A 144179-nucleotide genomic window follows, 5' to 3' on the forward strand; every position below is an offset into this window, starting at 1 on the left:
AGCAGCCCAGTAAGTGACACCTCACTGGAATCAGGCTCTCTTTCCCTATATTAAGCTGCTCTTGTATTACATAGCAAAAGCGTGCTGACAGATTACCTTTAATAATAAAACTAGTAATTTTACAACTATTAGGAGTTTTAAAAAGACTTCTGCCGAAAACACTACTGTCTACATATACAGTACGGACCCCGTAGGTGACCCGGAAAGCTGATGTCTTGTCTGCTGTTTACTGCTTTGCCTTATCTCGTAGCTCACCGGGTGAGCACTTAGCATTTACATTTATCTGGAGGCATTTCTCTATTAGTGATACTATTCCAGGGAGCCCTTGTTCCCCTATCTTTTTCTGATGGTATTACAATACAAAAATTGGCAATTAAAAAAAATAAATAGAGACACTATTTTGAATGTGTCAGAGCTGCAATACCAGACACAGCCCATGGTGAAGGGTGGCACTGTGTCTGGATGGAGGCATGTTTTTCTTTCAACTTCTTAAACTACTTTATTGTTCTTATTAGTGTCACAAAATAAAAGGTGAGTATCCTGTAATTGACATCTAGGATATTGTTTTCATCCTTGTCCGTGCATGTAATCATTAAATGGCGTAAAAAAGGCAATTGTTATGTGTGTAATTCCATAACAAACTTTGAGAAGTGTCTGCAAAGCCTCTGGGCGTAGCGTTTCTATAAATAATAAGGATTAAGGTGATCTGATACGGTACTGTAAGACGGGGTTAAGTTATTACAGTTGGCACACATGAGCCCGGGGTGATTATGGTGACCCTGGAACGCTTCCATTGTGCGAGCGGTGAATTGTTTTCAGATATGAGAGTGATAAATGCAGGATCCAAAATAGCCTTCAGTAGGAGTGCTCTCATATCTGGCATTATTAAGAGGCCGGGCACGTGACCTCGGGGAATAATAGCCGCCTAGCCACAGCCTCACTGGGATAGCAGGCACAGGGGTGTCCAGGACAGAGGCTGATGAGGCTGAGCTCAACCTGAAGGTCAACAGAGGTCATCTACACTCCAGTGCATCACCGCTCCATCCACAAGCTGCCACCCGACAGAAGAACTCACTCTGAGATACAGTTACCGGGAGCATGACCCAAGTGATAGCCAACGACATGTACAACTATACCTATGAAGAGAACGAGTACATGAACCAAGAAGATGAATGGGACCGAGACATGCTGTTAGACCCAGCATGGGAAAAGCAGCAGCGCAAGGTACAGCTAAAGGGGGCAACAATATCCTAGTGACTAAAATCTCTTCTGTGTTGAACTTTAGTCTAAGGCCTCATTCAGACGTCCGTTTTTCTCGCACTTTAGAGTGTGGTCTGAGTGTAATCAGTTTTTCTCGTACACGGTTTCTCTGTCTTCTTCTTTCTGACTTTGTAGGTAAATCAGATGGCATATGATTAATTCATATACCCAGTATACTTTCATTGACAATTTTAATCTGACTCTTGGACCAAAATCAGACATAGGCCCACCATTTTTCGCGGACCGCTAAGTACGTGAAACATCCCGGACATGTGAATGGCCCCATAGATTATCACAGGTACGATTGTTATCTGCGAAAACCACGGAGAGCACTTGTATGAGAATATCGGACATCTGAATGAGTCCTGAAGCAGAGGTCCACAACATTTTAAGGTCCGAGTGCCAAATTTTGTGCTTGTACCACTCCCAAGGGCCACCTAAAATTTAAAGGGATATTCTGATACAAGGTATATATCGACAGTAATATAAGTGCCATAATCTATTAAGTTGGGGTTCCATATCTGAATCTTCCACTGCTGGAGACCAAAAAGGTTCCTCTGCTCCTTTTTTTAGCAGTAAAGTAAAAAGCGGTCAAGATGATCATACAAAGAGTGCAGCGATCCCCATAGTCTATGAGAGTGACGGATCACAGAGGAGCCAGAGATGGCTGGGGACCACAAAGAATGGTATCACAGGCCACATTTGGCCCCCGGACTGCAGGTTGTGCACGCCTCGTCTAAAGCAAGTGATATACTGTATATTGTATTCTCATTAGTAAAGGGGTTGTCCAGTGTAAACATGTCATCATCTATCCACACAATAGGTGATAGCTTCTTGATCAGTGGGAGTCTGACAATCGGGATCCCATTAAAATGGAGCAACAGTGCACATGCTCCACCTGCACTCTATTCATTCCCTATGGAGCTTCACTACCGAGCCCTAGAGAGAATGACTATCGCGATGTTCGGGAGAGTGACATGCCACCCATTCTACAACCACGATAACAGTTCCCTTAGGGATACAAATTCCTTGTTCTGTGGACTGGTGCAGGTCCAGGTGTTTGGACCCCCCACCAATCAGTGACTTATGACCTATCCTTTACACATTATTGATGTCCTCCTCTTTCTCAATATTGGAGGTAGACCCAACAGCTTGATCACATTTGTTGTCAAACATTTTTAACATTTTTGATTTATCATATTTTAGAATTTAACAACTATGTATTATTTAAACTAATATATAAGTACATATTAAACCCATATATGTCTTGCTGTCACTTTTACAACTCTGGCAAAAGCTAAGAGACCACCACTTCAAAACCCTGTCATGGGCAGCCCAATCTCCAGACCTGAACCCCATTGAAAACCTCTGGAATGTAATCAAGAGGATGATGGATAGCCACAAGCCATCACACAAAAAAGAACTGTTTACATTTTTGTACCAGAAGAAGTGTGAAAGACTGGTGGAAAGCATGCCAAGACGCATGAAAGCTGTGATTAAAAATCATGGTTATTCCACAAAATATTGATTTCTGAACTCTTCCTGAGGTAAAACATTAGTATTGTTGTTTCTAAATGATTATGAACTTGTATTCTTTGCATTATTTGAGGTCTGAAGCACTGGGTTGTTTTTTTTAAATTTTTACCATTTTTCTTTGTCAGAAAAAAAATGCAAAAATTATTTCTTGGAAATTCAGAGACGTTGTCAGAAGTTTATAGAATAAAAGAACAATTAACATTTTACTCAAAAATATACCTATAAAGAGAAAAATCAGACAAACTGAACATTTTGCAGTGGTCTCTTAATTTGTGCCAGAGCTGTATATAGCAAAGGTTAATAAATCTGTAACATTTCACACTGTCAGCAGGGGAGTAATGAAAAGAACGGTGCTATTACTCAAAGTAATACCAAGTATCAGAAGCACATGCCAGTCTTGATAATTTGGCCCCATAGAGCAGCAAAACTACTGTATTACTTTATACTGTATATGCTAGTGCAACAATAAACATTATACTTGTTAAAGACTACATTCCCACAATGACTATTTTGCTTTTTTTTTTGTTATACAGATTTTCTGAATCATTTCTGCACCTATTAGATCAATTAGGTTTTTTCATTTTTTTTTAGTTCATTTTTTTACATATGTTTTTATCTAATTTTTGACACTGCAGTTTTTGTCTCTTTTGGGATGTGGTGCTTTAAATATAACTGCTTTGTTTTTTATACTTCCTGCTATTTGGTTTTGACAAAACTTTATTGATACAGTCATGTGCAGATTACATGAGTGTTTACACCGTTTTCCACGATACTTGTAGATTTTCTGCATCTATTGCAATTCTATGGAGAAAATCTGCCCTTAACCCCTTTCTGACATCAGACGTAGTATCCCGTCGAGGTGGGGTGGGCCCCTATGACCACCGACGGGATAGTACGTCATATGCAATCGGCCGCGCTCACCGGGGGAGCGCGGCCGGGTGTCAGCTGCCTAAGGCAGCTGACATCCGGCACTATGTGCCAGGAGCGGTCACGGACCACTTCCGGCACATTAACCCCCGGCACACCGCGATCAAACATAATCGCGATGTGCCGGCGGTACAGGGAAGCATCGCACAGGGAGGGGGCTCCCTGCGGGCTTCCCTGAGCCCCCCGCAGCAACGCGATGTGATCACGTTGCTGCGAGGGTCTCCGTACCTCCCTCCCTGCTCCAGGCCCGGATCCAAGATGGCCGTGGATCCGGGTCCTGCAGAGAAGGAGGTGGCTTCACAGAGCCTGCTCAGAGCAGGCACTGTGAAGCCTGCAGTGCTGTAAGTCAGATCGGTGATCTGACAGATTGCTGTGCAAACTGTCAGATCACTGATCTGTGATGTCCCCCCATGGGACAAAGTAAAAAAAAAATTTCCTTTATCAATTTTACCAAACGCGGAACGGTATAAACGCCTCCCCCAAAAGAAATTCATGAATAGCTGGTTTTTGGTCATTCTGCCTCACAAAAATCGGAATAAAAAGCGATCAAAAAATGTCATATGCCCGAAAATGTTACCAATAAAAACGTCAACTCGTCCCGCAAAAAACAAGACCTAACATGACTCTGTGGACCAAAATGTGGAAAAATTAAAGCTCTCAAAATGTGGTAACGCAAAAAATATTTTTGCAATAAAATGCGTCTTTCAGTGTGTGACAGACTGCCAATCATAAAAATCCGCTAAAAAACCCGCTATAACAGTAAATCAAACCCCCTTCATCACCCCCTTAGTTAGGGAAAAATTAAAAAAATGTATTTATTTCCATTTTCCCATTAGGGTTAGGGCTACAGTTAGGGTTGGGGCTAAAGTTAGGGTTAGGGTTGGGGCTAAAGTTAGGGTTTAGATTACATTTACAGTTGGGAATAGGGTTGGGATTAGGGTCAGGGATGTGGTTAGGGTTACTGTTGGGATTAGGGTTAGGGGTGTGTTTGGATTAGGGTTTCAGTTATAATTGGGGGGTTTCCACTGTTTAGGCACATCAGGGGCTCTCCAAACGCGACATGGCATCCGATCTCAATTCCAGCCAATTCTGCATTGAAAAAGTAAAATAGTGCTTCTTCCCTTCCGTGCGCCCAAACAGGGGTTTACCCCAACATATGCAGTATCAGCGTACTCAGGACAAATAGGACAACAACTTTTGGGGTCGAATTTCTCCTCTTACCCCCGGGAAAATACAAAACTGGGGGCTAAAAAATAATTTTTGTGGGAAAAAATTTTTGTTTTATTTTTACGGCTCTGCATTATAAACTTCTGTGAAGCCCTTGGTGGGTCAAAGCGCTCAGCACACATCTAGATAAGTTCCTTAGGGGGTCTACTTTCCAAAATGGTGTCACTTGTGGGGGGTTCTATTGTTTAGGTACATTAGGGCTCTGCAAACGCAATGTGACACCTGCAGACCATTCCATCTAAGTCTGCATTCCAAATGGCGCTCCTTCCCTTCCGAGCCCTCCCATGCGCCCAAACAGTGGTTCCCCCCACATATGGTGTATCATCGCACTCAGGACAAATTGGGCAACAAATTTTGGGGTCCAATTTCTCCTGTTACCCTCGGGAAAATGCAAAACTGGGGGCTAAAAAAATAATTTTTGTGGGAAAAAAATTTTGTTTTATTTTTACGGCTCTGCATTATAAACTTCTGTGAAGCACTTGGTGGGTCAAAGTGCTCACCACACCTCTAGATAAGTTCCTTAGGGGGTCTACTTTCCAAAATGGTGTCACTTGTGGGGGGTTTCAATGTTTAGGCATATCAGTGGCTCTCCAAACACAACATGGCGTCCCATCTCAATTCCAGTCAATTTTGCATTGAAAAGTCAAACGGCGCTCCTTCCCTTCCGATCTCTCCCATGCGCCCAAACAGTGGTTTACCCCCACATATGGGGTATCAGCGTACAAATTGTACAACAACTTTTGGGGTCCAATTTCTACTCTTACCCTTGGGAAAATAAAAAATTGGGGGCGAAAAGATAATTTTCAACAGGGCAGACAAAGTACGCCTGTGCCAGAACCGCTGCGTGAAGACCAGAAGAGGACATCATGGAATGAAGATAGGAGGCGCTGGAGCAGACCTGAGACACTTTGACCGGACCGCAGCGGGACCGCCCCTGGGTGAGTATAATCTAACCTCTTTTTCTCCTCTTTCAGGTTACATCGGGGGCTTATCTACAGCATTACAGAATGCTGTAGATAAGCCCCTGATGTCGGTGAGCTTACCTCACCATCGATTTTGGGGGTGATAGGTTCCCTTTAAAGCATTACTCACGTAATCACATTATTTTTCACAATGCACAGTAACCGCTTACTTATTGTTAATATACAGACTAACCCCAACATAAAGTTACGTTCTTGTACCTTTGTGTGTTTTTACAACTCCATCTGCCCCTCCGTGCCCCCAGCTTCACATAGCTGAATGGACAATACTATATTCGTGTTAAAACTACATTTCCCAGCAGCACTTGCTTCTCCTCAGTGCTTAAGACCCCTCGCCCCTTTCCTGTGCTCTCATGACTAGCTTCATCAAACTAATGTAAGTGTAGAATTCACCTAATGTTTCTGTGCACTGTCTGCTCCTGTACAGTCCTGACCGATGTTATCTCTTGCCATCTACATCAGTATCATTGCAGTATGGTTTTACAAATTAGTATCGTGAAACGGAAAATCATTTTGTATTGATGCATATGAGAGAAGATAACATCACTGATCTCCCTGCAACAGGTAGAAAACACAGGTACACTAATCTTAGACCCTCCTAATGTATGTCTCTGCTCTCAGCCCCCTGTATACAGCTGAGTCCTGCAGTATATCCTTCCTTCTGTTCCTTGTATACAGAGCCCCATCCTTCAGTATATTTCTCAGCCCCCTGTATACAGCCCAGTCCTGCAGTATATCCTTCCTTCTGTTCCTTGTATACAGAGCCCCCTCCTGCAGTATATTTCTCAGCCCCCTGTATACAGCCCAGTCCTGCAGTATATCCTTCTTTCTGTTCCTTGTATACAGAGCCCCCTCCTGAAGTATATTTCTCATCTCAGACCCCTGTATACAGCTCATGTTGCCTTACAGATGTAAGTAATAAGCACACAAGCACTGGTAAATAATAAATAGTAAATAATAAAAGTTAAATTTTACGTTTTGGAATCTTCAGTTAGGAATTATTTGCCTTTTGCAATTTGTATATAATATGTGGATAACCCACACTGATTCCTTGAACAATTTTGGTGTCTCCTATACTGTCTAGTCTCTATATTGCACCTCCTTGTAACATCCCTCCCTCTGCATGCTGTCTCCTCCATAATGTGCCCTCACACTGTAGCCCCATGCTGCCCCCTTTCTATAATGTTTTGCATACACTCACCCATACTGCCGAGTCTCTATTCCGTGCCCCTTTCTCAGACTTTTACCCCCATATTGTGCATTCATACTGCATCCTCTATAATTTCCCTTCCCACATTGCCCACTCTATATTCAGTGTCCCTTCACACTCTACCCTCCCCCCATACTGTCACCTCACACTATTTTCCCTCCAGAACACTCCCATGTTTCTCTGGTTCCTATGACCTCATCTCATTGAGGAACGTTACGTTGACCCTAGTAATCACATCTTCATTTGTACTCATGCCCGAAATATGCACGTTCTCTGAGTCGGCTATCAGTTTAGCAACTGACTTGGAAAACCGCTGGACAACACCCCCAGGGAGCAGCAAAATGCCACCATGTAGGAGATGCCTCAGGTGGCCAAATGGCATCTCCTTCAGGCTGTGCCCAGGACAAATTCTTCCCCTAGTTTTGTAACTGCCCCTTTAAGCATACTTTTCTAGTATCTCTATAAACATTAAATGCAGACATTGTGCTCATGATGTTACCCTGCAGGCGTTGTAGATGGGCTTTTATAACTAGGTGTTCCTTTAGGCTACATTGTCCTGCTACATCCTGGTTGTAGATATGTCAGATCGACAGTATGGATTAGGACAGTACTGTATCTATGTATAGAAATGGCTTGATTTCAGAACCCATGTCTGTGTATTTGAAATGGATTCTGCGGGCAGTTCCCATTTATCACTCTGAACAGCCTCACTGGTCAGCCTTTCCTGGCAGGCTGCAGACATGTATGTCCTATGAGACAATCTCTCAGAAGTAAAGGGATGTAAGCCTGCCTTTGCAGCTATTGTGGGCTGCAGACTCTGGACTGTTGCCATTCTGCTGATATGCAAGGTATGAAATCTTTCAACAGATGCTGCTAGCAAATGATGAAGTCTGTGGGATTACAATGGATGAGATCGCTAATTATAACTACAGTTTGTAAGGTCCGTGGTAATCCAGCAGTCTTTCTATCACATTCTTTGTTTCAGGAATATCAGATGTTATCTTACGCCACTAGGAGCTAGAACAAATGATTTTAGATGTGTTCCATTAAACATATATTAAAAAGGCAGTAGCTCTGTCTGCTATCATGTCTTGTTTTTTGGTTAATCTAAAGAGGACCAGTTTTAGCATGTTAGACTAGCCACATCATGGAATAGTGACTGCTGAGCTGAATAGATATTTTTTTTATTCCCCATCTTTGTCGCAGAGATACTAGCTTGTAAAGTTTATATGCTAATTGTCACTAAGACTAAGGAAGCAGATATTTTTTTCTGGGGGAATCTACTTTTTCCCTTGCATGTTGTTTCCCAATTGAGTCGCCCACCAGGGCTGTGGGGTACTCGGTACCAAGTCCTGCGTTCACAGGGGGATGTCACGGTGGCGACCCGGTCCGTGGCCCAGGGCGCCAATGTAAAAGGGAAAAGTCTTTAAAGGGAATAAAGTTTATGTTCGTGACGCCACCTGTGGTATTCGGTCAGTGGGGACCGACGCTGCTTTAAGGGGTCCTCTGGGGTGATGTTATGGCAGCTAGATAGTATAACTTCCCACAGGTGAAGTATTTCCCCAGGGCTCCCGGTGTGTACATGGAAGATGGTGAATGGCGCAGTAAAGAACGAGGATGCAGGTTTGCATTCTCTTTACCTTGTTTATTGAAGACTTCAGGCAGCCACAGTCCAGGGCACCAGACCACAGGGCAGGCAGGGTCCAGCCGGCTTGGAAGCGAATCCAGAGTCCCCTTTACCAAGTGGAGTTAAAAGCCTTCCTCTAGCGCGGTGGTGTTGTAGTCCCTTACTGCCTATGGCTTCAGATAAGGTCCTCACAGATGTTCTCTCTCTCTGTCCCCCGTATAGGATAGGACATAACCTGTATGACTGGTGACTTGAGCCTGTTTATAGGGACTCTAGCATGCCCTGGGCTCTGAAGGGGTCACCGTGTCTTCAGGTGTGTGTGGGGACAGATAACTTGCAATTCAGCTGTCCTGCCGGTCTCTGCTGTAAGCCGTAGAGTCCTTACAACCTCTGTGGGCCGGCTACCGGTAATCTGTGCTTCAGAGGGAGGCAGCCAGATCTTAGCTGGTCTCCCCTGATGTTACTGTCCTGTGCTTCGCTCTCCTGCACACTCACGGAACAGTGTTCGGCTTTCTGTATGTCTCTTCCTCCAGGAGCTGCAGTACTTCAGACTACAGGCCCCTTCAGACCTTTTGACACTCTCTGTCGGCATGCTCTCCTCTGTGTCTCTCACTTTCTGAACTGAAACTGAACTCTTTCCCTCCAGATCAGGATGTAGTTATATGGGAGTTCACCTTAAACAGGTTTAGAGCTCCCCCTTCTGGCCTGGAGTGTGAACATGTTGAATGCATTGTGGTTACCTGATAAAAGATCTCCTTCATCGCTTCCAAACGTAACATCACTCTCCCCGTGAGGAAAGCAATGTCACAGTGACAAACAGGACCCTGGGGCATCACACAATCATAAGCAGGAGATGTCATGCAGGGAAAAAAATGACATATCCCCAGAGAAGGTCAGAATAGAATTTCTCCTGCTATACAAGTCATTACACACATCCTTGCACTCCTCCAAGAACTGACTGCTGGTGACTACTGTGTAAAGTAGAGCAGAGCTATTTGTAATTAGAAACATCTCTTGCAGCTTTTATCTCAGGGCACTGTCAGCTTTGCTCTACTCAGCCACTCCCCTCATTGACTGCTGTGAGGTAAAAGCTGCAAGAGGTTTTTGTAATGACAAATAGCTCTGCTCTACTTTACACAGCAGGCGCCAGCAGTCAGATCACAGAGGAGAGCAGCGGTGTGTGTCATTACAGGTCTCACAGGAGAAAGCCCACTCTGGAAGCATGTTCTTTATTATTTTTACTCTGCATGACTCCTGCTTGTGATTGGTCAACCTCATGCAGGGCAAAAAGTACATGCCCTCAGAGATTAACCTCTGCTAATGCCCTTGGTCTTGGCATAAGCTAGAATATAAACTTCACCAGCTAATATCTCCACAACAGATATAAGAAATTAATATGTTTTTGTTTTATTCTGTTCTGCAGCCATTATTCCATAACGTAGCCAGTTTAACATGCTCACATTGGTGAAAGGTCCTTTTCATGCTATGTCCCCATGATGAGTTTTTGGTGACTTTTTAATTTTTCAGATAGCCCACACCATTTCTGCACCTATTATGTAAATTAGGTTACTTGCGGTTCTTTACATGTATTTTTGACACTCTGGTTTTTCTCTGTTGTGGTATGTCATGCTTTAAATAAAGCTGCTTTGTTTTTGATAATTTCTGGAATTTGACTTGATACAGTCATGTTTAGATTACATGCATTTCCACTACAAAAAACCCACTAAATATGCATGTGCATTTTTACCTGTGAATTTTCTGCATCTAATGCAAGTCTACGGGAAAAATCTGCACAAATGTAAGAGTGGTGGACAATGATTGTCGCGTTCCTACCCCTGAAGACACCAATCGTGTTGTATTGTAGTGTAAACTGTGTCCTGCATTTTTTGTATATATTATGTATTGTGATATGGCAATGTATAGGGTTTAAGTAATGTAAATGTTAATGCCTAGTGGTGGTGTAGAATTGCAGGGACGTGGGATGCAGTGACAAGCAGGAGGCAGAGCAAGAGTTAAAGGGTTTATTACAGGGGATACTCCACGCAGGGAGAGAAAGGGTTATGAGGGGAGTAAAACTGAATATTGTACCAATAGGAACCCTTTATGTACTAAAGATAACACAGATAAAATATAGCTTTTAATTAATATACCAATTAAAACCATGCCACAAATACAACCAGATAAACACATAAAACACACAACCGTGCACTCTGGGATAACCCTGCCAAACAATACCTCTTAGTACTGCCTACCTATCAGTGGAGGTTGGCACCCTAAACACAGATACGAGATTGGCGCCCCCACTCACCGTCGGCTGTCCCTATGTCTCCTAGTATGGATCCTAATATAGGTGTCACATACAGACCAGCACTTACACTAGACAGGAAAAAGATAGGCAGACTAACTGGCTGATTGTGTATATATATATATATATATATATATATATATATATATATACAGTGGGGCAAAAAAGTATTTAGTCAGTCAGCAATAGTGCAAGTTCCACCACTTAAAAAGATGAGAGGCGTCTGTAATTTACATCATAGGTAGACCTCAACTATGGGAGACAAACTGAGAAAAAAAAATCCAGAAAATCACATTGTCTGTTTTTTTAACATTTTATTTGCATATTATGGTGGAAAATAAGTATTTGGTCAGAAACAAAATTTCATCTCAATACTTTGTAATATATCCTTTGTTGGCAATGACAGAGGTCAAACGTTTTCTGTAAGTCTTCACAAGGTTGCCACACACTGTTGTTGGTATGTTGGCCCATTACTCCATGCAGATCTCCTCTAGAGCAGTGATGTTTTTGGCTTTTCGCTTGGCAACACAGACTTTCAACTCCCTCCAAAGGTTTTCTATAGGGTTGAGATCTGGAGACTGGCTAGGCCACTCCAGGACCTTGAAATGCTTCTTACGAAGCCACTCCTTCGTTGCCCTGGCGGTGTGCTTTGGATCATTGTCATGTTGAAAGACCCAGCCACGTTTCATCTTCAATGCCCTTGCTGATGGAAGGAGGTTTGCACTCAAAATCTCACGATACATGGCCCCATTCATTCTTTCATGTACCCGGATCAGTCGTCCTGGCCCCTTTGCAGAGAAACAGCCCCAAAGCATGATGTTTCCACCACCATGCTTTACAGTAGGTATGGTGTTTGATGGATGCAACTCAGTATTCTTTTTCCTCCAAACACGACAAGTTGTGTTTCTACCAAACAGTTCCAGTTTGGTTTCATCAGACCATAGGACATTCTCCCAAAACTCCTCTGGATCATCCAAATGCTCTCTAGCAAACTTCAGACGGGCCCGGACATGTACTGGCTTAAGCAGTGGGACACGTCTGGCACTGCAGGATCTGAGTCCATGGTGGCATAGTGTGTTACTTACGGTAGGCCTTGTTACATTGGTCCCAGCTCTCTGCAGTTCATTCACTAGGTCCCCCCGCGTGGTTCTGGGAGTTTTGCTCACCGTTCTTGTGATCATTCTGACCCCACGGGGTGGGATTTTGCGTGGAACCCCAGATCGAGGGAGATTATCCGTGGTCTTGTATGTCTTCCATTTTCTAATTATTGCTCCCACTGTTGATTTCTTCACTCCAAGCTGGTTGGCTATTGCAGATTCAGTCTTCCCAGCCTGGTGCAGGGCTACAATTTTGTTTCTGGTGTCCTTTGACAGCTCTTTGGTCTTCACCATAGTGGAGTTTGGAGTCAGACTGTTTGAGGGTGTGCACAGGTGTCTTTTTATACTGATAACAAGTTTAAACAGGTGCCATTACTACAGATAATGAGTGGAGGAAAGAGGAGACTCTTAAAGAAGAAGTTACAGGTCTGTGAGAGCCAGAAATCTTGATTGTTTGTTTCTGACCAAATACTTATTTTCCACCATAAAATGCAAAAAAAATGTTAAAAAAACAGACAATGTGATTTTCTGGATTTTTTTTTCTCAGTTTGTCTCCCATAGTTGAGGTCTACCTATGATGTAAATTACAGACGCCTCTCATCTTTTTAAGTGGTGGAACTTGCACTATTGCTGACTGACTAAATACTTTTTTGCCCCACTGTATATATATTTATGAATAGTCATATATATAAACTAGGTTTATAAAACATAAAATGTTCATTTTTAGTACTTGGGTTGAAAACCCTTTGTTGGCAATGACTGCCTGAAGTGTTGAACTCATGGACATCACCAGACGCTGTGTTTCCTCCTTTTTGATGCTCTGCCGGGCCTTCACTGCGGTAGTTTTCAGTTGCTGTTTGTTTGTGGGCCTTTCTGTCTGAAGTTTAGTCTTTAGCAATTGAAATGCATGCTCAATTGGGTTGAGATCAGATGACTGACTTGGCCATTCAAGAATATTCCACTTCTTTGCTTTAATAAACTCCTGGGTTGCTTTGGCTTTATGTTTTGGGTCATTGTCCATCTGTAGTATGAAATGACAACCAATCAGTTTGGCTGGATCTGAGCACACAGTATGTCTCTGAATACCTCAGAATTAATTCGTCTGCTTCTGTCCTGTGTCACATCATCAATAAACACTAGTGACCCAGTGCCACTGGCAGCCATGCATGCCCAAGCCATCACACTGCCTCCACCGTGTTTTACAGATGATGTGGTATGCTTTGGATCATGAGCTGTACCACGCCTTAGCCATACTTTTCTCTTTCCATCATTCTAGTAGAGGTTGATGTTGGTTTCATCTGTCCAAAGAATGTTCTTCCAGAACTGTGCTGGCTTTTTTAGATGTTTTTTAGCACAGTCCAGTCTAGCCTTCTTATTCTTGATGCTTATGAGTGGCTTGCACCGTGCAGTGAACCCTCTGTATTTACTTTCATGCCGTCTTCTCTTTATGGTAGATTTGGATATTGATACGCCGACCTCCTGGAGAGTGTTGGTCACTTGGTCGGCTGTTATTCTACGATCATCCACCACTGTTGTCTTCTGTGGGCGCCCAGGTCTTTTTGCATTGATGAGTTCACCAGTGCTTTCTTTCTTTCTCAGGATGTACCAAACTGTAGATTTTGCCACTCCTAATATTGTAGCAATTTCTCGGATGGGTTTTTTCTGTTTTCACAGCATAAGGATGGCTTGTTTCACCTGCATGGAGAGCTCCTTTGACCACATGTTTACTTCACAGCAAAACCTTCCAAATGCAAGCACCACACCTCAAATCAACTCCAGGCCTTTTATATGTTTAATTGAGAATGACATAACGAAGGGATTGCCCACACCTGTCCATGAAATAGCATAATATAATAATAATGGTATAATATAGATTGTCGTTGACCTTTAAGTAGCTGCTAAGACAGCTCCAAGTGGTGTTAAAACTGAATATTGCAACAGGGTAAAGGCCCCGTCACACATAGCGACGCTGCAGTGATACCGACAACGATCCGGATCGCTGCAGTGTCGCTGTTTGGTCGCTGGAGAGCTGTCACACAGACAGCTCTCCAGCGACCAACGATCCCGAGGTCCCCGGTAACCAGGGTATACATCGGGTAACTAAGCGCAGGGACGCGCTTAGTAACCCGATGTTTACCCTGGTTACCATCGTTAAAGTAAAAAAAAAACAAACGCTACATACTTACCTATCGCTGTCTGTCCTCGGTGCTCTGCTTCTCTGGTCTGGCTGTGAGCACAGCGGCCGGAAAGCAGAGCGGTGACGTCACCGCTCTGCTTTCCGGCTGACCGGCGCTCACAGCCAGACCAGAGAAGCAGAGCGCCGAGGACAGACAGCGATAGGTAAGTATGTAGCGTTTGTTTTTTTACTTTTAGGATGGTAACCAGGGTAAACATCGGGTTACTAAGCGCGGCCCTGCGCTTAGTTACCCGATGTTTACCCTGGTTACCAGCAAAGACATCGCTGAATCGGCGTCACACACGCCGATTCAGCGATGTCAGCGGGACCTCAACGATCAAAAAATGGCCCAGGCCATTCCGACACGACCAGCGATCTCACAGCAGGGGCCTGTTCGCTGGTACGTGTCACACATAGCGAGATCGCTACTGAGATCGCTGTTGCGTCACAAAACTTGTGACTCAGCAGCGATCTCGCTAGCGATCTCGCTATGTGTGACGGGGCCTTAAGAGCAAATGTTTATGAAACAGGTAAACTTATCAGTCTCATGGTTTCCGGTCTGTGGAAGCTTGAAATCCCACGGTGGCGCCACCAGTGGTGCCTGAAGTCTCTGGCCTGATCCGGTAAAAAGTTGATGCACTGTCTTCTGACGGAAGCGGCGTATCCCGGCTCTCCTAGGCGAGGTCCTGCTTTACTGGGAGAACGGGTGTGCTGAAAAATAGTCTGTGGCCCCGCCGGAGTGTGACTCAGTTCAGTGGCAGAGGTGGGAGTGAAGCTACCTGGCTCTGTATGATTCACCTGGTAAGCCTTTGGCCGCAGGTTAGCGGCAGTCAGCGAAACAGTGCGGGACAGATTCTCAGTAACAGGGGTAAGCGAGCACTCAGATATATGTTCCTCACAGTCAGTGTGCGCACAGGCTGGGGAGCTGCAACGCGGGTCTGGATAATCGTGTCGCCCAACAGAGAGTGAATCAACCTTCATTCCGCCAAGTCTCTCGCTTTCCTGCGCACCGTCCCTTTTATCCCTGACATGCCCCCTACTGTCAAGTGCAAAGGTTTGTCCGGGCCAAAAAGCTTACCCCCAGCAACAATGGTGACAGCCCCGATAGTTCCGGAACCAACATGAGAGAAGTATTACCGACCCAGTCCATCTTCCTACAGTGGTATAAGATAGCATAGGGTAAGACACAGGGTAGAGCTTAGGACACAAGGCAGGTAGTATAAGGTAGTTGACTGTAGATACATAGCAACATTTGTAAAAGGTAGGAGTTGATGTTTGTGATTAGCCCATAGTGGGAGGGGCTTAGTGTTGGGGCAGGTGACTGCGTCCTGTGGTTGGTTAGGGACAAGTTCAAGTTGTAGCATTAAGTGTCTGTGAGCAGTGCTGCCGTTTGAGTCAACTACTAAGAGAAAAGGAGACTAAGGGACAAAAGAGTAGAAAGACCTTGAACTGAATGAAGAGACAGTGGCCTTCCACCTTAAAGGGGTCCTTGGATAGGAAAACTTGTCATGAGTAACCCTGAGCCTGCTAAACGCCGAAGGTAATGGACCTAAACGGGACTGAGTTTGTGGGACTAATAGGTGGTCCGAATGGTAGGTCCAGTATGCCAGTAGTGGAAGAAATAGGATGGTGAACTGCTGTGGGGGTGGAGGGACCTCCTGATCAGGACTGTGGCAGCAAGCTAGGCTGTGACAAAGTAGGGCGAAACAGAGTGCTTCACTGGCCCTGGATTAGACCACAGAGGAAGGAAACGATGTGTATGAAAATGCTTCTCACTGTGAAGGAAATGTCCATAAAACTTTGTATCCGCTATCCCTTGTGCATAACCTTTATCGCTTCTGTTCGGTAAAGACTGTGTTTTAGAACAGAGATCTCCTGTACTGAACTTTAACAGGTATGGTCCTCACCATCGGCCACAGGCAGCTGCACGGGCCTCACAGCACTATCACCCAGCCAGGGCCCATTCTTTCTTGTAGAGTGCAGCAGTTTGCCCACGACTAGCCTCTCTGCAGCATGCTCACAAGAAAAAAGCTATGTTGCAGATTTCAAACACACACTGCAGGTGAGTTTACACTGAGTAAAATAAGAAGCACAGTGGACATGAGGTTTCTATAAATCTAATCCTAAGACGCTGCATTTGTGTCACAGTGAAAATATGCAGCATCAAAAACATCATAATTGGTACACAGCCTTAAAGTAAACCTGAGAAGTTGCCGATGCCTGCCAACCCACCAGAATTTGCATATTCCTTTATAAACACCCTGCCTAACAAGCCCTTTATTATGGATGACACATACGGGTGTTTTTTTTTTTTTAAAACATTTTTATAATCCATTTTTAATATGCAAATTAACCTTTTCTGACTAGTCAATGGGGCATTTGTTTCCGGAGACTAATTGTTCGACACAGTGGGCGCGATAACATGATTGGCATGAGCCGGCGTCATCTCCTGCTTTGTGCAAATATTGCGCATGCGCACAACACCTCTACTACACGTCATTGCGCCTCTGAAGCCGGGTGTACACTCGGGTCGGGAGAGCCGCCAGCTAGTCCATACAATGTGTTCCGATTTTGTTCCAATTTATACGACCATGTGACTTCGTCCTAACACTGCCTGAATACCCGTACACTTAATCACCCATGAAACTGGGCATGGCCGTGAACGTAGTCTGATAATGTGATCCTTTATTGGACAATGTCAGACTCTGTAAGGACACCCCCAATCTGGTAACACCCAGCCGTCATTGCATTCACAGATTTGCAGGATTTACAATTGTTCAATTGTTATTATTTTATGATAAAAAAAAACAAAACATTTTGTCAGAACAGCTGGCAGATTCTCTCTAAATTACGGTTGCATTGTACCTAGATGGAATGGATAATGCAAACATTTAATTAGCAGAAAACTTATATAAAAAATTAGCCAAAAAAATCCACTTTTTTACACTAAAATTGTAGCTGAGCAAACCTACAACGGTTTATAATTTAATAAACACTTGTAATTGTGATTGTGTTATTACTTTTGCACATTATGTTCTCCCAGACAAGAACTAATAGGGTACAAGAAAGGTTATAGGGAAATCTTTTTTTTTTTATTGCATTGTACCATTAGCAGTCATTCTATTTTTTACAAAATGTGCAGCTTTATGTTTGCTAGTACAGTACGATCACAGGATTCAGTAAGTCAGATGTGTTTTCGCATTTAATTGGAACCTGACAGTATCATGGGCAGCAAGAATCAGACACTGGCTGCTTTATTGCCGATGCGTAGGACCTATTTTGAAATCTTGTGGCCAGGGACCATGTGACTTGGAAGACTAGTCCAAAAGGCAGGTCCCCGATGTCTTTTCCTTGCCCCACTCCACTAGGCTGACAGGTCTTTCCTTATACATTTGTATAGGGAGAGAAGGAGGAGCAGATCAAGGAGAAGCCGTCAGGGACCTGCTGGTTTTTCAGAGTTTGTTTTCTGAAACACAGCAGTATATCAAAGCAAGGGTGCGTTCAGATGCCCATGCTAATTGGTCCAAGATTGGACTGCAATGCATGGACTGGCCATGGGCCTCCCAACTCAAGCGTGAAAGCTTCATGCAGCTGTCATACTCGGGGTGGGGGAGCCGCCAGCCAGGCCGCGCACTGCTTTCCGATCTTGCTCCAATTTATACGGCCATCACACTGCGCCCTAAATGCCACTTGCATGTCTATGTGGTGCATCCTGAAGAAGAAGCATCTATCCCTGGTACGCTATGCTGGAAGAGATTCAGAAACTAAGTACACAGAACAGTAAATCCTGCTGGAAGCGCTGTGTGCAGTCTTGTAGTTTTAGCATTATGAGTAATACCCTCCGCCTTGACTTTCATTTCTATTTATAAGACTTTATGGGCCTTTTCAGTCATCAGGAGGCATACACTTAGCCTTTTTTCATAAAACTAAAAGCAACTTTTCCTGGATTTCTATTTCTATGAGGTGGGTAAATATTGTAAATATTAAGCTCATTGTCTACTTCTTTGTTCTTTTTCTGGAAGATATGTTCCGGTATTATATGTGACCGTTAGAAAATCAATCAGTTGTCCACAGCCTTTATAACGCAACTCCTGTCTTCACCAAGCCAAAACCGAGTCTAACTAGCAGCCTGTACATATTCCCATTAAAACATCTTCATCTTTATTCATTTATAATAAAAAAAATCCCAAACAGCAAAAATGTATGACAAAGACAGACCGGGTGCCCACGATCCGGAAGTAGCATCGCTTTGGGCACAACGTGTGTTCGCTCCGTCCAAAGCGCTGCCGTCCATTGAACGCAGGTGAATTCGCATGTGTTCACTGAACCGTGCAGATTTACCACATCAAATACATGTCTGCTGGTGAAATTGACATGCTGCAGTCTTGAAAGATGCGCCACATGTCAGTCTCGAAGGGTTTTCCCCAGGTGAATATGAATGCATAGTGGACATGGTTATTTCCATTTTCGCTTTTCCGTTTTTTGCTACCCTTCTTTCCAGAGCCATAACTTTTTAATTTTTCCATTACTATGGTCATGTTGCTTTTAGTTTTTTGCAGACGAGTTTTACTTTTAAACGACATCGTGTACTGGAAAATGGGAAAAAATTCTATCTACGGTGAAATTGCAAAAAAGTGGAATTTAACAATTGTTTTTTGTGCTCCACCCGCAGCTGTTAGAGGCACGTGATGGCTGTTTAAATCAGCCATCATCTGCCAGGAAAGACGCATCAAAGTCAGGGACACAACATATGATGTAAATGTATGTCATATGTCATGAAGAGGCTAAAGAGCAACAAAAGTATGTACATACTGTATATCTATATCATTAAATCAAATAGAAAATTGGTCCTTATCCAATAGGGTGCCACAATGCTAATATGTAAATTAAGAGTGTATCATCTGGAAGGGTATTATCCCACACAGGCCAGGTGAACACAGTGACAACTTGAAAGAAGTATTTATAGATAGAATATTAATTAACACGTAAAGAACATAACAAACACTGAAATAAAATAAGGTGCTCCTAGTGTGAGAGACACAGGGACATACTATCCAGCACATATGAGTGAAAACATCCTATACACCAGAGGTCCCCAACGTTTCTGACCTTGAGAGCCACATTCAGCTCTGAGAGTGGGTCGCGAGCCACATCCAGCCTTGAGAGAGGGTCGCAAGCCACATTCAGCTCCCACCCACTCACAATAGTGGCAACCAAAGCCCCCATTACAGGCATAATGATAACCAAAGATTTTCCTCAAAAATCAATCACCCCAAAGCAGTATGCAAAGATTCAGGAGTTCCTACAATACCCTCCACTCAGTATTCTCCTATAAAGCACTCCCAAGACACTGACTCAGTCAGCTTCAGACACTTCCTCTGACGGGTGGTGTCATCTTGTCTCCAGCATACCATACTTAAATAATCTCAAAACCCCTAAGACCAGAATATGTGCATCCAGATCTGCTCTTCTGTGCAGGGCTGCTCACAAAATTCACCATTTTCAGATGTGATCTTCATACCGGTTTGCAAGAACTGGAGCTAATGACCAAGCTGGCAGACATCCGCGAGCCACAATTCATGGGACCGTGAGCCACATATGGCTCCCGAGCTACAGGTTGGGGATCCCTGCTATACACCAATAGTGTCTCCCTACTTTAAACCCTTAACACCCGGAGGTAGTTTTAGCGTTTTCGTTTTGCGCTCCCCTTCTTCGCAGAGCCATAACTTTTTAATTTTTGGTCAATATGGCCATGTGAGGGCTTGTTTTTTGTGGGACGAGTTGTACTTTTGAAAAACACCATTGGTTTTAACATATCGTGTACTGGAAAACGGGGGAAAAAATTCCAAGTGCGGTGAAATTGCAAAAAAAAGTGCAATCCCAAAGTTGTTTTTTTTTTTTTTTTACCATGTTCACTAAATGCTAAACCTGATCTGCCATTATGATTCTCCAGGTCATTACGAGTTCATAGACACCAAACATGTCTAGGTTATTTCTTATTTAAGTGGTGAAAAGAAATTCCAAAGTTTGTTAAAAAAAAATTGCGTAATTTTCCTATACTCATAACGTCTCCATTTTGCGTGATCTCGGGTTGGGTGAGGGCTTATTTTATGTGTGCCGAGCTGACGTTTGGTGCAGATACAATGTTTTGCCTGCCCGTTATTGCATTTTAATGCAATGTTGCAGCAATCAGAAAACCTTAATTTTGGCGCTTTGACTTTTTTTCTCATTACGCCACTTGGCGATCGGATTAATTCTTTTTTTATCTTGATAGATCGGGCAATTCTGAATGTGGCGATACCAAATATATGTATATTTGAATTTTTTTTAAGTGTTTTATTTTGAATTGGGCAAATGGGGGATGATTTTAACTTTTATATTTTTTTTATTTTTTTATATTTTTAAAAACTTTTTTTTAAACTTTTGGCATGCTTCAATTATCTCTATGGAAGACTAGAAGCTGCCATAACCAGATTGCCTCTGCTACATACAGGCAATGATCAGATTGTATGTAGCAGAATTGCTTAATTGCTATGAGCTCCGACCACTTCCGTTTACCGCTGAGTGAGCTGAACTACCACAACAGGAACACTGTCTTTTTAAATCTTCTGTTGGTCTATTATATAGACAACATAAACCAACATGAAGGGAAAAATTAACACAGCCCTTCTGGCAAAACAGGAACACGCAAAAAAAAAATGCTGTAACACAGTCCATACACGTACTAACCAACAGGCAATCCCTGCATGTGTTCAGGTTGTCTAACATCTGCAAATCATGCAGCTGCGGGGACACAAACATAATCTACGAGCTCGCCCAAGATACTCTGAGAACACCCTAGCATGCTCGGAAAACTCGAGTAAGGCTGGGATCACTCCTGAGAAACTCGCACGAGTCTGGCATCTCAATACCCGGCAATACCGCCAGCACTCGGACCGGAGCGCTCAGCTGCATAGAAATACATGCAGCCACACGCTCCGGGCCCAAGTGTCGGCGGTAGTGCTGCGTATTGAGATGCCAGACTCGTGCCATTCTCGCAAGTGTAATCCCGGCCTAACGAGCACACTCGCTCATCACTACAAAACACACTTTTCCTTTTTTATTTAAAAATAACAAGCACAGTCATACTCACCTAATGCCTATTCTACCGAAGCCCTCGTTCTCCTGTAATAAAACAAAAATAAAAAAAAAACAATGTTAACAGACTCCCTTTAAGGATCAAGAGTACTTTGGCTCTTCCATACATCTAAGACTGGCCATACACTCATTCACCTAGACATCCAAGGTCAGGTGTACTGAAAATATGGAATACTGAAAGTATGAAAATTAAATGAAAATGAGGGTTACTCTTTAAGTGACTTCAAGCTGCACAGTGCTTTCTCTGACTGCAGAAATCGTTGGCTTAGGAATATAATTGATTCATTTTGTACTTATGTGAAAGTTACACAAAGCTTAGGAGATAAATGGATGGTCATTTCACTAGTATTTTTAATTTTGACATGGACTTTCATTGCACATGGTGAGGCCTATGTATCACTTTGGTCTTTCTGGTTAGCCCCAGGCATCATGTTGGTTTCTCTACTGGGGCAGCACTTGAAAAAGTATGAAAGGCTGGCAAAATGTGGAGGCTGGCAGCAAGACGTAGTCGACTAAGTCTTGGTGCCCACATCCAAAAGGTGTATACGGCGAAAAATGATCTACAACAGAGGACACTATGACTCCATATGCATTATCACTGTCAATGGCCATCAGCGCATACAACCAAATCCCATTTTGTATGAGAGTCCCAACAGAGCCACTGAATGTAAGGTAAAAAGCTATGTGACCATTGCCTCAGTCACAGAGTTAGAGAAAGAAGTAGGCTTAGTCATACGGACATCCAGGGTCAGGTGCAGGGGTGAACATATAGGTGCAACCAGTGCAGCTGGACAAGGGCCCAAGAGGTAAAGGGGCCCAATTTTACCTTCATAGGAGGTTGATTTGTGCATTATGATTAATTATTGGACTACAAATTGCTATATACTGAACTTGTACAGGGGCCCTCTTCTGTCTGTGCCCAACTCTTGAAGACGTATAAACGGCTGAGGAGAAAAAAATAGCGCAAAATAGGGTGTTAAGCAATAGTAATTATTAAAAATGGTATAAATACAGTACAGCGCAAAGGTTTGGACACACCTTCTCATTTAAAGATTTTTCTGTATTTTCATGACTATGAAAATTGTACATTCACACTTAAGGCATCAAAACTATGAATTAACACGTGGAATAATATACATAACAAAAAAGTGTGAAACAACTGAAAATATGTCGTATATTCTAGGTTCTTCAAAGTAGTCCACCTTTTGCTTTGATGACTGCTTTGCACACTCTTGGCATTCTCTTGATGAGCATCAAGAGGTAGTCACCGGAAATGGTTTTCACTTCACAGGTGTGCCCTGTCAGTGGGATTTCTTGCCTTATAAATTGGGTTGGGACCATCAGTTATGTTGAGCAGAAGTCTGGTGGATACACAGCTGATAGTCCTACTGAATAGACTGTTAGAATTTGTATTATGGCAAGAAAAAAGCAGCTAAGTAAAGAAAAACGAGTTGCCATCATTACTTTAAAGGGACACTGTCACCTGAATTTGGAGGGAACAATCTTCAGCCATGGAGGCGGGGTTTTTGGGTGTTTGATTCACCCTTTCCTTACCCGCTTGCTGCATGCTGGCTGCAATACTGGATTGAAGTTCATTCTCTGTCCTCCATAGTACACGCCTGTGCAAGGCAAGATTGCACCTAGTGCAGGCGTGTACTACGGAGGACAGAGAATGAACTTCAATCCATTATTGCAGCCAGCATGCAGCCAGCGGGTAAGGAAAGGGTGAATCAAAAACCCCAAAACCCCGCCTCCATGGCTGAAGATTGTTCCCTCCAAATTCAGGTGACAGTGTCCCTTTAAGAAATGAAGGTCAGTCAGTCCGAAAAATTGGGAAAACTTTGAAAGTGTCCCCAAGTGCAGTTGCAAAAACCATCAAGCGCTACAAAGAAACTATCTCACATGAGGACCGCCCTAGGAAAGGAAGACCAAGAGTCACCTCTGCTTCTGAGGATAAGTTTATCCGAGTCACCAGCCTCAGAAATCGCAGGTTAACAGCAGCTCAAATTAGAGACCAGGTCAATACCACACAGAGTTCTAGCAGCAGACACAGATCTACAACAACTGTTAAGAAGAGACTTTGTGCAGCAGGCCTTCATGGTAAAATACCTGCTAGGAAACCACTGCTAAGGACAGGCAACAAGCAGAAGAGACTTGTTTGGGCTTAAGAACACAAGGAATGGACATTAGACCAGTGGAAATCTGTGCTTTGGTCTGATGAGTCTAAATTTGAGATCTTTGGTTCCAACACCGCGTCTTTGTGTAACGCAGAAAAGGTGAACGGATGGACTCTACATGCCTGGTTCCCACCGTGAAGCATGGAGGAGGAGGTGTGATGGTGTGGGGGTGCTTTGCTGGTGACACTGTTGGGGATTTATTCAAAATTAAAGGCATACTGAACCAGCATGGCTACCACAGCATCTTGCAGCGGCATGCTATTCCATTCGGTTTGCATTTAGTTGGACCATCATTTACTTTTCAACAGGACAATGACCTCAAACACACCTCCAGGCTGTGTAAGGGCTATTTGATCAAGAAGTAGAGTGATGGGGTGCTAAGCCAGATGACCTGGCCTCCACAGTCACCAGACCTGAACCCAATCGAGATGGTTTGGAGTGAGCTGAACCGCAGAGTGAAGGCAAAAGGGCCAACAAGTGCTAAGCATCTCTGGGAACTCCTTCAAGATTGTTGGAAAACCATTTCCGGTGACTACCTCTTGAAGCTCATGAAGAGAATGCCAAGAGTGTGCAAAGCAGTCATCAAAGCAAAAGGTGGACTACTTTGAAGAACCTAGAATATAAGATATATTTTCAGTTGTTTCATACTTTTTTGTTAAGTATATAATTCCACATGTGTTAATTCATAGTTTTGATGCCTTCAGTGTGAATTTCCAATTTTCATAGTCATGAAAATACAGAAAAATCTTTAAATGAGAAGGCGTATCCAAACTTTTGCTCTGTACTGTAGGGTTGAGCGAAACGGGTCGTTCATTTTCAAAAGTCGCCGACTTTTGGCAAAGTCGGGTTTCATGAAACCCGATCCGACCCCTGTGCGGGGTCGGCCATGCGGTACGCGACTTTCGCGCCAAAGTCGCGTTTCAATGACGCGAAAAGCGCCATTTCTCAGCCAATGAAGGTAAACGCAGAGTGTGGGCAGCGTGATGACATAGGTCCTGGTCCCCACCATCTTAGAGAAGGGCATTGCAGTGATTGGCTTGCTGTCTGCGGCGTCACAGGGGCTATTAAGGGGCGTTCCCGCCGACCGCCATGTTACTGCTGCTGATCTGAGCTTAGGGAGAGGTTGCTGCCGCTTCGTCAGAAGCAGGGATAGCGTTAGGCAGGGTCCATTAACCACCAAACCGCTTGTGCTGTAGCGATTTCCACTGCCCAACACCACCTTCGGTGTGCAGGGACAGTGGAAGCTACATTTTTTTTTTTTTCCCCTCAGCGCTGTAGCTCATTGGGCTGCCCTAGAAGGCTCCCTGATAGCTGCATTGCTGTGTGTACGCCGCTGTGCAAACCAACTGCTTTTTTCAAAGCACAAATCCTCTTGTTCCTTCCTTTCTGCACAGCTATCTTTTTTGTTTGTCCACACTTTTTATTTAATTTGTGCATCAGTCCACTCCTTATTGCTGCCTGCCATACCTGGCTGAGATTACTGCAGGGAGATAGTAATTGTTGGACACTCCCTGTTTTTTTTTTTGTTTGTTTTTTTTGTGGGAGATTAAGATTGACATTTCTGCTAGAGTGCCATCCCTGTGTGTGCCATCTCTCACTCAGTGGGCCATAGAAAGCCTATTTATTTTTTTTGCTTGATTTGGGTTCTAAAATCTACGTGAAAAAAATCACTACATCAATCAGTGGGAGAAAAATATTGGCCTCAGGGCTTGTGTGCCACTCTTGACTCCTGTGTGTGCCATCTCTCAGTCAGTGGGCCATAGAAAGCCTATTTATTTTTTTGCTTGATTTGGGTTCTAAAATCTACGTGAAAAAAATCACTACATCAATCAGTGGGAGAAAAATATTGGCCTCAGGGCTTGTGTGCCACTCCTGACTCCTGTGTGCATCATCACTCACTCAGTGGGCCATAGAAATCCTATTTTTTTTTTTTTTTTGCTTTATTTGGGTTCTAAATTCTACCTGAAAAAATCAATAAATCAATCAGTGGGAGATTAATATTGGCCTTTGGGCTTGTGTGCCAGTCCTAAGCGTGCCATCTCTCTATCTCAGATAGTGGGCCATAGAAAGCCTATTTATTATTTTTTTATTGGGTTTATAAATTTTCCCTGGAACAAAAAAAAAAGTGGGAGATTAATATTGGCCTCTGGGCTTGTGTGCCAGTCCTGAGCGTGCCATCTCTCTCACAAATAGTGGGCCATAGAAAGCCTATTTATTTTATTTTTTTTTGGTTTTATAAATTCTCCCTGAAAAAAAAAGGGAGATTAATATTGGCCTTTGGGCTTGTGTGCCAGTCCTAAGCGTGCAATCTCTCTCTCTCTCAGATAGTGGGCCATAGAAAGCCTATTTATTATTTTTTTTATTGGGTTTATAAATTTTCCCTGGAACAAAAAATAAAAAGTTGGAGATTAATATTGGCCTCTGGGCTTGTGTGCCAGTCCTGAGCGTGCCATCTCTCTCACAAATAGTGGGCCATAGAAAGCCTATTTATTTTTTTGGTTGATTTGGGTTCTAAATTCTACCTGAAAAAATCAATAAATCAATCAGTGGGAGATAAATATTGGCCTCTGGGCTTGTGTGCCACTCCTGACTCCTGTGTGCGTCATCTCTCACTCAGTGGGCCATAGAGAGCCTATTTTTTGTTTTATTTGTTTTATAAATTCTCCCTGAAAAAATCATTTTTATTTTATTTGGTTTCTAAATTCTTCCTGAAAAAATCAATATTTTTTTTATTATTTTTTTTTTCTAACGTCTCCCTGAAAAAAAAAAAAAATCAAATCAGTGGGAGATTAATATTGCCCTTTCCGCTTGTGTGCCAGTCTTGACTCCTGGGTGTGCCATCTCTCTCTCTCTCTCCAATTGTGGGCCATAGAAAGCCTATTATTTTTTTAGCTTGATTTTGGTTCCAAAATCTACCTGAAAAAATCACTACATCAATCATTGGGAGAACAATATTGGCCTCTGGGCTTGTGTGCCACTACTGACTCCTGTGTGCGTCATCTCTCACTCCGTGGGCCATAGAAAGCCTATTTTTTCTTTTATTTGTTTTCTAAATTCTCCCTGAAAAAATCATTTTATTTTATTTGGTTTCTAAATTCTTCCTGAAAAAATCATTTTATTCTATTTTTTTTTCCTAAAGTCTCCCTGAAAAAAAAAAAAAAAATCAAATCAGTGGGAGATTAATATTTACATTTGTGCTTCAGTGACAGTCCTGCGTGTGTGGCATCTCTCTCATTTGTTGCCACCAACAACAGAGTGTGTAACATTGTGCCTGATTTTCGTTGTGGTCTCACTCACCTGTAAAGGGGTAGCTAAATCATACTGAAGTTATAGCTCACCGTGTAAGTTGTGTGACAGCAACAAATACCGTTAGTTTGGTTACATTTTTAAAACAATGAGGAAGTCTGGTGGAAGAGGTCGTGGCCGGGGGCGTTCATTGTCAGCTGGTAATGAGGGTAGTGGTAGTGGTGGAGCATCAGCTGGTCGTGGGAAAAAAAATATTGCACCTAAGTCTGGAGCTGTGGAGCCAGGTTCGTCGTCTGGCTACACAAGGCCTCGAACGCTCCCTTTTCTGGGAGTAGGAAAACCGCTTTTAAAGCCGGAGCAGCAAGAGCAAGTTTTGGCTTATCTTGCTGACTCAGCCTCTAGCTCTTTTGCCTCCTCTCGTGAAACTGGTAAATGTCAAAGCAGCGCGTCGTTAGTGGATGTTCACGGTCAGGGACAAGTCGCTTCCTTGTCCTCTTCAGCAAAAACAACAACAGAGAAGAATGCAGCAGGCGACACAACGGGTTACTCCATGGAGCTCTTTACACATACCGTCCCTGGCTTAGAAAGTGAAGCAGTTAACAGTCCATGCCCATTACAAGTTGAATCTGACATGGAGTGCACTGATGCACAGCCACAGCCAGACTACTATGCTGGTCCTTTGACTCAGACCACAACATTGCCCTCGCAGGGTAATGATCAAGAATCAGACCCTGATGAGACTATGTTGCCCCATCACGAACGCTGTACCACCGACCGACACGGTGACACAGACGAAGTTGCACACGAGCTACAAGAAGAGGTAATAGATGACCCAGTTCTTGACCCCGATTGGCAGCCATTGGGGGAACAGGGTGCAGGCGGCAGCAGTTCTGAAGCGGAGGAGGAGGGGCCGCAGCAGGCATCAACATCGCAACAGGTTCCATCTGCCGGGCCCGTATCTTGCCCAAAACGCGTGGCAAAGCCAAAACCTGTTGGAGGACAGCGTGGCCATCCGGTTAAAGCTCAGTCTGCAATGCCTGAAAAGGTATCCGATGCTAGAAAGAGTGCAGTCTGGCATTTTTTTAAACAACATCCAATTGATCAGCGCAAAGTCATCTGTCAAAAATGTTCAACTACCTTAAGCAGAGGACAGAATCTGAAAAGTCTCAATACAAGTTGCATGCATAGACATTTAACCACCATGCATTTGCAAGCCTGGACTAACTACCAAACGTCCCTTAAGGTTGTAGCACCCTCGGCCAATGAAGCTAGTCAGCAACGCAACATCCCTTCCGGCAGTGTAGGGCCACCATTTTCCGCACCACCTGCAGTATCTGCGCAGGTTTCTTTGCCAGGCCAAAGCAGTCAGGGTCAGGGAATCACCAGTTTCGTAGTAGGAAACACTGCATCTAGGGCACTGGCGGCAACAATACCATCTACCACCGTCTCTCAGTCTGCCATGTCCACCGGCACCCCCGCTAGTTCCACGATCTCCAGCTCTCCAGTCCAGCTCACCCTACATGAGACTATGGTTAGAAAAAGGAAGTACTTAGCCTCGCATCCGCGTACACAGGGTTTGAACGCCCACATAGCTAGACTAATCTCGTTAGAGATGATGCCCTACCGGTTAGTTGAAAGCGAAGCTTTCAAAGCCCTGATGGACTACGCTGTACCACGCTACGAGCTACCCAGTCGACACTTTTTTTTCCAGAAAAGCCATCCCAGCCCTCCACCAGCTTGTTAAAGAGCGCATCGTCTATGCACTCAGGCAATCTGTGAGCACAAAGGTGCACCTGACAACAGATGCATGGACCAGTAGGCATGGCCAGGGACGTTACGTGTCCATCACGGCACACTGGGTGAATGTTGTGGATGCAGGGTCCACAGGGGACAGCAAGTTTGGGACAGTTCTGCCTAGCCCACGGTCTAGGAAACAGTTGGCTGTAGCCGTTCGCACCCCCTCCTCCTCCTCTTCGTCCTCCTGCAGAAGCGAGAGCTCGTCCACAGACCGCAGTCGCACAACCACTCCATCCGCAGCTGCCACTGTTGCACACCAGGTCTCCCATTATGGGGCAGCTACTGGCAAACGTCAGCAGGCTGTATTGGCTATGAAGTGTTTGGGCGACAACAGACACACCGCGGAAGTTCTGTCCGAGTTCTTGCAGAAAGAAACGCAGTCGTGGCTGGGCACTGTAGATCTTGAGGCAGGCAAGGTAGTGAGTGATAACGGAAGGAATTTCATGGCTGCCATCTCCCTTTCCCAACTGAAACACATTCCTTGCCTGGCTCACACCTTAAACCTGGTGGTGCAGTGCTTCCTGAAAAGTTATCCGGGGTTATCCGACCTGCTCCTCAAAGTGCGTGGACTTTGCTCACATATCCGCTGTTCGCCCGTACACTCCAGCCGTATGCAGACCTATCAGCGTTCTTTGAACCTTCCCCAGCATCGCCTAATCATAGACGTTGCAACAAGGTGGAACTCAACACTGCACATGCTTCAGAGACTGTGCGAACAGAGGCGGGCTGTTATGTTTTTGTGGGAGGATACACATACACGGGCAGGCAGTAGGATGGCAGACATGGAGTTGTCAGGTGTGCAGTGGTCGAAGATTCAAGACATGTGTCAAGTCCTTCAGTGTTTTGAGGAATGCACACGGCTGGTTAATGCAGACAACGCCATAATAAGCATGAGCATCCCCCTAATGCGTCTGCTGATGCAAAGTTTGACGCACATAAAGGATCAGGCGTCTGCAGCTGAGGAAGAGGAAAGCCTTGATGACAGTCAGCCATTGTCTGGCCAGGGCAGTGTACAGGACGAGTTAGCGGGCGAAGAGGAGGAGGAGGACGAGGAGGATGATGGGGATGATTATATTTTTAATGAGGAAGCTTTTCCGGGGCCACTGGAAATTGGTGGCGCGGCAAGGCCGGGTTCTGGTTTTTGGAGGGACACAAGTGACGTGGATTTGCCTGAAACTGCCCCTCAACCAAGCACAACCGCAGATTTGAGAACTGGAACTTTGGCCCACATGGCGGATTATGCCTTACGTATCCTCAAAAGGGACACACGCATAACTAAAATGATGAACGATGACGATTACTGGTTGGCCTGCCTCCTTGATCCTCGCTATAAAGGCAAATTGCAAAATATAATGCCACATGAGAACTTGGAACTAATATTAGCAACCAAACAATCAACTCTTGTTGACCGTTTGCTTCTGGCATTCCCTGCACACAGCGCCCGTGATCGTTCTCACACGAGCTGCAGGGGCCAGCAGACCAGAGGAGTTAGAGGGGCAGAAATCAGAAGTGGCGTTGGCCAGAGGGGTTTTCTGACCAGGTTGTGGAGTGATTTTGCTATGACCGCAGACAGGACAGGTACTGCAGCATCAATTCAAAGTGACAGGAGACAACATTTGTCCAGTATGGTTACAAACTATTTTTCATCCCTTATCGATGTTCTCCCTCAACCGTCATTCCCATTTGATTACTGGGCATCAAAATTAGACACCTGGCCAGAATTGGCAGAATATGCATTGCAGGAGCTTGCTTGCCCGGCAGCTAGTGTCCTATCAGAAAGAGTATTCAGTGGTGCAGGTTCAATACTAACAGAAAAAAGGACTCGTCTGGCTACCCAAAATGTAGATGATCTAACCTTCATTAAAATGAACCACAACTGGATTTCGAAATCTTTTGCCCCACCTTGCCCGGCTGACACCTAGCTTTCCTATGAAAAGGTCTTGCCTGTGGACTATTCTGAATGCCTTTTCCAATCTCGTAATTTTCTGCACCTGATTGTCCAGCATACGACATGTTTACACCTCACTAAATGGCCAAACTCCCCACACGGGGCCGTGGTATCGACACTTGGCGACAGCACCCGTGAGAGTGCAGTTTGTCTGAAGAGGTGGGTGAGCCCGCTTTTGGTCGACGGCACTGCCACTGGGTCCCTCCTAGTACAATAAAGTGTCTCTGGCGGTGGTGGTGCGCACCCAACGTCAGACACACCGTTGTAATATGAGGGGCCCTGGGCCTGTACCGCCGGCCACAAGACAGTTTCCCCCCACCCCAGCTCAAACAGTGCTCTACCACTTGCAAAATTATCTCACAGCTCCACCAATGTTTAGTCTATGCGCTGACATCCTTCAATGCCTGCCACTGACAATACCATTGTATTGACATTTTTGTTATGTTAGGCCTTCGAAGCCTGTCTGCGGCCACTCCTTCCACTAGGCCTCCACTGACCACACCACTGCTGCCCGTGTACCCCTGGAACCAATTTAAAATTGCCTACAGCCAGCCCAATTTTTTTATTTTAGGCCTTCGATGCCTGTCTGCGGTCACTACTTCCACTAGGCCTCCACTGACCACACCACTGCTGCCCGTGTACCCCTGGAACCAATTTAAAATTGCCTACAGCCATGTGTTATTATTTTAGGCCTTCGATGCCTGTCTGCGGTCACTCCTTACAATATGCCTCCACTGACCACACCACTGCTGCCCGTGTACCCCTGGAACCAATTTAAAATTGCCTACAGCCAGCCCAATTTTTTTATTTTAGGCCTTCGATGCCTCTCTGCGGTCCGTTCTTTCTACTACTACTACACTGACCAGGCCACTGCTGCCCGTGTACCCCTGGAACCAATTTAAAATTGCCTACAGCCATGTGTTATTATTTTAGGCCTTCGATGCCTGTCTGCGGTCACTCCTTCCACTATGCCTCCACTGACCACATCACTGCTGCCCGTGTACCCCTAGAACCTATTTATAATTGCATAGAGCATCCTTTTTTTAATAGTAGGCGTACAAAGTCTGTCTGCGGTTCACTATTGAACTTGTCCTCCACTGCCCAGAGCACTGCAGCTTGTGTACCCCTGTAACTTTTTTCTGCTGCAGTGAGCCACATTTTTGGTTTGAGTCCTACTACCTGTGTCTGTCTGCGCCACTCAATTCAGCTGTGTTCCTTTGAAAAAAGCTGAGCGTCAATAGTCTTGTTTTCAGCCTCTAGGAATTTTAAAACTGCATTGGGTGTACAACTTTGGTAGGGCCTACTAACGGTGTCTGCCTCCCCAAGGTGTTCCCCAGGTTTCCTCTCCATTGCTTCAATCTTCATGCTATCGTTTAGTAGTTGTTGGAAACTACGCTGCATTAGGCCTACAAATTGGGTATCGGGTGTAGAGAGATGGTGTGTTCCACTCCAAGGTGTTCTCCAGGTTGCCTTTCCTGAGCTTCGATCTTCTGGCTCTCGTTTAGTAGTTGTTGGAAACTACACTGCATTAGGCCTACAAATTGGGTATGGGGTGTAGAGAGATGGTGTGTTCCACTCCAAGGTGTTCTCCAGGTTGCCTTTCCTGAGCTTCAATCTTCATGCTCTCGTTTAGTAGTTGTTGGAAACTACGCTGCATTAGGCCTACAAATTGGGTATGGGGTGTAGAGAGATGGTGTGTTCCACTCCAAGGTGTTCTCCAGGTTGCCTTTCCTGAGCTTCGATCTTCTGGCTCTCGTTTAGTAGTTGTTGGAAACTACACTGCATTAGGCCTACAAATTGGGTATGGGGTGTAGAGAGATGGTGTGTTCCACTCCAAGGTGTTCCCCAGGTTTCGTCCACATTGCTTCGGTCTTCCGACTCTCGTTTAGTAGTTGTAGAAAACTACACTGCATTAGGCCTACAAATTGGGTATGGGGTGTAGAGAGATGGTGTGTTCCACTCCAAGGTGTTCCCCAGGTTGCCTTTCCTGAGCTTCAATCTTCATGCTCTCGTTTAGTAGTTGTTGGAAACTACGCTGCATTAGGCCTACAAATTGGGTATGGGGTGTAGAGAGATCGTGTGTTCCACTCCAAGGTGTTCTCCAGGTTGCCTTTCCTGAGCTTCTATCTTCAGGCTCTCATTAAATTGTGGTGAAATGGAACAACTGCATTTGGCGTACTAGTTGGTTTGGGGCCTACTATCGGTGTCTGCCACTCCTTGCTGTTCTCCTCCACTGAACAAAGCTGTGCCGCCTGTTTACTACGGTTGCCAATTTTGAACTGCATTTCGACTACTTACTGATTTGGGCCTACTCTCTGTGTCAGCCTCTCATTCCAGTTGTCCTCCACTGCAATGCCCCTGGTTAGTCCTGTGTTACCAATTTTGAACTGCATTTAGCCAACTTTATTCTTTGGGCCTATATCTGTGTTTCCTCCTCATCCTGCCCATTGCCCAGCCAGTGATAGATGAGTCTGCTGGTACATTGACCCATAACGCAAAATTCCCCGTGCACGCTACACAGCAAGATTGTGACCCTGCTGAAAGTCAGGTTCCTCTTCCCGCATACCATACCACCTTACACGGGGACAAAGAGGAAGGTGCAGATGAAAGTGCAGGTTCCTTCATCAGGTGGGGGGAGGAATACTAGTTGGCGACGTCACTGGCACAGGGCCTCTCATAGTACGCAAAAGTGTTGCTGCCGGTGGGAGGCGCCCCCGCCGTGCAAACACACCGCTGTACTTTGAGGGGCCCTGTGCCAGTGCCAATGCCAACAAGTGGGCCCCCCTGCTTGCTCAGGATCACAGCACTTGCAAAGTTTAAATACTTACCTCTCCCTGCTCCACTGCCGTGACGTGGTCCAGATTTACTGGGCCCACTAATTACTTGAACCAGCCCTACCCCCCACAACTTTAGCCAAATGACCCCCAATTTCAAATGCCTTCCAATTATTATAAGGTAAATTACGATTGACAAGCTTCTTTAACAAGAATGGATGTTTTTGCCATTAAAATGGGCAGTGTAGGTGTTTTCCTGGCCTCCACTCACTGCCGACTATGCTCCCCCATTGACTTGCATTGGGTTTCGTGTTTCGGGCGATACCCGACTTTTCGCGATAATCGGCCGATTCCACTCGACTCGACTTCTAAGATAGTCGGGTTTCGCGAAACACGGCTCGACTCTAAAAAGGTCAAGGTCGCTCAACCCTACTGTACTGTATATGCTGACCTGATCCCAGGCTGTAGAACCACGTGTGATTTCACCAGATAAATATGTAACAAATGGAAGGTTTGTGGTCTATGTCCACACTGCCTGGTGGTTGGCTACACTTCGAAACTCGTAGAAAAATAATAAACTTTTTTTTCATTATCTCCAGCATTTGATGTTCTTGATCACCTGGCAGCGCGGATACAGACCACAAACTTTCTATTTGTTAATTATTGGAGATGTATTATTACTCATGCAAACAAATAGAGCGAGACATGGACACATTTGACCACACAATGTGGTCTCATGTACTCTTGCTCGCCTCCACAATAAGGGACAGACCAACATTCATAAATTCTAGTTTTGTATGTGAAGTAGATTACAATATATATATATTTTTTATGTTTGTACAGACGTTTACAGCTTGGTGCAATTCACATTTACGAAAAGCTGGGACAGAGATCGAGAACATTGAAGAGGATTTCAGAAATGGACTGAAATTAATGCTCCTACTTGAAGTTATCTCAGGTCAGCGCCCTTTCATTTCAGTATGTTTGCTTTCTAATTTAGCCCCCTTAAAAATCTTAGATTTAACAATTTATTTCTGACAAAGCTTACACTCTTGGTTTAGTCATCATTGTGGGGCAACACATTCTATGAAGTATATGACACACTGGATCGTTTAGACCTGGAATGTCCAATCTTTCATGGTCCATGGTCTACATTATTATTCTGAATCACCCTTATAAACAAGAATAAAACACCATAAATGTCTGTTAGATTCCATCTATAGGGGTCCGACTCCCACCAATCTGAAGAACAGTGGAATCCTTCTCTAATCTGAAGAACAGTGGTCTCTTTCTCCCCCAGTCAGAACTTCAGATTAGAGTAGACCATACAAAATGTGGCTCTATCCTTTGTAGATAATTAATTTTTTTGGTAACAGCCTATCATTTCTTAAAATCCATAAACATCAACAGAGAGAGATAAGCCCATGCATAGCCAGCTCTACAACTGATATACCCCATTGTCCTGATATACATGGGAGCAAAAGATGGGAAATAGTACACCATACATACTTTCCTATCCCTCAACTGATGTTTATGCCATTCCTCTTTTCTCTGACACGGAAACCCCAGGGTCACACTAGAGAGGAATACGGACGTTTGAGAGGCGCAAAAACAACACATTGCACACTGACCAATGTTTCTCTATGGGGCAGCTCCTATCTGCTGTATATTTCTCAGCCTTATTTTACGGGCTGAGAAAATCGCAGCATGTTGCGTTTGTCAGCGTATTGCACAAAAAAATCCGCCAATGAAAGTCTATGGGGGCGAGAAAAATACGGATTACACATGGACCATGCTTGTGACTTGCGAGAAATACGCACCGATGTCCTATAGAAAAGCCGGTAATTCAGTGCGGTGTACAGTAAAATCACACTGACAGGTTAGAATAGATAAAATAAATGTCTACACATATATATATATATATATATATATATATATATCTATTCTATGTGTGTCATTGACACACGCACACATATATATATATATATATATATATATATATATATATATATATATATACATATATATATATATTTATATTTAAATATATATATTTATATTTAATACAGAGCTAGATAGCAGAAAAGCCAGTAATTCAATTGCCGGCTTTTGTTATATCCTTATCAAACCCGACAGGATATGAGACAGTAAACCATTTCGTATCACTTTTTTTACATATTCCTCACTATTCAGAAAGAGTTTATGCGCATCACCGCAAGTCTACGAAGCTACGTTCCCCTGCATTCCATTCATTCCCCAGTTTTTACAGCCAGGGGCAGCTGCATTAGCAGGCTCCTGGTTGTAAAATTATTTAAGCCCTTCAGATGGATTTACATCGTGGGACATGACTGTACGGCGGACAGGTATGGGATATTGTTGCTTTTTTATTTTCCCTTTTTTTCAGATGACAAGGGTCGTAAGTTGGATTGAGCGCACAATAAAGATGTTAAAACCCCATGTGTATTTATTGCATTAAAATACTTTATTCATAGTGTGTGTGTTTATTTAACCCTTTATTACTACTGGATTAATAATGGATAGGTGTCTCATTGACATCTCTCCATTATTAACCAGGCTTAATGTCACCTTACATTAGCAAGGTGACAATAACCCTTTATTACCACATATCCCACCGCTACTTGGGAGTGGGAAGAGAGTGGCTAAGTGCCAGAATAGGCGCATCTTACAGATGTGCCTTTTCTGGGGTGGCTTGGGGCAGATGTTTTTAGCCAGTGGGGGCCAATAACCAATAACCATGGTCCCTCTCTAGGCTAATAATATCTGCCCTCAGTCACGGGCTTTCCCACTCTGGCGGAGAAAATTGCAAGGGAGCCCACGCCAGTTTTTTCCATGAGTTAACCCTTTATTTTAACACCTAGAGCTCCCAAATTTTGCACACAGACACTTCTTACATTATTAGTGAGGAATATGTAAAAATATAAGGGATTTGAAATGGTTTACTGTATATAAACCATGTCTCATATCCTGTCGGGTTTGAGAAGGAGATAGCAAAAGCCGGCAATTGAATTACTGGTTTTTTTCTGCTATCTAGCTCTGTATGAAATATATATATATATATATATATATGTGTCTCACTGACATATACTGTATATATATATAGAGAGAGAGAGCGCCCCCAAGGGCTAGGGGAACTCTGTACCGGGTCCTTCGGTTCTCAGGGGGATGTCACGGTGGCTGACCCGGTCCGTGGCCCTCGGGAGGTCCGTGTAAAAGGGAAAGGTCTTTAAAGGGGAAATGTTCGTGACGCCACCTGTGGTATTCGGTCAGGGTGACTGACGCTGCTAAGGGGTCCGCTTGGGTGATGTTATGGCAGCTAGATGGTATACCTTCCCACAGGTGAAGTATGTCCCCAGGGCTTCCCAGTGTGTAGATGGTGAATGGTGTAAGGCGCAGTGAAGAACGAGGACACAAGGTTGCAGTCTCTTTACCTTTTTACTGAAGGCTTCGGCATCCACAGTCCAGAGCACCAGATCACAGTGCAGGCAGAGTCCGGCCGGTTTGGAGGTAAATCCAGAGTCCCCTTATCCAGGTGGAAATCAGTAGCCTTCCTCTAGCGCCTGGGTGTTGTAGTACCTTATTGCTGAGTCTCTCATAAGGTCCTCACAACTGTTGTAGATGTTCTAAATGTTATGTCTCTCTCTCTGTCCCCCAGATGGATAGGACAAACCCGTATGACCGGTGGCGTGAGGCTTTTTACAGGGACTCTATCATGCCCTGGCCCCTCGTGGGTGCCACCTTGCCTCCTGGGTATAGGGCGGATCAGTAACTTGCAATTAGCTGTCCTGCCGGTCTCTGGAGCAAGGCATAAAGGACTGTTGCTCCCTCGGTGTTCCGGCTACCGGGATCCTGTGCCTCAGAAGGAAGCAGCCTGTGCAGGGCAGAACTCCTTCTGGTTTCCACTCCTTTTGCTATGACTTCTTTCTCACTCTCTAGAATACAGTTCTCTGTTCGTGTCCTTTCTTAGGAACTGCCGCACGTGGGGCAGGCGCAGCTCCGTGACCTTCTGTCCAGGCCTCTGACAGGATCCCATCCCTGTCAGGGACCAACTACCTGAGCCGAAGCTCAGCCAGCAACTGCCTAACTTCCTATCCAGGCCACCAGTTTTACCTAAGAGTGAAGAGTGCCCTAATAAATAGGAGCATAGCTCCCCCTGGTGGACTGGAGTATGAAATGTGTTGTATGTTTGTGGTACCTGGTAAAGAGATCTCCTTTATTGCCTCCAAACGTAACATCACTCCCCCTAGAGGAAAATGATATTACTGCAATGACCAGGACACTGGGGCGCTGCATATACATATATACGAGGGGCGATCCAAAAGTAATGATAATCAATACTAAACACAATGAATATAGTCAAAAAATAAATTTATTTTTCTACATAGTCTCCTAACAAGTCTATACATTTAGTCCATCTCTTTTCTAAACTTAGAATTCCCTTCGAAAAAAAAATTCTTGATCTTGACCCTCTCTTCGATCTGCCAATACAACTTCTTCAACTTTTTCCACGTTTTCTTCATTGAGGGACGTGGATGGGCGTCCTTCACGATGGTTATTTTCCGTCGATGTTCTTCCCAGCTTAAATTCTTTGGCCCAGCGTGCAACTGTGGAATATGGAGGAGAAGAGTCCCCCAATGTTTCCACCAAGTCGCTGTGTATGTCTTTGGTAGTCATTTTTTTCAAGCAGAGGTATTTGATGACAGCTCTGAGCTCGTTTTTTTCCATTTTGATGTTCACTCCTCGGCAGTTCATATTCAAATGAATGTAGCTACCGGGAATCGTGGTCTATTTAAGTAAAAAAAAAATCCTGGACTAGTGGGTACCTAAGAGAGAAGAAAACATTTTATTTTAATTTCTGTGTGCAATAGAAATAACCGATTATCATTACTTTTGGATCGCCCCTCGTATATATATATATATATATAGACTGTATATATGTTTTCACGAGTATTTGAGCCCATGGATCCATTCTATGTCCATTTTGCAAGCCGTCAAGAAAATCTCGCCATACGGATGCCATACGGATGTTTAAATGCGCAAAATACACAGCCATACCTTGCCTACGGATGACATACGGATCACTGTTTAGGGATCATTTCTGCATATTTGGTCTGTAAAAAACGGACCATATTTTTATACATTGTGTGTGACTCCAGCCAAATACATATGGAAAATACAAATTTGCATCCACCCCAAGCAAATTTTTCTGTGTCTAGATTGTTAGGCACAGTGCAGAATAGCTTTGTGGGTCACAAGCTGTATACCTCTGGGTTAGACAAAGCATCCATGTAGTTTCTTTGCAAATTTTGACAACTAAAATCTGCAGATGATTGAATGTCCAGTATTAGTTAAATGTTTCCTGAAGGTTGGACAAACGTTGCATCATTTGTACAAGCAAACACGGAAAACTTTGTAACATGTTAATCTCCTTATAACTTTCTCCACATATGTGCCCATTTTTATCCTTCCTCTGAACTTATAATTTAGTCTGAAAAACTGCTACAATCCATCCCACTCAAAAACAAAATGAATTGTTAGCTCACAGAGATCAGATTACAGTTGCTTATTGAATTCTGTGGAGAGTGGACAGGGAAGGAGCAGATTGAAAGAGAATAGACGAAAACCAGAGCTGGATTCACAGCTACACTACTCAGTAGTGCTATATAATGTCCTCCAATTTGCTGCTGCCCCTGAACATATGCCATATAACGACAGAGGAACAGGAATCTCTCATGTCTCTGTGTATTGAAGACATCATAACAGCTAATCTTCAGCCATCCACTGGCTCAGACACAACTACAAATTAAAAGGAGAAAACTCAGGACAAGTCATATAATAGACATAAAAAGTGTTATTCCTCGTGTACGCAGACAACAGTTTTTTTCTGAAAAGTTACTTGAAGTGACACACAAGCCTTAACTATACCGAACAAAGCTTTCATAGTGGCTCGGATGGTATAACATACCGTAGCTAGGTGTGTGTAATACTGCGTCGTCATTGGCAAAGTTTCATTACAAATCCCAATCCTGTCTTACTTTCTTCCCACAGGAGAGAGGCTGCCAAAGCCAGACAGAGGCAAAATGCGTTTCCATAAGATTGCCAATGTCAACAAAGCTCTGGACTTCATTTCCAGCAAAGGAGTAAAATTGGTTTCAATAGGAGCAGAAGGTAATTTCACTATGTTTTAAACTGCAACCCAACAAAGAAATGCAAATCATATCATCGCATATCATATGTTCCCTTGTCCAAGGATTTACATCCCCAAGTTCAAAACATGACATGTGAAAATCATACCGCCTTCAGCATTTGGATGATGCAGACATAAAACACGACTTGCTGCCACTGTGGGCTACTTTTCACACTGGAGCTCAGGAGGAAGTTGAGAAATTTTGACAGTAATCATATTTCCAACTTCTTTTTTCATTTTTTTAAAGTTTGCAACATTATTTAAGGCACTGCATCATATGTATTTGAGGAGCTCCGAAACCTGTTTTACATATGTAGGGCTAAAATCACCTTCACTCAGCCATAAAGTTAAAGGGTTAATCCCATCTTCAAGAGCCTATCCCAATATTTAGTAGGTGTAATAATTATAATAATATTAGCGAATTCCTCCAATTAGAAAAGTAGTATAGTTATCATGATAAGCTATATTGCTTACCCCATGTGCAGGGCATTGCAGTAGCTTAGGTATCCATGTAACGACCACTAACCACAAACTAACAGTTACTATATTATCAGTCGTAACCATGGATACCACACCTACTGCAATGCCCTGCACATGGGGTAAGCGACATAGCTTATCAGAAGAACTATACTACATTTCTAATTGGGAGTATTTGCTAATATTATTATAATTATTACACCTACTATATATTAGGATAAAATCTTGGAGCTGGGAATACCCCTTTATGTAAAAATATTCTGAAACCTTGCAGTTGCCATTACTTCACCCATAGTGGCTAGACTGAGATTCTTGCCCTGTGACTGCTAAATGCCACAGTTGCTTTGTTTTAATGAGCGTTACCATGGCTAGCTGCAGAAATGAGCTAGTTCACGGTATTATTATTATTAACTATTATTGTTTATTATTATTATACATTTATATAGCGCCATTTATTCCATGGCGCTTTACATGTGAGTAGAGGCAAATATAGACAAGTACATTAAACATGAGCAAAAAAAAACCAAGGCACACAGGTACATAAGGAGGGAGGGCCCTGCCCGAGAGGGCTCACAGTCTGCAGGGGATGGGTGAGGATACACTAGGAGAGGGTAGAGCTGGTTGTGCGGCAGTTCAGTAAATTGAGGATCACTGCAGGCTGTAGGCTTGTCGGAAGAGGTGAGTCGTCAGGTTCTTTTTGAAGGTTTCTACGGTAGGCGAGAGTCTGATGTGTTGGGGTAGAGAGATCCAGAGTATCGGGGAAGCACGGGAGAAGTCTTGGATGCGGTTGTGGGAAGAAGAGATGAGAGGGGAGTAAAGAAGGAGATCTTGAGAGGATCGGAGGTTACGTGAAGGTAGATACTGTGAGACCATGTTGGAGATGTATGGAGGAGATTGTGGATGGCTTTGTATGTCATTGTGAGGATTTTGAACTGGAGTCTCTGGGCGATAGAAAGCCAGTGAAGGGCTTGGCATAGGGGAGAGGCTGGGGAGTAGCGGGGAGACAGGTAGATTAGTCAGGCACTTGAGTGTAGGATGGATTGTAGTGGTGCCAGAGTGCTAGAGGGGAGGCCAGAGAGTAGGAGGTTGCAGTATTAAAGGCGGGAGATGATAAAGGCATGCACTAGTGTTTTTGTGGTGTCGCGGTCAAGGAATGAGCGGATCTGAGAAATATTTTTGAGTTTGAGACGGCAGGAGGAGGCAAGGGCTTGGATATGTGGCTTGAAAGAGAGAGCAGAGTCTAGGATCACCCCGAGGCACCGGGCGTGTAGGACTGGGGAAAGTGAGCATCCATTGACATTGATGGATAGGTCTGGTGGAGGGGTAGAGTGATATGAGGAAAGATGATGAATTCTGTTTTATCCTTGTTCAGTTTTAGAAAGCGAGCGGAGAAGAAGGCTGAAATAGCAGACAGACAGTGTGGGATTTTGGTAATTAAGGAGGTGAGGTCAGGTTGGATAGGTAGATCTGCGTGTCATCGGCGTAGAGATGGTACTGGGATTCTATGAGTTGTCCCAGACCAAAGGTGTAGATGGAGAAGAGTAGTGGTCCTAGAACAGAGCCTTGAGGAACACCGACAGACAACGGGTAAAGTGAGGAGGTGGCGTGGGGAAGGGAGACATTGAATGTTCGGTCTGTCAGATATGATGAGATCCAGGATAGGGCCAAGTCTGTGATGCCAAGAGATGAGAGGATCTGAAGCAGAAGTGAGTCGTCCACAGTGTCAAAGGCAGAAGACAGGTCCAGGAGAAGGAGGACAGAGTAATGTCGCTGGCTCTTGGCAGTTAGTAGGTCATTGGTGACTTTAGTAAGGGCAGTTTCGGTTAAGTGATGGGGTCAGAAGCCAGATTGTAACCGATCAAAGAGGGAGCAGGAGGAGAGGTGGGATGACAGTTCAAGATGGACGTGTTGTTCCAGTAATTTGTAAGGGAGAAGAGATATCGGGTGATAGCTAGAAACAGAGGATGGGTCGAGGGAGCGCTTTTTGAGGATGGGTGTGATCTTGGCATGCCTGAAGGATGAGGGGAAGACACCTGTTGTGAGTGAGAGGTTGAAGAGGTGTGTTAGGGTTGGGATGAAGACCGTCACAAGGTTAGGGATGATTTGGAACCGGAGTGGGTCGAGCGTGCAGGTGGTGAGGTGTGATCTTTACAGGAGGGCGGAGAACTGGTCTTCTGCCATGGTGGAGAAGCTGTTTTTGGAGGAACAGGGCTGAGCAGCTAAGAGGGCCATTGGGCGCTGTGGGCCAAGGCTTTCTCTGATTGTATCAATCTTCTGTTTAAAGAAAGAGGCAAAGTCTTCAGCAGAAATGAGAGGGGAGGGAGGAGGTGCTGGGGTACGGAGTAGAGAATTGAAAGTGTTGAAAAACTGTTTAGGGTTGTGAGACAGGGAGGATATGAGAGACGAGAAGTAAGTTTGATTTGCGGCAGTGAGAGTGGACTTGAAGATGGCGAGGGACTGCTTGCATGCAGTGAAGTGGTCGGCAGAGCGAGATCGCTTCCATCTCCGCTCAGCGATCCTGGAAGCCCATCTCCGTTCTATGGTGAGGCTGGTCAGCCAGGGCTGTCTGTTGAGTGTACAAGTTTTGCTATGCATGAACGGGGCGGCCGAATCAAGTGTTGCCGTTATTGTGGTGTTATAAAAAGTGGCAGCAGCATCTGTGTCATGAAGGTAGGCTATGTCTGTAAGAGGGAGAAGGGACTCAGAGAGTGATTGTAAGTTGAGATGTTTGAGATTTCTGCAAAGGGTGAGTGAGTTTGTGGAGTAGTGGGGATGTCAACAGAGAGGAAATGAAGTAGCCAGGTGGTGAAGTGGTCGAGAAAGTATGAGATGGCTAGTTCTGGGGGGTGGTAGATGATAGGCAGCTGGAGGTTGGAGGGGGAATAGTTGCGGGCGGAGTGCACCTCAAACGAGGAAAGAGTAGCGGAGGGTGGTAGCGGGATTGGAGTAAAGGAGCAGGCGTCGGACAGGAGCAAGCCAACCCCTCCACAACGTTTGTTGCTGGGGTGAGGGGTGTGAGAGAGGTGGAATCCACATAGGACAGTGCAGCTGGAGAGGCTGAGTCAGAGGGGGTGAGCCAGGTTTCGGTGTTGCCGAGGAAGGAGAGTTTGTTGGTTATGAAGAGGTCATGGATTTGTTTGTTGTAGATGGAGCGTGCGTTCCATAGTGCTCCCTGTAGGGGAACCAGGGGAGTGGGGGCTGGATGAATGGGTATGAGGTTGTCATGGTTGGGAAAACATGGAGGGGATCGTGGCAGGAGGTTAGAAATGAGTGAGGGGATGTGTTGAGAGGGGCGGGGATTTGGGGATACATCGCCAGAGATGAGGAGTAGCAGACAGAGCTTTAGAAGGTGGGAGCAGGATAGGACATGATGCGACCGTGTTTGTCTGGAGAAAAAGGATTGTATGTGGAGTAACAGTTCTGAGAATAAGATGAGATGACTGGGGAGTATTGAGGGGGAAATGACTAGTTCTTTACTAGGTGGAGGGATTGCAGGAGATTGTAAGAAGGTGAGTAGTATGGGGGTGAAAGAGAAAAGAAACCGAAACATTGTAGAGGTTTGGTATTCTGTTAGGCTAGGTTCACATTGCGTTTACAGCAGCCCGTTCAACACATACGTTAACGGGCCGCTGTAAACGCAAGTGCCAGTATGGCAGCACGCTAGCAGAGATTGAGCATCTGCTAGCTCTATCTGCGCTAGCGGTGACAGACCCGGAAACGCTGCAGCCCGTGTCTCGGGGTCCGTCACTCAATGACGGCACATGGCTAGCGCACGCCCATAATGGGCGTGCGCTAGCGATGTGTCCGACATTGTATTCAATGGCGGCGTTAACGGACTACGTTACACCGCGTTATGCCACGGTGTAACGTAGTCTGTCTAACGGACGAGATGAACGCAATGTGAACCCGGCCTTACCTTACAGTCAATTCCAGTCTAATTCAAAGCACTTAGTACTTAATTAGTACTTAAGGCACCAATACCTATTGTGTTAAGTTACTCTGCAAGCTGCTATCACCTTGTCGGGTCTTTGTTCCCGTCCAGTTAAACCTGTACCAGTACTAGTCCTATGTACCTATGCCAGCCTAGTCGGAATCTGTACCTCGAGCCTGAAAACACATCTGTGGTACCTGAACTTGAAACTGCTCAGATGGTGGCTGAACCTGGAACCGCTCCGATGGTATCTGAAGTTTAAACTGCTCCGGCGGTACCTGATCCAGTACATGTGCTTGATATCCTGTCACATTTGAACCAATTCTAATAGCCATCAGAATCTGGTCCCGCCTTGGACTCTGAGTCCGTTTCTGCTGTTGTGCCCTTGGGGTCAACGGCCGCTGTACCGGTATCTGGCACTTGGCATCCACCTGTGGCTCAAGTCTGATCATACCATCCGGGGGTCTAGTGAAAACCCAGGTGGTTGCTTAGTTAAGCCCCTTCAGGCTCTCACTGGTCTGTGGCGCAGTGGGTCCATGATCCACCAGCATGACAGCATAACTCCCTGAGCTGACCTTAGAAGGCCTTGAGTGATCATTTTAAGGGTGTTTTCTGGGTTACCACAGTAACCAAACGCTTACTTGCAGAAAAGGAATCGGCGTTAAGGAATGGTACCAAATCTCAGCCAGGACAGGTGAGTAACATTCTTGAAGCAAATGAATGACCAAGAGGTCATTTTATTTGCTCATTCACCAGTCAGTTGTTCCCTGACTTATACCTATCATGAGGACTGGAAGGTCAGGTATGTTTACATTACACTAATTCTTGGGTAAGAAAAGTCTGGAGTGGAAGATCGAGTGATTATATCACACAGTTCCTGAATTACTGTTGTGAGTACAATATACAAATAAGAAGTGCCCATAGTGCAATTACGGCACATCACCACGAAAAGTTAAAGGTCGCATTAGTTATTCCCACCAACGGCTGTTGTGCTTCATGGACATCAGTGCTGCTCTAACCCATTGGCCCCTAACAGAGGTATCCTCCAGATTTCGTACAGGTTTCCAATTTACCAAGAAGCCAGTGAGGTTATCAACTGGCAATGTTGCTCTAAATAACACCAAGTTCCTTCTCATATTCCAGTTTAAGTTCCATATTAAGTGTGTTGTCTTAGGCAGATTGATTCATGCATTATGGTTGTACAGTATCTATACCCATTCCCCTATATGTATGCCTCAGTTGAACTTGATGAACATCTGCTTTTAACAAACATATTAACTGTATGATAAAAAAAAAGATTTACAGAGAGATGGATATTGATTTAGGACAGGGGTCCCCAACTCCAGTCCTCAAGGCCCACCAACAGGTCATGTTTTCAGGATTTCCTTAGTCTTGCCCAGGTAATAATTGCATCACCTGTGCAATGCAAAGGAAATCCTGAAAACATGACCTGTTGGTGGGCCTTGAGGACTGGAGTTGGGGACCTCTGATTTAGGAGACTCAACTTGGTTTTAGTAATCAGCCTTAGTCTATCCTTGCTGACCAAGAACGATATGATTGTACAGTATATGCACATGAACACTGATTTTTAGATCTCCATGCTATATCTTTATGTTTATTTTCTAGAAATTGTTGATGGAAATGTGAAAATGACACTTGGTATGATCTGGACAATCATTCTTCGTTTTGCTATCCAGGACATATCCGTAGAAGGTAAGTCGTTTGTTTTTAAAGCGATTTACTTTTATTTCCTTTTCATTTATTCTATAGTATTAGGTGCATCAATTTCTAATTATATGTCACCCACTCTACAGTGGAAGGACAATATGATATACAGCTCTGGCAAAAGCTAAGAGACCACCACATCAAAACCCTGTCATGGGCAGCCCAATCTCCAGACCTGAACCCCACTGAAAACCTCTGGAATGTAATCAAGAGGATGATGGATAGTCACAAGCCATCAAACAAAGAAGAACTGCTTACATTTTTGTGCCAGAAGCAGTGTGAAAGACAGGTGGAAAGCATGCCAAGACGCATGAAAGCTGTGATTAAAAATCATGGTTATTCCACAAAATATTGATTTCTGAACTCTTCCGGAGTTAAAACATTAGTATTGTTTCTAAATGATTATGAACTTGTTTTCTTTGCATTATTTGAGGTCTGAAGCACTGTTTTTTTTTTATTTTGACCATTTCTCCTTTTCAGAAAAAAATACAAAATTTATTGCTTGGAATTTTGGAGACATGTTGTCAGTAGTTTATAGAATAAATGAAAAAAAATTACATTTTTACTAAAAAATATACTGTAGGGATTTCACTCACTCGGGTGCGACGTCTGAGACTCAGGAGGCACGTTTCTTGAAAAGTTCATAGGGTTTATTGCATCATAAACCACGTGGCGAAATAACAGAAAACAAATAGCCTTTGGCTCAGGAAAAGAAAAACAAATGTCCAGTCCTTCCGGCTCAGCCCTGGAGCCTTGACACACTCAGGAGGGTTTCACCTCCTCACATATCTATCTGTGTTAAGCATTAGGCTTTCTTTTATATGTCTAACCACACCCAGAACCCATCACATGACCAGACATGTGGTTGTGACATCACCACAGGTCCTGAAACACATATAGGTAGCTATGGTTACATCACAGCAGCAAGCCATCTATAAGACACATATCTCCCATCGATTAGACATCCTTTAGCCACGCTACATACCTCCCCCCTCTGCCTAAAGCCGTGGGGCTTGGCACTTTCCCCCACTAGACAAGGGATTCTTGACAGGGCATCAGCATTACCGTGCAGCTTTCCGGCCCTATGTTCCACATGGAAACAGAAGTCCTGCAGGGCTAAGAACCAACGCGTGACCCTAGCATTTCTACCCTTCGTTTCCCTCATCCACCTAAGTGGGGCATGGTCGGATATCAGTCTAAATTTACGTCCCAGCAAATAGTACCGTAATGTGTCGACTGCCCATTTTATGGCCAAGCACTCCTTTTCAACGACTGAGTAGTTCTTTTCAGACGAGGACAGCTTCCTACTCAGATAGAGAACAGGATGCTCCTCTCCATGTAGTTCTTGGGAAAGGACTGCTCCCACCCCAACATCTGAGGCATCTGTCTGAAGAATAAACTCTTTCTTGAAGTTTGGGGCCATCAGAACGGGTTGCTTACATAAAGCCTCTTTCATTTCTTGGAAGGCTGAATCTGTTTCTTCGGACCACTTAACCATTACTGATTTTGTCCCTTTTAGCAGGTCAGTCAGAGGCGCCGCCATTGTGGCGAAGTTTGGGATGAACCTCCTGTAATATCCCACGATTCCCAGGAAGGCTTTAACTTGCTTCTTGGAAACTGGTTTTGGCCATGTTTGAATTGCCTCCACTTTACTGATTTGGGGTTTTATTTCTCCATGACCCACTATGTATCCAAGGTACTTAGCCTCTTCTTTACCCAATGCACACTTCTTCGGGTTTATTGTAAATCCGGCCTCTCTTATAGCATCAAACACCGCTTGGACTTTCTCCAGATGACTCTCCCAGTCCGGGCTAAAGATGACGATATCATCTAGGTACGCAGCAGCGTATGCCTTGTGGGGTGCAAGGACTCTATCCATAGCCCTATGGAAGGTGGCCGGAGCTCCCTGTAGGCCAAATGGCATCCAGACATACTGGAAGCATCCATCTGGTGTAGAAAACGCCGTCTTCTCCTTGGCTTCCTGTGCCATGGGGATCTGCCAATACCCCTTCGTCAAATCCAAGGTGGTTATGTACCTGGTGGGCCCAAGCCTTTCGATGAGCTCATCAACGCGGGGCATGGGATATGCGTCGAACTTGGAGACCTCATTCAACTTCCGATAGTCGTTGCAAAATCTCCACTCCCCATCAGGTTTTGGGACCAGGACAATTGGGCTCAACCAACCGCTCTTGGATTCCTCAATGACTCCAAGCTTCAACATACGCTCCACTTCCTTGGAGACTATTTCTCGACGGGCCTCAGGAATTCTATAGGGCTTCACGTTCACGCGCACATGGGGCTCTGTCAGGACCTCATGCTCTATGACCTTCGTGTACCCAGGCAACTCGGAAAACAGGTCCCTGTTTTTCTGGAGTAACTCCCGACATTGCTGTTTCTGGGACTCCGATAGCGTCTCCGCTATAGTAACCGCTCCAACCTCATCTTCTGGGTTGCTTAACAACGATGGAGTTACTGTCGGCTCTCTATCTTGCCACGGCTTGATAAGGTTGACATGGTATACTTGGAATGGTTTCCGTCTTCCTGGTTGGTGAATTTTATAGTTTACTTCACCAAGTTTCTCGATGACCTCATATGGCCCTTGCCATTTGGCCAAGAACTTACTTTCCACCGTCGGAACCAACACAAGAACTCGGTCTCCCGGATTGAACTGCCTCACTCTTGCAGACCGGTTGTAGACCCTGGCCTGAGCTTCTTGTGCCTGGAGGAGGTGCTCTTTCACGATAGGCATCACCTTTGCAATCCTCTGCTGCATCAGGGCCACATGCTCAATGACGCTTCTGTGGGGCGTGACTTCGGCTTCCCAGGTTTCCTTGGCTATATCCAGGAGTCCTCGCGGATGTCGGCCATATAGAAGCTCAAATGGTGAGAACCCTGTGGAGGCCTGTGGAACTTCACGAATGGAAAAGATCAGATAGGGTAAGAGACAATCCCAGTCTCTACCGTCTTTCTCAATAGCTTTTCTCAGCATGCTCTTCAGAGTCTTGTTAAATCTCTCAACAAGGCCATCTGACTGGGGATGGTACACCGAGGTCCTCAACTGGGAGATTTTCAGGGCTTTGCATAACTCCCTCATCACCTTGCTCATGAAAGGTGTACCCTGGTCAGTCAGGATCTCCTTCGGCAGACCTGTCCGGGAAAAGACATGGACCAACTCGCGGGCTATGTTCTTTGAGGAAGAATTTCTCAAGGGAATTGCCTCAGGATAGCGTGTGGCATAGTCCAGGATGACTAATATATACTGATGGCCCCGAGCTGATTTAACTAAGGGACCGACCAAGTCCATGGCAATTCTCTCGAACGGTACCTCAATAATGGGCAGTGGCACAAGGGGGTTCCGGAAATGAGGAGTGGGAGCAGTTAGCTGACATGTAGGGCAGGACCTGCAATAGTTCACTATTTCCCGGTGACACCCAGGCCAATAGAACCTCTGCACAACCCGTTCCTGCGTTTTTTCCACCCCTAGGTGTCCACCCAAGATGTGTGAATGGGCCATGTCCAACACCTTCCGTCTATACGGAGCCGGCACTACCAACTGCTCTACCAACTCCTCCCTTATTTTCGTGACTCGGTACAACAACTCCCCACTCATCAGAAAATGGGGAAATCTTGTGTCTGCCCCCGGCTCCTGTACCACCCCGTCAATAACTGTGACATTATTAAAGGCTTCCCTCAGAGTGGGGTCCCTATGTTGGGCAGTCCCAAAATTTTCACCGGATACCTCTAACTCCAGAATGTCAGATGCAGGGGACACTTCCTCCTCATCTCCAACCAGGACACAAAAAGGAAACCTGTCTGACTCTGGGTGTGGCGACACCTTTCCAGGGTTCATTGGTTCCCTACTCTTGCTAGGCAGCTCAGAACCTTTCCCCCACAAATCCCAAAACAAACAGAAATCCCGGCCAATAATTATAGGGTGCAACAAGTCCTGAACGACGCCGACTATGTGGGACTCAGTGCCACATGCCGTTTCAATGTTCACCCTGGCCATAGGGTAGTCCTTTGCATCACCATGTATGCATCGCACTCCGACCTTCTTTCCTGGGAGCAGGTGGAGAGGAAAAGTGGCCCTCACCAGGGTCACTAGGCTCCCCGAGTCTAACAGTGCCGTTACTGCTCGACCGTTCACCTTTACGGGACACGCTTGAGGTCCCTCGTTGGACGGAGAGTTCACACTACAGGCTGGATACGCATAGTATGAACAACGGCGTCCCATGCTGCAGTCCATCTGCTCAGTGGTCTGGGAACAACGGGCAGCTATATGTCCTGGCCCGTGGCACCTCCAACAAATAATATCACCCGTAGGGACCTTGGGCACCACCTCCCCCGCCCTTTGTGACCTTGGACGCACCACCCCTTTTTGGGACTCAGCTCCCTTCTGGGACCCCCAGTACGGCATGGGCTGCCTCCCGAAGGAGCCTTCCAACCCTTGGTATCTCTCAACCAGTCCGATCAGCTCGTCGGCATTCTGGGGATCACCCTGGGCAACCCAAGACTGTATAGGCCTTGGGAGGGAATGGACAAACCGATCCATCATCACCCGTTCTACCATCTGTGCAGGCGCAGAGGACTCTGGCTGCAGCCATTTCTGGACCAGGTGCAACAGATCAAACATTTGGGAACGAGGTGGTTTGTCCCGGTGATAGGCCCAGCAATGAACTCGCTTTGCCCTGACAGTCAGTGTCACCCCCAAACATGCGAGAATCTCGGCTTTCAATTTGTGATACTCCTTGGCATCCTGCAAGGTCAAATCATAGTACGCCTTCTGGGATTCTCCCGTCAGGTATGGCGCCAGTACCTCTGCCCACTGCTCTGGCGGAAGTTTTTCCCGCTCAGCGACCCTCTCAAACACCGTCAGGAAGGCCTCAACATCATCCCCGGGAGTCATTTTTTGCAACGCGCGTCTTACCGTCTTCCGAACGTGGGTGTCATCAGCCAGACCTGGGGTTGGGGCGCTCGTCTTGCCCTGGATGGCGGTTGCCAGAAGCTGCATCTGCTGCCGTTGCTCCTGCTGGCTCTGTTGTATCTGCTGCCGTTGCTCCTGCTGGCTCTGTTGTATCTGCTGCTGGTTCTGTTGAATCTGCTGCATCAACAGCCTGTTGCTCTCTTGCTGCGACTGGAGCAAGTGTTTCAGCAGGTCTTGACCCAGGACATCCAATAACAGACTCTTCGTCTCCGCTGGGAACGCTGCCCGCACGTCTACCGCCAATTGTAGGGATTTCACTCACTCGGGTGCGACGTCTGAGACTCAGGAGGCACGTTTCTTGAAAAGTTCATAGGGTTTATTGCATCATAAACCACGTGGCGAAATAACAGAAAACAAATAGCCTTTGGCTCAGGAAAAGAAAAACAAATGTCCAGTCCTTCCGGCTCAGTCCTGGAGCCTTGACACAGTCAGGAGGGTTTCACCTCCTCACATATCTATCTGTGTTAAGCATTAGGCTTTCTTTTATATGTCTAACCACACCCAGAACCCATCACATGACCAGACATGTGGTTGTGACATCACCACAGGTCCTGAAACACATATAGGTAGCTATGGTTACATCACAGCAGCAAGCCATCTATAAGACACATATCTCCCATCGATTAGACATCCTTTAGCCACGCTACAATACCTATAAAGAGAAAAATCAGACAAACTGAACATTTTGCATTGGTGTCTTAATTTTTGCCAGCTGTATATGGAAAATGTCACATTTCATTCCAGCACAGCATACTAATATAGTTGTAGAATTGAAGAAATATACAGTATATTTGCTCTCCTGTTGTTAAAAAGTCAACTTGTGCGAAAGCATTTACATATCTATTGCATATTTTGTTATCGTCCTATTCAGAATCTCTTTATTTAAATTATATCCAGTTTTTACCTTGAAATTTTGCATCTATCACATAGTATAATACAGTTTCCGCCTAGAATGTGTAAAGCAACTGCAAGGCAGTTGCATGCAACCTCCACCAGGGGACGCAGGTAAGGGGAAACAGGTAGTACTCACCGTGTAGCACCGCAGTGCAAAGCACAGAGTGCCACTAGGAGGTGGCAGAGTAGTCAGACAGGCCGGTCAGCAACAAACGGGAAGACGCATACCAGAGGTAACAGCAATGCACATAGTCAGAGACAAGCCAGAAATCGGAACCAGAAGGGAGGGCGGGATCCAAAATATGAGACAGAAGATGTAGTCGGGGTACGAGCCAAAGAGTCAAAGCCAGACGGGAAACATAGTAACAGAGACGGAAAGCAGGAGGCAGGGTTCAGAATATAAGCCAAGTCATACACTGTAGGGAACCACCAAACATACACTAAGTCAGGGATAGGGAATGGGTCAGGAACAATTGCGGGTAGTCAGAGGCAGAAGGTTAACCCCACCATAACCAGCCTGGGGAAAGAAAAGCAAGAAGCTAACCCCGACCTGGATCATGACACAATGTATATACACTACCGTTCAAAGGTTTAGGGTCACCCAGACAATTTTGTGTTTTCCATGAAATACTCATACTTTTATTAATCAAATGAGTTGCCAAATGAATTGAAAATCTAGTCCAGATATTGACAAGGTTCGAAAAAAAGATTTTTATTTGAAAAAATTATTTTCTCCTTCAAACTTTGCTTTCATCAAAGAATGCTCCCTTTGCAGCAATTACAGACCTTTGGCATTCTAGTAGTTAATTTGCTGAGGTAATCTGGAGAAATTTCACACCATGCTTCCAGAATCCCCTCCCACAAGTTGGTTTGGCTTGATAGGCACTTTTTTTGCGTACCATATGATCAAACTGCTCCCACAACGGCTCAATGGGGTTGAGATCTGGTGAATGCGCTGGCCACTCCATTACAGATAGAATACCAGCTGCCTGCTTCTTCCTTAAATAGTTCTTGCATAATTTGTAGGTGTGCTTTGGGTCATAGTCCTGTTGTAGGATGAAATTGGCTCCAATCAAGCGCTGTCCACAGGGTATGGCATGGCGTTGCAAAATGGAGTGATAGCCTTCCTTTTTCTAAATCCCTTTTACCTTGCACAAATCTCCCACTTTACCAGCACCAAAGCAACCCCAGACCATCACATTACCTCCACCATGCTTGACAGATGGCGTCAGGCACTCTTCCAGCATCTTTTCAGTTATTCTGCATCTCACAAAGGTTCTTCTGTGTGATCCAAACACCTCAAACTTGGATTTGTCTGTCCATAACACTTTTTTCCAATCTGCCTCTGTCCAATGTCTGTGTTCTTTTGCACCTATTAATCTTTTCCTTTTATTAGCCAGTCTCAGATATGGCTTTTTCTTTGCCACTCTGCCCTCTGAAGGCCAGCATCCCGGAGTTGCCTTTTCACTGTAGACTTTGACACTGGCGTTTTGCGTGTACTATTTAATGAAGCTGCCAGTTGAGGACCTGTGAGGCGTCGATTTCTCAAACTACAGACTCTAATGTACCGTATTTTCCGCTTTGTAAGACGCACTTTATTTCCCCCAAATTTGGGGGGGAAATGTGGGTGCGTCTAACAAAGCGGATATACCGCTTACCATTACAGGCTGGGAGGAGGGGGTGTCCGCCGCCGCTACCGCTTGCCGCCGCTGTCGTCCGCCGCCACTGCCGGGGTTGTCCGCTGCTGCCCCGGGTGATGCTGAAGGCTCCGGTGCTGCGGGGGGCTCTGGCGACATTTTGTGAAAGACCAGAGCCCCCCGGCAGTTCTTCCATGCGTTCCAGTATGACTAATTCCGGGAAAATGGCCGCCGGAATCTCGGGAGATGAGATTTCAGCGCTGAGATCTCATCTCTCGAGATTCCGGCGGCCATTTTCCCGGAGTTAGTTCCAGTATGACTGACTCCGGGAAAATGGCCGCCGGAATCTCGGGAGATGAGATTTCAGCGCTGAGATCTCATCTCTCGAGATTCCGGCGGCCATTTTCCCGGAATTAGTCATACTGGAACGCATGGAAGAACTGCCGGGGGGCTCTGGTCTTTCACAAAATGTCGCCAGAGCCCCCCGCAGCACCGGAGACAGCCCTACAGCACAGGAGCCCCCTGCAGACCCCTCATCCCAGCCTGCAGCAAAGGAGCCCCCTGCAGACCCCTCATCCCAGGCTGCAGCACAGGAGCCCCCCTGCAGCACAGGAGCCCCCTGCAGACCCCCTCATCCCAGCCTGCAGCAATGCTCCACTCCTGCCTCCGGCAACGAGCCTGGGACCCTGATCCACCACAACCACAACCCCTGGTAAGTAATAAGACGCATGGATTATAAGACGCCCCACCAATTTATTAAAAAATAGTTTTTTCCTATTTTTCTCCTCAAAATTTGGGGTGCGTCTTATAATCCGGAGCGTCTTACAAAGCGAAAAATACGGTACTTGTCTTGTTGCTCAGTTGGGCATCAGGGCGTACCACTTCTCTTTCTACTCTGGTTAGAGCCTGTTTCTGCTCTCCTCTGAAGTGAGTGCTACACACTGGTGTAGGATATCTTCAGTTTCTTGTCAATTTCTGTCATGGAATAGCCTTAATTTCTAAGAACAAGAATAGACTGTCGAGTTTCACATGAAAGTTTTTTTTTTCTGGCCATTTTGAGAGTTTAACACTAGAAGTCCCAGACATTTTGAGCTCCAAAGGTTCCAAAGGTAGAAATGTTAAATGACCCCACTCTGGGACTTCTAGTGTTAATGGAACCAACAAATGTAATGCTCCAGATTCTCAACTAGCTCAAAGGAAGGTCAGGTTTATAGGTTCTCTAATCAGCCAAACTGTTTTCAGCTGTGCTAACATACTTGCACAAGAGTTTTCAAGGCTATTTTAACCATCCATTAGCCTTCTTACACAGTTAGCAAACACAAAGTACCATAAGAACACTGGATTGATGGTTTTTGGAAATGGGCCTCTATACACCTATGAAAATATTGCATTACAAACCAGACATTTGCAGCTAAAATAGTAATTTACCACATTAACAATGTATAGAGTGTATTTCTGAGTCATTTAATCTTAGCTTCATTGGGAAAAACTGCTTTTCTTTCAAAAATAAGGACATTTCGAAGTGACTCTAAACTTTTGAACGGTAGTGTATATTTTGTCACCTTGGTGAATTAGAGATGGCCTTAGAAAAGTGTGAAGGGGTGTGCCACAGATGACAAAGCACCTAGGGCTCGTAATCTCAACAAATCTTAATATTTATCAATTGTTAAAAAGTTTTATATAGACATTGTAGAGCACCGTTATCAGATTCATTGTTACATACATCTTTGAGTACTGTTGCTATTATTTATTATTGAATGGTGGTATTTACATTACTACTTTAAGGAAATGGGTTATCAGAAAAATAATTATTATTTAATCATGTTTCTAAGTTAAATATGTAATTTTTATAATTTTATTTTAATTCTCATAACACTAAGTATATTCAAAGGAAAAAAAAAAGTACAAATCCTTTAATTTTCACGATGGAAGCTAAGCCGTAAATCCCCCATACACATTGGGCTAATGTGGTCCAAACCCGCCAATATTGACAAATTTGGCCAACAGTGTAATGTGTTTGGGGTGTGCCCTCCAACTGATTGTCTGGAGAGATGTCAGTCAGGCATGTCTGATTTCGGATTGCCGATAGTTGGCAGCTTATCTCCAGGAGAACAATGCTGACACTCATACCGTACACAGGAGCACTCAGCCGAACGAGCGCTCCTGTGTTAGGGAGAGTCGGCTGAGATGGCAATTGGACGAACGATCTGTTGAAGCATTGATCAGCCGACGGCCATCTAGTGTGCATGGCCTAGATATTAGAGCCTAACTTTCACAGAAAACTTTTCATCTGTCTCATTCACAGACAGAATTACAATTATACAATTAAAAGTAACATCGCTATATACAGTAGATCACACAGGATCCACCAATCACAATAGGATATTTCACAACATGCCCAAACCCCATCCCTGCACAATACCCTTTGCCATTATGGCTCAGCTTAGAAGGCTTCTATACTAGAGAGGGTCTAAATTAGTCTATTGCTGATAATACTAATGTTCATGTACCCAATAAGAAGTAGGCCTAGTGGTCAGTGTGAAAACTGCAAGATTTCTTTTTAAATATACTATAGATCGTACATGATATGAAAAATGAAAAAAGCATTATCAAAATTTTTTTAGAAAATACATTTAATATATAAACCTAACTTTACCCCTTTACGACTTATATTTGGCCAGCGACTGCACTTAACCGAACCTGCGGGGTGAAAATTAACTTTATTTCCCATGGCAGAATTTGGTTTCCGTCACTGGGGTGGCGCTGGTGCTGGCTCAGTCACCGCTCTGAGAATACAGTGCACCCCGGGGAATGACCAACTGCCGGCCCCCACTACAGAGGGCGCAATTATAGTGGCCGCTCTTTATATTCATAGCAGTGACTGAACCAGCGCTGTTGCCGCACCTGTGACTGAAACCAGAATGCTACCAGCTAAACGCCGGTGCCAGGCAAGTTGGCAACACTATTAATATGCAGATTAACTGTCACACTTGGACATGGGTAAGTCTGGCGGACGACCGAGCATATGCCAATGACAAGATGGAAAAGGGGAGGAAGGCCCTAACAGGGAGCAAGGAATGGAACACCTCCTGACACCATCCTGTACCTGTCTTTAAGCTTCCCTAACGCCCTATACGGGTCCTTCCCCCATCTGCCTTTACGTGCCTAGTGCCTGATTGCCACCTCAATATACCCTGGCTAGTGCATTGGCCAGCAAGGACTCTAGCCTCACCAATGCAGATGGTAACAACACAGGGGAATTGACAAACATGAGACAGACAAAGACAGGGGAAACAATACTCAGCGACTTTCTCTGCTGCAAAGCTCCAAACGGCAGAGGATACGGCACCAGGAATCCGAACTCCACAGCAGCAGTTGCACCACTGACACCAGAGAGCTCCTAACGCCAGGCTGTTCTTCATAGAATATCTCTGTTAACAGTCAGCTGATGTGTCATGTGAATATTTAAAGGATGGTGGGCGTGGTCACCACCCACATCAGCTGACCAGCCAAAAAGCAGCTGCCAGCAAGGACACTGACATTAACCCTTTCTGTCCAAAAAGAAAAAAAGCAGCATTTTCATTATAGCAGAACCAGAGCTGCCACAAATCCAAAAATGAATCGTGACATTTAATTAAAGATTAAAAGTTAATACATATTTTTCTGGTGACAGGTTCCCTTTAAGCATTAGATAATCTTCTGATGATGATGGCACTGCATAACATTGGGTAAAGTATGGAAGTGATATTTAGCCTGAGAAGGGTGCAGTTATTTAGGCAATATTTGGTATTTATATTTGTACATATGACAGTGCTCCATTTGGGGAAGCCTTAATAAGAGAGATCACAGGAGATGGGTCATCATAAAGTTGCCCTGGACGGGTGTTGGTGACCGCTGCTGCCTTTTATTGCAAGAGAAAGCAGAAATGTATCGGATAATAAATTGTATTCATATTTTGTCTGTAGAAAGATTTAGTGATTGCTGGTAATACCCTTCCATATGAAACACCTCAAAATCATTATTTGGTGCTTTTTGATTATAAATAATATATATTTTATCTTCCAGAAACTTCGGCAAAAGAAGGACTACTGTTATGGTGTCAGCGGAAGACAGCCCCCTACCGCAATGTGAACATTCAGAACTTCCATACCAGGTACAAACTAAAACCGCATGGCATGTTCTGTAACATAGTAACATAGTTAGTAAGGCCAAAAAAAGACATTTGTCCATCCAGTTCAGCCTATATTCCATCATAATAAATCCCCAGATCTACATCCTTCTAAAGAACCTAATAATTGTATGATACAATATTGTTCTGCTCCAGGAAGACATCCAGGCCTCTCTTGAACCCCTCGACTGAGTTCACCATCACCACCTCCTCAGGCAAGCAATTCCAGATTCTCACTGCCCTAACAGTAAAGAATCCTCTTCTATGTTGGTGGAAAGACCTTCTCTCCTCCGTTCGCATAGAGACTGTAGTTTTCAGTTTCCGCTTACTAGGATTTCTACTTTGTTTCCAAACCACAACATTATATATACAGCAGGCTTAGTTCTCTAGAGTGCTTAATGTAGTCATGTGAAAGTTGCAGATCAAAATACTTTTTGGACAGGAAGAGTTGTATTTTTTTAAGGCTCCATTTCAGAATGAATATTATTATTGAATAACTTTTATTTATTTCTTTTGGTGGGTATGGAAAAAAGAACAGCAATTCCACCATTATGTTTTTGCATGTTAGAGTTGCAACATTTTGGATAGTGTTTATTTTTATTTATTCTTTTTGTTATAGATGTTGGGTTAGTTTTTAGGTTTTACATGGAGTTCTCACTTAGGGATAAATATGTAGTAATTGTAAAGTTTGGGTTATTCCAGATGTAGTGATACCAATTACATTTAACACCTTGTAAGAGAAAGACAATTGTTGAGCTTTAATACAGTATTTTTTAGTTTCATATGAAGACTTCAACATGCAAGCCTTCAATTGCTTAACCGAGTACACAACACTACTTATGTAGTGCAATGTATTATGCTAGGCATCCTGTTAGGCCCCGCCATGGCCTATAAGCGGGGGGCTATACGTAAACCACACTCTACTGCAGACTTGGGGACTTTCTGGGAGGGGTGGGCACATATGCAGACATGGGGTCAATTGCTAGACCCTTAGTTGCCATAGCCATCCTTGAACCTTTGACCTCCAGTCTAACTACAGGTATATATACTGTGCCATCCTCTGTGTAAAATGATTGTCCCAAATGGGCAGCACCTATCCCTATGATCAGATGGAGCCTATGGCTTCATGAACTGCTGCAAAAATCTCCTCTGGCATAAATTGTCCATTCACTAGAAACTAATCCAACACTATTTCCGCTGCTTTATTCTTCTGCAGTATTATGCCAGACCGATGTATCTAATTACTGGGGCAGTTTGCATTAGAAGAGGGCTTATCCCAATTATGTCATGTTTCCCCTGCAGAAAAGAGTCAGAAGCCTGTTATATAACAGATGCCAGTGATATCAATATGTTGTCAAAATACATTGGCAAAAACCCCAATGCATTATTATGTCCCATAATCAAAAGAAAGAAGTTTAATACAGATATTGGTTAAATAAACAAAATGATGTTTCTATATTTGCAGATTTTTGAGTGTAGACTTTATTGAAACAGCAATTCAATTGCTGAAATGTGACCTGAATCCTGATTATATCCACATTTCACACATGAACTCCGGTTTTGTGTAATCTGGCTACAGACAGAGAGCAAATGTCACTGAAATGTGAGCGTTGTTTTGGCAGCCTGTCTCCAAGCGGCTTTTAGACACGGGTGATATTTCCTAGACAAGCAACTGCAGTGTTGAAAGAAATGTTAACGTTCTCCCTCGAGAGCCACATAAAAAAATGGTGACATCACTGTTATCAAGAGACAGTAAAGTATTGAATATATTAATAACTTGCAACCGATGGAAAAGGAGGAGAGAAAATAAATAGACATACGCATTAAAGGGAACCTGTCACCCTAGAAAAGGCTATCTATCTGCAGGCAAATCGCATTGCAATGCTGCCCGGCTGCCTTACTGAAAGTGCGGCTGCCTGGGGAAACTGAACCTATTTGGATATGGACTCTAAAACGTGTCCTTATCACAGCTCTTTGAATCCAGTCTAATAAACACATTGATTTGGGGCATATTAGTCAAAACTGTCTTATACTTAGAAGTGCAAACTTAGACTAGACAGTCTGAAGTTAAGTTCACACGTCGGTATTTTGTCTAGTCTAAGTTTGCACTTCTAAGTATTAGTGTCATGATCCGTTCCAGGGTTTATTAGTGTCTGACCTTTTTGGACGGATCATGTCAAGGGTTAACTTTGCTCTGCCTCATTCTGGGTTCAGGTTTGCTATTTAGCTCCCATGAATCTTGCTGGCAGTGTCAGCTATAGTTGTGTCTTCGGCTTGTGAACCTGACTCTGGAAACCCTTGGTTTGTCCTGCTGTGAACCCTGACTTGTCCTGTGTCTGTTATCCTCCTCTGTCTGCCCTTTCCCTGCGTTTGTCTGTTCTGCTTGATTCTCTGATTCTGACCTCCTGGCTTGGTTATTGACTCTGTCTTGATTTGTCCCTATTGTACTGTATTTTACTCGCCCTGGTTTACTGATCCTTTGCTACGTCCTGACTATCCTTTCCGTTTACATCCTTTTTGTACAGACATGTTATCTTGTGCCCTGATTTGGCTTTTCTGACTATTCTCTTGCCACTAGGTGGCATCTGTTCAGCTGCTCAGTGTGTGCAGTCTCACGTCCCTATAAAACTCCACCTGGTGAAGGTTGCGCTGTACTGCACTGCAGCTGCATGACAATTAGACAGTTTTGACAAATATGCCCCAAATAAATGTGTTTATTAGACTGTATTCAAAGAGCTGTATAAAGGACAAGTTTTAGAGTCCATATCGAACTTAGATAACCACAGAGTTTAATGCTGACCTTCGAAAAGTTAACTACTGTAACCTGAATTTTGGATATTACAGCTGAAATAACACTCTAAACTGCAGTTATAGTATAGGTTTCGGCCTCATGGCTCCAGATCCTGTGCCAAGTTGTATTGCTATGGCATCCTTGGTGACAAAAGCAGTGGAGTCACAACTAAAGACTTTTGTTGGGGTACACTGCTTAAATGCAGCAAGCAGCCCAATAAGTGATATATTACTGGAATCAGGGTCTCTGCCCCTACATCATGCTGCTCTCAGATTAGGTATTAAAGACCTGGTGACAGATTCCCTTTAAATATTACAATCACCAATGTAAAATAAAATGAACCTATAATCATCTCCTGCATCGGTGCCACTCCATCGAAGTCAGCACTTGGACCCCGGAGGACCACATAACAATGTTATGCCTCATGAGCCCTGAAAACAACCAAAGCCCTGCTCCAATTTGATGATCCTCGGATGTTCCAGGGAGCCCAAAACTGTATTCTCCAAAGAGGCTGACAAAATGAGAAAAAAAACTAACAGAAAAAAAACATACTTCCATTTCTATGTTAACCGATGCCACATATTTCTGGTAAGAGCTGCTCTTCTGCTTACTGTGTGTTATTGGTCTTGGTGCAGATTGGTGGCAATGATTTAGCAGGTACATTTTCAATACCACCTTCTATATACAATGAGATATAGCATAGAAAATCAGTCGCTGGCTTTCAGCACAAATATGTAACATAATGTAACATTTCTTAAGAGAAAAAGCAAAAGCCTAACTCAAAACCAAAAAAAATTGGAGCCGGATGGAGCCAGAGCACATGTTGAGATAGGTACAAAGCATACAGTCATACAGCGAGTCAAGGCCAAAAGTGTTGACACCCTTGAAATTGTTCCAGAAAATAAAGTATGTCTCCTCAGACAGTTCTCCTTTCCTCTTTCTGTTCTCCATGCTTAGTGTGGCACACACAGACACACAATGCAGAGACTGAGTCATCTTCTCCGCTTTTTATCTGGTTTCATGTGTGATTTTCATATTGCCCACACGTGTTACTTGCCACAGGTGAGCTTGAACCAGCATCACATGCTTGAAACAAAGTTGTTTACCTGCAATTTTGGAAAGGTGCCAACAATTTTGTCGGACACGTTTTTGAGGTTTTGTGTGAAATTGTGTCCAGTTTGCCTTTATGTTGTTTTGCATTGTTCTAATACACACAAAGGAAATAAATATATAACAAAACATGTGTAATTGCAATAATCTTCTAGGAGAAATACTTCATTTTCTGGAACAATTTCAAGGCAGCGAACACTTTCAGCCATAACAGTAGATGTGCATTTACACTGTGGCCATTAAACAAGCAGAACCTAAGATAAAAATAAAATCCGCAATAGATGCTTCCGTTCTACAGAAACTGAAGGTTAAGAAAATATGCTAATTAATGGTCTTGATGCACACTTGGTGTGGCCAAGAGGCTCAGTGCATCATTCCACACACTGTTTTTTGCATGTCCCCTCTTCCCTCTCTGGAGATTGGCAGTACTCGCTACCTGAGCTTCCCCTGTAGACACTGCTCACTCCAGACAACCAGTGCTGTCAATCACCAGTGACAGCGATGGGGACATGTAAAACCAGCCGGCAGTCCGGTGCACTGAGCTTCTTGGCCACACCAAGGGCACACTGAGAACCTTAACACTAGAAGTCCCAGAGAGGGGTCATTTAACATTTCTACCTTTGGAACCTTTGGAACTCAAAATTTCTGGGACTTCTAGTGTTAATTAGCATATTTTCTTAAATTTCAGTCTCTGCAGAATGGCGGCAACGATCAGAACAAGGGGAGATATTTAAAGGGGCTATATCCCCTACAAGGAGATGTGCTTAGTTTATAGAGTCACTTTATGGTGGCAGACTCTAACACGTTACCTAAATAGTGTTTTTCATGTGTTTGTGAATTCTAGGTATATTCTTTTAATAAAACGTGTAACTGTTTTCTTTTTCTTGCATTGTATATGATAAAGCTGGAAAGATGGTCTCGGTCTATGTGCCCTGATCCACAGACATCGGCCTGATCTCATTGACTACTCCAAATTAAATAAGGTCAACCTCATACAGAGACCAGATCTTACTGACTGGTACTTACACCGACTAACACTGCATGTACTGCACTCCTGATGTGATTTTTACCCACAGCCATGCACCTTTATATCCTCCATAACAGCAACTTAATGCAAAAGGTTACTTCTGACAATTCACAGTTACTATACGGAGTTAAGGACAGGAGCGCATCTGTGATCAAAATCCAGTTTTTTCCATTAGATAAAGAAAAAAGCAGAATTTATGACGGTGACACATTCATCACACGAAGGACACAAAATGTGCATCAAGGACCTAATAATGAGGTCTGTTGGGTTCTCTATGTGCATCACAGCCTCTTAGTGGAGGCTCCAACGCAGATGTGTGTAGTTACAATGCTCATACTATCCTGATCTACAGATACGTCACATACAGTATTATTGGTCCAGAATTGTATTTCTATATCTCATGGTTGTTATTGAAAACCGGCAATAAACATCATGCCAGATATCCCCTAAGGCTGGTTACACACATTAGACAGCAGTCAGTGGACACCTATCTCTCCTGACCCCACGATGCGCAGGAATGCTCGGTGTTACTGTATTATTAATGAGAGAGCCGCTGCCAGAATCACCTTATCTCCTTGCAAACAAAAGGATCAGCTCTTGAAATTCAACAGGCCAGATCCTTCTCTGCCCCGACATCATCTGTAGGTGGAGAGTCAGGAGGCCACCATATATAGTAAATGACCAACTTTTATCTAATGTGTATGGAGACCTAAAAGAAGACCTGTTAGCCGGATATTCAACCGACAGCTTAAAGAGAACCTGCCACATGAAAAAATGCTATTAACCTGCAGATATGTTAATGTTAATCAGCAGGTTAACCCCTTCACAACATATGACGTATATATGTCATAGGTCGTGTATCACCCTCAGACGCTGATCCCACATCTTGAGTTGATCAGCTGACATGTGCCCTAACAGCCTTGGGTGGAATCAGGATCCCCTTGCAGCTGTTAACAACTTAAATTTCGCTGTCTATCTCTGACAGCGGCATTTAACATGCTCGTGCCGGAAGTGCATCGGCGGTCACACTATTGCGTGGTGCAGATTGGTTGGCATGACAACTGAGGGTCTGCAGGAGACCCCGTGGTTCTCATTGCAGATCTGCTATGAGTGCTGCCCCGTGGCCAGCACTCATAGCATATGAGCATTTCTGTTTCGCATAGCCCTGCTATGCATAGTACAAGCAATCAGAAGATCGCAGCTCCAAGTCTCCCAAGGAGACTACTGAAGCAAGAAAACCGTGGAAAAAAAAGTTTTAAAAAATATTAAAAAAATAAAAGTTCAAATCACCCTCATTCAAGATAAAACAATTTAAAAAAATATGAAAAATACACATACGGAAAATGACGTAATGAGAAAAAAAACCTACAGAATTAAAGTTTTTGGATCACTTTGCAATAAAATGCAATAATAGGCGATCAAAACATGGTATTGACCCTAAAATAGCATCAATAAAAAATGTCAGCTCGGCAAGAAAAAAATAAGCCCTCACCCAGCCCCAGATCATGAAAAATGGAGACGCTAGAGGTCTTGGAAAATGGCGCCATTTTTTTTAACAAACATTGGATTTTATTTTCACCACTTAAATAAAAAAGAACCTAGACATGTTTGGTATCTACGAGCTCGTAATTACCTGGGTAATGATAATGGCAGGTCAGGTTTAGCATTTAGTGAACATGGTTTTAAAAAAAAGCTATTGTGTAATTTCCTTTATTTTTTGCAATTTCACTGCACTTGGAATTTTTTTCCAGTTTTCCAGTACGATACGGTAAAATCAATGGTGTCATTCAAAAGTACAACTAGTCCTACAAAAAAACAAGCCCTCACATGGCCATATTAATGGAAAAAAAAAAATGGCTCTGGGAAGAAGGGCAGCTAAAAACAAAAATGGCCTGGGGATGAAGGGCTTAGCGTTCTGACCTTGCTCGGTGCCGGCACTTAGAGCCCCGCTGCCATCAGGAAATACATTTTAATTCTCCCAGCAGCATTTGGGTTTGGGTTTGAGTCACGTTGACGGGGCAGAGAAAGCGGTAGCTGTAACCTCGCCTCCGGCCCTGACTGACAGCAGCTCAGCATTGGGGTCTGCAATCAGTCAGTGCTGGGGGTGCAGTTACAGCCACTGCTCTCTATACACAGAATGATGACTGAACTCACACTCGAAAAACTGTGTGACTGAACGCTTTACGCTGCCAGGAGGAATAAAGTTAATTTCCTCTAAGCAACGGGGCTCAAAGTGCTGGGGCCGAGCAAGTTCAAAACGCTAACATTCTGCAGATTAACCCCATATCTACAGGTTAATAGCATTTTTTCACGTGACAAGTTCCCTTTAAAGTACAAGTGTACATTTTTGAGAAATCTATTTTTAGAGCTTTATTCTCAAGGGCACTTCACTCACCAGCTCTGCTGTACTTCACCGCCCACTGCTGGCCTCTGTTCATTCTTTGCAGTTCACACTTCTCCCATGGACCTGCCTTCCCTGTGCAGGCATTGGTTAGGTACGTGTCATCAGAAGGGGCTGTGCCTGTACGGTGAGCTCCTGATGAAATTGCAGGAACCAGAACATTCATTTTGAAAGAAATCAGAAGCTCGCCGAGGGAGACAGGTTGCCAGCGGAAGAGTGACCTGTCAATCATTGACCAGAGGTTGTTGGCAGTCGGCAGTGAAGTACAGCAGAGCAAAGTGAAGTGTCAGCACCAATGCACAAGAGTGACCTGTCAATCATTGACCGGTGGTTGGCAGTGGGCAGTGAAGTACAGCAGAGCAAAGTGAAGTGTCAGCACCAATGCACAAGAGTGACCTGTCAATCACTGACCAGAGGTTGGCAGTGGGCAGTGAAGTACAGCAGAGCAAAGTGCAGTGTCAGCACCAATACACAAGAGTGACCTGTCAATCATTGACCGGAGGTTGGTAGTGGGCGGAGAAGTACAGCAGAGCAAAGTGAAGTGTCAGCACCAATGCACAAGAGTGACCTGTGAATCATTGACCGGTGGTTGGCAGTGGGTGGTGAAGTACAGCAGAGCAAAGTGAAGTGTCAGCACCAATGCACAAGAGTGACCTGTGAATCATTGGCCGGTGGTTGGCAGTGGGCAGTGAAGTACAGCAGAGCAAAGTGAAGTGTCAGCACCAATGCACAAGAGTGACCTGTCAATCATTGACCAGAGGTTGGCAGTGGGCAGTGAAGTACAGCAGAGCAAAGTGAAGTGTCAGCACCAATGCACAAGAGTGACCTGTGAATCATTGGCCGGTGGTTGGCAGTGGGCAGTGAAGTACAGCAGAGCAAAGTGAAGTGTCAGCACCAATGCACAAGAGTGACCTGTCAATCATTGACCGGTGGTTGGCAGTGGGCAGTGAAGTACAGCAGAGCAATGTTAAGTGTCAGCACCAATGCACTTGAGAATAAAACTATATAAAAAATATAAAAATATAGATTTCTCAAAAATGACCCATTGAAATTCTACAAAAAGGTATGAATGTAATACATATTAGGGGGTTTTACACTTGTACCTTTAGCTAGGGGTCAAATATCCTGCTGACAGGTCCTGTCTAACAGCTTAGTTAAATAATGCAATGGGAAAAGGAGTCCCACGTCACATTATTGTACAGTGCCTGTCGTAAATTATAATTTGTGATATGCAAACCACAAGGAAACAAACCACCAAGGAATGCTGGGACCTTTCAGCTCTGAATTGTGAAAGCAGCTCTGGGATATAACACACGCTGTAACTCAAGATCAACGTCAAGAGAATGTATTAACAAAATTCATCTCCACTTTTCCAGTGTATACACTGATCATCTAAAACAATAAAACCACTGTCAGGACAAGTGAATACCAATTATTATCTCCTTACACTTGCAAATATCAAGGGAATATTAGGCACAAAGTGAACAGTTAATGATGCTGACTGGTCAGAAGCAGGAAAAATGGGCAACTTCTACTTTCGTGGCTATGTGACCGGATGAGAGCATCTCCAAAATAGCATATCTTGTGGGGTGTTCCCCATGTGCTGCGGCTAGATGCTCCAGAGGTGGTCCGCGAGGGGGAATAATGGTAAATATATGCCCAACCAAGGCTGGCCAGTCTAATCTGATTCCACAAAAGACTTACTTTTTCCTATGATAGAAAGGAGCCATAACACTTTGATGAAGAGTAAGATGCTGACACTTTCACTGCCATCATCTGTACTCCCAATGAGTACATTCTGATATTAATTCAGTTGAAGACAGGTAAATGGAATAGGGAAAAGCAGGGATGTGGAGGCCACATTTTTTACAGGAATTAAGAAAAATCCCCTAATAAAGCGATTTTCACAGTTTTCAGAATATTCCATGCTGGATAAAATTCATAAAAAAAAAAAAAAGTTTAGTTATTCTTTAAAGTGGGTAGGTGAGGATCAGAATTTGACCATAAAGCAAATGTTTCTTTTTCTGGAGAGAGAGGGCACCAGGATGAAATATGAAGGCTATCTGTGGAAGCATTGTGATACTCTGAGCAATGTTCTGCTATGAAACCTGGAGTCCTAGCATTCACATGGATGTTACTTTGACACGTACCACCTACCTTTAAAGTACCACTCCAATTTTTTTTTCTTTATTATTACACTACCGGATAGGTATCTGCAATGTATGGTCCTGTGTGTAGTAAGACACTTCTGGTCTCCCTCTTCAGCTGTTCCCAGCAGGGCTCCGTCTTCATCTACACCATGTAACCGGAGTTGTGACTGGCCGGTGTGTTTCATTGTTTGCTGGGTGGGCTGGAAGTCACTTCTCAGCGTACTCGGGACAAGGCTTTTATAGACTTATATTGAGAGAGTGGAAAAACATTGGTGCTTTTTTTCTCCATACCTGCCTGTATGTGGCATTGCAGCTTGGCTGCGGTGGACAGGTCTCATGGAGTCCATACTGTGACTGGTCAGTGCGGTTGGGCACTATAAGAGGGACCTACATAATACTAATAGTTTATTGTGAGTGACCCCCATGTTAAGACAATGGGATACTGCAGCTTTAGCCAACAGGAGCCACCCAATGCAATGTTCATAGACTATGATATGATACATTACTGTACAGTAACAACATTACATCCTCAGGGCTCGAGTAACCTGGTAAAGTATAAATGTATTATACTGTACATCAGATCTCTGTCAGGTCAATATATGTCAGTATACCTTTTATTACCTGGTGAGCCGTATGAAAAGCTTATTCTACTCTGTACACTATTTCCCATTTTCCCCTGGGAGTGACCTATTGCTGACTTTCACCGCATGTATCACATTGGGAGGTCCCCCTAACATATATCTCCAATGTAGGTTCTCTATGCTGAGGTGTCTAGACTCAACATTAGGACTCACACTGGCGTATAATACAGAGGAGTGCAATGCGAGAAAACATTGCATTGCACTCTGATCAATGTTATTAAATGAGTCAGCGCTCATCTGTGAGGTTTTTTTGTCAGCTCGGATCGGACTGAGGAAAAAAAAAATCACAGCATGCTGTGATTGGATGCAAGAGTCGTATCGCACTCACCAATGCAAGTCAATGTGTGTGAAAACAAATCACTTTGCACACGGGCCATGCGTGCGGCATCTGATTTTTATGCACCCATCTGAAGGGAAACCTGACATTTCATCAGCCAAGTACAGTAAATTCACAGCCCAAACTGTCAGAATAGAATAGATAGAATATTAATATAGAATCGATAGGTAGACTAGGTACTGTAGCTACGATACTTATATAGAAATTGAATGTCGCAACCCCCTACATACCACTCTGGCAAAAATTAAGAGCCCACCACATCAAAACCCTGTCATGGGCAGCCCAATCTCCAGACCTGAACCCCATTATAAACCTCTGGAATGTAATCAAGAGGATGATGGATAGTCACAAGCCATTAAACAAAGAAGAACTTCTTAAATTTTTGCGCCAGAAGCAGTGTGAAAGACTGGTGGAAAGCCTGCCAAGACGCATGAAAGCTGTGATTAAAAATCATGGTTATTCCACAAAATATTGATTTCTGAACTCTTCCTGAGTTAAAACATTAGTTTTGTTGTTTCTAAATGGTTATGAACTTGTATTCTTTGCATTACTTGAGGTCTGAAAGCACTGGATTTTTTTTTATTTTGACCATTTTTCTTTGTCAGAAAAAAAATACAAAATCTATTACGGTACTTGGAAATTCAGAGACATGTTGTCAGAAATTTATAGACTAAAAGAACAATTTACATTTTACTCAAATATACCTATAAAGAGAAAAATCAGACAAACTGAACATTTTGCAGTGGTCTCTTAATTTTTGACAGAGCTGTATAATAAACTAACTAAAGGGTGTTTAGCTTTATTTAACCGATTAAATAAATACATTAGTTATAAAAAAAAATGACGTGGGGTCCCCCATATTTTTAATAACTGGCTAAGGGAAAGCAGACAGCTGTAAGCTTATATTATCAGTCTGTGAAGGGCCTAATAACCTTGTAGCTTCCCAGCCTATTAATATCAGCTCATAGCTGTCTACTTAGCCTTTACTTGTTATTAAAAAAGGGGGATCCTAAAAAAATTACATGTGGTCCCCCCTATTTTTAATAACCAGCTCTATTTTTAATAACCAGCAAAGACTAAGCAGACAGCTGCAGGCTAATATTAATAGTTTCATAAGGTCCATGGATATTGGTCCCTTCCCAGGGAAATCAGACCAGCCCTCAGCCGCCCCAGAATTAGCACATCCATTAGAAGCACCAATTCTGACACTTAGCCTTGGCTCTTCCTGATTGCCCTGGTGCATTGGCAATCGGGGTAAAAGGCTCGTGGGCTTGATGTCAGCAGCTGTCAGTGGAACAGTCAGAGAAAAATTATAATAGAAACACGACACCACTTCTGCATTTTTCACCCACTCCTGGTTTTGGCTTACAAATAATGATGTCAAATACTGACCAAATATTGAACGGGTGAACATGGCCTTACACACACAGTAATAAAAAAGTCTAATTACCTGTTGATCCTACAAATTGTGCTTCCCCAATAACAGCTGCTGTACTGGAAATGGCATAAATGTTTCCCTTTTATTTATAGTTATATGAAGGAATGGTAATGGATATACAGTATATGAAAAGTGGAAATACAAAATAAGCTACTATTTTAGTGATAATATATTACCGTACTTTGGCTGCTTTCTGTTATTTTGCCGAAAACAGAATTACCAAGTTGAAATGACTAAAGTACCGTATTTTCCGGCGTAAAAGACGAATTTTTAACCCCTGAAAATCATCTCAAAAGTCGGGGGTCGTCTTATACACTGGGTGCGGCGTGTGCAGGGAGCTGTCCTGTATGGTTCCCAGGGTCTGAAGGAGAGGAAATTCTCCTTCAGGCCCTGGGATCCATATTCAGGTAAAAAAAAAAGAATAAAAATAAAAAATATGGGATATACTTACCCTCCGATGGCCCCCGGCTCTTAGCGGTGCAAGCGTCTGCCTCCGTTCCTAAGAATGCAGTGAGTGAAGGACCTTCGATGACGTCGCAGTCGCGTGACTGGTCGCATGATCACAACGTCATCGAAAGTCCTTCACTCACTGCATCCTTAGGAACAGAGGCCGCCGCTTGCACCGCTGAGAGCCGGGGGCCTTTGGAGGGTAAGTATATCCCATATTTTTTATTTTTATTCTTTTTTTTTTACATGAATAGGGATCCCAGGGCCTGAAGGAGAGTCTCCTCTCCTCCAGATCCTGGGAACCACACGCCGTATAAGATGACTGGGTGTATAAGATGATCCCCGTCTTATACGGCGAGTATATCCCAAATTCCATATTTTATATGGAAAAGTTGGGGGTCGTCTTATACGCCCAGTCGTCTTATACACCAGAAAATACGGTATATGCCCATGCTTATTGCTTACACCTCTCCCGTATTACTTCATTTTATTCTGACCGATCAGGCTTCCCACTTCATCACTACCCTATTTTAAGAAGCAAAGTGTGTTGGCAGGACTGATATCATAGCCTGTCTATACAGCATAATCCCAGTGAATGCTTCCTAATCTTTACTTCTCTGTGGTACGTGAGGCTCATATAATACTAAAAGAGGAATCATGAAGCATTTGTCCAAGCCAGATACAGAATTAAACTATATCCAACAGGGACGCCATGCCATAGCTCACAGTTTGTATATTAATTTATATAGTTATTCCCAAAATATTAAGTCATTCCCTATCCACAAGTCAGGCAACAACTTAAAGGGGTGATCTGAAGGCACAGCATTTTTCTCTTAACTCACTATCTATTTAGTCTCATAATCTAAGCTATTTTCTAATATACTTGATTTAAAAATTCCCTACCATTCCCTAACTAACTATCTAACAGCTATTGTATTTTTTTCTTTACCTCCTGTGTGATGAGTCATTTGAGTGTCCCAGTGCATGCTGGAATACTAAAACGAAGCATCATCAGGGGACAGAGGCTGCGGTCACTGTCACAGCCTCTGCCCCCTCCGTGAAATGAAGCATTATCAGTGATGCTCATTTCAGTGGCTGGTCCATGCTTTGTCCCTGAGTGTCTCCTTGTGCAGTATCTCCCCCTGTACCATGTGCAATGAGTGCACAGTCTGTTGTCGGCTCAGATGAATAGTAAAAAGCCGGCAGCAGAGTGGTGCTACTCTACCCGGCAGAGACCAGTGATGTCACTTGCGTGGGTGGCGCTAGTCTCCTGCATGCTGAGTATAGTGACACCGCTCTGCTGCCGGCTTATTACTATTCATCTAAGCCGACAACAGACCGGACATTGTGCTCATAGTACGGGGGGGGGGGGCACTGAACAATGGAGGAGACACTGCACAAGGGAAACACTGAGGAACAGAGCAGCGATCAGCCCCTGAAACTAGCATCACTGATAGAGCTTTGTTTCAGAGATGGGGCAGGGGCTGTGACTATAGCCGCAGTCTCTCCCCCTTATGACGCTTTGTTTGGGTATCCCAGCATGCACTGGGATACTCAAATGGATCGTCATCACACAGGAAGTAGAGAAAAGAAATACAACAGCTGTTAGATGGTATAGTTAGGGTACGATAGGGAATTTTTAAAGCAAGTATAATAGAAAATAGCTTTGACTACGACGCTAAATAGATAGAAAAATGCTTTGCCATCGGACCACCCCTTTAATGTTCACTAAGGAAACAACTTGTAGGAACCCCAAAGAACCCGAGAATGGGACTCTAGAACCTGAGAACTGAGCTATACAGAGCTCCATAGTGAATGGAGTGGAGGTCCGCTTGTTCGACCACTTCCCCATTTATTGTCTATGGAACTGCTGGAAATATCCGAGTGCTGATTGTTCTAAAGCCTCGCTCTTGAGGCCACTGTTCCCAGCGGTACAACACCAGTAATCATTAAGTTATTCTTTAAAAAGGCAGATAACTTAAAGAGTCACCAGTCTGAGGCTTTGCATTGTTATCTGATGAAAGAGGGGCCAGCCCCAGACTAGTGATTTTGCAAAATATAAGTTAACCAAATTGCGCAGAACACGTCTTTATGTCCCTTAATAGGGCTCAACATTTACTAGATACTGGAACTGGGATCCTGGCATGCGGAGCAGGATCCCATAAACTACCATTGCCACTCGCACAGTGAAAGCACGAGATCTCACTCTTTTCACTTACCGAGTACTGCTGCATTGTTTGTTAATTGATGACTGAAAAGTAACCTCTCTAAGGAGGTTAGCGTTCATTTACCACTTATTATAGTATTTAGCAGCCGTGGGATAGTGCAAAAAGCAACATCGCAAGATAATCCATACTATGAGAGTGGCCATGGAGGGTTTTGTGATCACATTCTACATGCCGGGAATCCAAAACCCAGAAGATCAGGCTCATCTTTTGCTAGAAAGTTTGGCACTTTCATGGGACATTAGGGAGTGATCTGAGCAATTATGCTAAAAGAAAAATCACCAGTCTGGGGCAGTATGATAAACCCTACAAACCCCACATACAGTATCATGCCACCACAGCTTCCCCCACACAATATGGTGGCTCCCACACACAGTATGATGGCCCCCACAACTTTCAGTACACAGTAGATGAACCCCACAGCCCCAAAACATACAGTATCCTGCTGCCACAGCCCCCACCAACAATATGATGGCCCTTAGACTGCTCCCCTCCATATAATATTATGGACCTCACAGCCCCACACACAGTATGATTGACCTCACAGCTCCCAACACTGTAAGATGAACCCCATATCTCCCTACACACTGTATTCTAACCCCACATCTTCCCACATTCAGAATGGTGTACTCCACATCTCCCCTATACATAGTATGATGTCCTACCACCACAAACTCACAGTATGATGGAGCTCACAACTCCCCCACACACACAGTATGATGGCCACCACAGCTTGACACAGTATTATTCTCTCATACATGGTATGATTGACCACACATCTCCTTACACACTGTGTATTGGCCCCCACAGCTCCCTACACACTGTATGATGGTTCCCTCAGTTTCCCCCAGCTATTGTCTGACAACGTTTTTTAAAAGTATAGAACTACTCACCTAGCCACATTTTATCTGATGCTACTCTAGCCTGTGCAGCATATGGACTGAGGCTCTGCTGAGCCGGCGCAATCTAGTGACAACATCGCGACTGCTATACTGAGCCTCCCTACTACACCATTATATTCACCAGTACTGAATTCCGAGGATACAGATACCGGTGAAATTGAAATGCCTTGCAATGGTCAGTCATATGGTGGGATCCATGAGCCACAGTTTCAAGTCATTTTTCACTCGTGGTCCTCAGGCCTGATAGAAAGAGCAGAAATGTCTAATGTGACCCATGGGCCATACTTTGCGCAAGTTTTCTTGAGTTCCATTTGATTCACTAGGAAAGTTTAAACACTAACTGTAATTTTAACTTTGATCTTATAAAGCAATAGTACCCATAAATATAAGAAAATGTGCAATATGTCTTATCAGAGAAATTTGCTTCTTTCAAATTCTCAGTTCATGGGTGATACAGGAAGGATATATATCTTGGTACCGTGTTAGCCAGTAAATAGAAAAATATTTAGAATTGAGAGTCCTCAGTGGTTGATACCTTTTAATGGCTAACTGAAAAGATGGTGAGAAATTGCAAGCTTTCGAGACTACACAGGTCTCTTCATCAGGCATAGACTAATACAAAATCTGAAGAATTACATATTTATACACAACATAGACCTTGTGGGGGCATCACAACACAGAACCAGACTCCAATCAGAGGACAATAAAACTTTCACACTCCTTATCTATGAACTGTTCCAATATTTATGGACATAACTGTTTATCCCTCTCCCATAATGATAGCTCTGCTTCACGTCACCTGTCTTATCCATTGCATTATCTTTCTGCTGTGTTGTGTATAAATATGTGATTCTTCAGAATTTGTATTAGTCTGTGCCTGATGAAGAGACCTGAGTAGTCTCGAAAGCTTGCAATTTGTTACCATCTTTTCAGCTAGCCATTAAAAGGTATCAACCACTGAGGACTCTCAATTCTAAATATTTTTCAGTTCATGGGTAAAATTTGTCTTCAGTGAAAACAGACTTTCTATTTACTGAGATTGGAGAAGACAGTTGCTACTAAGAGTCTATGTGGAGGGGAGATGGTAGAAGGAGGGGGAGGGGCAGAGGTAGAGCTCCTCCCTCCTCCTCCATACTCCCTTCAACATAGAATCTTAACTCCTTCACCTCTGCATAATTTTTTATTTTTCCTTTTTCCTCACCTTCTTCCAGGAGCCATAATTTTGTATTTTTCCATCAGTATGGCAGTATGAGGGCTTGTTTTTTTTGTGGGACGAATTGTACTTTTGAATTACACCATTGATTTTACCATATAGTATACTGGAAAAGGGGAAAAAAAACCTAAGTGTGGTGAAATTGCAAAAAAGCGCAATTCAACAATTGTTTTTGGTTTTCTATTTACCATGTTCACTAAATTCTAAAACTGACCTGCCAATATGATTCTCCATGTCAGTACGAGTATGCAGATACCAAACATTTAGAGGTTATTTCTTGTTTAAGTGGTGAAGAAAAAAATTCAAAATTTGTCTGGAACAAAAAAGTCACCATTTCCTCAGACCCATATTGTTTCCATTTTTCGAGGTCTGGGGCTGGGTGAGAGCTTATATTTTGCTCACTGAGCTGACCATTTTTATTGATACCATTTTAAAGGTACATACAATGTTTTGATCGCCTACTATTGCATTTTATTGCAATGTTACAATGGACAAAAAAAAATAAATTCTAGCATTTAAATTTTTTTCTCTTTATGCCATTTACCGATCGAGCGTTTCTGAACGCAGCGATACTAAATATGTGTAATTTTTGTATTGTTTTACCGTATATACTCGAGTATAAGCCGAGATTTTCAGCCCAAATTTTTGGGCTGAAAGTGCCCCTCTCGGCTTATACTCGAGTCAAGGTGGGTGGCAGGGTCGGCGGGTGAGGGGGTGAGGGCGCTGAGGTATACTTACCTAGTCCCAGCGATCCTGACGCTCCCCCTGCCGTCCCACGGTCTTCGGTGCTGCAGTTCTTCCTCTATCAGTGGTCATGTGGGACCGCTCATTAGAGAAATGAATAGGCGGCTCCACCTCCCATAGGGGTGGAGCCGCCTATTCACTTCTCTAATCAGCGGTAACGGTGACCGCTGATAGAGAAAGAAGCTGCAGCACCCGGAGACCGTGGGATAGGCAGAGGGAGCCGGACGTCGGGACCAGGTAAGTATGTCATATTTACCTGTCCCCGTTCCAGCCGCCGGGCGCCGCTCCATCTTCCTGGCGTCTCTGCGCTCTAACTGTTCAGGTCAGAGGGCGCGATGACGCATATAGTGTGCGCGGCGCCCTCTGCCTGATCAGTCAGAGCAGAGAGACGCCGGGACCGGACGCCGGAACGATACGCCGGGAGCTGCAATCAAGAGAGGTGAGTATGGCTTTTTTTTTTTTTATTGCAGCAGCGGCACAGATTTATGTGGAGCATCTCTGGGGCAGTATGAACGGTGCAGAGCACTATATGGGGCACTACTATGGGACAATATGAACGGTGCAGAGCACTATATGGGGCACAGATATGGGGCAGTATGAACGGTGCACAGCACTATATGGGGCACTACTATGGGACAATATGAACGGTGCAGAGCACTGTATGGGGCACAGATATGGGGCAGTATGAATGGTGCAGAGCACTGTATGGGGCACAGATATGGGGCAGTATGAACGGTGCACAGCACTATATGGGGCACTACTATGGGACAATATGAACGGTGCAGAGCACTATATGGGGCACAGATATGGGGCAGTATGAACGGTGCAGAGCACTATATGGGGCACTACTATGGGACAATATGAACGGTGCAGAGCACTGTATGGGGCACAGATATGGGGCAGTATGAACGGTGCAGAGCACTATATGGGGCACAGATATGGGGGCAGTATGAACGGTGCAGAGCACTATATGGGGCACAGATATGGGGCAGTATGAACGGTGCAGAGGACTATATGGGGCACAGATATGGGGCAGTATGAACGATGCAGAGCATATAGGGCACAGATATGGGGCAATATGAACGGTGCAGAGCACTATATGGCAGAGCTATGGGGAAATATGAACGGTGCAGAGCACTATATGGCACAGCTATGGGGCAATAATGAACGGTGCAGAGCACTATATGGCACAGCTATGGGGAAATAATGAACGGTGCAGAGCACTATATGGCACAGCTATAGGGAAATAATGATCTATTTTTATTTTTGAAATTCACCGGTAAATGCTGCATTTCCACCCTAGGCTTATACTCAAGTCAATAGGTTTTCCCAGTTTTTTGTGGCAAAATTAGGGGGGTCGGTGTTATGATCTGGTGGTTAGAACAAATAGTGGACCTGATAGTTAGAGCACCAGAAAAGACCTGATAGCACATTAATACAGGACAAGCTCTGGGAAGTGGAACCTCTGCTGACCGCAATCCCTAATCCTATCACGTACACTAGAAATAGCAGTGGAGCGCTCCTATCATGACCTAGGCGCCTCGTCACAGCCTCAGAACTAGCTAGCCCTAGAGATAGGAAAAATAAGCCTATCTTGCCTCAGAGAAAATTCCCCAAAGGAAAAGGCAGCCCCCCACATATATTGACTGTGAGTAAGAAGAAATCACAAACACAGAGATGAAATAGATTTAGCAAAGAGAGGCCCGACTTACTAAACAGACAGAAGATAGGAAAGGTCACTTTGCAGTCAGCACAAAACCCTAAAAAAGCCACACAGAGAGTGCAGGGAAAAATACCTTCCGCACCGACTAACGGAGCGGAGGCGCCCCTCTGCGTTCCAGAGCTTCCAGCAAGCAAGGCAAAATTCACATAAGCATGCTGGACAGAAAAAATAGCAAACAAGAAAAAAGCAAAGCGAAACTTAGCTTTAGCTGGAGAAAACAGGTAACCAGGAAGATCCATGAGCGAACTAGACCAATGCTACAACATTGACAGCTGGCATCGGACAAGGATCCAAGTGGAGTTAAATAGAGCAGCCCACTAACGAATTAGCCTCGTCACCTGTGGAAGGAAACTCAGAAACACCCACAGGCATCAGAGAAAGTCCATGGACAGAACCAGCCGAAGTACCATTCATGACCACAGGAGGGAGCCCGAAAACAGAATTCACAACAGTACCCCCCCTTGAGGAGGGGTCACCAAACCCTCACGAGAGCCCCCAGGCCGACCAGGATGAGCCAAATGAAAGGCACGAACCAGATCGGCCGCATGAACATCAGAGGCAAAAACCCAGGAATTATCCTCCTGACCATAACCCTTCCACTTGACCAAGTACTGGAGTTTCCGTCTCGAAATACGAGAATCCAAAATCTTCTCCACCACATACTCCAACTCCCCCTCAACCAACACCAGAGCAGGAGGGTCAACGGATGGAACCACAGGCGCCACGTATCTCCGCAACAACGACCTATGGAACACATTATGGATGGCAAAAGAATCTGGAAGGGCCAAACGAAATGACACAGGATTGATAACCTCAGAAATTTTATACGGACCAATGAAACGAGGCTTAAACTTAGGAGAGGAAACCTTCATAGGAACATAACGAGACGACAACCAAACTAAATCCCCAACACGAAGTCGGGGACCCACACAGCGCCGGCGGTTAGCGAAACGTTGAGCCTTCTCCTGGGACAATGTCAAATTGTTCACCACATGAGTCCAAATCTGCTGCAACCTATTCACCACAGTATCTACACCAGGACAGTCCGAAGACTCAACCTGCCCTGAAGAGAAACGAGGATAGAAACCAGAATTGCAGAAAAACGGCGAAACCAAAGTAGCCGAGCTGGCCCGATTATTAAGGGCAAACTCAGCCAACGGCAAAAAGGACACCCAATCATCCGAAATGACCAAAATATCATCCAAATACACAATCAGGAATTTATCCAGGTACTCTCGGAAGATGTCATGCATAAAGGACTGAAATACTGATGGAGCATTGGAAAGCCCGAATGGCATAACCAGGTACTCAAAATGGCCCTCGGGCGTATTAAATGCTGTTTTCCATTCATCGCCCCGTTTAATACGCACAAGATTATACGCCCCTCGAAGGTCTATCTTGGTAAACCAACTAGCCCCTTTAATACGAGCAAACAAGTCGGACAGCAACGGCAAAGGATACTGAAATTTGACAGTAATTTTATTAAGAAGGCGGTAATCAATACAAGGTCTCAAAGAACCATCCTTCTTGGCCACAAAAAAGAACCCTGCTCCCAATGGTGATGACGATGGGCGAATATGGCCTTTCTCCAAGGATTCCTTTATATAACTCCGCATAGCGGCGTGTTCTGGCACAGATAAATTGAACAATCGGCCCTTAGGAAACTTACTACCAGGAATCAAATTAATTGCACAATCGCAATCCCTATGAGGAGGTAGGGCACTGGCTTTGGGCTCATCAAATACATCCTGATAATCCGACAAAAACTCCGGAACTTCAGAAGGAGTAGAAGACGAAATTGACAAAAATGGAACATCACCATGTACCCCCTGGCAACCCCAGCTGGACACAGACATAGATTTCCAGTCCAATACTGGATTATGGACCTGTAGCCATGGTAACCCTAAAACGACCACATCATGCAGATTATGTAACACCAAAAAACGGATATCCTCCTGATGTGCAGGAGCCATGCACATGGTCAATTGGGTCCAGTACTGAGGCTTATTCTTGGCCAAAGGCGTAGCATCAATTCCTCTCAATGGAATAGGATGCTGCAAGGGCTCCAAGAAAAAACCACAGCGCCTAGCATACTCCAAGTCCATCAAATTCAGGGCAGCGCCTGAATCCACAAATGCCATAACAGAGTAGAAAGACAAAGAACAAATCAGTGTAACGGACAATAGAAATTTTGACTGTACCGTACCAATGGTGGCAGACCTAGCGAACCGCTTAGTGCGCTTAGGACAATCGGAGATAGCATGAGTGGAATCACCACAGTAAAAACACAGCCCATTCCAACGTCTGTGTTCCTGCCGTTCAGCTCTGGTCAAAGTCCTATCACACTGCATAGGCTCAGGCCCATGTTCAGATAGTACCGCCAAATGGTGCACAGTTTTACGCTCACGCAAGCGCCGATCGATCTGAATGGCCAAGGACATAGACTCATTCAGACTAGCAGGCATGGGAAATCCCACCATGACATCTTCAAGGGCTTCAGAGAGACCCTTTCTGAAGACTGCTGCCAGGGCACATTCATTCCACTGAGTGAGCACAGACCACTTTCTAAACTTCTGACAATATATCTCTGCTTCATCCTGACCCTGACACAGAGCCAGCAAGATTGTCTCTGCCTGATCCACTGAATTAGGTTCGTCATAAAGCAATCCGAGCGCCAGGAAAAACGCATCCACATCACGCAATGCCGGATCTCCTGGCGCAAGGGAAAATGCCCAGTCTTGAGGGTCACCACGTAACAAAGAAATAATGATCCTTACTTGTTGAGCAGGATCACCTGAAGAGCGAGGTTTCAAAGCTAGAAACAATTTACAATTATTTTTGAAATTCAAGAACTTAGATCTATCACCAAAAAATAAATCAGGAATTGGAATCCTAGGCTCTGACATCGGATTCTGAACCACAAAATCTTGAATGTTTTGTACCCTTGTAGTGAGATTATCCATCCAAGAGGACAGACCTTGAATGTCCATGTCTACACCTGTGTTCTGAACCACCCAGAGGTAAAGGGGAAAAGTGAGACAGAACACGCTGCAAATAAAAAAAAATGGTCTCAGAGCTTCACTTATCCCTCTATTGAGATGCATCAATACTTTTGGCCAGCTGTACTGCACTATATGGCACAGCTATGGGGCAATAATGAACGGTGCAGAGCACTATATGGCACAGCTATGGGGAAATAATGAACGGTGCAGAGCACCATATGGCACAGCTATAGGGAAATAATGATCTATTTTTATTTTTAAAATTCACCGGTAAATGCTGCATTTCCACCCTAGGCTTATACTCGAGTCAATAGGTTTTCCCAGTTTTTTGTGGCAAAATTAGGGGGGTCGGTGTTATGATCTGGTGGTTAGAACAAATAGTGGACCTGATAGTTAGAGCACCAGAAAAGACCTGATAGCACATTAATACAGGACAAGCTCTGGGAAGTGGAACCTCTGCTGACCGCAATCCCTAATCCTATCACGTACACTAGAAATAGCCGTGGAGCGCTCCTATCATGACCTAGGCGCCTCGTCACAGCCTCAGAACTAGCCAGCCCTAGAGATAGGAAAAATAAGCCTATCTTGCCTCACAGAAAATTCCCCAAAGGAAAAGGCAGCCCTCCACATATATTGACTGTGAGTAAGAAGAAATCACAAACACAGAGATGAAATAGATTTAGCAAAGAGAGGCCCCACTTACTAAACAGACAGAAGATAGGAAAGGTCACTTTGCAGTCAGCACAAAACCCTAAAAAAGCCACACAGAGAGTGCAGGGAAAAATACCTTCCGCACCGACTAACGGAGCGGAGGCGCCCCTCTGCGTTCCAGAGCTTCCAGCAAGCAAGGCAAAATTCACATAAGCATGCTGGACAGAAAAAATAGCAAACAAGAAAAAAGCAAAGCGAAACTTAGCTTCAGCTAGAGAAAACAGGTAACCAGGAAGATCCATGAGCGAACTAGACCAATGCTACAACATTGACAGCTGGCATCGGACAAGGATCCAAGTGGAGTTAAATAGAGCAGCCCACTAACGAATTAGCCTCGTCACCTGTGGAAGGAAACTCAGAAACACCCACAGGCATCAGAGAAAGTCCATGGACAGAACCAGCCGAAGTACCATTCATGACCACAGGAGGGAGCCCGAAAACAGAAATCACAACAGGTCAGCTTATACTCGGGTCGGCTTATACTCGAGTATATACGGTATTTTGAATCGGGCAAAAGGGTGGTGATTTGAACTTTTGTGTTTTATTGTTTTAATATTTTCAAAACTATTTTTTTTTTACATTTTACTGGCTTCAATAGTCTCTTTAAGAGATTTGATGCTATGATTGTCTGATTTCATGTGCTACACATAGCAGGACTTCACCAACGGAGCCCGCATCAAAGGCAGGGACACGACCCATGACATATCTATACTTGAAGGGGTTAAAAATCCACTGTCATCTGGTATCTCAGTAATGTAACAATCTGTCTTCACTGAATACAGATTTTATTCAGGAATTGATATTTTTGTGAATGACTGATCAGTCCTTGTGTAGAAAGAAGCAGATTTCACAGAGGAGTTATACTATAAAGTTTCTTATTTTTACATATACTATTGATTTATGAAATACGGTAAGAATCATAAAAATAATTGACATGATATTATTTTTCTCCACAATAAAAAAAAAAGAATATGACTTGGAACTTGGAGAAATCAGATCAAATAGAATGATTCTGGTAATATAAAGTACATGTGAGAGAAAATGGTTGTTGGAGTTGTAATAAAACAAATGGCTATTTATTTTTTTTACTAAATAATTGATCCTAAAATAACAATAGAAATGTAAAAAAAATATGGTTTAGTGTTCAGTAACAGTAATGGGTGTCTCATAGGATTGTGTAACAAAAATGTGTCATGTGTAAAAGTGGTCCTGGACTATTTTATTTATTTTTTTTACTCCCGTATACACCTATGAAATAACAGGCAAGTAGTTGCTAAGTATCTGCCTGTTCTACCCGGCGCTGGCGATTCAGTTGCTCCTCGTGAACAGAGCAGCTTTTCTTCTTCTGGGCTGCTGTGTTGCTGGGGCGTGACTGATGACATCATGCTGATTGACTGCCGGCTCACTGCATTTAGGCAACAGAGAGCCGGCTATCAATCAGCATGACATCGGCAGTCACGCCCATCAACAGAGCAAAAGAGAAGTCGTTGCTCTGTCGACGCGTTGTTAGCGGAATCTGTTGAATTGTCAGAAGGAGTCATCTGTGACCTCTCTGTGCCTGGCAGAGATCAAAGATGAGCACAATAGGCAGGTAGTTGGTAACTACCTGCCTGTAAATTCTTAAGAATATAGTAAAGAAATTAAATCGTCCCAAATAACTCCTTTAAAGTAGACATAGATTGAATGACTAAACTTAAGAATTGAATATCATTAGAGAAAACACATGTACAGTATGGCCATTCAACAACCAGTCTACTGGCTTATTTCCTCCACATAATGCTGCCTGGAATGCTAGTCACAGGCCTGATTCCGTGAACATATCTGTTGCTAATAACATTAATCAACTAAATATTGTGTTACCTCCAGACCTACTACTTGGTTTGCAAGAAATTAACTGAAACTCAATTAATTTCACATTTTTGTTAATCCTGGAAAGTCAGAAGATGAACATCAATAATAGCACTATTATATTATGGCACATACAATACATGCAATTTTATTTCACAGGATGACCCTGTTGGAAACATAAACCTAGCAATGGACGTTGCTGAAAAATACCTAGATATACCAAAGATGTTAGACGCCGAAGGTAGGAATCCATTTCTTGATGTTGTACATTGTTTTTTATTCCAGTCTGACAGGAAGTCCAATACGTCACGTCTTTATGTGACTGCGTCTGAATTTATGGAATATCACAAAAACATGCCATCGCCACGTGTTTGTTAGGCAATCCCTGCATGTGTTGCTGCTGTTGAACAGCCTCGTGACATGCTGCTGCAGGGACACAAACGTATTTTTTCAGCATGACGAAGACACTCAGTTAGCACACGAGCATTCTCAGAGAACACCTTATCCCAGCACGTTCGCTAATCTCTAATCTAGATCTTTTGAAGAGATCTTTTTCTCGGACAGAGCAGCAAACCGAGCATCTTTTATAAAGCATGTGCAGCATTGTTTTTGTCTAAAACATTACTGAATTTAAGGAGCCCTTTCTAGTGCCTCTTCTCTTTTAAAGACTTTTGAGACTCCAATGTAAGCATGCAAATTAGGAACTAGGGTCCTAGAATCAGAACCTGCACCTTTCAAGTATTTATAGCATACTGTGGATATGCCATAAATGTCTAAGGATAGGTGCACTCTACATTTGTGGCCATCACACACGCCCCACAGTGGGCACTGTCAGGATAGATGCCGATGCATCCATTCGCCATAGGGACCCATTGTAAAGAAGTAGTTGCCACATGGTTTGCGTTTCTTTGTAGTAGTCCCCGGTATAGTAAAGCACAGTCTGCTGTACATACAAACTGTATGCAGACACATACCAGCCAGATAGATGCCCAAAAGAACACACTTTTGGCCTCCATGTGGTGAATGAAGGCCTAATGTCACACTGAATGAGGGAGAAGTAAGGTGCACAACAACGAGGGAAGAGAGGGGGAAGCCCAAACACTAGGGAAGGGGGAAGTGGAGACCCTGAGGAAGATCTAACAACACCCTGTCTGCCCTAAACGTCCATAAATGGGTTCCACATCTATAGCTGAGCAGGAACCTAATCCCTGCCTGACTCTAGCGATAGGTCCTGGACAGGGAGGGGACAAGGTGAGTGCTAGTCACCACCTACTACTACTAAAGACAGAGGGTGGACAAACGAGGGGATACACTTAGCTTGAGAAGACCACCGATATATATCACACCAGCAATCCTCCCAGAGTCCTCCAAGAAGACAGTAGCCGACTGCTAGTCCCAGACAGAGGGAAATTGAGCTAACACCAGCACCTTGCTGAAGAAACTGAATGTATTTAAACCTTCAGCAAAGGTGAGTTAATTAGCAGCAGAAAGTGGAGGTAACTGTTGGGTCCTATAGGGAATAGGATATCACTCAATTACAGAGATGCAAAAATCAAGCAGGTGCTTGTAGAGCTAATCGCAAAGACCTTCTACAACCAGATCCAGGTTCACTGTCTGTCACACCTGACACACCCGTGACACCTATGGTCCCATTATAGTATATGACTGGAATAGCTCCTAACATATACTGTAAGCTAGGAGCACAGACACACTGTATATCTAGCCTTAGGATTAAATATCTCTTATTCAGAAGGCAATCATGATGGTTGTTTCACCTCATAAAATTCAAGGACTGTTGCTTTTCTGCTCGAAGCCCAGAATTGCTGTCTTTTTGCAGATAAAAGACCAACCATTCCAACATTACATTGTGTCTGTGGATTTTTGGTAGGGATTTGAAATTTATCTATGACATTGTGATAATTTATAATTTTTCTCCTGCATCCTTTCAGATATTGTGAACACACCAAAACCTGATGAGAGAGCCCTCATGACCTACGTATCATGTTTTTACCATGCATTTGCTGGAGCAGAACAGGTATATTGGATCTGTTGCTACATCACGACAAGAAGAGGAGACCCTGCTTGGTTATATGATATGTCAATAATACAAAAGTGTTCTACCATTAGAGGCTCAACTATAATAGGTTCAGGGGTGCGGTCATACCTGGGCCCTGGAGCTTAAGGGGCTCAAATGGTCCTTTTGGCCGCTATTAAAAGACCAATACAATTACAGATCCATTATAATTAGGGGCTCTGGTGGAGATTTTGTTTTGGGGCAAATGAGTTTCAAGTTACACCACTGTCTACCATATTTTATATAATTACAACCTTCACAATTGTGTGAGACTTCCTCAGTTCATAGATCCCAAAAAGGCCTATTATGTATCTTTAGGCATGTTTGTGTAATGATTGCTCCCCTTCTTCTTGTTGCTTGTACTTGACATCAACACAAAAACTTTACATTATAAGTGAAATATTGAACATTTACTTTAGGGTGAACAGAAAATAGCACATTCTGTAAAATCGGATCTGTCACCATAATATTTTATTCAATTAAATTGAAGCAAATTATAATAACAGGAACTAGCAAAACTAGGGTGTGATGGGACTCTGGGCAAATTTTGGAACGTACCCCCAGAAACTAGCAAAACTAGGGTGTGATAGGACTCTGAGCAAATTTTGTCTCGTACCCCAAAAAAATCCAGCTCACTGCCCTCAACTTCCTCCACCAGCATGAGTACTGGATGAATTAGACATTGGATGACTTAGGCAACCTTCATACTTTCAGCTGCTCAGTTCAAGTACACACACCAATGGGTATGGTTTTAACAAAAAACACCTATATATCCTATATGAGAGCCATTAAGTCAATATAAACACCTATAGAAAAAGGCTACACGCAAAAGTAACCATAGTAAAACCAATATTTTATTTAAGCAAATAAAAACAAAACCCAAAAATTGGTAGTAGGACAACAATGAAAAATACAGGTGAGGACCAAATGAACAGAAAAAAAGAGGTGGAAACGCCTGGAGACAATAATATATAAACAATCAAGCATAAAGTAGACTATGCCAGATAATGATTTTAAATTAACTACTCACATACGAACATAGTATAAATCAGCATAATGCTGTATATAATACAGGAGAATATATTCAATATGACAGGAACACACTAATCCAGTAAGCCTATGTCTGCAGTAACAATTTGGGCATACAAATACATATAAAGGCCGGCAGGGGTCCTGCGTAATCAATCAAGTCTATATAAGATGCATGTGAGAGATAGAAGGTTTTAAAAAATCATTACCGGTTCAAATGAAAGGGGTCCAGGCGTCCACCACACCCGACGCGCGTTTTGCAATGAAATGCTTCGTCCAGAATTTTTTTTTTTCTTTTCATTTGGTCCTCACCTGTATTTGTCATTGTTGTCCTACTACCAATTTTTTGTTTTGTTTTTATTTGCTTAAATAAAATATTGGTTTTAGTATGTTTTTTTTTTGTGTGTAGCCTTTTTCTATAGGTGTTTATTTTAAGATGGGCACAAAGCTGCGCCACTTTTAACTCAAGAGTCATTTTTTCACTGGTCTGCCCGGCGTTGTGTTGACTTTTAGCACTGTGTATGAAAGAATCAAGACAGTACTGCTTCTCCATAGGTGATGCCTCTCTTTCCGGGCCCAATCATGGTTGCAGTAACTGCGTATGCAATTGTTACACCTCTGAAGACAGATCATGTCTGTTATGATGCAAAACACCACAAAATATTGGGCCCTTTGTATAATTTCCAATGGGAGACATTAGAGACATAGCTATAAGTCCCCTGTGTTTATTAGGAGAGGACTACACCAAACTTTCTTTTTTAATATGCCATGCTTAAACTGGTGTACAATTTATGTGAAATTAAACCATATTCACACAGAACAGAAATATCGGCCCACATTAAGGTATCATCCAGCAGCTGTTTTTTTTTCCCCATAAGAAAAATCAGACTTTTTTTTCAGTGTGCTTGATCCATTTTGGCCTGTGTCAGTTTGTTACCATCCATTGATCATGCGTTGTTCTCACATAAAAATAAAATACCGTACATTGTCAAAGCGTTCTCTATCAACTGCTCAGTGAAACATGGATCACATAGATTGAGAGTGTTGTGTATTTTTTGATGAGCCCATTCTTTCAAATGGGACAGTTTGATTTATCAAATGTATCTAATACAGGTATGCCCCTTTTCTACTGGATGCAGACCATTGGTCTGTAAAAAACCTAGACATGTGAACATGCCCAAAGACTGTAATGGGTCCCTGTTAAATCTGTAAAAATGATGGTTTGAGCAAGTGAGAATAACAAACTGGAATTTCTTATACCAGTCAAAGCTAAAACATAGTTGTAGTGATTTCAACCAAATTTATTAAAAAACCAGCTTACTTCCAGTTGTAAAAATGTTCCAAAACAAATGCATAAAAAACTCAGCTTTTTCACAAAAATACAGTGTGCAATTAATAAAGAAATCCACACCAGCACTAATTGGGCCAAAAATTGCCTAATTTTCTTTCTTTCTGCTTAATAAATTACGGTAGTTTACAACTCCGCTCAACTCCTAAAAGAACAAGCCCACGTTTTCTCTTCACTTTTCCAATTGAAAGAGTTCTGAAAAACCTTGTTTTTGTGGGCTTCAGGTGTTTTTATAGTGTGAATTAATTAATATATAATGGCCACTGTGCGCAGATTTATCCACAATCTATTTTACCCCAGATTTTTTCAGCAGTTTGCAGTGTCAACTGCTCTATTGTGAGCAAATCTGTGGTAAAATTGGCATGTCATTGTGATGTCTTTATCTGCACCATGTGTACATACCATAATGAGATAGCTGATATCATCCGAGTGATGAGCGTTAAACGCAATGGAGGAGATGGAGAAATTAGTTTCTCCGCCTCCTCCGCAGCTGTGCTCCGATCCGCTCTCTGCGAGCGGCTCGGAGCACAGATGCATGACGCTCGGCTCCTGCTCGCAGCAGAGCAGGAGCCGAGGGTCATTAGCATATCACATTCGATGTTCTCGCATCGGATGCAATACGCTAGTGTGACCCCGGCCTAAAGGTAAGTCTTTATCAATCTGAGTGCTATCAAGAATGTTACAAATCCATCTGAGCTCACTGATTCTGCCATCTGTCTCTGTTCTTTCCCCTCCCTTCTCTCAGCATTAGCGATAGCAGCAGGGCCAGGCTCCAAGATGTGGAATAAGAGGGAAAGTATTGGAAGTCTCAGAGAGTGCAGAGAAATCGAGCTGTGGAAAAAAAAAAGGTAGAGAAAGGATATACTGTATTAGAGCAGGATACATGAGCTAAAGATGACAGAAGCACAGTGGATACACATAGTCCTCACATCCACATTAAATTACTCTGAGACAATCCCAGAAATATTAAATCAGGCTGCAAACTGCATATCAGGAGGTCTGAAAATGAATGAAGGAATAAAGATTGTAGACTGAAAGTTAGTGCAATTCTGTTAACTAAAGGTAACCACTAATATATGTATAATTCTCTTTTCCATTTGAAAGATGTCCATAGCCTTTACTCTTAGCTGTGATTTCAAATAAAACATAATCCTGTCTGAACCATGTCCACCTTCTAGAAGGATTTTAATTTGAACCATGAATTATTTGCTTGCATGGGAATTTAGGATTTGCTGCCTGACCTGATGTGCACACAAATATAACTGGATTCATTTGGAAAGTAAAATATCAGTGACCGTAAATAAAAGATCTATTAGACTTGAACAGCCATTGTACAATCTTATGACTACTAATCTAATAAGAATGAAATCTTTACAGGCGGAAACAGCGGCTAATCGCATTTGCAAAGTGCTAGCTGTGAATCAAGAAAATGAGAAAATGATGGAAGAGTATGAAAGATTGGCAAGTGAGGTAATATTACCATTTTTTATAATCCATATTTGAGAAAAATCAGTCCACGTCTGCATTTCTAGGGTTGTCCACCTTCTCTATCTACAATTTTATCACACATTATAGTAGCTAGATCCATTAGTCTACTATGCACTAGGCCCATTAGAGTAAGGGTTCATGCACATGTGGGAGTCGGGGGGAGCCAGGGAGGCAGACATGGCTGACAGTAATCCCTGTATCAATCCCTGGACCCCTTCCCTCAAAAAGTACCTAGGTGCTGCTTCTCTACGCCATCAGGGCCTTCTCGGCACGGGTCAGTTACTTCTGCAGACGATCCAAGAATAAAAAGTCACAGTCCAGTTTCACTACGACTTCAACGCCTTTACTCAGCAACTTGTCATCCAGGGCACACATTGTTACAGCATCGGACTTCGGTGTCTCTGACCCTTGCCTGTCGCTTAGCCTGCGTTCGGGACTGTCCGTACTATACGGTTCCACAGTGTCCTCAATGTCCAGTATTTCTGCCTATGTGGGGGCATTCTCTGCCGTTTCGCCCCGGTTCTGAGAATGGCGGCCTACGCAAAAACCTGCCACATCTTGGTGCACTCTTTCTCAAATGGCTCAGCCTTCTTCTGTTCAGTAGCTGCAGTCCCACTATTTCTACACTGCTGTCTCTGTATTCTTTCTCTCTCTCTGTTCTTAGCTCTGGCCCCCTGGATACATTTGCCGGGCCTATTTCTTCCTAATGAACGCTGCGGGGCTGAGCTTGGTTCCGTGCGGCCAGTCAGGTTCTAGCACACCAAAGTCCCCCAACCAAGCCTTTATGAACCTTGCTTTGTGCACTTGAGCTTTGTCATATGGGAAGAGCAAAGGTTCTTCCTCAAATCAAACTGTTCCCACAAAGTAGGAAGCTTATCATTGGCCAAAATGTATTTTTATGCTGAAGTATAAGGACCTTCCTTTACTAAAGCTAAAAGGCCTTGGCCATCCCAGAGAAACAAACTCATAGCATTGTCCCTCCTCTACTAAACTTCCCAGATGACACAATGAGATCAAGAAGGTAAAATTTTCCTGGCATTCAACAAACCCAGACTTGTCCATCAGACTGTGAGGTAGAGGAGTGTGATTTGGAAGCCTGAGGAAGTCTCTTCTCCAGTGCTAAAACATATAACTTGTTTTATTATGCCTATCTTCTGCCATGAAACAGGATTGTCAAAGGTGGTAGCACATCACAGTTCACATTTCATGGTTTTACCATCACCACTAATTTCATATGGATATCTGCACTATGGAGCACCCAGTATTCTTCTTTCCTTAGATACTGGAATTAGGGGAAGGGGTGACGTTTAAAAAATAATAAGTGCCTTTGAGTATTGAATTTATTTGTTTGGGTGTTTACTGATTTATTTCCTCACTTCACATAAATCAGCTTTTGGAATGGATCAGACGCACAATACCATGGCTGGAAAACCGCACCCCTGAGAAGAGTGTGCAAGCCATGATGAAAAAACTGGACGATTTCCGAGATTACCGGCGCAAGCACAAACCTCCCAGAGTGCAGGAGAAATGTCAGCTGGAGATAAACTTCAATACTTTACAGACCAAGTTGCGAATAAGCAATAGACCTGCATTTATGCCATCTGAAGGCAAAATGGTTTCAGTAAGTGGAGCTGGGCATATTATAAAGACATTGTTCCAAAGTACTCAATTTCCATCCAGTAAATCAGGATATATATGTATAGGTATGTTGTATGTCTTATATATTCCCCTGTTTCTTTTGCAGGATATAGCAAATGCTTGGCAGAGATTGGAGCAGGGAGAGAAGGGGTATGAAGAATGGCTACTTAACGAACTGAGAAGGCTTCAAAGACTTGACCATCTGGCTGAGAAATTCAGGCAAAAGGCATCTACACACGAAGCATGGTCCTCTGGTAAGGACTGATGTAGAAATTTGTTAGAAGATATGAGGAGTGGACTGATGTAATCTGTATAACTACCGTACTTTGGTTGTCCCTTGTCTTCCCCTACCACAGCGAACACTGTGGTCACTGGTAGTTTTCTTTCCCAGACTACCGTAAAGCTGCAATGCATGGACACAATATGGAGTGAAAAATACTTTTTAGTCAAGTAGAATCAATTTTTTGTTAGTTAGAGGAGAAAAATATATTTGGGCCACGTTGTCATAATTTGCACCAAATCTTTGGTGTCCTCACTTCATGTTTATCAAGTGTGGCACCTCGTTCATAAATTGGGCACAATTTACACCAGCACAATTTTTTTAAACATATCTAGTATCTAGTTCACTTATCAATGTTAGAAAAGAGCAAGAGACCTGTGTTCAAATGTCCGGCATTAAAAATTAAGGTTGGAACAAAAATGTTTTTTATTACATGGCTTTTTAAAAATGGCAACAATGTGCCATATGTTTGCTACTTTTACATAGAAAAGCAATCATTATTATGTTATTCTTCAAAGCAGTAGGTTTTAGTATATACTAGTGTGAGGGGTCGACACACTTCGCTGCTTCTTCAGGTAGACACTGGAACAGTTTGGTGCTGAAACACCTGCTGGTTTACTAACGTCAGCATACACTGAGGCAGGGTTCAGAAAAACAAAAGCAGAGCCTTCCTGGCTTAACGGAAAACAAAACAAATAAAGTATCAGTCCTTTCTCTGCAGGTTTCAACCTGTAGTTAACCCGCAGAGTCCTTAGCTCCTCCGGGAGCTAACTGGGAGTTCCTGCTCTCCCAAGACATGACACCCACTGACTCTCATGGCCAGGTATTTAACACCCCAAGTGATGATCACATGACCTTGATATTACACAGGTCCTGCCAGGTGGAGATACGGTGGACCCCCTCCCTCCTGCTCTATGGAGGTCCACTAAAACCAGCCCATAGCATAGGTTCCTATTAACCCTCTCAGCACATAGCGTGCTGGAGGCAAAAACACTCTGGTTTTACATCACTGACCGCACTATGCGCAGTGACACATATGTCCCTATAATTTGAGGATCAGGCGCACAACTATAGTAAATATGGTAGGGGGGAGATGCAAAAAGCCGGTAGTAAAAGTTGAGTATGAGAAAAAAGAAAGAGAAAGCACTACCGTATTGCCTGCACACTACACCACACATATACTATGTACTATGTGACTGTCACAATAGGTACTAAAATTGGTGCATTAAATGTAGTTAAAAAAACACTGATAAATTTGTTGCTCACATTTTTTTGCACAAAAAAGTCTCAAGTCGGGGGTTTTGGCACCTTCAGATATCAAACAGGGAATTCGGGAGACAGCATCTGCATTACCACCCTGGCCTATGCTCTACGTGCTCACATTTGTTGTACGAAAATGTCTAAACTTGTTAAAATTTTGTGTGCAAGGGCTCTCTGTCCCTTCGAAAGAAAGGTTTAGGGATACATATGACTGCTCTCTAGTTACAGCCATCTTATACCATCCTCCACAACCTGCAATGTTTCTGCAGTCACAGCTTATTTTTTCTTAGATTCTGAATCTAGTTAGTCGTCATTCAGACATCAGTGATTTTTCATGTATGCCAAAAACGGTCCAATTTTCATCACAGTTTAGTCAGTCTCAGATTTTACCATCAGTTTGATAATTTATTCTCACATGAAGTAAAAAGATTGATGGGGGTTCTCAAGCTTGTCCTATCAGTGTGAAAAATGGACAGCACGCAGGTGGCATCTGAGTGCTGTCCAATTTTTATCACGAACCCATAGTCTTGCATTGCTGAAACTGATCTGAGACTCAGATCAAAATTGGATATGTCACCATGATTTTGTGCTGACCACTCAGTTTGCCAAAATGCATGGAGATGTGACCTGCCCCATAAACTATAATAAATATGAGTTCTACTTGGGAAATCCACAGATAGAACTTGTACACAAAACACAGGTCTGAATGAGCCTTTAGACTCTAATAAGTGTCTATGGCTGGCATGGAGCTGTTTCTGTGAAGACAATCGTCTTTTCTTTAACCTCATATTCATACGGCGATTGTCATTTATTGACACAAAATGTAAGTATTTTATTGTTTAGTTACCTGGGCTCCAATGTAAGGATCACATTCTAAACAGTCTTACCTAGTCACTCATGTGCTACACTGGTTATGATCCTTAGAGGACTCCGACATTCTAGGCTAGGGCTACACCCCAACTTTAGACGTGAGACCTGTCATGCGACCAAAGTTCACATTGGAATTTTTGTTTCTTGCTTCTCAGAGTCGCAGTACCCTCGGGTTCACAATGCGACCCCATTCACCTGTATTGTGACATGACATGTTATGTAGCAGCGACACATAGCGAACTTTAGCCATGCGACAGGTGTCGTGGCCAAAGTCATCGAGTAGCTCTAGCCTAATGGATACCTTTCTCTGTCGTGGCATGCTTTATCAAGTTCCACAATATGGAAGTATATTGAGAAAATCTCTATACAAAAGCCAACTGAGCCTATACCGCAGCAAACAGTGGTTGTGCAGCTCCGAACTGGGAAGCCATACAGCCTCTATACACGACCTCAGCTGTGCAACAACATTTTGTTCACTTCTCCTTTTATTGCTTCTTTTCATTCATATTTCCAGGAAAGGAGCAAATGCTAACTCAAAAAGACTATGAGAGTTCATCTCTGACAGAAGTGCGCGCGCTATTGAGGAAACATGAGGCTTTTGAGAGCGAACTGGCCTCCCGCCAAGACCGAGTGGAGCAGATTGCTGCCATCGCCCAGGAGCTGAAGTATGTTCCACTCACAGACTCACAGCTGCTGACATTTAGCTGATAAAACTATTTCCGTGGCATTCAGTAGTGTCATAGGTACTGTGTAAAAGAATTCCTAGCATAGTTTGGTAAGAATATTATCTTGGGCTTTTCAGAACCCTCTTCTTTTAATGGCTAAATTTAGTCCTTACTCAGAATGCTCCAATTGATACAAATGACTCAACGACGGCCATTTGGTTTTATTACGCCACTTCATAGAATCATTTTCAGCAGCTGCCGAGTTGTTTTTCTACTACTGTTTTTATAAGTTCCTTTGGTTTTTTTTTATAAATTGAGGGAAATCCTAGATCGTCATTTGAAAAGCCATTCCATTCAGTGGTATGACTAGAATCCCTTGGGTAAAACCTGAACTAGGGCCTTTGGTCCACCTTAGGCAACAGAGCTTAGGGTCACCTCATACCTCTGTACCTCCTCTAACTACACCCTTGTCCTTATAATTACAAATATTTCTGCCCTATTTATACACCACATTTTTATAGACCCTCAAATTTGGACAATTGTGGAAATATTGGGTCCTCGTGCACTCATCTGTGTGCTGTCCACCTGCAGTCTGTTCCACACACGGATAGCACACTGACTAATCATATATTTGTCTGAACATTATTATTATTATTATTTATTATTATTATTATTATACATTTTTATAGCGCCATTTATTCTATGGCGCTTTACATGTGAATACGAGGCAAATATAGACAAATACATTAAACATGAGCAGATAACAGGCACACGGGTACATAAGGAGGGAGGACCCTGCCCACGAGGGCTCACAGTCTGCAGGGGATGGGTCTTTTCTTCAGGCGCCGGCGAACTGAGTCTCCAACGCCGGCGCTTAGGTATATATCATAACAAAATCTGCCCAGCAACTGATTGACAACCAATCATCCAACAAATTTTAGGCGGGCAAAAAGCCAGTCAGAACCAGATCTGACTGCTTTTACACATAGTAACAGTAAATGCCCTGACCTCAACTTGACCCCTCATATTCCTAGCATAAATGAATGTGCCAGGCCTATGTGGACATGGGACCCCCGCTATATTTCTGTTGTCTGAGCGGGGGGGCTTACATTATGATCAGTGGTACGTGTCTGCAGACTATATTTCTCTGTAAACTGTAAAATAATGCTAACTACAGTCAAAATAATCAGTATAAATTTCTCCAGCTTCAAAATAATCACGGCCACTTTTAATTTTTTACGGACAGGACATAAAAGGGCCCAATATTCATGGACTATCCTGGAATTTCTCAGGAGTCAGGAGCAGGATGTCGCCTAGTTAGCACAGCTGGTCTGACAGTAGCAGGAAGTCTCTCCCAATTAGAGAGATGTAGAGATGTAGAGAGCCACACAGCTGACTCCTTTCAATATGCCTGGTTAAAGACACAAACCCATCAAAAATTTTTCCTCTTAATATATTGCAATCATCATATTATATCGCACTGTGTACTTACAAGTGCTCATTTTGCCCCTCTACCCAGTTAATTCTTTTCCATTAGGTCCATGACATCACATGATTAAACACTGGGTAGATGAATCCTTCTAGATTATTTGTAGAAACAGGAGGTCAATGTTCTCTGCACAAAACATAAGTCACCGCAAAAGTCTATGACAGGAGGAGGAGCGGAGCATTTGGGCAGGGGTTGAAGAGGGGAATGATAAATACAGGGACCAGAGGCTTCCTGTTTCTAAGCAGAGAAAAAAGAATTATCTGGGTAGAAAGTCAAAATGAGCAATTGTAAGTACACAGTGTCATATAATATGATGACTGCAATATATTAAGAAGATAAAAACTTTGATGGTAGAGCTTCTTTTGACACAGCATGAAATGGCATTTAACTAATAATGTTTATAAAGCGAATGGAAATCACTGTTTTTAATGGTAAGCTTCACCTACCTTTAAACTGATGTCCATGACGTGGGATACCTAAATATTACGTTGCCAGGAAGACAATCAAACACAGGCGTCACATCTATTGTTTTGGCATAGTTTTGGAGCACAATAATGTTCTTGTTCTTTTCGCCACCCAGTGAGCTGGACTATTTTGATGCAGCCAGAGTTAATGAGAGGTGTCAAAAGATTTGTGACCAATGGGACAGACTGGGAACATTAACTCAGAAAAGGAGGGAAGCTCTTGAGGTACGTCATGTAATAGCCAAGGTTTTTCTTGCATAATATATGCTAGTTTAAGAATTCTGATAAAGGAAAATTTGAATAGAAGTTTATTTGCTTCATTCTCATAACTTTACCCCAAAATGTATACACAAAGGACTAAAGGAATCATGGAAATTTATAGGCCTGCAAATCAAAATAAGGGTTGACAAAGGAGGGCACAGTTCTTATAGCCGTCAAGCCTTTCATCGCTAGAATAGGAAAACATTAATGAATACAGCTCATAAATTACACCCTGGAGCAGAGTCCGAAATACAGCACCCCCAGTGAATAGAAGCTCTGCCCTCATATATTTCCTATCATTAGCTTTTCAAATCAGTTTCCTGATGGACAAGATTTATGTCCTGGTAATAATAAAGGAAAATATGTCATAAATCTAGAGTAATTATTGAAATCAATATGGTGTTGTGGCGTATGTTAACATATATAAATATTCTGCTTTTTACTTTTTGAAAGTGTAAAACAAACGGAGAGGATCTGTTCAATTATTCCATGATATTAAGGAACATTTGTTATAGCGCTCGTAGTCAAGGACAAGTTTTGCTTTAGTTTAGGTGTAGGAGGATTCACCTACATTTTCATATCTATAATGTTCTACAGGAGAGAGGTGAGAGTGCCTGGTTATTATTTGGGACAGGAGGGTTAGTGCCCCATATTAATTTTATGGCTCTTCTGTTAATACCCCAAAAGCTTATTTGTTAAAGAGGTTGTCCACTAGACACCATATTTCACTTGTTCAAAGGATAAGCATTAAAAGTGTGATTGCTCAGACCTCCACCAGTCATAGGGAGCCCAAAGTCCCCTGTGTGAATACAGTAGTAGTGCGCAGGTGCAATTACCACTCCTAAAGAAAGTGAATAGGGCAGTGGTTGAATGTGCCCACTTACACTCTGCTCACTCAGGGGATTTGGGTCCCCTTCATTCTCAGGATCGTTGGACCTCCAGTAATAACACTTTTATCATCTTTCCTTTGCGGAAAATGGAGTACCCTTGAGGGAAAGAGAGAGAGATACGCAATGAGCGTAACAAAATTAAAACTATTGTGGAAAAAAAGGGAAAAGTTGTCACCTATAACGTTGTGTAATGTGGGGCACAACTGCATATAACATGTGTGAGAATCGTACCAAATGGGTGCAGTCGACCTGAGGTGCTGCAGGAATTTCCTTCAAGGAACCACAGCCAGGTGATAGACGCTCCTGAGGTGATAACATTGGAAAGTCATACAAATGGTAAGCAGAGAACCTACTATAAAAATAAAAACATTTACTAAAAAATACACAATGCGTTTTGGCTTCTTCCTGCCTTCATTAGGTGAACATCTTCTCTGTGAATAGGGGATACAAGTTGTTTACGGGACCCCCTTTGATGTTGCTTGGTTTGTGGACTAGAGGCCCTCATGGCACCGCCCTAGACTACCACTGTGCCATGATTTGCCTTCACTTAAATTATGTCGTTCTTCTTACAAAATACAAATAAGTTGGAGCAATTTCTGTGACTTTAGAGAAACCCCAAAGCCCCCCACACACATTATAGTAAACTGCGATCATCAGTGTTTGAGGGCATCCCAGAGAAATGCCCATTTTTTATTCTCTGAGAGTATCAGCTGCTGCCAGAGGAGGCTTCCTGCACCCCATCGAGAACACATGAATGCGCGGCCATGAAATCATGTGTATGAAGTAGTCAGAGGAGAAAGTTCATGGCTGCACGAGTGTCTGATATATGGGCACCCTTGTCTTGGTGTTTCTGCACAGTTCTATTATCTATTGTCGGAGAGAAGCCATTATAGGCTAAGCATAGGCTGACTAGAGACACTTTCATGTTCCTCATTAGGATTATTGCTAGGGGTGCAGAATTATCTCTGTCCCATTGACCATGGTATGATATGACTATCTCATCTTTTTCTGAGAACCGTAAGAAACATTCACACACATGTGAGTGAGCATTATTAGTAACATTTTCTTTTATTAGCTGCTGACTTTACATTTAATGTTTCTTTAAGAGTTAAATGACCTGTTACCTTAGATGTGACCTCACTAGAGAGACTGAATGGGTAGTGATATGTGAGGTTTCTCATGACGCCACATCACAAGCTACAAATCACAGTAATGGTACAACAAGAGGAAATGTATGTTATCTCATTCTACCTTTTATCTCACACTTAAAGGGAATATCCAGGACTCGGTCATTGACTGCTCCTGACAGAGATTCAGCTGCTTCCTGTTGGCAGAGCAGCAGCTTCTCTTCCTGTTGACAGGGTGGCACGACATGGGTCATGCTGATTGACAGCTGGCTTCCCCCAATTAGGCATCGAAGAGCTAGCTGTCAATCAGCAAGACACCATTAGTGCTATCCTGTCAACAGGAAGACAAATTGCCACTCTGATGATGTGATGTCAATGGAAGTTTGTGACCGTTGTGGTGGCTGTGAACGGTGGCGGGCACAACAGGCAGGTAGGTAGCAACTATCTGCCTGTTAGTGCTAAGACACTTTTTTTTTAAGTCCCAGACATTCCCTTCAAGGAGCCTAAACAACATTTTTAAGTCTAATCTCCCCTACCTACAATTTTTTTTTTGAAATGCAGCAAAACTTTCTCTTATAAGAAACATCCATAGCTCCTAAACACAACCTGTGAACAGTCATGTGGGTGGTGCTCATCTTTTTAGGAGTCGTGCTGTTTCATGTCTCCCCTCCTTACTTCCTTTTTGTCCCACAGACCTGGATACATTATTATGAGCCACCTCCAGTGGCATCCATGGCATGTACAGTGAAGAGAGGTTTTCCATCCTTAACATCATGTACGTGCCCAGGTTACTGCTGGAGGTGGCTTTTAATGATGTCTCCTGACTTGTGGGTGGATACAGCAATCCACAAAAGACCAGAAACACCCACATGACTCTTCGCAGATAGTGTGCGCTACTTTAGAGCATTGTTTTTTCCTTAACATGCCACATTTCGGAGAGGGACATAGTTAGAGAAGTCTTACCATCCTGTATACCATTATGGAGCTGGATTAGGGGACGTATATGTGATAACAATGTCCTTTGCATAGATGGCGTACTCTTTAAATAGTGCTTATTCTAGACTTTCTTTTTCTCTATAAAGCGCACAGAGAAACTCTTAGAAACTGTCGATCATCTTCACCTAGAGTTTATCAAGAGGGCCGCTCCTTTCAATATCTGGATGGAGGGAGCCATGGAGGACCTGCAGGACATGTTTATTGTCCACAGCGTGGAGGAAATTCAGGTGAGCACTCCCCTTTATCGTTGGGTAACCAGTCATAGTCTAGTTCTTCCTTTTCAGCCTACAGTTATTGCTCTATATAACGGGTGTTGAGGTAAAATAGACTAAATTTACTGTCTTTTATTTTTCAGAAGTTAATTACTGCCCACGATCAATTTAAAGCCACACTGCCGGAAGCAGATAGTGAAAGACAAGCAATTATAGGCATCCAGAACGAGGTGGAGAAAGTCATTCAGAGCTATAACATTAGAGTATCCTCGGCGAATCCATACAGCTATATTACCCTGGAAGAACTCCGCACCAAGTGGGAAAAGGTAAATCAGAGACTAACGATTAGACAATCCTATGATCTGCTGCTTCCCCAACACACAGATTATTCCCAACATCTATATTCATCTTTGAACACCATTTTCTATTATACCTTAAATTTACTTAATCAATTTTTCATGGTTTTCAAGATCCCTGGTTGCCGTCATTCGATACGAATATTTACTGGTTACCGCCGTGGAATAAAACCTGTCCTGGTCATGTGGTGGACACACAGGTCCTCAAACGACTACACCTCTCCGATACTGTAGCCAGCCATTCACCAGTGAGCCCTTCACACGACCAAGACAGATGTTTTATTCCTGGAAGTCATCGATATAAGGTTCCGACTGAATGACTGCAGAAAAACCATGAGGAATTTATCTAGGTATTTTATTTGCCAACAGCCATGATTTGTCTGGGATGATCGGGAAAACCAAACCCAAAAGTGAACATTCCTGGGTTTTTTAGAACTGGCCCTGGGTCATCCCTGGACGTGGCTTAGAGGGCTCCATTTGGGGCACTGAAATTATGTTAAGAGTGCAGAAGATTATAAAATGTGACTTTGTTTGGCTGAAACCGTAAAAAGCCTTGTGGAAAGATATTCCAAAGAATGGAACTGAAGGGAATGCCCCCTTATCTTTGGAGGTAGTTTTACATGGAAAATATTTGGACCATATTTTTAGTATGGACCATTTATGTACTTATATAAATCTATGTATTTTAACTTTTTATAAAAAAAAAAAAGGTTTGGGAAAAAAATTAGCATTTAAAGGAATCTGTCACAAGGATGGTGCTATGTAATCTGAGAGCAGCATGATGTAGGGGCTGAGACCCTGATTCCAGCGATGTGCTATTTACTCGGCTGCATGGTACAGTTTTGATAAAATCACATTTTTTTTCTGCTGCAGATCTATCAGTTCTCTGAATGCTGAGCTCTGTATAACCTCACCCACTGCACCGATTTGCAGCTTCCTGTATACATTGTGCATAGGCAGAAAGCTGCTAATCAGTTGTGGGGGTGTGGTTACACAGAGCAGGACTAGTCCTTTAGTAATAATCTTCTGCTGATAAAACACTGATTTTATAAAAACTTCAGCAAGCAGCCCTGTAAGTGACACATCGCTGGTATCGTGGTCTCTGCTTCTATATCATGCTGCTCTCAGATTGAATAGCAAACACTTGCTGACAGATTCCCTTTAATGCCTGTCTATAAGATCTGTTTATCTATTATTTGCGTCTTATGTCATCTATATGAATTTTTACAGGATTATTGTGTGCATTTTTTAGAAGAGGCAGTGATGACCACTACATAAACATAGAGGACAATGGATGCTTCTAACAAATGGCATAGTCAAACCCCCATTAGATATGCCCTTTTGAATGCTCTTTTTCACAGAAGAGCCACCTGGTTTTGAGGAGCAATCAAATTAGTGTCTATTGCTTTCTTAAAGGAGAACAAAACCCTGTAGGAACTCTGTTTTATTGTCCCTTTTTATAGGGTTAGTGCTCTTTACACAAGGCAAATAAAAATGACAAAGGTCCCTATTAGCAGGTATCCTTTAAAACTCGTCTATTTAGGATAAGTGCTTAACAGGCCACCAGCATGTTTTAGTAGGACCGGTTTAGCACCACTCCAATGGGATTTATTTAGGGCAACTCACTCAATTAATGGGGCCCCGGTCCACATACGTAAAGTTTTTTTTATCTTAGCTCATCTAGTTCTTGATCTGAAATAGTAAATATAATTGATTCTGATATAATGAATCTAATATTTCCATGAAGGTGAAAAGACTGGTACCTGCTAGAGACACGTCTTTACAAGAAGAACTGGCGCGTCAACAAGGCAATGAACGTCTGCGCCGCCAGTTTGCTGCTCAGGCAAACGTCATAGGACCATGGATTCAGAACAAGATGGAGGTAAGGAAAAAGAATGGACTTGTACATGGAATTCAGATAATAAACTCTGATGTATCAAACTCTTTCCTGGAATTGAGATGTTTCTAAGGTGAAATGTAACCAGAATATTATAAAGGGCTTATATACTATGGTGGATTATATGGCAATCTGGAATATTCTTGTTATGTAATGATATCGGTGTTGTGCAGGAAATCGCTCGCAGCTCTGTCGATCTGAGTATAACGCTTGAAGATCAGATGAACAACTTGAAGCAGCAAGAACAGAACATCATCAACTACAAGCTGAACATCGACAAACTGGAAGGCGATCACCAGATCATACAGGAGTCGCTTATCTTTGATAACAAGCACACTAACTACACCATGGAGGTATGTCAAAAAGGTTCAGGTCCTCATTTGATTTGTTTTAATCTAATTATTTGGTATGTCCTTTTTTTATCAGAACTTGACCGGCCATTTTTTCTCCCATGCAGCACGTCCGCGTGGGATGGGAGCTTCTGCTAACGACAATCGCAAGAACAATCAATGAAATTGAAACCCAGATGCTGACGCGGGACGCAAAGGGCATTACGCAGGAGCAGATTAATGAGTTCCGCTCTTCATTCAGTCACTTCGACAAGGTATTATTGATATTTATAGCAGAAATTATAAGCAAAATGGTTTGAAGTCGATAGTGACCTGAAAAGTAGACATTGATCTTTGGACAGGTCCTTCACAGTTCCATGTTATTTTTATGGTTTTTAGTGGATATTTTCCAAGAAACAATGTGACTTGTGAATATGAATATATCCCCTATATAATGCATGGCAAGTGTCAGTGACAACAAGCCTCCCCGGTAATGTAGAGCAAGAACCGAATATGTTCCCTCCATCTGTTGTGCTGCAGAACGCGGCCTTATCACTGTGACACCAGGAGAAATCCTATCATGGCCGGCTATTTTAGGCGTGGTGCAGTAAAGCTGTGCACATTGTGTTTAGTGATATTTATAGACCAACAATCCATGAGGAGATACTATTATGTCAAGGTTATTTTTCATCAAGCTCCAATTGCACACAATGGAGAAAAGTTCGAAGTGAAGACTATATTCCAGCTGCCAACGTCAAGAAAGATAAAGATAGGTTATTTCTAGAGATGATCAATTATTCCTAGGGTTTTGGTTCAGCAGCCGCGTTGGTCATCTGTAACCACCAGACCAGAGCCCTGTAAATCTGATCCTACCTGCTGGCATCCTTGATACCTCCGATTAGTGGATCCAACACGAATTATGTCACGCCAGGTCTACTAATCAGGAGGTTTGTAGGTTCTGTCAGCCGCCGACTACTGATGTGGCCGTTGGACCATGGTCCTGTGAATCATTTTGCGCTACTCTCATTATTTCACTTATATTCGCACACATTATAAAATTCTTTGGACTGCACTACCTAGGTTAATACGATTAATCCCCAATCCCCACAGTTTTAAGCGTACCCTAAAAACTCATTTGTTCAGACTGGCCTACCGCCTCAATGCATTAACCTAACGATCCCTGTGTGGCCTATTTATAATAAAAAAAAAAAAAGAAGGTTCCTCGCATCATGTTCTCATACACTTTATGCAGTATTAGCCCTCTGTGTCTGTACTGCTACATACTTAGGCAGATAACTGGTTCATGCAGCTTTACATGAACACCTGAGCCTTACACTATAGCTGGTCCGAATAACTAAAGCAATTGTTACCATCCACCTCTCGTGTCTCCCCTTTTCCTCATAGTTTGTAAGCTTGCGAGCAGGGCCCTCACTCCTCCTGGTATCTGTTTTGAACTGTGATTTCTGTTATGCTGTAATGTCTATTGTCTGTACAAGTCCCCTCTATAATTTGTAAAGCGCTGCGGAATATGTTGGCGCTATATAAATAAAAATTATTATTATTATTATATTATTATTCTTTATTGACCTTCTACAAAGCTGCTAAATAAACAATATGACAGCATGCCAGTCTGGTATATGTCTCATCTTGAACATTGCAGCAGGCGTGTGTTAAGCAAAGAGTCCAGTAAATCCTCCTGCTTACCACCCTACAAGTTGTCCAGATTTTGGTAGTTTAAAGGGAATTTCCAGCCATAACTTTCTTCAGCCCATGATGCCATTCTAGGTCAAAATCATAGAAAGAACTACTACTTACCCTCTACCAGGTCCAGCGCTGCCTCTCCGCTACTGCTCCAATCTTTGGTTCCAGGCTGTAGCGATGGCATGAAGCCAATATCTGAGCTCAACTATTTGTGCCAGATACATAGGCAGACCCGCTGAGCTCAGTGATTGGCTGCAGCCTTGACGTGTTCTCTATCCTGTAAAAAAAAAAAATGAGAGCAGCAGCGGAGAGGCAGCACTGGAACTGGTGAGGTTGAGTAACAGCCTTTTTTAACCTACCTATTTTAGGTCTGCCTGATAGGAGAAGAAACATACGGTCAGAACATTGAATTGAATTAAATGCAAACATTGAAGAGAACTGTTAGTTACAACATTCCTACTACTGTCCTCCAGCCACACCGGGAGCATATTCCAGGTCTTAGACCTCTATCAATGCAGCTTATGTAAAAGGTCTGAGCCATCAGATGCAAACAATAAGTTACTCACACTGCCCCATTACATAGAACGGCTAGCCTCACGTTATGGCCGCTCGTGCCTCTCAGAGAGCGCTCAGGACACATGCCCTAGCCATACTCCATTATAATTATGGCATACTTTTTATTTCTTAGATAACACATTGTTCTTTTTCCTAGCTTATATTACAGGGGTTGTTTCATCAGATCTATTACTTACACCCATTAGTAGCGATCCTTGAAATATAGCGTGGCACAAGTCTTCCTGAACAGCAGCAGACGCTCAGATGTTCTCACAAATTACAAATAGGAGGGCTATTAAACTGTAATATACAGATAAGCCCTCCTTTTTTACGTGCTAGTGAAGCATGCAAGAGGGTGCCTGCCTGAAACAGTGTAGAGTGCTTTAGAGCGGTAGTCATGGCCGAGCTGCTGTCCGGTTACGCTCTGGCACTTTACAGACAAACAGTGTCCCAGTCCCAGTGTGCTCTCAGGTGTGGCTTCCATCACACTCACTGGTAGGCCCTCTGTCTCCAGACCTCCATCCTCAAGAGCCAACACACACAATTCAGGGAACACCAGTTCTTTACAACAAGCAAACGTTTACTAGCCATAGCCAGTTCAAGTTCATCAGGTGGTGACATGTGGGATAGGGCACTGCATCTCACATTTCTTCCTTCCTTAGTACAGTACCTGCCACCCGTTGTCTACCCCCAAGCCCACTGACTCAATCAGCCTTCGGGATTTCCAGTCCAATTCAGCAGTGCAACCAGGACCAGCCACCTGCCCCCCAACGTAATTTCAAGTCCACCGACCTTGTCATGTCAGAAGATCAGGCCCGCTCCTTGGTACCTGGCCCAAGCCCTCGGCTCCAGACATTACAGGAATGGCCATCAGGGAACTCAATTCAGCCTGCTACTGCCTCCCATACTGCCCCTAGCAGCCCACTGCACCTGAACTTGACCTTGGCACTGCCTTCTCTAGCTAATAAGGAGGGAGCTGGATAGCACCACCGTCTTTTATCTTGATACCGTTAACATTTTTTTTTATTTTTACAGCCCCTTTTAGTCAAATCCCTGCTGCTTGCTTTCCTATAGTAAAATGTATCTATTGTTAATTACAATTTGAGCCATCTATTTATTACTACCAAGGATACTGCAGGGAAAAAAAAAGCGCAATAGGGTCTTATCCGATGGACATTTTGAGATATACAATGAGCTTGCACTCACCTAGTGTTGCCAAGCTGCCGCAGATCCACTGGTCAAACTGGTGACCGACTCAGGATATTCAGTTTAGAAGATTTGTGGATATCATCCGCGCTGCTGTGAAAAATTAATGTCCAGGCGTATTGGATATGAAGGATGATGTTTTTTTCTCAATGTGTTTCAAAGTCACTAGGACTTCTTCCTCCTGAAAACCACCATCCTTCATCTCCAATACGCCTGGACGTTCATTTTTCACAGCAGCGCGGATGATATCCACAACATTTCTAACCTGAATATCTATTTATCACTGTAATAACTCATGCGCTTTCTGGTTTACTACATATCATATGTTGTAGAACCAGGTGGAGTGTTGCCCGCTCCTCTTGTGAGGAAAATGGGCCTGGGTAGTATGTTTACCATATCATATGTTGTATCTACTTCTCTGAAAGCTAGAAATTGCATTTTGGAATATTTATGACAAATTATGCAACCACTGACTTCATATACCTCTCAACAGAGAAAAAAGGGGATGATGGATCATGAGGACTTCCGAGCTTGTCTCATTTCAATGGGTTATGATCTGGTAGGTAATGGGTATTTATTTTTTAGCAAATGTATAAATGGTGATAACAACGGTTCATGGATACATTAGATTACTACTATCATTTAAGGTATTACACCAAAAATGAAGATGCATTTATTCACAGTGCAATATACGGTAGTTTACTGCAATTACAAATAGTCTATGTGTCATGGCTCGGTAGCTGGATACCTTGGGGCTAGTGGCTCCTTCCCTATCCCTCAAGCTAGTGGGCACCCTAGCTATCCCTTCTCCCCGGATTACTCCGATGATGAAGACGCCAGGGCCACGTGCCTTGCTATGCTCCTATATTAGCCCTGATCTGTCCCCCACCCAGGGAAGTGGGGAGTAGTAGTGTATAAGAGTATGTCAACCAGACAAAGAAGAAGGATAGAGAGAAATTAAAATACCAATCATACAAGTACGCACTCACAAACAACAATGTGGAACAGCAGAGTGTAAAGGAAGGAGAAACAAAATAGGAGAGGATGGGAATGTGCACACACACAAAACTACAAGCAACAGTCTTCTGAACAACACTTCAAATGTCTCCTCAAACAACCAATTCCTTCAACTTCAGAACCAGATAGTATGAACTAACATTGGCAATCCCTGATTGCCAGAGGTGAGTAAATATAGCAGAGGGAGAGTGGCCAACACTGAACAGCTAAGAGCATCAAAGCAGGAAAGCTTCTAGGAGCTCTCAACTGAACAGATTAACCCTTGCACTGCTAGCAAGGCAAACCCCGTACTGTTTAATATGAAGAAGTGCTTCTAACCAGTGCAGGAGTACGTGAAATATCCTCTGTCGCGGTAGACCCGTGACACTATGTTTAGTTTTTACCAGGAACCTATGATCTCCCTACACACTCAGATGTATACATTGCGTATTCTGTAGCAAAACATTACATTTTATAATTGAAATCTTTTTAATAAATGCCATATATTCATATATATTAATGTGTCGACCCCTTTAAAACATTATACTGGGACCCTCTCTAAGGGCTTATACTCATTTGCATGAAATACGGCCGAGTCTCGCATGTTAAAACCAAGATCTGGCACCGGCACTCCAGAGCGGAGCGTGCGGCCGCATAGCAATACATGGAGCTGCACGCTCCGCTCCCAAGTGTCGGCGGCTGAGGCGGGTGTTACCATGCGAGACTCGGACGTATTTCACGCAAGTGAGTATGAGCCCTTATATGATAACTGGAGCTTTCTTATGTCACTGAAAAGCATAATTTATCACCATAATAAAAAAAAAATGGAGAAAAAAATAAGCTCTTGATCATTTTTCCTTTTTTCCTTCCCTTAAGAGCCATAATGTTTTATTTTTCCAGTCATAGTCATATAGCTCTATGAGGGCTCGCTTTTTGCCGGATAAGTTGCACTTTTGAATGACACCATTTATTCATCCACATGGTGTATTGGAAAATGGTAAAAAAAAAAAAAAGTGTAGTGAAATTGCAAGAAAAGCACAATTTTACTTTTTATTATTATTATTATTATTTACCATTTTTACTATATGGTAAAACTGACCTAGCAATATGATTCTCCAGGTCAGTACGAGTGCACATATACCAAACATGTTTAGCTTCTTTTTATTTAAGTGGTGAAAAAAAAATCAATGATTTGTCAAAATGATGTGCTTTCGTCGCCATTTTCCAAGACCTGTAATGTTTTCATTTTTCGGTATTTGAGGCTGGACGAGAGGTTATTTTTTTTCCTCCCTGAGCTGAAGTTTTTATTGATAACATTTTTCGGTTGATACAATGTTTTGATCGCCTTTTAATACATTTTATCACAATTTTAAAGAGGTTTTCTGATCTAAGAAGGAAAGTTTGCAATCCCTCTGGATTGGGAGACATTCTCGCTCCATTCCCAGTGCTCTAGTTCTTTCCAGTCCCAGCCGTTAGAAGGAGATGTCGGCTGTGTAACACAGATGACGCCCACAAGTGGTGGTGTGGCCAGAACATCTCTGCACTAGTACACTGTATGTATACGACTGTTCATAGGAGCAGACACAACATACTGCTACAGACCAGGGCCTAAAGTGGTTAGGAAAATGGTGAACAATGTGAAACAATGTAGCTCTATCAGTGTTCCCCAACTCCGGTCCTCAAGAGCCACCAACAGGTCATGTTTTCAGGAGTATTGCACAGGTGATGGAATTAATGCCTGTGCAGATGATGCAATTATCACCTGTGCAATACTAAGGAAATCCTGGAAACAGGACCTGTTGGTGGCTCTTGAGGACCGGAGTTGGGGGAACACTGCCCTACATCATGTCTTTGTATATAGTCAGCCATAGTTGGTAATATTTTGTCATCTCTGATTTCTTTTAGGGTGAGGCAGAGTTCGCTCGGATCATGGTTCTGGTTGATCCCAATAGTTCGGGAACAGTGTCTTTTCAGTCATTTATTGACTTTATGACAAGAGAGACGGCTGAAACTGATTCTGCAGAACAGGTTGTTGCTGCGTTCAGAATCCTGGCTGCTGATAAGGTTGGTGACTTATTGGTTTTATTTGTCTGATTAGGCAATGGACAGAGATTGCATGACCGAAGATCACTCTGTGCCACTGCTACATTGCAATGTAACGCATGTGAATATACTGTAATTGCATTGCAACCGAAAAGATACTGCGATTGTGACAAATAATGGCCCAGCATGAGACCTTTGCAGCTTGCTTATCACAGCATCCCGCGGGTCACAATGTGACGCCATTCACCGGCACTGCGCTGCGAGCTAGCACTGCCACAGGGCGATCTTTGGTGGTGTAACCTGTGTAGGTTGGACGCAAGGCTGCCATCTGCATCCGCCCACCCATGCTGAAGAGGGAGCCACAAGGGATCTGACACCTCAGGCTTGTGACCACCACAAATTTTAAAGCAGAACTCTGGTGATTTTATTTTTAAATCTACCTTTAAAAATAAAATCTGCCATAGTATTATGTGTACAGCGCATGTATTAAAGGGAATCTGTCACCAGGTTTTTGCTACCCCATCTAAGAGCAGCATGATGTAGGGACAGAGACCATATTCCAGCTACAATGTTGATAAAATCACTGTTCTATCTACTTCTCTAACAGCTGAGCTCTGTATAAAGCGCAATCGATTGATAGCTATATGTGTACGCTGTGCATAGGCAGAAAGATGAAAATCAAAGGGGTTGCACTACCTGGCAGCAGTTTTTCTAGAGCTCTAGTGATAATCTCCTACTGATAAAACAATGATTTTTATCAAAACTACAGCAAGCAGCCCAAAAAGTGACACACTGCTTGGGTCAGGGTCTCTGTCCCTACATGCTGGGGGAAAAAACCCAATGACAGATTCCCTTTAAAACACTTACTGAATGTTGCCTTGAGACTTCGGCTCTGATCAGCGCGCTCGGTGGGGACTAGTAGTCACTTTCTCAATGTGAGAACCTTGTTCTGAGACACTTTGAATTGATAAAGCGAATTTCGGTCCACACGGAGGAGGCCATGGGAGGCAGCTATTCAGAACTGTGGTCATGAAGTACAGGAGAGAAGCAGAATGGTGCTGGGAACAGAAGAAGCGAGCGAGCGGTCAGTATTATAGGTCGTGCCCTATGTACAGAGCTGTGGCTACGGGGGAACATAGTGACAAAACAATGGCGGGGGGCTACATTGTACAGTAGTGTTATTCAGCTGTATGGTGGTATTATGTGGCCCAGCACAGTACCGTATATTATGTTTGCAGTGTGTAGCGGCTGAAGCCAAAATGGCCTTACTATCCAGATAACGTTATGGGAGCATTTTTAGGCAACATCCACTATGGCGCTTATAATTATATACTGGATAGTACAGATATTTCTGCACTGTATGACAGTATTTCATGTAGGGAGGTGCCACACCAGGCGGTATCTAATGCCAGGTCAATCCTGTTTCCATATCTAATATATAAAGCTGAATGTGTGTGTATGTATGTATGTATGTATGTACAGTGGGGCAAAAAAGTATTTAGTCAGTCAGCAATAGTGCAAGTTCCACCACTTAAAAAGATGAGAGGCGTCTGTAATTTACATCATAGGTAGACCTCAACTATGGGAGACAAACTGAGAAAAAAAAATCCAGAAAATCACATTGTCTGTTTTTTTATCATTTTTTTTTTGCATATTATGGTGGAAAATAAGTATTTGGTCAGAAACAAACAATCAAGATTTCTGGCTCTCACAGACCTGTAACTTCTTCTTTAAGAGTCTCCTCTTTCCTCCACTCATTACCTGTAGTAATGGCACCTGTTAAAACTTGTTATCAGTATAAAAAGACACCTGTGCACACCCTCAAACAGTCTGACTCCAAACTCCACTATGGTGAAGACCAAAGAGCTGTCAAAGGACACCAGAAACAAAATTGTAGCCCTGCACCAGGCTGGGAAGACTGAATCTGCAATAGCCAACCAGCTTGGAGTGAAGAAATCAACAGTGGGAGCAATAATTAGAAAATGGAAGACATACAAGACCACTGATAATCTCCCTCGATCTGGGGCTCCACGCAAAATCCCACCCCGTGGGGTCAGAATGATCACAAGAACGGTGAGCAAAAATCCCAGAACCACGCGGGGGGACCTAGTGAATGAACTGCAGAGAGCTGGGACCAATGTAACAAGGCCTACCATAAGTAACACACTACGCCACCATGGACTCAGATCCTGCAGTGCCAGACGTGTCCCACTGCTTAAGCCAGTACATGTCCGGGCCCGTCTGAAGTTTGCTAGAGAGCATTTGGATGATCCAGAGGAGTTTTGGGAGAATGTCCTATGGTCTGATGAAACCAAACTGGAACTGTTTGGTAGAAACACAACTTGTCGTGTTTGGAGGAAAAAGAATACTGAGTTGCATCCATCAAACACCATACCTACTGTAAAGCATGGTGGTGGAAACATCATGCTTTGGGGCTGTTTCTCTGCAAAGGGGCCAGGACGACTGATCCGGGTACATGAAAGAATGAATGGGGCCATGTATCGTCAGATTTTGAGTGCAAACCTCCTTCCATCAGCAAGGGCATTGAAGATGAAACGTGGCTGGGTCTTTCAACATGACAATGATCCAAAGCACACCGCCAGGGCAATGAAGGAGTGGCTTCGTAAGAAGCATTTCAAGGTCCTGGAGTGGCCTAGCCAGTCTCCAGATCTCAACCCTATAGAAAACCTTTGGAGGGAGTTGAAAGTCCGTGTTGCCAAGCGAAAAGCCAAAAACATCACTGCTCTAGAGGAGATCTGCATGGAGGAATGGGCCAACATACCAACAACAGTGTGTGGCAACCTTGTGAAGACTTACAGAAAACGTTTGACCTCTGTCATTGCCAACAAAGGATATATTACAAAGTATTGAGATGAAATTTTGTTTCTGACCAAATACTTATTTTCCACCATAACATGCAAATAAATTGTTAAAAAAACAGACAATGTGATTTTCTGGATTTTTTTTTCTCAGTTTGTCTCCCATAGTTGAGGTCTACCTATGATGTAAATTACAGACGCCTCTCATCTTTTTAAGTGGTGGAACTTGCACTATTGCTGACTGACTAAATACTTTTTTGCCCCACTGTATGTATGTCCGGGATTGGCATCTGCACCGTCGCAGCTACAGCCACAAAATTTTGCACAGTCACACGTCTGGACCCAGAGAGCGTCATAGGCTATGTTGTGAGGCGAAATTTTAACCCCGCGCGTTCCAATTCACCAAACAATTTTTCCCCTATCTACATAATGGGGAAAAAGTGAAAGGAAAAGTGTTGGAGGCAAATTGACAGTTGCAAGATGTGAACAAGGGGGACTTAAAGAATGAGAGCGATGGCACCAAAGAGTATATACCGTACAGTTGCTAAGGTGGGGCCCCGACATGGGATACTCACCACACACGGGGATATGAACACACACACAAAATGCGCTACAAACTACAACATGCTTGAACACATATACCACCCTCAGCACACATTTCACCACACATACACCAACCTCGTCACATAAAAGTCGAAACACAAAAGTTGCAACTCGCCACATGCAAAACTAGGCTCACGCAAAACTCGCCACACGTGCAAAACTCACCTCATTGAAAACTTGCCACACGCAAAACTTGCACACGTGGAAAAATTGCCACATGCACAAAAGTTGCAACACATGCAAAAGTTGCCTCACACAAACCTTGCACATACCCAAAATGCACCACACATAAAACTTGCCACGCGCAAAACTCGCCATGCGCAAAACTTGCTGCACACAACTTGCTACACTAACCTGTCACATGCAACTCGACACACAAAAAGTTGCTACACGCATGTCGCCACACAAAACTCATCTCACAAAAGTCGCTACATGCATGTCGCCACATGCAACTCAACACACACAACTTGACACATGAAACTCGACCTAAAACACACACAAGTCTGGTATTATCCTTCAAAAATAAAAATCTGATTAATAAGCAGACAAACTACAAGAGCAACAAATGTACCATATAGGAAATACAGCAGCTGTCAGTCACATGACCTATTATGTGTATGTGTGAGCTAATATATATTGCCAGGGGGGAGGGCTTCCTGTTGGCTGCCAATTTAGCATTCAAATACTGAGGCAAAAATACTGACCAAATAACATGTGAACGCGGTCTAATACAGAAGGAGATGACACACAGATATATACTATGTACAGGAGGAGATTACACACAGGTATATACTATATACAGGAGAGATGACACAGGTATATACTACTGTATATACAGGAGGAGATGACACACAGGTCTATACTATATACAGGAGGAGATGACACACATATATACTATATACAGAGGAGATGACACACAGGTATATACTATATACAGGAGGAGATGACACACAGGTATATACTATATACAGGAGCAGATGATACACAGGTATATACTATATACAGGAGGAAATGACTTACAGGTCCATACTATACAAAGAAGGAGATGACACACGTATATACTATATGCAGGAGGAGATGACACAGCAGGTATATACTATATACAGGGGAGATTACATACAGGTATATACTATATACAGGAGATGACATACAGGTGTATACTATATATAAGGGAGATGATAAACATGTATATACTGAGGTGAAAATGAGGGGTGTGAGGTGAAAATGAAAAGGTATGAGTGCAAAATGAGAGGAGTGAGGGAAAATAGTGGAGTGATCGGAAAATTACAGATGTGAGGTCGAAATGACAAGTGTTAGGGGGGAATGAGAGGAGTGAGGGGGAAAATGAGAGGTGTAAGGGAGAAAATGAGAGGCATGATGGGAAAATAAGAGATGTGAGGTGCTATAACTAACCACAGATATTTACTATGCCCAGGCAACGCCGGGCTCTTCAGCTAGTGTTTTATAAAGAATTAATAGATTTATGATTGTTTTTCTACAAAATATCTCCTTCTTTAATGTGTTATCTACTCATAGCGTCCCATGGTAGTCAATAGTACATGTGTCATAATATCATGAGAATGGACGAGTGCATCTGCCCAACATAGTAAAGCTGCTGGGCCCGAGCAGACCTAGATCATGGCTCCCCGTGACTCTGCCCACAGATGTACCAGCTACAGTGGGGGAAAATGCACAATAAAGGAAAACTTTATGTTCCATAGAGATCTTTTATTATTTCTTGGGTGAAAAATGAAGTGAAAAATGGTCACATCTTAACATCAGGAAAAATAGTAAAAAAAAAAAAAAAATCAAAAATAACCTTCTCCCTCAATAAAAAAACAAAAAAACATGTAAAATACATTTTAGCACACATGCTGGAAGCACATATTGCAAAAAATATACACAATTAAGATATCCCGACAATCGTAATAACCTGAATAATTTATCCAATAGGTAACTGGATGTGAAACATGAAACATAAAAAAAAATACTGTACCAAAAAGATTTTTTTTCCCCCAAACTTGAGCCCCGAAAAATGTTATAGAAACTGACACAATAATTTATATTTACCCAACAGCACAAATCCTCCTATATAAAAAAGGCCACAAACAGCCATGTCAGTAATAAAATAATAGGTTATGGCTACTGAAATGTGGAGCGGTAAAGGCTATAGAAATTGGCTTGTCATTAAAGGGGTTGTCTGAGCAAAATGAAAAGTTTATAGGTGGCGTCGAACAATAAAAAGTAACTACGTTACCGTATAGTCACCTACCAGAACCCAACTGGGTCCAGCGCAGAGAGGTGCTCGCACACCTTTCCACCATTAGCACGACCAGTGCAGCCTGTGATTGGCTGCAGCAAACAGATGACTTCATCAGAGCGTTACTGGATGTTTTATGATGATGCGCTGCTTGAAGTCACCGGTACCCCTGCAGTCAATCACAAGCTGCAGCGGTTCAGCGTTATTGGAATCCGGCATGCGTTCAGTGCTGGCCCGATGTTCTATCATATAAGCGGTGTTGCGCAAACTGCTGATCGTTATCTTTCTGTTTCTTCCCTACAGCCTTACATATTAGCTGACGAACTTCGTAGAGAACTTCCTCCAGAACAAGCCCAGTACTGTATTTCCAAGATGCCTCCATTCTCTGGCCGCGGCGCCGTCCCTGGTGCTTTAGATTATTCCTGCTTCTCAACTGCTTTGTATGGAGAAAGTGACCTGTAGCGGGTCTCCTGCGCCCATCTCCCACCCTAACATGCAGATGACGTGCGCAGCAGACTGTGACCGAGCCTACGGGAAACATGCATTAAACATAGAAGTGCTTAAAGTGCGGCGTCACACAGAATCGTGGACATTTTCGTTTTTTTCTCTCTAGACAAATATGAATCTGTGAATATGAGTTTCTATTCTTGGGGAAACTGTATTAGATATTAGGATTGGATTGTCACTTATTGCTTCACATGATTAGAATACAGGTGTAGAGTATTTTACAGCTCTGGTTTGTAGTAATCGCTATGCTAATACGATTCTCTTGGATGACAGAACCGAAGCACAGGTAAGGAGCAGATGGAGAACAAAATGTCTCCATCTCCTCCATTCTGTGAGTCTGCAGAAATCGAACTGCACTCAGATGTCATCAGAGTGCCGTCCAATGTTTTCCACTCACCTATAGACTTGATTGATGAGTGGCATCTGATTTCGGCGTGAAATCTCAGCTTGCTGTCAGTGAAAAAATCAGGCTTCAGCAATGCATCATTGAATAATATAAAACATCGGATAGCACTGGTCTGATGTATACGCACGTGTGAGCGAGCCCCTAGAGACATTGTTTATGGGGTTGGGGGATTTAACTAAAAAGCTACAGAATGTACACAACACTAATAAAGATTAATTGGCATATATGACCTTGTGCTGGACTCTGGAGGGTGAGGAACTCTTCTTCTTGTTATTTTAGGGTATTTGGGGTACACTTTCCTTCAAGAGGAAAAGCCCCTTAATTCTGCTTTAAACACAATAGCTTGCAGTTTTATTTATTATATTATGCAATGTTGTTTAACGCCTCATTCAGAAGTCAGTGTTTTTCACATATGCAAAAAAATGGTCAGTGTGTCATCAGTGTCTGGTCAGTGTGTCATCAGTGTCTGGTCAGTGTGTCATCAGTGTCTGGTCCGTGTGTCATCAGTGTTTGGTCCGTGTGTCATCAGTGTCTGGTCAGTGTGTCATCAGTGTTTGGTCCGTGTGTCATCAGTGTTTGGTCCGTGTGTCATCAGTGTTTGGTCAGTGTGTCATCAGTGTTTGGTCAGTGTGTCATCAGTGTCTGGTCAGTGTGTCATCAGTGTTTGGTCAGTGTGTCCTCAATGTTTGGTCAGTGTGTCATGAGTGTCTGGTCAGTGTGTCATGAGTGTCTCCTCAATGTTTGGTCAGTGTGTAATGAGTGTCTCGTCAGTGTGTCATGAGTGTCTGGTCAGTGTGTCATCGGTGTTTGGTCAGTGTGTCATCGGTGTCTGGTCAGTGTGTCATCGGTATCTGGTCAGTGTGTCATCAGTGTCTGGTCAGTGTGTCATCAGTGTTTGGTCAGTGTGTCCTCAATGTTTGGTCAGTGTGTCATGAGTGTCTGGTCAGAGTGTCATGAGTGTCTGGTCAGTGTGTCATGAGTGTCTGGTCAGTGTGTCATCAGTGTCTGGTCAGTGTGTCATGAATGTCTGGTCAGTGTCTGGTCAGTGTGTCATCAGTGTCTGGTCAGTGGGTCATCAGTGTTTGGTGAGTGTGTCATCAGTGTCTGGTCAGTGGGTCATCAGTGTCTGGTCAGTGTGTCATCACTGTTTGGTCCGTGTGTCATCAGTGTTTGGTCCGTGTGTCATCAGTGTCTGGTCAGTGTGTCATCAGTGTTTGGTCCGTGTGTCATCAGTGTTTGGTCCGTGTGTCATCAGTGTTTGGTCAGTGTATCATCAGTGTCTGGTCAGTGTGTCATCAGTGTTTGGTCAGTGTGTCCTCAATGTTTGGTCAGTGTGTCATGAGTGTCTGGTCAGTGTGTCATCAGTGTCTGGTCAGTGTGTCATGAGTGTCTCCTCAATGTTTGGTCAGTGTGTCATGAGTGTCTCGTCAGTGTGTCATGAGTGTCTGGTCAGTGTGTCATCAGTGTTTGGTCAGTGTGTCATCGGTGTCTGGTCAGTGTGTCATCGGTATCTGGTCAGTGTGTCATCAGTGTCTGGTCAGTGTGTCATCAGTGTTTGGTCAGTGTGTCCTCAATGTTTGGTCAGTGTGTCATGAGTGTCTGGTCAGAGTGTCATGAGTGTCTGGTCAGTGTGTCATGAGTGTCTGGTCAGTGTGTCATCAGTGTCTGGTCAGTGTGTCATGAATGTCTGGTCAGTGTCTGGTCAGTGTGTCATCAGTGTCTGGTCAGTGGGTCATCAGTGTTTGGTGAGTGTGTCATCAGTGTCTGGTCAGTGTGTCATCACTGTTTGGTCCGTGTGTCATCAGTGTTTGGTCCGTGTGTCATCAGTGTCTGGTCAGTGTGTCATCAGTGTTTGGTCCGTGTGTCATCAGTGTTTGGTCCGTGTGTCATCAGTGTTTGGTCAGTGTATCATCAGTGTCTGGTCAGTGTGTCATCAGTGTTTGGTCAGTGTGTCCTCAATGTTTGGTCAGTGTGTCATGAGTGTCTGGTCAGTGTGTCATCAGTGTCTGGTCAGTGTGTCATGAGTGTCTCCTCAATGTTTGGTCAGTGTGTCATGAGTGTCTCGTCAGTGTGTCATGAGTGTCTGGTCAGTGTGTCATGAGTGTCTGGTCAGTGTGTCATCAGTGTTTGGTCAGTGTGTCATCGGTGTCTGGTCAGTGTGTCATCGGTATCTGGTCAGTGTGTCATCAGTGTCTGGTCAGTGTGTCATCAGTGTTTGGTCAGTGTGTCCTCAATGTTTGGTCAGTGTGTCATGAGTGTCTGGTCAGAGTGTCATGAGTGTCTGGTCAGTGTGTCATCAGTGTCTGGTCAGTGTGTCATGAATGTCTGGTCAGTGTCTGGTCAGTGTGTCATCAGTGTCTGGTCAGTGGGTCATCAGTGTTTGGTGAGTGTGTCATCAGTGTCTGGTCAGTGTTTGGTCACTGTGTCCTCAATGTTTGGTCAGTGTGTCATGAGTGTCTGGTCAGAGTGTCATGAGTGTCTGGTCAGTGTGTCATGAGTGTCTGGTCAGTGTGTCATCAGTGTCTGGTCAGTGTGTCATGAATGTCTGGTCAGTGTGTCATCAGTGTCTGGTCAGTGGGTCATCAGTGTTTGGTGAGTGTGTCATCAGTGTCTGGTCAGTGTTTGGTCAGTGTTTCATCAGTGTTTGGTCAGTGTCTCCTCAATGTCTGGTCAGTGTCATGAGTGTCTGGTCAGTGTGTCATCGGTGTCTGGTCAGTGTGTCATGAGTGTCTGGTCAGTGTGTCATCGGTGTCTGGTCAGTGTGTCATCGGTGTCTGGTCACTGTGTCATCGGTGTTTGGTCAGTGTGTCATCAGTGTTTGGTCAGTGTGTCATCAGTGTTTGGTCAGTGTGTCATCAGTGTCTGGTCAGTGTGTCATCGGTAATTGGTCAGTGTGTCATCAGTTTTTGGTCAGTGTGCCATCGGTAATTGGTCAGTGCATCATAGGTAATTGGTCAGTGTGTCATCAGTAATTTGTCAGTGTGCCATCAGTGTTTGGTCAGTGTCATCAGTAATTGATCATTGTGTCATCAGTAATTGGTCAGTGTGTCATCGGTAATTGGTCAGTGTGTCATCAGTAATTGGTCAGTGTGTCATCAGTGTCTGGTCAGTGTGTCATCAGTGTCTGGTCAGTGTGTCATGAGTGTCTGGTCAGTGGGTCATCAGTGTCTGGTCAGTGGGTCATCAGTGTTTGGTGAGTGTGTCATCAGTGTCTGGTCAGTGTTTGTTCAGTGTGTCATCAGTGTCTGGTCAGTGTGTCATCAGTGTTTGGTCAGTGTCTCCTCAATGTCTGGTCAGTGTCATGAGTGTCTGGTCAGTGTGTCATCGGTGTCTGGTCAGTGTGTCATGAGTGTCTGGTCAGTGTGTCATGAGTGTCTGGTCAGTGTGTCATCAGTGTCTGGTCAGTGTGTCATGAATGTCTGGTCAGTGTGTCATCAGTGTTTGGTCAGTGTGTCATCAGTGTTTGGTCAGTGTGTCATCAGTGTCTGGTCAGTGTGTCATCAGTGTCTGGTCAGTGGGTCATCAGTGTTTGGTGAGTGTGTCATCAGTGTTTGGTCAGTGTGTCATCAGTGTTTGGTCAGTGTCTCCTCAATGTCTGGTCAGTGTCATGAGTGTCTGGTCAGTGTGTCATGAGTGTCTGGTCAGTGTGTCATCGGTGTCTGGTCAGTGTGTCATCGGTGTCTGGTCACTGTGTCATCGGTGTTTGGTCAGTGTGTCATCAGTTTTTGGTCAGTGTGTCATCAGTGTTTGGTCAGTGTGTCATCAGTGTCTGGTCAGTGTGTCATCGGTAATTGGTCAGTGTGTCATCAGTTTTTGGTCAGTGTGCCATCGGTAATTGGTCAGTGCATCATAGGTAATTGGTCAGTGTGTCATCAGTAATTGGTCAGTGTGCCATCAGTGTTTGGTCAGTGTCATCGGTAATTGATCATTGTGTCATCAGTAATTGGTCAGTGTGTCATCGGTAATTGGTCAGTGTGTCATCAGTAATTGGTCAGTGTGTCATCAGTGTCTGGTCAGTGTGTCATCAGTGTCTGGTCAGTGGGTCATCAGTGTCTGGTCAGTGGGTCATCAGTGTCTGGTCAGTGGGTCATCAGTGTTTGGTGAGTGTGTCATCAGTGTCTGGTCAGTGTTTGTTCAGTGTGTCATCAGTGTCTGGTCAGTGTGTCATCAGTGTTTGGTCAGTGTCTCCTCAATGTCTGGTCAGTGTCATGAGTGTCTGGTCAGTGTGTCATCGGTGTCTGGTCAGTGTGTCATGAGTGTCTGGTCAGTGTGTCATCAGTGTCTGGTCAGTGTGTCATCAGTGTCTGGTCAGTGTGTCATGAATGTCTGGTCAGTGTTTGGTCAGTGTGTCATCAGTGTTTGGTCAGTGTGTCATCAGTGTCTGGTCAGTGTGTCATCAGTGTCTGGTCAGTGGGTCATCAGTGTTTGGTGAGTGTGTCATTAGTGTCTGGTCAGTGTTTGGTCAGTGTGTCATCAATGTCTGGTCAGTGTGTCATGAGTGTCTGGTCAGTGTGTCATGAGTGTCTGGTCAGTGTGTCATGAGTGTCTGGTCAGTGTGTCATGAGTGTCTGGTCAGTGGGTCATGAGTGTCTGGTCAGTGTGTCATCGGTGCTGGTCAGTGTGTCATCGGTGTCTGGTCAGTGTGTCATGAGTGTCTGGTCAGTGTGTCATGAGTGTCTGGTCAGTGTGTCATCAGTGTCTGGTCAGTGTGTCATGAATGTCTGGTCAGTGTTTGGTCAGTGTGTCATCAGTGTTTGGTCAGTGTGTCATCAGTGTCTGGTCAGTGTGTCATCAGTGTCTGGTCAGTGGGTCATCAGTGTTTGGTGAGTGTGTCATCAGTGTCTGGTCAGTGTTTGGTCAGTGTGTCATCAATGTCTGGTCAGTGTGTCATGAGTGTCTGGTCAGTGTGTCATGAGTGTCTGGTCAGTGTGTCATGAGTGTCTGGTCAGTGTGTCATGAGTGTCTGGTCAGTGGGTCATGAGTGTCTGGTCAGTGTGTCATCGGTGTCTGGTCAGTGTGTCATCGGTGTTTGGTCAGTGTCTCCTCAATGTCTGGTCAGTGTCATGAGTGTCTGGTCAGTGTGTCATGAGTGTCTGGTCAGTGTGTCATGAGTGTCTGGTCAGTGTGTCATGAGTATCTGGTCAGTTGGTCATGAGTGTCTGGTCAGTGTGTCATCGGTGTCTGGTCAGTGTGTCATCAGTAATTGGTCAGTGTGCCATCGGTGTTTGGTCAGTGTCATCGGTGATTGGTCAGTGTGTCATCGGTAATTGGTCAGTGTGTCATCGGTAATTGGTCCGTGTGTCATCAGTGTTTGGTCCGTGTGTCATCAGTGTTTGGTCCGTGTGTCATCAGTGTTTGGTCCGTGTGTCATCAGTAATTGGTCAGTGTGCCATCGGTGTTTGGTCAGTGTCATCGGTGATTGGTCAGTGTGTCATCAGTGTTTGGTCCGTGTGTCATCAGTGTTTGGTCCGTGTGTCATCAGTGTTTTTCACATATGGATAAATAAATATTCATTACAATATTAATCATGGGCAGCACATGCACTGCGCACTGATGCCACCCATGTGCTGCATTTGTTTTTCATGGACCTATAGACTTGTACTGGCACTTTTCATCTGTGCTGTGGAAAAAAAAATGGACATGCCTCCTTAATTTGTTCACAGACACGTGGTCCATGGAAATCTATGGACATGTGAACAACCCCATAAACTATAATGGGTACTAGCTCTGTGAAAAAAAACACTGATAGAACATGTACGTGCAACACGGACGTCTGGACGAGGCCTTCTAAAGATCGCTGTTTAGAGAATTCTGTTAGTTGTCCTGGGAAACACTACAGTGCAGCACCATCTCACTGTCGCACATGTGGCCCTAGGCTGGAATCACACTTGCAGCACTGCACTCACCCCTGTATGAAGTACACTTTCTGCTCGCATTATTCGTGATGGACTGCTGTCACTAGGTCTGACCATGTAGTTGTTCTTATAACACTTAAGGTACCGTCACATTTAGCGATGCTGCAGCGATCTAGACAATGATGCCGATCGCTGCAGCGTCGCTGTGTGGTCGCTGGAGAGCAGTCACACAGACAGCTCTCCAGCGACCAACGATGCCGAAGTCCCCGGGTAACCAGGGTAAACATCGGGTTACTAAGCGCAGGGCCGCTCTTAGTAACCCGATGTTTACCCTGGTTACCAGTGTAAATGTAAAAAAAAACAAACACTACATACTTACATTCCGGTGTCTGTCGCGTCCCCCAGCGTTCTGCTTCCCTGCACTGTGTAAGCGCCAGCCGTAAAGCAGAGCGGTGACGTCACCGCTGTGCTTTACGGCCAGCCGGCGCTCAGTCAGTGCAGGGAAGCAGAGCGCCGGGGGATGCGACAGACACTGGAATGTAAGTATGTAGCGTTTTTTTTTTACATTTACACTGGTAACCAGGGTAAACATCGGGTTACTAAGAGCGGCCCTGCGCTTAGTAACCCAATGTTTACCCTGGTTACCAGTGAAGACATCGCTGAATCGGCGTCACACACGCCGATGCAGCGATGTCTGCAGGAGATCCAGCGACGAAATAAAGTTCTGGCCTTTCTGCTCCGACCAACGATGTCACAGCAGGATCCAGATCGCTGCTGCGTGTCAAACACAAAGATATCGCTAGCCAGGACGCTGCAACGTCACGGATCGCTAGCGATATCGTTGTAAAATTGTTCAGTGTGAAGGTACCTTAAGGCTAGGGCTACATGGCCATTTTGTCTGCAACAGCCATCGGGCAGCTGGAGTTCACTCTGTGCCGCCGCCGCCACTTTCTCACAGCGCTATAAAAATTAATGAGGTTCTGTTGCAACACTTACACTACCACAACAAGCAAGTCTGATGATTTTCAGCGACTTTGTACATGAAACCTTTACAAATTCTGTCTTCAGATATTTCTTGGCCCAGTCTTGACATTTCTTGTTCAGTGTCTTGCTCAGTGATGGTCTAGTTTCATCCTTCCTTACGTTGGCCATGTCTCTGAGCACCTTGTACTTCTGGGCACGTCGGGGAGGTCGCAGTTCTAGAATATGACGGCGCTGCAGGATAATGGGTTCCTGGTCTCTTCACCTTTATTCTTCTTAAATCTTTGGCACTTTATGTGCTTCTTTTATCCTTAACATGTTTTTTGTGACAATGTTGGCTATTTTCAATAAAACTGTTGATGGTTCTGTAATCACGCCTCAATATTGTAGCAATTTCACCAGTGTTACAATAGTGTAACAATTTTTGACTTTTAAGAGTCCGTTAAATCTTTTTTGTCCCATTTGGCCTGAGGAAAACAAGCTGCCTAATAATTCTGCACACCTTGATAAAGAGCGATGGATCTTTAGGCCTCAATGGAAAACAAGACTTCATGTAACGTAAAATCCGTAAATTCTAACAAAAGCAAGGAGTTTACCAGGTTACAACATTTTAATGTAAATTTCAATTGTGGAATGTAAAAAAATTGTTATTTACGGAGTCCACTGGAAATGGCCGTATCTCATTGTTGGATTCTTTAACTAATACGAGAGAATAATGTTTCAATTTTTCTGATTGACCTAGTCCACTGTTTTACTTAAATAAAAAAAATTACATGTAAAAAGAAGGATAAAGGTTTTTAACTTGCTACATAATAAACCGTAAGAAGTGCAATCACGTAATAAAGCCTTTGTGATTTTATACATTCAAAACTGATAAGCGGCACAACACACTGAGACAAAACTATGATAACTTGTGTTATAAATTGCACATGGCCGCTGGGAACCCTACTATAGATTTTGCAATGGAGCCATGGATTTTGCTGCACTGTTGCTAGACTATAAGCTGAGATAGCCTTCCGTCTGTTCTCTTCCCCCACCCAGAGAAGAGGGAACACTACTGTGCACCGTAGTACACCAACCCGACAAACAAGGCAACACAAACAATGGTTAACAGAAAATTCCAGGCATACAAAATATTCACTCATATGTAACAGAGGAATGCACAGGGGTGTGAAGGTAGGGGAATAAACCAAAACAGAGAAGGATAAGGAATTACCACACATGAAAACCAAGCAACAGTCACTAATAACTCTCCTTAGCCATGCAGCAAATGCTAGCTCTGACAAGGATTAGTAACAGAGCCCAGATTATAAGGGTATGTGCACACGTAGAATGGTCTGTTGCGGATTTGATAAATCCGCAGGGCAAAAACACTGCGTTTTTCCTGCGGATTTATCGCGGATTTACGGCGGTTTTGTGCCGATTCCACTGTGGTTTTACACCTGCGGTTTTCTATTATGGAGCATGTGTAAAACCGCTGCGGTTTCTGCACAAAGAATTGACATGCTGCGGAATGTAAACTGCTGCGTTTCCGCGCGGTTTTTTCCGCAGCATGGGCACAGCGTTTTCGGTTTCCCATAGGTTTACATTGTACTGTAAACTCATGGGAAACTGCTGCGGATCCGCAGCAAAATCCGCATCATGTGCACAGAGCCTAAAGGGAAAAGGAATTGCTAACTGAGCACAGCTGTGAGCGCAGGGATTTCCAACATGGCCGATTAACCCCTGTTCTGCCAGAAGGAATAAACATTTAAAATGAAGGAGAAATGCTTCTTCTCTGCACTGGGGTAGGAGCAATCAGACACTGTGGTCTATAGAAAAGAAAGCGGATTGGCACATACCGTCCCGTGCAACAAAATCCTTTATTGTGGCATCATCATACGAACAGCAGGCAGATAAAACAGTGGAGCAAATACAGACAACGATCGTTTCATGCTTACATTGCCCTTCAACAGGTCTTCTGGCTCCACACTTGCGGTAACCCTGTGACATCATCTATATGAGGTTCTTGGACATCCAGTTCCAAAACCACGGGCACTGATTTGGAGTTGTTCCCCATTTTTGCAGTCGTTACAGACTTATTACTCTGGGAAGGTTTTTCACAAGATTTCTGTGGGAATTTGTATCCATTCAACAGAACAGCATTTGTGAGATCAAGTGCAGATTGTGGGTGAGAAGGTCATCACACTATGTCTTCGTGACTGGGCACAGTCATTCTGGAACATAAAAGGGCTTTCCTCAAACTGTTCCCAGAAAGGATATAATGGTGTAAAATGCCTGTGAGCACTGGAGTACATAACCCCAATAACACAAACCCCAATTTAATCTTAAAAGTCATGGACAACAGGCACCAAGTGGGCCTTATATAAAAAATAATGTAAATGTAGCAACTTTTTTGACCAATCTGCTGACAGAACAGTCAATATGGGCTCCGTTTGTCAATGGTCAATAATCAAGCTATTGGCTTAATAATGGGTGATACTTAAGAGTAATGTCATCACTTGAATCCGCTGGCTGCATCCACATATTCGTAGCATGTCACACATGGTAGGCTGTATCTGTATTCACACTTTTGTTGCCATTTTGCAGCTGTTTACAACAGCTTTGGATGCAGTTTTTTTTTTACAGAGGTCTTGTAATAACCCTGCCGGCATCACTGCATGGCCTCCCATCCCCCACCTACCTGATACATCAACTTACTTACTGCTCTGGGCCATGCTGTGAGTTCTGTCTTCTGCTGGTTCCATGCTGTGTGCCTCATGTCTCCTGCCTGCTCTGTGCATGCATCCTGCCTGTGTGCATAGAGGGGCGGCGCTGGCAATTCCTGATTCTTATTGAGACTGTGTGCACCTTCCTAAGGGGTCCCCGGCCAATTGCCAAGAGGCCTCTGATACTTAAGGCATCCCCACCCATTGAAGGATGCCTGAGCAATTTTCTCCCTCAGTTAGTGTCTTGCTACTGAGCTGCCAGGTCCTATCCTGTCTCAGCCACCCAGTGGGGCTTTGTACTCTGGTCTGAATCTGTGTCTTTTGTCTCAGGCACCCAGTGGGGCTTTGTACTGTGGTCTGAACCTGTGTCTCTTGTTTCAGCCACCCAGTGGGGCTTTGTACCCTGGTCTGAATCCTTGTCTCTGTGTATTGTCCTGTTCCTGATCCTGTCTGTACTCTGGTCTATATCTGCTCCTGTTGTTTTCTTGTCTGTTTGCCTTTCCCACTTAGCTGTGTATACTGTTGTGTCCATTCCTTCCTGCTCCGCTCGCCACAAACCTGCGGCTCTGCTCTGTTCTGCCCGCCACAACCTGTGGCTCTGCGTCTCTCTGCTCTGCTCGCTGCAAACTTGCAGCTCTGCTCTGCTGCGCACTTTGTGGCTCTGCTCCGCCCGCCGCAACCTGTAGCTCTGCCTCTCTCTGCTCTGCTTGCTGCAATCTGTGGCTCTGCGCCTTTCTGCTCTTAGCTCTGCCTCCAGCGGGTCTGCTCCTGGCTCCACCTCCGGCGGTTCTGCTCTTGGCTCTGCCTCCAGTGGTTCTGCTCTTGGCTCTGCCTCCAGTGGTTCTGCTCTTGGCTCCGCCTCCAGCGGTTCTTCTCTGGGCTCTGCCTCCAGCGGTTCTGCTCTTGGTTTCACCTCCTGTGGTTCTGCTCTTAGCTCCGCCTCCTGCAGTTCTGCTCTTAGCTCCGCCTCCTGTGGTTCTGCTTTGCATCCATTCCTTGCGGTCCTGCTCTACTTCCATTCTGCTACCTGTGGGTCAGGTTCCTACCTATTACCATATTCCCTCCTGTCTGAACAGGTCCCTACCTGTTTCCATATACCTGCCTGTATTCTGGTTCCTACCTAGTCAGTACCTGTCCTGCCAGAGTACCAGCCATGCCCAACTGTTAGTGTCTCAGCCGTGCATGTGGAGTGCCCGCTAGGACCATGGGGTTCTCGGTACCGGGCCGGTTATATTCTTAAAGGGGTGGTCACGGTGGCAGTGACCCGGTCCATGGCCCTAGGCATCCAGTAAAAGGGGGTTAATGGAAAATAAAGTCTAATGTAGTGTTCATGATGCCACCTGTGGTACTCGGCCAGGGATGGCCAACGCTGCTTATAGGGGTCCTCTGGGGATGATATAGCCGCATTGGTATAGTTCCCCACAGGGAGAACTTAATCCCCAGGGCTCTCAGTGTAGTTGGTAAGGCTGATAGATGGTGAAGTGCAGGAAAGAATTGGAGGACACAAGGTTGCAGTCTCTACCTTTTACTGGTGCAGTTCAGGTACAGGTTACAGGAATCCCCTTAGCCAGGTGGGGTTGGAAGCCTTCCTTACGGTGCTGTGTTCTCAGTCCCTTGCTGCCTGAGGCTCTGCACAAGGTCCTCTCTCACTCTGTCCCTTTAGGTGGACACTACCCGCATGGCCGGCAACTTGAGCCTTTGTACAGGGGTCCCTCTTTCATGATGACTGCGGGCTCTATCTGCTGCTGTGCCTTCGGGTGTAGTTGTGGCCAGGAGACTTGGAATCTCCTGGCCACCGGTTTCTGCTGTGGGGCATACAGTTACCCCCACAAGCTCAGACTTCCGGCCTCCAGTTACTTGTGCTCAAACCTGGAGTGAGCCCAATTGCAGCACCACTCCACCTTCTCTCTTCTTCTGTGCTCCTTCTCCCCTGACTGTCTCCTACAGACTGTCTGACTCTCCTGTCAGGAGCTGCAGAGCCGCATGACTGCTCAGCTCCAACTCTCCTCACAGAATGGCTCTTACCTCCTCCTCCAGCCAGAATATATAGGGAAGCTACCCTCAATCCGGGTCTAGAGTCAAAACAGTGTTGTATGTATGTGTTACCTGTTAAAGGGATCATTGTCGCTTCCAGGCATGGCATTACCCTCCCAGTGAGGAAGACAATACCACTGTAACAACCAATTTCCTGGGGGTGTTACACCTGCCTGCCAGTGTCTCAGGCGTGCCCATCTGCCTGCCAGTGTCTTAGCCGTGCCCATCTGCCTGCCAGTGTTCCGTCCCCCAGTGGGATCAGCAGCCATAGCAGACACCACCCTGGAGTGGTACCTGGCAGCTACCTGCCACACAAGCCTGACCTCACCACCAGTGAACACCAAGGTAGCTGCTTAGTCACGCCCCATCCAGGGTAGTCTGGTTTGCGGCACAGTGGGGCCACACCCCCACCAGTCAGGGCGCGAGCACCACAGTCTTACAATCAGTTGATCTATAAGTTGCAAATACATATATACAACAGTAATATTATAGTGCAAAATTAATTTATATGCTTTCATAGGAATCTATCAGAACAATCTACCACTCGCCCAAACTGTTCATATGGTCATGTTGCTATTTGTAAGATACAGTATCATCCACACCTTTACTGATGCGATCTGTTGCCACCTAAGTGAAAAATCAATGGTTTAAAGGGAATCTGACAGCAGATTTTTACTACCTCATCTGAGAGCAGCATATTATAGTAAAAGAAATGCTGATCCCTTTAATTCATATTCAGAAAAAGATTAAAGGGACACTGTCACCTGAATTTGAGGGGAACAATCTTCAGCCATGGAGGCGGGGTTTTGGGTGTTTGATTCACCCTTTCCTTACCCGCTGGCTGCATGCTGGCTGCAATATTGGATTGAAGTTCATTCTCTGTCCTCCATAGTACACGCCTGCGCAAGGCAAGAAAAAACCCCGCCTCCATGGCTGAAGATTGTTCCCTCCAAATTCAGGTGACAGTGTCCTTTTAAGTACTCTTAGCATGGTCATAACACTTCCCAAACCTCTACCTCCCTGGTGGTATTCCCCACCTGTAATGGAGGAACTGTTTATGGTAACCTTGCAGCTCTAAATATGGGTACCAGATGCCCTGGCCTTCACCCTTTAAAGGGAATCTGTCACCCCAAAATTCGCCTATAAGCTAAGGTCACCGGCATCAGAGGCTTATCTACAGCATTCTGTAATGCTGTGGATAAGCCCCCAATGTAACCTGCAAGATAAGAAAAACATGTTAAATTATACTCACCCAGGGGCTGTCCTGGTTCGGTCCGGTTCGATGGGCATCGCGGTCCGGGTTCAGCGCCTCCCATCTTCATACGATGACATCCTCTTCTTTTTGTTCTGCCGCGGCTGCTGTGCAGGCATACTTTATCTGCCCTGTTGAGGGCAGAGCAAGGTACTGCAGTGCGCAGGCGCCGGGCCTCTCTGACCTTTCCCGGGACCTGCGCACTGCAGTACTTTGCTCTGTCCTAAACTGGGCAAAGTACACCTGCGCAGGAGCCGGGTCTGGAAGAAAAGAAGAGGACGTCATTGTATGAAGATGGGAGGCACTGGACCAGACCACAACACCGACCAGACCCGAACCGGGACCGCCCCTGAGTATTATATAACCTGTTTTTCTTATCTTGCAAGTTACATCGGGGGCTTATCTACAGCATGATGCCGGTGGCCTTAGCTTCTAGGCGAATTTTGGGGTGACAGATTTCCTTTAACCCCTATACATGGATCTGGACTTAACAGGTTCCCCTAGGCTGGGATCATGGAGTTAACTGCTGTTCAGTGGTGCATGCTCAGAACAAGGAGGAGCAGGTTCAAAATCGTAAGACAGGAGGAGAGTAGTCAAAAAACAAGCTGAGGTTAAAATCAGGAATGTCTACTGGAAAGTAAAGGAGGACACTAAGGCCGGCATCACATTAGCGAGTTTTACGGACGTAAGAGCGCATAAAATACGTCCGTAAAACACGCCTAACAAACGTCCCAATTATTCTCTATGCCCCAGCTCCTATCTGCCGTATTTTACTGATCCGTATTATACGGCTTTCTACGGCCGTAGAAAATCGCAGCATGCTGCGTTTGTCACCGTATTGCGCAAAAAAAACGCCAAAGAAAGTCTATGGAAGCCAGAAAAATACGGATTACACATGGACCAGCAGTGTGACTTGCGAGAAATACGCAGCGGTGTTAGAGAGAAAAGCCGGTAATTCATTGCGGTGTACAGTAAAATCACACTGACAGCTTACAGTAGAATAGGTAGAATAAATGTGTACACATAGAATAGGTATATATATACAGTATATACTAGATTGTGGCCCGATTCTAACGCATCGGGTATTCTAGATTATGCATGTCCCCGTAGTATATGGACAATGATGATTCCAGAATTCGCGGCAGACTGTGCCCGTCGCTGATTGGTCGAGGCAACCTTTATGACATCATCATCGCCATGGCAACCATTATGACATCTTCGTCGCTGTGCCCGTTGCTGATTGGTCGAGGCAACCTTTATGACATCATCGTCGCCATGGCAACCATTATGACATCTTCGTCGCTGTGCCCGTTGCTGATTGGTCGAGGCAACCTTTATGACATCATCGTCGCCATGGCAACCATTATGACATCATCGTCGCTGTGCCTGTCGCTGATTGGTCGAGGCAACCTTTATGACATCGTCGCCATGGCAACCATTATGACATCATCGTCGCTGTGCCCGTTGCTGATTGGTCGAGGCCAATCCTGGCCTCGACCAATCAGAGACGCAGGATATCTACGTCCTTTATGACATCATCGTCGCTGTGCTCGTCGCTGATTGGTCGAGGCCTAGCGGCCTCGACCAATCAGAGACGCAGGATTTCTACGTCAATGCTGTGCCCGTCTCTGATTGGTCAAGGCCTGGCGGCCTCGACCAATCAGAGAGGCGGGATTTCCAGGACAGACAGACAGACAAACAGAAAGACAGACAGACGGAAAAACCCTTAGACAATTATATATATAGATATATATATATATATATATATATATATCTATAATAGATTGTGGCCCAATTCTAACGCATCGGGTATTCTAGAATATGCATGTCCCCGTAGTATATGGACAATGATGATTCCAGAATTCGCAGCAGATTGTGCCCGTCGCTGATTGGTCGAGGCAACCTTTATGACATCATCGTCGCCATGGCAACCATTATGACATCATCGTCGCTGTGCCCGTTGCTGATTGGTCGAGGCCTGGCGGCCTCGACCAATCAGACGCGGGATGTCTACGTCCTTTATGACATCATCGTCGCTGTGCCCGTCGCTGATTGGTCGAGGCCGCCAGGCCTCGACCAATCAGAGACGCGGGATTTCTACGTCGATGCTGTGCCCGTTGCTGATTGGTCGAGGCCTGGCGGCCTCGACCAATCAGAGAGGCGAGATTTCCAGGACAGACAGACAGACAGACAGAAAGACAGACAGACAGAAAGACAGACAGACGGAAAAACCCTTAGACAATTATATATAGACTAGATTGTGGCCCGATTCTAACGCATCGGGTATTCTGGAATATGCATGTCTCCGTAGTATATGGACAATGATGATTCCAGAATTCGCGGCAGACTGTGCCCGTCGCTGATTGGTCGAGGCAACCTTTATGACATCATTGTCGCCATGGCAACCATTATGACATCTACGTCGATACTGTGCCCGTCGCTGAATCAGAAACGTGGAATTTCTACGTCCTTTATGACATCATCGTCGCTGTGCCCGTTGCTGATTGGTCAAGGCCTGGCGGCCTCAAACAATCAGATACGCGGGATTTCTACGTCGATACTTTGCCCGTCGCTGATTGGTCGAGGCCTGGCGGCCTCGACCAATCAGAGACGCGGGATTTCCAGGACAGACAGACAGACAGACAGAAAGACAGACAGACGGAAAAACCCATGGCAACCATCTATATATATAATTGCCTAAGGGTTTTTCCGTCTGTCTGTCTTTCTGTCTGTCTGTCTGTCTTTCTGTCTGTCTGTCTGTCCTGGAAATCCCACGTCTCTGATTGGTCGAGGCCGCCAGGCCTCGACCAATCAGCAACGGGCACAGCATCGACGTAGAAATCCCGCGCCTCTGATTGGTCGAGGCCGCCAGGCCTCGACCAATCAGCAACGGGCACAGCGACGATGATGTCATAAAGGACGTAGAAATCCCACGTTTCTGATTCAGCGACGGGCACAGTATCGACGTAGATATCATAATGGTTGCCATGGCGACGATGATGTCATAAAGGTTGCCTCGACCAATCAGCGGCGGGCACAGTCTGCCGCGAATTCTGGAATCATCATTGTCCATATACTACGGGGACATGCATATTCTAGAATACCCGATGCGTTAGAATCGGGCCACAATCTAGTCTATTTATATATATAATTGTCTAAGGGTTTTTCCTGGCGGCCTCGACCAATCAGCAACGGGCACAGCGACGATGATGTCATAAAGGACGTAGACATCCTGCGTCTCTGATTGGTCGAGGCCGCCAATCAGCAACGGGCACAGCGACGATGATGTCATAATGGTTGCCATGGCGACGATGATGTCATAAAGGTTGCATCGATCAATCAGCGACGGACACAGTCTGCCGCGAATTCTGGAATCATCATTGTCCATATATTACAGGGACATGTATATTCTAGAATACCCAATGCGTTAGAATCGGGCCACAGTCTAGTCTATATATATAATTGTCTAAGGGTTTTTCCGTCTGTCTGTCTGTCTGTCTGTCTGTCTGTCCTGGAAATCCCGGCTCTCTGATTGGTCGAGGCCGCCAGGCCTCGACCAATCAGAGACCGGCACAGCATCGATGTAGAAATCCCGCGTCTCTGATTGGTCGAGGCCGCCAATCTGCCGCGAATTCTGGAATCATCATTGTCCATATACTACGGGGACATGCATATTTTAGAATACCCGATGCGTTAGAATCGGGCCACAATCTAGTATATATATATATATATATGTATATGTCAGTGAGACACATATATGTATATACAGTGGGGCAAAAAAGTATTTAGTCAGTCAGCAATAGTGCAAGTTCCACCACTTAAAAAGATGAGAGGCGTCTGTAATTTACATCATAGGTAGACCTCAACTATGGGAGACAAACTGAGAAAAAAAAATCCAGAAAATCACATTGTCTGTTTTTTTAACATTTTATTTGCATATTATGGTGGAAAATAAGTATTTGGTCAGAAACAAAATTTCATCTCAATACTTTGTAATATATCCTTTGTTGGCAATGACAGAGGTCAAACGTTTTCTGTAAGTCTTCACAAGGTTGCCACACACTGTTGTTGGTATGTTGGCCCATTCCTCCATGCAGATCTCCTCTAGAGCAGTGATGTTTTTGGCTTTTCGCTTGGCAACACGGACTTTCAACTCCCTCCAAAGGTTTTCTATAGGGTTGAGATCTGGAGACTGGCTAGGCCACTCCAGGACCTTGAAATGCTTCTTACGAAGCCACTCCTTCGTTGCCCTGGCGGTGTGCTTTGGATCATTGTCATGTTGAAAGACCCAGCCACGTTTCATCTTCAATGCCCTTGCTGATGGAAGGAGGTTTGCACTCAAAATCTCACGATACATGGCCCCATTCATTCTTTCATGTACCCGGATCAGTCGTCGTGGCCCCTTTGCAGAGAAACAGCCCCAAAGCATGATGTTTCCACCACCATGCTTTACAGTAGGTATGGTGTTTGATGGATGCAACTCAGTATTCTTTTTCCTCCAAACACGACAAGTTGTGTTTCTACCAAACAGTTCCAGTTTGGTTTCATCAGACCATAGGACATTCTCCCAAAACTCCTCTGGATCATCCAAATGCTCTCTAGCAAACTTCAGACGGGCCCGGACATGTACTGGCTTAAGCAGTGGGACACGTCTGGCACTGCAGGATCTGAGTCCATGGTGGCGTAGTGTGTTACTTATGGTAGGCCTTGTTACATTGGTCCCAGCTCTCTGCAGTTCATTCACTAGGTCCCCCCGCGTGGTTCTGGGATTTTTGCTCACCGTTCTTGTGATCAATCTGACCCCACGGGGTGGGATTTTGCGTGGAGCCCCAGATCGAGGGAGATTATCAGTGGTCTTGTATGTCTTCCATTTTCTAATTATTGCTCCCACTGTTGATTTCTTCACTCCAAGCTGGTTGGCTATTGCAGATTCAGTCTTCCCAGCCTGGTGCAGGGCTACAATTTTGTTTCTGGTGTCCTTTGACAGCTCTTTGGTCTTCACCATAGTGGAGTTTGGAGTCAGACTGTTTGAGGGTGTGCACAGGTATCTTTTTATACTGATAACAAGTTTAAACAGGTGCCATTACTACAGGTAATGAGTGGAGGAAAGAGGAGACTCTTAAAGAAGAAGTTACAGGTCTGTGAGAGCCAGAAATCTTGATTGTTTGTTTCTGACCAAATACTTATTTTCCACCATAATATGCAAAAAAAATGATAAAAAAACAGACAATGTGATTTTCTGGATTTTTTTTTCTCAGTTTGTCTCCCATAGTTGAGGTCTACCTATGATGTAAATTACAGACGCCTCTCATCTTTTTAAGTGGTAGAACTTGCACTATTGCTGACTGACTAAATACTTTTTTGCCCCACTGTATATTATTATTTCATACAGCACTAGATAGCTTTAAAGCCGGTAATTCAATTGCCGGCTTTTGCTATCTCCTTCCTAAACCCGACATGATATGAGACCTGGTTTACATACAGTAAACCATCTCATATCACCATTTTTTTTTGCATATTCCACACTACTAATGTTAAGGACAACCAGCAGAGGGCACCCTCATATGAACTCGAGCCTGGGAGCTTTCTAGGAAAGTTCCCACGCTCGAGGAACAACCAGCAGAGGGCGCCTCACCGCAAATGAAGGTAAATATAGGTCATTGACCTACTTTACCTTCATTCCCCGGGGTTTTGCAGCCAAGAGCACCGCTGCATTAGCAGAGCTCCTGGCTGTAAAATATTTTAACCCCTTCCGATGGATTTACATCGTGGGACGTTACAGATCTTCGGAAGGTATGTATATTGTTGGTTTATTATTTTTTCTTTGTTACAGAGCAAGGGTCTTCAGAAGGATTGAGTGTAGAATAAAATATTACAACAACCTTTGTTTTTATTTCATTAAAATTCTTTTAAAAAATGTATTTGTGTTTTTTTAACCCTTTACTAGTATTGGATTAATAATGGATGGGTGTCATAATTGACGCCTCTCCATTATTAATTTGGCTTAATGTCACCTTACAATAGCAAGGTGGCATTAACCCTTCATTACCCCATATCCCACCGCTACACGGGAATGGGAAGAGAGTGGCCAAGTGCCAGAATAGGCGCATCTTCCAGATGTGCCTTTTCTGGGGTGGCTGGGGACAGATGTTTTTAGCCAGGAGGGGGGGCAATAACCATGGACCCTCTCCAGGCTATTAATATCTGCCCTCAGTCACTGGCTTTACTACTCTGGCGGAGAAAATTGCGCGGGAGCCCACGCCAATTTTTTCCGCCATTTAACCCTTCAATTTAATAGCTAGAACGCCCAAATTTTGCATATACACACTACTAACATTAGTAGTGTGGAATATGCAAAAAAATTGGAATATGAGATGGTTTACTGTATGTAAACCATGTCTCATATCATGTCGGGTTTTAGGAAGAAGATAGCAAAAGCCGGCAATTGAATTACCGGCTTTAAAGCTATCTCGCGCTGTATGAAATATTAATATATATATATGTGTCTACTGATATATACAGTTAGGTCCATATATATTTGGACAGAGACAACATTTTTCTAATTTTGGTTATAGACATTACCACAATGAATTTTAAACAAAACAATTCAGATGCAGTTGAAGTTCAGACTTTCAGCTTTCATTTGAGGGTATCCACATTAAAATTGGATGAAGGGTTTAAGAGTTTCAGCTCCTTAACATGTGCCACCCTGTTTTTAAAGGGACCAAAAGTAATTGGACAATTGACTCCAAAGCTATTTCATGGACAGTTGTGGGAAATTCCTTCGTTATGTCATTCTCAATTAAGCAGATAAAAGGCCTGGAGTTGATTTGAGGTGTGGTGCTTGCATTTGGAAGGTTTTGCTGTGAAGTAAACATGCGGTCAAAGGAGCTCTTCATCCAGGTGAAACAAACCATCCTTAAGCTGCAAAAACAAAAAAAAACCTATCCGAGAAATTGCTACAATATTAGGAGCGGCAAAATCTACAGTTTAGTACATCCTAAGAAAGAAAGAAAGCACTGGTGAACTCATCAATGCAAAATGACCTGGGCGCCCACGGAAGACATTAGTGGTGGATGATCACAGAATAATCTCCATGGTGAAGAGAAAACCCCTTCACAACAGCCGACCAAGTGACCAACACTCTCCAGGAGGTCGGCGTATCAATATTCTAATCTACCATAAAGAGAAGACTGCATGAAAGTAAATACAGAGGGTTCACTGCACGGTGCAAGCCACTCATAAGCATCAAGAATAAAAAGGCTAGACTGGACTTCGCTAAAAAACATCTAAAAAAGCCAGTACAGTTCTGGAAGAACATTCTTTGGACAGATGAAACCAAGATCAACCTCTGCCATAATGATGGAAAGAGAAAAGTATGGTGAAGGCGTGGTACAGCTCATGATCCAAAGCATACCACATCATCTGTAAAACCCGGCGGTGGCAGTGTGATGGCTTGGGCATGCATGGCTGCCAGTGGCACTGGGTCACTAGTGTTTATTGATGATGTGACACAGGACAGAAGCAGCCGAATGAATTCTGAGGTATTCAGAGCCATACTGTGTGCTCAGATTCAGCCAAATGCAGCCAAACTGATTGGTCATCGTTTCATACTACAGATGGACAATGACCCAAAACATAAAGCCAAAGCAACTCAGGAGTTTATTAAAGCAAAGAAGTGGAATATTCTTGAATGGCCAAGTCAGTCACCTGATCTCAACCCAATTGAGCAGCATTTCACTTGTTAAAGACTAAACTTCAGACAGAAAGGCCCACAAACAAACCGCAACTGAAAACCACCGCAGTGAAGGCCTGGCAGAGCATCAAAAAGGAGGAAACACAGCGTCTGGTGATGTCCATGAGTTCAAGACTTCAGGCAGTCATTGCCAACAAAGGGTTTTCAACCAAGTACTAAAAATGAACATTTTATTTAAAATTATTGAATCTGTCCAATTACTTTTGGTCCCTTTAAAAACAGGGTGGCACATGTGAAAGAGCTGAAACTCCTAAACCCTTCATCCAATTTTCATATGGATACCCTCAAATGAAAGCTGAAAGTCTGAACTTCAAGAGCATCTGAATTGTTTTGTTTAAAATTCATTGTGGTAATGTCTATAACAAAAATTAGAAAAATGTTGTTTCTGTCCAAATATATATGGACCTAACTGTATATATATATATATATATATATATATATATATATATATATATATATGACAGTATATATGTTTTTTTTTATTTTTTAACACATGGATCCCTTGCATATCCTTGTATGTCGGTTTTGCAAGCCTGCGAGAAAAACACGCAGTACGGATGCCATATGGATTACATACGGAGGATGCCATGCGCAAAATACGCTGACACCCCTGCCTACGGAGGAGCTACGGACCACTATTTTGGGGACTTTTCAGCGTATTACGGCCGTAATATACGGACCGTATTGTCTTACGCCGAGTGTGACGCCGGCCTTAGATGTTTACTGGAGCTTGTCACATTATAACTGGCAGTGGACAGCAGGTTTTCAGTAGCTTAAATAGCTTGCAGTTCAGACCAAACAAGAGGAAGTCCCAGATGACACAGAACTAGAATTGTTGCCTCCTGCAACAAGAGTGCGGCTCTGTCTGGTGAGGGAAGCAGAAACAGGAATGCCAGACATCGATACAGATATCACCCCACCTTGTTCTTCTTGACTGTCAGTTCACTGGCTTGGATAAAAGATTACTTCTTCAGCACATCTACTGATTTTATACAACATCCAAGGAAAATGTCAGAACTCAGTTGTTGGGATGTTCCAGGAATAGGGGCTCCTTCCCTGTCCCTAACGCTAGGGGTGCCCTAGCTCGCCTTGTTCTCTGGGTTACTTCTGATGGTGAAGATGCCGGGGTCACATACCTTGTCTTAGCTCCTAAACCCTCCCTCAGGCTGCAACCTTCCCCCACGCCGGGAAGAGGAGAGTAGTAGTGTACCGTAGTACACCAATCAGACTAACAAGGTAATACGAACAGGAATAATGGAAAATACCAAACATTCAAATATACACATAAACAACAAAGGTAAACACATGGGAGTGGAGGATGGGCTTAAACCAAAGTAGGAGAAGAAAGGGAATTATCACACACTCAAAACCTAGCAACAGTTACATGCATGCGCGGTCGAAAATAGCAGACTCGACGCACAAAAAAAGTTACATGTAACTTTTTTTGTGTCGAAGGTCCGCCAAAACAGGACGCATCCGTTGCACGATGGATGCGACATGTGGCCATACGTCGCAATGCGTCACTAATGCAAGTATATGGAGAAAAAACGCATCCTGCGGGCACATTCGCAGGATGCGTTTTTTCTCCAAAATGACGCATTGCGACGTACGCCAAACAACGCTAGTGTGAAATTAGCCTTATATAGAAGATGGGAGTGGATAACAGTGAACAGCTGAGAGCCTTAATGCAGGAAAGCTTCCAGGAGCTCTCAACTGAGCAGATTAACCCCTGCGCTGCTAAAATAAATTTACACAATTGAACATGAGGGGGAAGTGCTTCTAATCAGTGCAGAAGTAGGAGAAATCAGATGCAGCGGTCTTCTGGCTCCTTGCTGTCGTGGTAAACCTGTGACAGAAATATTGACATGAGTAATAGCAAGTCTCAATAGACCGGGAAGTGCCCAATGATTATCGTGAGTGGTGGTAGTATTGTAGCTATATATATGTATTAGTACATAGCAAGTGAGGAACATGTAGTAACATATGGTTCTGTGCATTAAAAACACGCAATAAATTGTTTATCCCTCTTTAAACCGCCTCTCTACAACTTTGTACCCTGGGAGCTCCCTCTCCCCATTTCCTATGCTGCAATCAAATTACTATTTTCCCGTATCAATTAAAAAGAGAATTTTTGTGACCACAAACTGTTGTGTGACACATGTGGTATTTATAGTTTCCTGGAATAAAATACATGGTGTTTCCCACTCACAAGTGTTCATAGCTGACCGGACAAACACTAACATTTTACAGGCATCAATGAAGAGGGGCATCATGAGGGGTCCACACTCCAGGACAGTAAATTACACGTTATCAAGCTGCTGCTATAGTACTAGCAAAAATGTCTTGTTTTGCACTTTCCATTGTTGGACAATTTGGTCTTAAAAGAGAAATGTGAAAGTTTTGTATGTGTTGTCCTGGTTCCCACTACAGACTTTTGTGAATTCGGGGAATCCCATTGTTGCTTGGTAAATTTATTGTTCCTTGTCCAAGTAAGAGGCACTCATCGCTGCAAAGGTGATAAAATGAAGAAACACTTTTAAAAACTAAGGCTAGGCGGTTTCTTGATCACCTACTGCCAAGAAATTCACAGTGAAAGTCATCATTGGACTTCTGACCATCGATTAGTCAAGAGCTTCTGGAGAGTCCATAAGGATGCCATACTTTCAGATATTCCTTGTAGTAATCCAGGCTTCTTTTTTTGTCGTGTATCCAGAAATTGCAAATAGCAATGCTAAGATAGGTAAGTGAAGCAATTCTTACAAACTTTGTAAACTGTGTTTAATGTCAAGAACATTAAACCAAAATGTTTCATCCAAAGATACCATGGAATAGAAAGTCAACTTTTAGGCCGGGCCAGATTGTAGGCTCCATTCTGAGCCAACGTCTCAAATTCCATTAAAAAATGGAAGAAAAATAGTACGGCATGCCATGTTCTTTTCTTCCAGAAAATGAGGGACACCATGGCAGTAGCTCACCAATATAGTTAGTGAGGCCTTTTGGGCACTGTTGGTATCATCATGTCAGGGATTTATTACAGTATTGAATTTCACATTTCTGCTACTGCGGTGGAACAGTGAAATTGAATATTTGTGCTGTAGATGTCCTTAGCCCACAGAGGATTTCATGGACTGAATATTTTTAAAGAAAACTCTCATCTATAGGAAGAATTAGGCTATGTTCACACGTTACTTTTTTAATGCAAATTTTCAGCTGCGTTTTGCAGTAGTAGTTTGAAAGCAATGGTTGATGCAAAAAACGCAGTTATCAGTTTTTGGTGTGTTTTAGGTGCCAAAAGTTGATGAAGTTCAATCATATTTTTTTTATGGACTAACCTCTATCAGCAGGCACTAGAGACAAATGTACGCTGGCAAAAAAACGCAGCAAAAACTAAGCAAAACCTGCTTTTTTGCAGCAAGTTTCTTACTGCCGAGAGAGCTGTTTTTGCCTGCGTAAAAAATACGCATCAAAAACGCAACGTCTGAACATAGCTTTAAGTATGTAGTTGGGCCTCCAAATATTCACTGAAAGCAGCACTTCTTGAATAATTGCTAGGTTGCTGGGTTTTTTTAAGTCACTTTTTTTTTGTCTTGTGGTATTTGATGCCTTTTTTGTGCTAAATTCTTTAAAATGTCACACATGGTTCACAAGTTTTGTGAACCATCCAAAATGGTCTTTGCATGAAATTCTTCAAAATAGCACGTGTTTAAAGGGGTTGTCCACTGCTCGGACAACCCCTTCTGAATCCCTAAGCTTCCCCCCAGTAAAATAATAATAGTTATATTCACTTTCGGTGCTGGCGCCATTCCAGTGGTATCGGTGCTGGCTCTCCTGGGCATGCGTTACATTGTTATGTCACGCGATCCCTGCAGCTAATCAGTGCTGGATTCACTCTCCTTCGAACAAATCAAGAGATCCGGAGGACGTGAGAGATGCTGCTGCCCTCTTACTTCATCCAGATGTCAATTATGTAGGTAGGAGGGGAGAGTGAAGCCAGAGCTGATTGGCCACAGAGACACTTATGTCATGCGAGCCCGAGGAGAACCAGTGTCGACATCGCTAGAACATTGCCAACACTGGAGGGCATTATAAGTGTTATTATTTTATGGAGGGAAACATAGGGATTCAGAAGGGGTTGTCCCAGTATTTAACAACCCTTTTAATGAATATTCTGCAATGTCAAAAATGGTCTTAATTTCCGTCTTTAACCTTTTTTGTGAATTTTTAGCACAAAAAAGTATCATGTTTCGCAAAATGGTACACAAATTGTTAAAAAATTACTTGCATACATAAAGTCAGTCCCCGGGGACTGGGGTAGATTTGCAAAAAATTTTGTAACTCTTCAAAAGCTGCAAATGATGAATCACGTGAAAACATCTGGAAATCATATACACAGTGGTAATCATGTAAAGGGAACCTGTCACTCCCAAAATGGAAGTTGAGGTAAGCCTACCAGCATCAGGGGCTTATCTACAGCATTCTGGAATTTAATGGAATGGAATGGAATGGAATGGAATGGAATGGAATGGAACTTAAGCCAAAACCAGGAGTGGAACAAATAGAGGAAAAGTATAATAGAAACATACGCACCACTTTTGCATTTATCACCCACTCCTGGTTTTGGCTTACAAATACTGATGTAAAATACTGACCAAATACTGATAGTGTGACAGCAGCCTTAGTGTGGCAAAGGGCTCAGTGCACTGTTCCACCCTCATTCCTCTGCTGTGCACCTCCTCTGAGCTTGATCGACAATGCTCACTTGCCCAGAGCGAGCACTGCCTGAATTTAATCCTTTTTTGAAAAATTACTGTATGTATGTGGTCAATTTAAGGAGCGCTATGGCTATGGAGCACACTGCAATGGATTAGTGGTAAACAAACCTTTTATTAAACCACTACACATTTCAGCAGCGGACTGCTACCTTCTTCAGGTACAATTTAGTCCTTGGTCCTGTGCACACATTGTCAGTGCAGGTGCACTCTCATCCCTCTCTCCTGTCTCCATCAGCCGCATGCTACTGTGTGTGATCCTTGTGTGCAGTAAGTGGGGGGTGCAGACATACTGTAAGCTTAAGCAGGCTCGGTCTGGCTCATAGGGGAACAGGGGAATCCCCCGGTGGGCCCCTGTGCAGATCTGGGCCACTAACCCCACTGTATGGGCAGTACTTGGTATAGTTCACTGATTCACTCTGTACAGAAAAAAGCAGCATCTCATCATTCAATAACCAAACTACCCAGTTTATTATTATATAGAGATATAGGCAAATTTGTGAACGAGGGTAGTGTAATATTTGTATGCAGGTGAAAAGTGGGCCCCCCAAACTCAATGTTACTTGTGGGCTCTTAGCTCCCCAGACACTGAGCTTAAGTCTCCTACTTGTGATCATTAGCTGTACCTCCTTCTTTTTTTGTAACGTTCTCATTTGGCCAATGCTGAGATTGTAAACAAAAGTATAGATCCATTTACAGTGGGCGATTCGTGAATGAGGGTTCCTAGGAAAGTTTGTTTCCCGGTAATGTTGCAGCCTGAACAAAATGTTCATTCGTTAGGTGAAAAAAAATTTAAGATTGCTTAAAAATCATTATTCTTGACAGCACATTGTTTTTGGCTGCACATCTCCTACTTCCACAGGATGATCTGTTACCATTCTGGGCATGGAAGTGAGATTGGCCAGTCTTAGCGGCACTAGCTCTGGGTTAGCTGAAATATTAAAAAGATGCAACTGTATGTTCCTTATTTTCTGCTCTAGATGGACTTGTTTTTTTACAATGGAGGTGAATATACATTTTTCTTCTTCACCAAAGATCATGTCATATCTTGGTGAAGATGTTTCTGTACAGAGTCAGTTTGATGTGTTGAGTTCCTGTATGGTGAAGTTTATGAAGATTTCTGTTTTGAGATGCTGATGGTTCACGTCTAAGATAACTAGTTAAGGTTATAATGACCTTATATCACTAAGCACTGTAACACCTACAGGAGTGTGCTGTTACGGTGCAGTCAGACTGCTGTATAAATCAAACCAAGATCGACCACAATACTCGGACTGTCTGGCAGCTCTCCTGACCCGAACGTGACAACTGCATAGAAATACATGAAGGTGTCTAGCTCGGGTTGGAAAAGCCGCCAGCCAGTCTTTGCACTACTGTCCGATCTCGGTCTGATTTATACGGCCGTGTGACTGCGCCATTACACACCAATTTTTGTCTTCCTAAAGGCTTGTTACCTCAAATTTATTGAGAAGCCAGAGGTAAATATGATTCTAATGGGCTGCTACTCATGGGCCATTGTAGTGTGCTTGGCCCCCAGGCTACAATTTGCCAACCAGGCCCCTGTGCACTTATTTTTATAACACCTTTCCTCTGTTCTTCACCTGGTTTTGGCTTACAAATACTGAGGTAAAATACTGACCAAATACTCAACATGAGAACATAGCCCTACACTGTCTGTTGCTGACTTCAGAAGGAGTTAGCAGAGTTATCCACAGTATCATTATTGTCACAGATTTGTTGGGCACATGATTTTGTGGCATTAACTATCGTATGGGTGACAACTTCACCTCCTGCACTTGTTAGTACAGCTCTCCTCACAGACAACAATTGGACATGCCTGATGCACTAGTCTGGTCAAATTTTCCTCCACCAGCAGCCATTATATGGACTGGAGAGCATCAACATTGTCCAATAGAAAAGCAGTTTTCTCATGTCAGGTTTTCAATTGGACAAGATTGATGGACAGGTCTGGTCACATGCTCCTCCTCCACAAGCAGCCATTTTATGGACTGAAGATCTGTGCAGTCTGTGAAGAAAGCTGAACTATAGAAGGTAATTAGTGCAGCACGTTTAATGAAACCCAATTGCAAAAATTATTTTTAACCCCAATTTCATGTATTTAAGTAAGAATGTCCACAAAAGGTGGACATAGATCCATATGTTAACCGGCGTAAAGGAAGGACTGGCGTATATCACTTGAGTAATTTAAGTGGCATAACTTTTCAAGAATTTAATGGGTGGATGTAGCTACGTTCTGACTTACTGAGATTTAAACTGAAAATGTCCCAATATTTTCGCACAATTTCCTAGTTGTGAGAGAAATATTGCAACTTATTAAATTCTTTACTCCAGAGTTGTAGTCTAAATATCTTAATGAATTGGGCCCTTGGTGATATGCCCTGCAATTCACACCAAACCCACACAAATTTTAAAAAGTTGTAATATTCATGTATCTACTATATAATTGTCTAAGGGTCATTTCCGTCTGTCTGTCCTTTTGTCTGTCACGGATATTCATTGGTCGCGGCCTCTGTCTATCAAGCAAAACAGCCACGACCAATCAGCGACGGGCACAGTCCGAAAGAAAATGGCGGCTCCTTACTCCCCGCAGTCACTGCCCGGCGCCCGCATACTCCCCTCCGGTCACCGCTAAGGGCTAACACAGGGTTAATGCCGGCGGTAACGGACCACATTATGCCGCGGGTAACGCACTCCGTTACTGCTGCTATTAACCCTGTGTGTCCCAAACTTTTTACTATTGATGCTGCCTATGCGGTATCAATAGTAAAAAATGTAATGTTAAAAATAATTTAAAAAAACAAAAAACCTGCTATACTCACCCTCCATTGTCCGCAGAGCCGGCCGCCATTTTCCGTTCCCGGCGATGCATTGCGAAATTACCCAGAAGACTTAGCGGTCTCGCGAGACCGCTAAGTCATCTGGGTAATTTCGCAATGCAGCCTGGGAACGGAAGATGGCGGCAGCTGCGCGCCACTCGCCGCAGCTTCGGTGGATTCCATGAGGTAAGTATATAACTTTTTTATTTTACTTATTTTTTTGACAGGAATATGGTGCCCACACTGCTGTATACTACGTGGGCTGTGTTACATACCGTGTGGCTCTGTGCTGTATACTACATAGGCAGTGTTATATACTCCGTGGTCTGTGCTATATACTGCGTGGTCTGTGCTATATATTACGTGGCCACTGTTAAATACTGCGTGGGCTGTGCTATATACTACATGACTGGGCAATATACTACGTGGCTCTGTGCTGTATACTACGTGGCTGGGCAATATACTATGTGGCTGGGCAATATACTATGTGGCTCTGTGCTGTACACTATGTAGCTGGGCAATATACTACGTGTCTGTGCTGTATACTACGTAGCTGGGCAATATACTACGTAGCTGAGCAATATACTACATGACTAGGCAATATACTATGTAGCTGGGCAATATACTACGTGACTGGGCAATATACTACGTGTCTGTGCTGTATACTACGTGACTGGGCAATATACTACGTGGCTGGGCAATATACTACGTGGCTGGGCAATATACTACGTGGCTCTGTGCTGTATACTACGTGGCTCTGTGCTGTATACTACGTGGCTGGGCAATATACTACGTGGCTGGGCACTATACTACGTGGCTGGGCAATATACTACGTGGCTCTGTGCTGTATACTACGTGGCTCTGTGCTGTATACTACGTGGCTGGGCAATATACTACGTGGCTGGGCACTATACTACGTGGCTGGGCAATATACTACGTGGCTCTGTGCTGTATACTACGTGGCTCTGTGCTGTATACTACGTCGCTGGGCAATATACTACGTGGCTGGGCACTATACTACGTGGCTGGGCAATATACTACGTGGCTCTGTGCTGTATACTACGTGGCTCTGTGCTGTATACTACGTCGCTGGGCAATATACTACGTGGCTGGGCACTATACTACGTGGCTGGGCAATATACTACGTGGCTCTGTGCTGTATACTACGTGGCTCTGTGCTGTATACTACGTGGCTGGGCAATATACTACGTGGCTGGGAAATATACTACGTGGCTGGGCAGTTTACTACGTGGCTCTGTGCTGTATACTACGTTGCTGGGCAATAGACTAAGTGACTGGGCAATATACTACGTGTCTACTGTATACTACGTGACTGGGCAATATACTACGTGACTGGGCAATATACTACGTGGCTGGGCAATATACTACGTGGCTGGGCAATATACTATGTGACTGGGCAATATACTACGTGGCTGGGCAATATACTACGTGACTGGGCAATATACTACGTGGCTGGGCAATATACTACGTGGCTGGGCAATATACTACGTGACTGGGCAATATACTACGTGACTGGGCAATATATTACGTAGCTGGGCAATATACTACGTGACTGGGCAATATACTACGTGGCTGGGCAATATACTACGTAGCTGGGCAATATACTACGTGACTGGGCAATATACTACGTGGCTGGGCAATATACTACGTGGCTGAGCAATATACTACGTGACTGGGCAATATACTACGTGACTGGGCAATCTATTACGTAGCTGGGCAATATACTACGTGACTGGGCAATATACTACGTGGCTGGGCAATATACTACATAGCTGGGCAATATACTACTTGACTGGGCAATATACTACGTGACTGGGCAATATACTACAAGGATATGCATATTCTAGAATACCCGATGCGTTAGAATCGGGCCACCATCTAGTTATACTATAAATATACAGTTATACAAAGTCATTCATAGATTTATCTTTTTTGAGACAACCTCCATAAATTGCAGTGAAAATTGGAAGATGATGGCCCTCTTGAAGTAGAAAGATGGTCTCTTCAAAGAATTGGAATTTTTGGGGAGGTTTAGTTATTTT

General features: G+C 43.8%; 1 protein-coding gene across 2 annotated transcripts; it reads left to right on the top strand.

The window, feature by feature from the left end:
- The first annotated feature begins 942 nt into the window (after positions 1-942).
- ACTN2 (actinin alpha 2) lies at positions 943-114149 on the top strand. Of its 2 annotated transcripts, XM_069769006.1 has the most exons (21): positions 943-1224; positions 34268-34382; positions 39491-39610; positions 45664-45750; positions 57343-57430; positions 62251-62329; positions 82315-82396; positions 84105-84190; positions 87984-88076; positions 89485-89715; positions 89839-89986; positions 92657-92807; positions 94877-94985; positions 98121-98261; positions 98390-98572; positions 100350-100484; positions 100673-100852; positions 100957-101103; positions 104784-104849; positions 107192-107350; positions 113315-114149. In XM_069769006.1, the coding sequence occupies exons 1-21, from the start codon at positions 1099-1101 to the stop codon at positions 113471-113473; spliced, it is 2685 nt and encodes an 894-aa protein (XP_069625107.1). In that variant the 5' UTR covers positions 943-1098; the 3' UTR covers positions 113474-114149. The 2 variants fall into 2 exon arrangements, with proteins under 2 accessions (XP_069625107.1, XP_069625109.1); XM_069769008.1 differs by lacking the exons at positions 943-1224; positions 34268-34382; positions 39491-39610; positions 62251-62329.
- Positions 114150-144179: the final 30030 nt, after the last annotated feature.

Source organism: Ranitomeya imitator, chromosome 5 (assembly GCF_032444005.1).
Source record: "Ranitomeya imitator isolate aRanImi1 chromosome 5, aRanImi1.pri, whole genome shotgun sequence".
Lineage (NCBI taxonomy): Eukaryota > Metazoa > Chordata > Amphibia > Anura > Dendrobatidae > Ranitomeya > Ranitomeya imitator.

Coding starts and splice junctions, on each gene's coding strand:
- ACTN2 (XM_069769006.1), top strand. CDS start 1,099: ATGACCCAAGTGATAGCCAACGACATGTACAACTATACCTATGAAGAG. Junction 34,383..39,490: donor CCTACTTGAAGTTATCTCAG/GTCAGCGCCCTT, acceptor TTCTTCCCACAG/GAGAGAGGCTGCCAAAGCCA. Junction 84,191..87,983: donor CATTTGCTGGAGCAGAACAG/GTATATTGGATC, acceptor AAATCTTTACAG/GCGGAAACAGCGGCTAATCG.